General features: G+C 45.9%; 2 protein-coding genes and 2 pseudogenes across 8 annotated transcripts; 1 reads left to right on the forward strand and 3 right to left on the reverse strand.

The window, feature by feature from the left end:
- Positions 1–18,083: 18,083 nt before the first annotated feature.
- On the reverse strand, positions 18,084–18,467 carry LOC139256196 (histone H2A type 2-A-like; annotated as a pseudogene).
- Positions 18,468–19,950: 1,483 nt separating this feature from the next.
- Positions 19,951–20,176, reverse strand: LOC139256201 (U2 spliceosomal RNA; annotated as a pseudogene).
- Positions 20,177–25,797: 5,621 nt separating this feature from the next.
- On the reverse strand, positions 25,798–84,796 carry LOC139256194 (zinc finger protein 436-like). 7 transcript variants are annotated; one of them, XR_011592153.1, is made up of 4 exons: positions 84,712–84,796; positions 83,206–83,436; positions 77,184–77,287; positions 25,798–26,000 (listed from the first exon to the last, which is right to left on the reverse strand). XR_011592153.1 is itself a non-coding variant. In XM_070874148.1 (4 exons), exon 4 carries the CDS (start codon positions 64,009–64,011, stop codon positions 63,085–63,087), a length of 927 nt encoding a protein of 308 aa, XP_070730249.1. In that variant the 5' UTR covers positions 64,012–64,366; positions 77,184–77,287; positions 83,206–83,436; positions 84,712–84,796; the 3' UTR covers positions 62,429–63,084. The 7 variants fall into 7 exon arrangements, 5 of the variants coding, with proteins under 5 accessions (XP_070730249.1, XP_070730246.1, XP_070730247.1 ...); XM_070874148.1 differs by lacking the exon at positions 25,798–26,000 and adding an exon at positions 62,429–64,366; XR_011592152.1 differs by lacking the exon at positions 77,184–77,287.
- Positions 84,797–101,610: 16,814 nt separating this feature from the next.
- Positions 101,611–118,439, forward strand: LOC139256198 (zinc finger protein 229-like). The gene is made up of 2 exons (XM_070874150.1): positions 101,611–102,043; positions 117,483–118,439. Exons 1-2 carry the CDS (start codon positions 101,684–101,686, stop codon positions 118,437–118,439), a joined length of 1,317 nt encoding a protein of 438 aa, XP_070730251.1. The 5' UTR covers positions 101,611–101,683.
- Positions 118,440–144,179: the final 25,740 nt, after the last annotated feature.

Genomic DNA, 144,179 nt, shown 5'->3' on the forward strand with positions numbered 1-144,179 from the left:
CACTGACAGCAAAGTCACCGTGCGGGTTAATCTTGACGGGTGTAAGGTGCGGATGTTATCCACCCAAGGGTGTTTTAAAGAGATGGGACGGGTGCTCTGTCAGCCCATATCTCCAACAGCTCAGTAGAGTCATGGGTTGTTCCCTGAGATGGAAGGCAGCACACGTAGTTTCCATTTTGCAAATTAGGCACAAATCAGAGCTCGGGAACTGAAGGCCCATCAATGTGACCTCGATCACCGGGAAGATACGTGAAGGGATCCCGAGAGATGCTGTTTTCGATCATGGGGTAAGGGAAGAAGCCATTGGAGATACTGAACACGGATTCCAGTAAAAAAGGTCATGTCTTACAAACTAGCTTGAGTTTGTAAAGAAGTTGTTAGGTTGGTGGATGGGGGAATCCGGTTGACATTATCTACCTCAGGGATGTCAAACTCATTTTCTATATCCTGACACTTGGCATGGGCCACATTCAGCAAAAGCTATTAAAATAGGAATAAATGAAGATAAACTACATCAGAATTTACATTTAGATTGTATTTACTGCTGCTGCTGCCGATCCCTGGCACCCCTTAGCTCGAGCATTGGTGAACTGACCTGCTCAAACCATAACCACAAGGATATCGGTGCCTGGTTCTCCCTGTGACCACAAGGCTGCGTCACTGTCACACACAGATACCGTTTCCTTGTTTCACATCTCCATACAAACACCATCACTTCACACATTCCCTTTCTACACAACTGCAGCAGACATGAGCAAGGACGTGAGGCTTATTAAAAACACATTTCATTACAGCAAAAGTTACACTGGGAGAAATGTTCAGTTATTTCCCATTACAGGCAAAATGCCAGGCAAACCAGCAGCACGCTGGCACCTGAACAGTTTCTCATCGGCCAACAGACTTTTCTTAAATATATTTGCTGCGTGGATATAAACGTAAACCAGCTTTGCAGGCATGATGCTCTATTCACACATTGAAGGTGGAAGAGATGCTCTGGGGCACAAGCTAAGTCCAGTAGCTGAAAGTGATCAACAGACTGGGTTTTGTGTTTAGTCATAGAAACATAGAAAATAGGTGCAGGAGTAGGCCATTCGGCCCTTCGAGCCTGCACCGCCATTCAATGAGTTCATGGCTGAACATGCAACTTCAGTACCCCATTCCTGCTTTCTCGCCATACCCCTTGATCACCCTAGTAGTAAGGACTACATCTAACTCCTTTTTGAATATATTTAGTGAATTGACCTCAACAACTTTCTGTGGTAGAGATTTCCACAGGTTCATCACTCTCTGGGTGAAGAAGTTTCTCCTCATCTCGGTCCTAAATGGCTTTCCCCTTATCCTTAGACCGTGACCCCTGGTTCTGGACTTCCCCAACATTGGGAACGTTCTTCCTGCATCTAACCTCTCTAAACCAGTCAGAATTTTAAACGTTTCTATGAGATCCCCTCTCATTCTTCTGAACTCCAGTGAATACAAGTCCAGTTGATCCAGTCTTTCTTCATATGTCAGTCCCGCCATCCCGGGAATCAGTCTGGTGAACCTTCGCTGCACTCTCTCAATAACAAGAATGTCCTTCCTCAAGTTAGGAGACCAAAACTGTACACAGTACTCCAGGTGTGGCCTCACCAAGGCCCTGTACAACTGCAGTAACACCTCCCTGCCCCTGTACTCAAATCCCCTTGCTATGATCCCAGGCGTGTTACCAATACCAGCAAAATCGAAGCCCATGGAATAAAAGGGACAGTGGCAGCATGGATACTCAGTTGGTTAAGTGAGAGGAAACAGAGCATTGTGGGGAAAGGTTGTTTTTCAGACTGTAGGAAGGTACACGGTGGTGTTCCCCAGGGCTCGGTACTGGGGCCACTGCTTTTCCTGATCAATATTAATGACACAGACCTGGGTGTACAGGGCACAATTTCCAAATCTGTAGATGGATCAAAACTTGGAAGTATAATGAATGGTGAGGGGATGGTGATAGACTACAGGAGGACACAGACAGGTTGGTGAAATGGGTGGACACAGTACAGTGAATGGTGAAGAGGATGGTGATAGACTTCAGGAGGACACAGACAGGTTGGTGAAATGGGTGGACACAGTACAGTGAATGGTGAGGGGATGGTGATAGACTACAGGAGGACACAGACAGGTTGGTGAAATGGGTGGACACAGTACAGTGAATGGTGAGGGGATGGTGATAGACTTCAGGAGGACACAGACAGGTTGGTGAAATGGGTGGACACAGTACAGTGAATGGTGAGGGGATGGTGATAGACTACAGGAGGACACAGACATGTTGGTGAAATGGGTGGACACAGTACAGTGAATGGTGAGGGGATGGTGATAGACTTCAGGAGGACACAGACAGGTTGGTGAATTGGACAGACACGTGGCAGATGAAATTTAACACAAAGGTTTGAAGTGATACATTTTGGTAGGAAGAACGAGGAGCGGCAATATAAACTAAAGGGTACATTTTTAAAGGGGGTACATGAACAGAGAGAGCTAGGGGTCTATGTGCACAAATCATTGAAGGGGGCAAGGCAGGTTGAGAAAGCAGTTTAAAAATGCTTACAGGATCCTGGGCATCATAGAGGCATAGATTACAAAACATGGATATTATGATGGACCTCTATAAAATACAGGTTCGGCCTCAAACATAGAAACACAGAAAATAGGTGCAGGAGCAGGCCATTCGGCCCTTCGAGCCTGCACCACCATTCAATATGATCATGGCTGATCATGCAACCTCAGTGCTCCACCCCTGCCTTCTCTCCATACCCCCTGATCCCTTTAGCCATAAAGGCCACATCTAACTCCCTTTTGAATATAATCTAATGAACTGGACTGAACAACTTTCTGTGGTAGAGAATTCCACAGGTTCTCAACTCTCTGGGTGAAAAAGTTTCTCCTCATCTCGGTCCTACATGGCTTACCCCTTATCTTTAGACCATAACCTCTGGTTCTGGACTTCCCCAACATCAGGAACATTCTACCTGCATCTAACATGTCCAGTCCCGTCAGAATTTTATAAATTTCTAAGATATCCCTTCTCATTCTTCTAAATTCCAGTGAGTATAAGCCTAGCCGATCCAGTCTTTCCTTGTATGTCAGTCCTGCCGTCCCGTGATCGGTCTGGTGAACCTTCGCTGTACTCCCTCAATAGCAAGCACATCCTTCCTCAGATTAGGAGACCAAAACTGCACACAATACTCAAGGTGTGGTCTCACCAAGGCCTTGTACAACTGCAATAAGACTTCTCTGCTCTTATACTCAAATCTCCTCGCTATGAAGGCCAGCATGCCATTTGCTTTCTTTACTGCCTGCTGTACCTGCATGCCTATCTTCAATGACTGATGTACCATGAAACCCAGGTCTCTTTGCACCTTCCCTTTTCATAATCTGTCACCATTCAGATAATAATCTGCCTTCATGTTTTTGCCACCAAAGTGGATAACCTCACATTTATCCACATTATACTGCATCTGCCATGCATTTGCCCATTTACCTAACCTGTCCAAGTCCGCCTGCAGCCTCTTAACATCCTCCTCACAGCTCGCACTGCCACCCAGCTTCGTGTCATCTGCACTATCTGCAACTGGAGTATTGTGTCCAATTCTGGGCACCGCATTTTCGAAAGTATGTGGAGGCCTTGGAGAGGGTGCAGAAAAAATTTACAAGATTGATTCCAGGGATGAGGGACTTCAGTTACTTGGATAGACTGGAGAAGCTGGGATTGTTCTCCTGAGAGCAGAGATTGAGAGGAGATTTGTTGGTTTTTAAAATCATGAGGAGTCTGGACAGAGTTGATAGAACCTGTTCCCATTGGCGGATGGGTCAAGAAGCAGATGACACAGATTTAAGGTGATGGGCAGAAGAACCAAGGGCGACGTCAGAAAAGCCCTTTTTACGCAGCGAGTGGTCAGGATCTGGAATGCACTGCCGGAAAGGGAGATAGAGGCAAACTCAATCAAAGCTTCCAAAAGGGAGTTGGGTAAGTACAAGAAGGAGAGAAGTTTGTGGGGCTACGGGAAAGGGTGGGGGAGTGGGACCAGCTAACCAGAGCCGGCACGGGCTCGATGGACCAAATGGCCTCCTTCCGTGCTGTAACCACTCTCTGATTGTAAAGGTGATGATAAAGCTCTTGTCCAGGACGCTGCATCTCCCAGGCACTGGGACCCAGTGAGGAACAGAGACCCTGAAGCCCCACCCACTGGGGAGCCCAAGCCCCTCCCACCCAGGCTCAGCCCCGCCCACTGGGGGGAACCACAAGCCCCTCCCACCCGGGCTCAGCCCCGCCCACTGGGGAGCCCAAGCCCCACCCACTTGGGGCCCAAGCCCCTTCCACCTAGGCTCAGCCCCGCCCACTGGGGGCCCTAGTCCCTCCCACCTGGGCTCAGCCCCGCCCACTGGGGGCCCAAGCCCCTCCCACCCTGGCTCAGCGCCGCCCACTGGGGGCCCAAGCCCCTCCCACCCTGGCTCAGCCCCGCCCACTGGGGGGGCCACAAGCCCCGCCCCTCACACACTCGAATTGTTGAGAGTTTCGATGAGGGACTCAGTGAGGGCTTTTTTCAACTGGTATTCCAGGCTGTGAGAGAAGGGGAGCAGCATTTACAGAGCAAATTCCCAGTCCACATCACACCCAGGTCAGACACAATCACTGCATTCATCAGAGCCCCAATATCATCGGGCTCTGAGTGTGGAAGGGCAAATGTTTGTCTGTTCTGTGTGTGGGCAAAGATTTCAAACATTAAAACATCAGTGTGACTGGAAAAGCACCAACTCGAGTGAGAGTATTCCAGTGCACCGACTGTGGAAAGGGCTTTTACCAGTTACACAACCTGAAAAAACATCGCACCATTCATAGCGGGGAGAAACCGTACACATGTTGTGTGCGTGAACGAGGCTTCAACTGATCGTCCAACTATGGAGAGTCACAAGGACACACACCATGGAGAAACTGTGTAAATGTGGGGACTGTGGGAAGGGATTCAATTCCCCCTCCCAGCTGGACACTCATCAACGCAGTCACACCGGGGAAGCCGTTCAGTTGCTCTTGCTGTCTGAAGACTTTCAAAGAATCATCAAACCTGCTGAAATACCAACAAATGTTCACTGACGAGGGATCATTTAGGTGCTGTCACTGTGCAAAGACATTTGCTCACTCGTCCAACCTACTGAAACACCAGTGAGTTCACATCAGGTAAAGGTTGTTCACCTGCTCCGTATGTGGGAAGGGAGTTACTCGTTCATCTAAACTGCTGACCCACAAGTGAGTTCACACTGGGAAGAGGCCATTCTCCTGCTGCATGTATGGGATGAGATTCACTCCGTCATGCAACCTCTGGACACACCAGCTTGTTCACACTGATAATAGATCTTTGAAATGTTCTGACAGTGAGAAGAGCTTTAAAAGCACAAAGGTTCTGCTGACACACCAGCGAATTCACACTGCGGAGATGCTGTTCACCTACCCCGAGTGTGCAAAGGGACTCACTAATTTATCCAACCTGCTGAGGCACCAGCAAGTTCACAAGTGAGTACAGGGATTGGATTTTGCTGTTAATCATATCCAGGACTGAACCATGTTCATTCGGGCAGTTGGGGTTTGGTAAAACTGATGTTAGTAACCCCAATAACTGGGCTGGAGTTTAATCTGTATCAATGTCCAATAAATCAGGTTTGTGTCCCACACACACAGTGTGTCAGGTCCTTGATTTCTCGACAATAAGCCAAACTGATTGCACACTTGTTACAAATTGTGTGGAATACATCTGAGAACTGAGTTCTCACAACTTTTTTAAAGATGGATCTACCAGGTGTCCAAGTCTGACAGGAAATACATTTCTATTATATCACAGGTCCAGTCCAACTATCCAGGGCAGTGAGTCCCTGTAATATTGTTTTTTAACCTATGGGAAATATTCTGATAATCTGTTATTGTCACAGGGCAAAGCAGTATTTTTAGTTTAACATCAATTTAATCAAACTCAATGGGAAATTGATCTTCAAAGGGACAGTGTCGGCAGTTCTGAAGCTCATTTCTCTCTGTGAGTAAGTCAGAATGAGAAGCTGATGTTTCACAAAGGGAGACCTCGCCAGACCAAAGGACATTGGTGGCGTTTAACAGGCTGTTTGTGTCACTGGGCTACAGGAGGCTATTTGTGACATAAGGAAAGCTGGTCACAGCAAACAAACAGTTTACCGGCCTGTCCAGGGCCCGCTCAGACCCCACCTTCTCTCTCTCACTATTGGTTGTGCTGCAGCAATTGCTCCTCTGACCTTTCCTCTCTTGTCCCTCCTACACCCCTAATACACGGCCCTACACAATCTCCCTCCCCCTACATCCTCACTGTGCTGGAACCCACACCAGTCTTCCCATCTGCTCCTTGTTCTCTCCCTGGATCCTGAAACTGCAGAACTAACTCTTCCTCTCCTGAAGTCTACAGGCTCTAAAACTGAAGCTTGGTGGCCCTCAGTCCCTACTCCGTGATTTACCTCCCCTTCTCTCCTCCTCTTTCCCCCTTGGTTGTGTTCTACACTCTGGGCCTTGGCCTTCCCCAGGGATTCTCAGTATGAACAGGGGGATGTGTGTTGAGACAGGATGTCCCACCTCTCCACCTTTAAAGGGACATGGAGAGAACCCGCTGGGCTGAATGGCCCTGCTTTATGACATCACTGCAGTGCCTAGCAACCACCCTCCCTGAGCCTTGCTCATTATAGAAAAATAGAAAATAGGTGCAGGAGTAGGCCATTCGGCACTTCGAGCCTGCACCGCCATTCAATGAGTTCATGGCTGAACATGCAACTTCAGTACTCCATTCCTGCTTTCTCGCCATATCCCTTGATCCCCCTAGTAGTAAGGACTACATCTAACTCCTTTTTGAATAAATTTAGTGAATTGGCCTCAACAACTTTCTGTGGTAGAGAATTCCACAGGTTCACCACTCTCTGGGTGAAGAAGTTCCTCCTCATCTCGGTCCTAAATGGCTTACTCCTTATCCTTAGACTGTGACCCCTGGTTCTGGACTTCCCCAACATTGGGAACATTCTTCCTGCATCTAACCTGTCTAAACTCGTCAGAATTTTAAACGTTTCTATGAGATCCCCTCTCATTCTTCTGAACTCCAGTGAATACAAGCCCAGTTGATCCAATCTTTCTTGGGCTGGGTTGAGCTCAGTGCTGTTACAGGAAGGGAAACAGGAACAGGATTTGGCCCGTGTGGAACCCAGGATTAATGGGGAGAGGTACAGGATCAATTTATACCTTATTGAGTGAGAAATGTCAGTGTCCCGGACACTCCCTGTCCCTCAGTATCTGTGTCGGGGAGCGACCGATGGATTCACTCTGTATCTAGCCCGTGCAGTTCCCGACTGGAAAGTGGTTGATGCTGGCACGAGGTGCTTAGCTCAATGAACACAACATTTAACCCAAAGATGATCAGATTAATCCATCAGCTTCTCCCCTGGGCACAGGTCCTGAAGGACTGGGAGTGTCTCTAATAATTTGGCTGGTGTCCTTAATCAAATTTAAACACCTCACTCATCACTTTTTTAAATTCCTTCATGCGATGTGGGTATCGCCTCTCACCTCTCATTCTTCTAAACGCTAGAGAATATAGGCCTGGTCTACTCAATCTCTCATAGGACAACCCCCCAATCCCAGGAATCAGTCTGGTGAACCTTCATAGAAACATAGAAACATAGAAAATAGGTGCAGGAGTAGGCCATTCGGCCCTTCTAGCCTGCACCGCCATTCAATGAGTTCATGGCTGAACATTCAACTTCAGTACCCCATTCCTGCTTTCTCGCCATACCCCTTGATTCCCCTAGTAGTAAGGACCTCATCTAACTCCTTTTTGAATATATTTAGTGAATTGGCCTCAACAACTTTCTGTGGTAGAGAATTCCACAGGGTCACCACTCTCTGGGTGAAGAAGTTCCTCCGCATCTCGGTCCTAAATGGCTTACCCCTTATCCTTAGACTGTGACCTCTGGTTCTGGACTTCCCCAACATTGGGAACATTCTTCCTGCATCTAACCTGTCTAACCCCGTCAGAATTTTAAATGTTTCTATGAGGTCCCCTCTCATTCTTCTGAACTCGTTGCACTCCCTCTGATACGTTCGTAATAAACTGAATACTGTGTACAATGAGCAAGTGTGACCTTAGCTCCTTTAATAAGATTCCAGAGTGCAGGTACCATGTGGGTGGCCTGCTTATATACTGTGCTCCCAAGAGATGCTGGGATCCCTTGGGACTCCAACAGGTAGGCCCTCTGGTAGTAGTGTAATACAGGTTACAAGGGGTTAAATACATAACATCACTCCCCCGTGAAGTCAATAGTACACTTATTTACAAGGTGAGATGATCTGGGGCTTTTCACTCCCTTGTCGATTGTCTCGGTACAAATGCGAATGTGGATGAGGTGGTTAGTTCTTCACTGGGCTGTTGGGGATGGTGAGTTCAGCTTCATGGTCAACCATGATGTCAGTTGCCACTTGTGTGTGTGTTGGAGGGTCAAAGTTGGTGGTGTCTTCTTTGGGTTGTTCGTAGCTGTTGGTGAACTGTAATTTGATTTGGTCCAAATGTTTTCTGCATGTTAGTCCATTGGCCAATTTGACCTGGAACACCCTACTCCCCTCCTTGGCTATGACCATGCCAGCGAGCCATCTGGGACCCTGTCCATATTTGAGTACAAACACAGGATCATTGATCTCAATATCGCATGACAAATTTGTGCGGTCATGGTACATACTTTGTTGATGCCGCCTGCCCTCCACGTGATCATAGAGATCAGGGTGGACAAGAGAGAGCCTTGTTTTGAGCACGCTTTTCATGAGCAGCTTGGCTGGGGGAACGCCGGTGAGTGAGTGGGGTCTGGTGCGGTAGCTGAGCAGCACTCGGGATAGGCAGAACTGCAGGGAGCCTTTCGACACGCATTTCAGGCTTTGCGTGATGGTCTGAACTACCCACTTTGCCTGGCTGTTGGATGTGGGCTTGAATGGGGCAGATGTGACGTGCTTGATCCCATTGCAGGTCATGAATTCCTTGAATTCAGAACTGGTGAAACACGATCCATTGTCGCTGATCAGGACATCAGGAAAGCTGGGCATGGCAAACATGGCTCGTAGGCTTTCAATAGTGGCCGTGGACGTGCTTACAGACATTATTGCACATTAAATCCATTTTGAGTAAGCATCCACGACAACCAAAAACATTTGCCTAGAAATGGGCCCGCGTAGCCCACATGGATCCTCAACCACGGTTTGGAGGGCCACGACCACAAACTTAGTGCTGCCTCTCTGGGTGCATTGCTCAGCTGAGAGCAAGTATTGCACTGGCGCACGCATGACTCTAAATCTGAGTCAATGCCGGGCCACCACAGATGGGATCTGTCTATGGCTTTCATCATTACAATGCCTGGGTGTGTGCTGTGCAGTTCACAAATGAACATATCTCTGCCTTTCTTGGGCAAGACCACACGATTGTCTCACAACAGACAGTCCGCCTGCAGGGACATTTCGTCTTTGTGCCTGTGGAATGGCTTAATCGCCTCCTGCATCTCCACTGGGCACCGGACCAGCTTCCTGGAGGATAGTTTTTTTTACCAAGGACAGTAAAGGATCGTGGCTGGTCCAGGTCCTGATCCAGCGGGCTGTAATGGGGGACTTTTCATTTTCGAATGCATCCATTACCGTGAGCAAGTCCGCTGGCTGTGCCATTTCCACCGGTGGTGGGCAATGACAGCCGACTGAGAGCATCAGCGCAGTTCTGTGTGCCCGGTCTGTGGTGGATTACTTAGTTGTATGCTGACAGCGTGAGCGCCCATCTTTGGATGCGGGCAGAGGCATTGGTGTTAATCCCTTTACTCTCAGAGAACAGTGATATGAGTGGCTTGTGGTCAGTTTCAAGTTCAAACTTGAGGCCAAATAAGTACTGGTCCATTTTCTTTACCCAGTAAACGCACGCTTTTTCAATCATGCTGTAGGCCCTTTCGGCCTTGGAAAACTTCCTGGATGCATAAGCGACCGGTTGCAAAATCCCCGATTCGTTAGCCTGTTGTAACACACACCCGACCCCGTATGACGACACATCACAAGCTAGCACTAATCTTTTACAAGGGTTATACAGGACAAGCAGTTTGTTTCAACACAACAGATTTCTGGCTTTCGGAAAGGCAGCCTCTTGTGAATTCCCCCATACCCAGTCGTCTCCCTTGCGCAGTAGCACATGTAGGGGTTCTAGCAGGGTGCTTAACCCAGGCAGGAAATTACTGAAATAGTTAAGGAGTCCCAGGAACGATCGCAGCTCCATCACATTCTGTGATCTCAGCGCGTTCTTGATGGTCTCCGTCTTGGCATCGGTGGGTCTGATGCCATCTGCTGCAATTCTTCTTCCCAGGAACTCAACCTCCTGTGCCAGGAAAATATATCGAGCATTTCAACCTGAGTCCCAACTGACTAAGAACCTCTTCCAGATTCTTCAAGTGCTCGATGGTGTCCTGACCTGTAACCAGGATATTGTCCTGGAAAACCACAGTGTGAGGAACTGACTTTAGCAGGCTCTCCATGTTCCATTGGAAGATTGACGCAGCCGACCGAATCCTGAACGGGTATCTGTTATAGATGAACAGACCTTTGTTCATGCAGTTGAGGCCTTTCGAAGACTTCTCCAGCTCCTGTGTCATGTAGGCCGAGGTCAGGTCCAGCTTGGTGAATGTCTTTCCTCCAGCCAGAGTCACAAATAGGTTGGATGCCTTGGGTAGCGGGTACTGGTCCTGTAGCGAAAACCGGTTAATCGTTACTTTATATTCCCCACAAATTCTGACCGTGCTGTCTTCTTTAAGTACTGGGACAATCAGATTAGCCCACTCAGTGAATTCCACTGACACGATGATGCCTTCTCGCTGCAGCCTGTCCAGCTCAATTTCCACTTTCTTATGCATCATATATGGTACTGCCCATGCCTTGTGGTGGATGGGTCGTGTACCGGGGATGAAATGGATTTGCACTTTCACCCCTGAGAAGCTTCCAATGCCTGGCTTGAACAACGATGGGAACCTGCTCAAACCCTGGGCACATGAGGCGTCGTTGACGGACGAAAGCGCTCGGATGTCTTCCCAGTTCCAGCGGAATTTTCCCAGCTAGCTTCTGCCAAACATTGTGGGGCCATCCCCTGGCACAATCCACAGTAGGAGTTCGTGTTCTGCTCCATCATAGGAGACTTTGACTTCTGCACTGCCAATTACAGGGATTATTTGCTTGGTGTAAGTCCTTCGTTTGGTGTGAATGGGGCCGAGCTTGGGCCTGTGTGTCTTTTTGCCCCACTGCCTGTCGATAGCCTTTTTACTCATTATCGACTGACTCGCACCCGTGTCCAGTTCCATAGATACTGGAATTCCGTTCAGTTCAACTTTCAACATTATTGGTGGATATTTCGTGGTGAATGTGTGCACCCCGTACACTTCTGCCTCCTCGGTATGAGTTTCCAATTCAGCCTGATCCACAGCGGATCGATCTTCCTCTGCAACGTGGTGGTTTGCAGGGTTTGCAGTTCACCTGCACATTCACTGGAGGTGTCCCATTGTTCTGCAACCATTGCATGCATAGTGTTTGAAGTGCCATTGATGGGGCCAATGATCATCTCCACAGCACCAACAAGGTGTTAACTGCCTCGCATTAACCATTGATGGTGGACTCTGGGTCATCTGAGGTCGGGCAGCAACAGCCGGCGTGTACGTTCTGCCATGTATATTTCTGCTTGAAAACAGCATTACTTTGTGCACAGTACTGGTCGAAACGTCTTTACTCTGCGAAATCTGTTTGGTGTTGTCGCTGGTAGACATAAGTGCCTGGGCTATTGTTATGGCTTTACTTAGATTCGGAGTTTCAACAGTCAATAGTTTGCGAAGGATTAGCTCATGGCCAATGCCCAGTACAAAAAAGTCTCTAAGCATTTGTTCTAGGAATCCCTCAATTCACAATATCCTGTGAGGCGCCTTAGTTCGGCGACATAGCTCGCCAATTACTGGCACTCTGACCGTTGACATGTGTAGAATTGATATCTCGCCATAAGAACACTTTCCTTACGATTTATTTGCTCCTGGACCAGCGTACACAATAATTCATAAAATTTAGCTGTTGGTTTTGCCGGAGCTAGGAGATTCTTCATGAGGTCATAGGTTGTTGCCCCACAGACAGTTAGGAGGATCGCCCTTCATGTGGCAGCGTTCTCGTCCTCTTCCAACTCATTGGCCACGAAGTATTGGTCAAGTCTCTCCACGAAGGCCTCCCAATCATTCCCTTCTAAGAACTTCTCCAGGATACCAACAGTTCTTTGCATTTTTGCGCGGTTGTTCGTTACCTCATCGCCAATTGATAGCTCATAATAAAGGATGAAACTGAGTACTGTGTACAATGAGCAAGTGTGACCTTAGCTCCATTAATGAGACTCCAGAGTGTAGGTACCTCATGGGTGACCTGCTTATATACCTGTTGGAGTCCTAAGGGATGCTGGGATCCCTTGGGACTCCAACAGGTGGGCCCTCTGGTGATAGTGTAATGCAGATTGCAAGGGGTTAAATACATAACACCCACGACCACCGTCCTGGGGCCAATACTTATCACTTTGCTGTGTGTGGGAGCTTGCTGTGCATGAATTAGCTGCGGCGTTTCCCACATTACAACAGCTACCACATGGGAATGTGCTGTGAGGGGCTTGCAGGGGTCCTGAGGCTGTGAATGGTGCTGTTGAAATACAATGCTGGGTGTGAGCACGTGTGAGGGGGAATGGGGCTGGGAGAGGTTACTGACTCTGTGCAGACCCAGTACAGGAAATACAATCGCTGGCCTCCCTCATCTTCATCGTCCTCCGCTGCCCCTGATGCTGATCTAACAGGCCCAGAACTATTGGTGAGTCACCACAGGCCGCACCGGGCGGGAGGGAGGGGGATAATCGTGTACAGTGGAGGAAAGGTAACCATGTTCGGGTGGGGGGTGGGTATGTACGGGGGGTGGAGGGGGCCTGTGGAGGGGAGGAGGACGGGGGAGGGGGGGTAACCATGTGCAAGCGGCGGGGGGGGAGGGAGAGAGAGGAGGGGGAGAGGGTGAGGGGGGGAGAGAGAGGGGGAGGGAGGGGGTGAGGAGGGGGAGAGAGAGGGGGCGGGAGGAGGGGAAGGGGCGAGGGTGAAGAGGGAGGGTGAAGAGGGGAGGGGGAGAGGGAGAGGGGGAGAGGGGAGAGGGAGGTGGGGAGAGGGGAGAGGGAGGTAGGGTGACTGCGGGTAAGGTGCAGAGAGTGTGGGAGGGAGAGAGAGAGGGGGGAGAGAGAGGGAGGTGGACAGGAGAGGGGGAGAGGGAAGGAGAGGGGAGAGGGGGAGGGTGAGAGAGGGGGGAGAGCGAGAGAGTATATCTTGCGCTCTCTCTCAAAATCTCTCCCTCTCTGTCTCTCCCTCTCTCCCTCTCTGTCATAAGAACAGAAGAAATAGGGGCAGGAGTAGGCCATATGGTCCCTCGAGCCTGCTCCGCCATTCAATACAATCTCCCCCTCCCCCTCTCAACCTCCTCCCCCTCTCAACCCCCATTCCCATCTCAACCCCCTCCCCCTCTCAACCCCCTCCCCCTCTAACCCCTCCACCTCCCTCTCCCCCTCCAATCTTGGCTGATCCGATCATGGACTCAGCTCCACTTCCCCGCTTGCTCGCCATAACCCCTTATTCCCTTATCATTTAAGAAACTATCTATTTCTATCTTAAATTTATTCAATGTCCCAGCTTCCACAGCTCTCCAAAGCAGCGAATTCCACAGATTTACAACCCTCTGAGAAAATAAATTTATCTTTGTCTGTTTTGAAAGGGCGATCCCTTATTCTAAGATCATGCCCTCTAGTTCTAGTCTCCCCCATCAGTGGAAACATTCTCTCTGCATCCACCTTGTAAAACGCCCTCATAATCTTAAATGTTTTGATAAGATCACCTCTCATGCTTCTGAATTCCAATGAGTAGAGGCCCAACCTACTCAACCTTTCCTCATAAGTCAACCCCCTCATTTCTGGAATCAACCTAGTGAGCCACCTCTGAACTGCCTCCAAAGCAAATATATCCTTTCGTAAGTATGGAAACCAAAACTTCACGCAGTATTCCAGGTATGGCCTCACCAATACCCTTTATAACTGTAGCAAAACTTCCCTGCTTTTATACTCCATCCCCTTTGCAATAACAGCCAAGGTACCATTGGCCTTCCTGATCACTTGCTGTACTTGCATTCTATCCTTTTGTGTTTCATGTACAAGTACACCCTGGTCCCGCTGTACTGAAGCACTTTGCAATCTTCCTCCATTTAAATAATAATTTGCTCTTTGATTTTTTTTCTGCCAAAGTACATGACCTCACACTTTCCAACATTATACTCCATCTGCCAGATTTTCGCCCATTCACTTAGCCTGTCTATGTCCTTTTGCAGATTTCTTGTGTCGTCCTCACACATTGCTTTTCCTCCCATGTTTGTATCATCAGCAAACGTGGTTACATTACACTCGGTCCCTTCTTCCAAGTCATGAATATAGATTGTATTAATGGTCCCAGCACTGATCCCTGCAGCATCCCAGTAGTTACTAATTGCCAAACAGAGAACAAACCATTTATCCCGACTCTCTGTTCTCTGTTAGTTAGCCAAACCTCTATCCATGCTAATATATTTCCCCAATCCCGTGAACTTTATTTTGTGCAGAAGGTGTCACATACCATGTATTTAGAAACATAGAAACATAGAAATTTACATCGCAGTAGGAGGCCATTTCAGCCCATTATGTTCGCGCCGGCCACCAAAGAGCCACACGGCCCTTGGTCAGCAGCCCTAATGGCTAAATATAAACCTATGAACAATGACGGAAAGGCAAAGAGCACCCAGCCCAACCAGTCTGCCTCACCACAACTGTGACACCCCTTATACTGAAACATTCTACACGCCACCCCAACCAGACCCATCTGATCTCCTGGAAGAGGCAAAAACCAGGTAAAAACCCAGGCCAATTTAGAGAGACAAAATATGGGAAAATTCCTCTCCGACCCATCCAGGTGATCGAAAATAGTCCAGGAGATCATCCTGGTTGTATTTTATTCCCTGCAGCACTCACCATTATATCTGCTCCATCCACCAAAAGGTCATCCAGTCTAATCCCAATTACAGCTCTAGGTCTGTAACTGTGCAGGTTACGGCACTTTAAGTGCCCATCCATCCATCTCTTAAAAGTAGTGAGGGTTTCTGCATCCACCACTCTTCCAGGCAGTGAGTTCCAGATCCCCACAACCCTCTGCGTTAAGAAACCAACCCCCCCCCCCCCACAACAAATCCCCTCTAAAACTTCCACTAACCACCTTAAAACTATGCCACCTCGCAATAGACCCCTCCACCAATGGAAATAGACCCTTATTATCCACTATGTCCAGGCCCCTCAATATTTTGTACATCTCAATGAGGTCTCCTCTCAACCGTCTGTTCCAATGAGAACAAACCCAGCCTATCCAATCTGTCCTCATAACTAAGATTCTCCATTCCAGGCAGCATCCTAGTAAATCTCCTCTGCACCCTCTCTAGTGCAATGACATCCTTCTATAATACGTCGACCAGAACTGCAAGCAATACTCGAGCTGTGGCCTAACCAAAGTATTATACAATTTAAGCATAACCTCCCTGCTCTTTTATTCAATGCCTCAGCCAATAAAGGCAAGCATTCGATATGCCTTCTTAACCACCTTATCCTCCTGGCCTGCCACTTTCAGGGATCTGTGTACAAGCACTCCAAGGTCCCTTTGTTCATCTACACTATTAAGTGGCCTATCGCTTAATGTGTATGCCCTATCCGTATTAGCCCTCCCAAAGTGCATTACCTCACACTTCACTGAATTAAATTCCATTTGCCACTGCTTTGCCCACCTGACCAGTAGATTGATATCCTCCTGCAGCCCATTACGTTTCTCTTCATTATCAACCACACAGCCAATTTTAGTCTCGTCTGCAAACTTCTGAATCATACTCCCTATATTCAAATCTAAATCGTTGATATATACCACGAAAAGAAAAGGACCCAGTAGTGAGCCCTGCAGAATCACACTGGAAATATCCTTCCAGTCACAAAAACATCCATCAATCATTACCCTTTGCTTCTTACTCCAAGCCAATTTTGGAATCAATTTGCCACTTTGCCCTGGATCCCATGGGCTTTAACCTTCATGATCAGTCCATCATGTGGAACCTTATCAAAAACCTTGCTGAAGTTCATATATACTACATTGTACACACAACCCTCATCGACCGTCTCGGTTACCTCCTCAAAAAATTCAATCAGGTTAGTCAGAAACGACCTTCCCTTAACAAATCCTTGCTGACTGACCCTAATTAATCCTTGCCTTTCCAAATGCAGGTTAGGCTGACAGGCCTGTAATTATTCGGCCGATCCCTTTCTCCCTTCTTAAACAAGGGTACTACATTAGCAGTCCTCCAATCCTCCGGCACCATGCCCAGATCCAAAGAGGACTGGAAAATGATGGTCAAGGCCTCTGCTCTTTCCTCTTTTGCATTCGTTCATGGGATGTGGGCGTCCCACAGGTTACCTCGTAAACAGCTGGCGACCAAAGCGGCCTGGAAGAGTGCTCCAGCCACGGGCGGAGTGAAGAAGCCTCATCGCTACAGACCCGGCACCGTGGCTTTGAGGGAGATCCGCCGCTACCAGAAATCCACCGAGCTGCTGATCCGCAAACTGCCCTTCCAGCGCCTGGTGCGGGAGATCGCTCAGGACTTCAAGACCAACCTGCGCTTCCAGAGCTCGGCCGTCATGGCCCTGCAGGAGGCCAGCGAGGCTTACCTGGTGGGGCTCTTTGAGGACACCAACCTGTGCGCCATCCACGCCAAGCGAGTCACCATCATGCCCAAAGACATCCAGCTGGCCCGCCGCATCCGCGGGGAGTGCGCCTAGACTCCCCCTGCCTCGGCTCGAAGCTTCAGCACCAAGTGCAACAACGGCTCTTTTCAGAGCCACCAAATCAACAAAGGAAAGAGCTGCGATCTCCTGCAACCAGAGCTTCGTGTTGTTCATTAACCCATTGTAGGGACGGGCAGAGGGTGTGGTATTGATTACTGATCGTGTGTTCATATACCAGCTCGGTTCACATGAGCTTTGACTAATATAAACTAATGAGCCCTTTAATATTTTCAGAAACTGACATCGGCTTTGCGTCGCTCTGACCTCGAGTTCCCCGGGGCAGAGCACAGATTTCCCCATTCGGTGTTACCGGAGAATGGGGGCAGGCAGATCTGGGAAGCACTGCAATGGATCCGGGTCCTGTATGTGTATATCGCTCGCTGATGCAGTGCGGTGTAAACTGACTGGCTTAGCAGAGAAATACACAGCCGGAACGGCCGGAGCTCCCGAGAACAAAAACAGCATTCAAACTATCTCAAACCAGACAAGAATTAAACTAGGCCCTTTCATTACTATATTAATTCATCATCGCCGACTCTCTAGTTTTCAGACACATTAAATAATATTTAAGGAACCGGTGGCGGTATTTATACAATTGTTGAGTGACAACTGTAGTTCAGTTATTCGCTGTTAACTGGAAGAGTGTATGTGTGAGTAGAGAACCGTAATGCAGAGACTGGGAACTGAAAACTCCCGCATACGGATAAGGGGTAAGCCATTTAGGACTGAGATGAGGAGAAACTTCTTCACTCAGAGTTGTGAACCTGTGGAATTCCCTACCGCAGAGAGTTGTTGATGCCAGTTCGTTGGATATATTCAAGAGGGAGTTAGATGTGGCCCTTATGGCTAAAGGAGATCAAGGGGTATGGAGAGAAAGGGGTACTGAGGTGAAAGATCAGCCATGATCTTATTGAATGGTGGTGCAGGCTCTAAGGGCCGAATGGTCTACTCCTGCACCTATTTTCTACGTTTACATGTCTGAAATAAGCCAATCTATCGGTACATGAATTCAAGGGCTCTCACTCCATTAAGTCAGTAAGCAGCCCTTCTACAGATACTGTGAATGTCTCTGAAAAGAGCCTTTGGTTATTAGATTAAATCTTGTCCGCTTTACTTGGTCTTGGACGAAGTGGTGGTTTTCTTGGGCAGCAACACAGCCTGAATATTAGGCAGCACCCCACCTTGAGCAATGGTCACCTTTCCCAGCAGCTTATTGAGCTCCTCGTCGTTGCGGATGGCCAGCTGCAGGTGCCTGGGGATGTTGCGGATCTTCTTGTTGTCGCGGGCCGCGTTGCCGGCCAGCTCCAGGATTTCAGCGGTCAGATACTCGAGCACAGCAGCCATGTAGACCGGGGCTCCGGCACCCACACGCTCAGCGTAGTTCCCATTTCACAGGAGTCTATGAACACGGCCCACAGGGAACTGCAGTCCGGCCCGGGAGGAGCGAGACTTGGCCTTGGCCCGAGCTTTACCGTCGGTTTTTCCTCTTCCAGACAATCCACAGGTTCAGAGAAAGAATGCGAAACTCCTCCCTCATCTGCTCTTCTTATACATTCTGGACGGATGCAGGGAGCGAACTTGTGATTGGTCACTCTGGTGAATTTCATTGGTCGTTTCCGATGACCAATCACAGCCTCTTTAGTCCACCAATGAAAGTAGGGCGAAAATTATTGGTTCACAAAGTCAGAACCTAACGATTTTTTAAATTCAAAAATCCCGCCAATAATTATGTCAGTAACTTAAGCATTAGCCAAATACTTCAAAACACTTTTTGTTTCCTTTTGTCTGATTCCATGTTTCCCTTGCAAATTTCAGCCTGTTACAATCAGTATTAAATTCGGCTTCAGGTTCAAACTGTCTGTAACGGGCGGGACTCAGTCCCCACTGATTGTGTAACGGGACACATTCCAGCTCCATCGTTGTAAAAGTGAACTTTTTTTCATAGGAGCTGCTGTGGGAGTGAGACCAGAACTGAGAGTCCTTCTGTAAAAATAGAAGAGGGACAGAGTGTTCAAACTGCCCTGTTCTAGTCTCTAAGAACTCCCATTCTGGGTTGTTACACTGCGGGGAGTCTCGGGTTAATAAACAGACTGAGCCGCAACGGAATAAAAACAAAACGTGAAAAGGGCTTGAGTGAGAACGTGTGACTGAAATCGGAGTTTCTCCGCCCTCCCAAAATAAATTCGTCGGCAGGCTCTGTGAATGAACGGGTCTGAGAGCAAAGGAAAAGCGACCAGGGACCGTGTTTGTAGTTTACTCACTGCGGGAAATTCCAGCGACGCCAAGGTCGAATCCGTCAGTGAAGCTGCTTATGAGAATTCAAAACTAAATCTACAGCTGGAATTGTAAAGGTTCTCAAACACAATTGTTCGGGAAATAATTACAGTAAATTCAGTCTAAAGGGTGATGTGTTTGTGCAGCTCTTTCAATGATGTTGTGGGTGGCTCTTAAAAGAGCCGTTGTGTTTGGGATTTTGTTCCGTCAGGACAGCGTGGAGTTTTACTTGGAGCTGGTGTACTTGGTCACCGCCTTTGTCCCTTCCGATACGGCGTGCTTGGCCAGCTCCCCGGGTAGCAGCAGACGCACGGCGGTCTGGATCTCCCGGGAGCTGATGGTGCGACGCTTGTTGTAATGGGCCAGGCGGGAAGCCTCACCCGCGATGCGCTCGAAAATATCGTTCACAAACGAGTTCATGATGCCCATGGCCTTGGAGGAGATGCCGGTGTCGGGGTGAACCTGCTTCATCACTTTGTAGATGTAAACGGAGTAACTCTCCTTCCTCGACTTTCGGCGCTTCTTGCCACCCTTCGGTGATGTTTTCTTGATTACTTTCTTGGCACCCTTTTTCGAAGCTGGTTTCTTTTTTTTTAAATTCGTAGCCAATCGTTCCAATTCTTTGTCAAATCACAAACGCCAGAGGTCACCTTGCACATGCCAAGGATCACTCTGCGCCAATGCTCTTAGCCAAAAGGCCTAGAGCCACTGCACCGTTCCTGGAAGTACTGCAATACCAGGTTCGTGCCATGGAGGTGGATGGGTCAGGTCCCCCACACACCTCCGTGGAGGTGGATGGGTCAAACCTCCCCACCCACCTCCTGTTTCCAAAAATGCAAGCATATACCTTCCTGACCAGGGAGAAACCACCCGGAGGTCATGGTGGCTGGTCAGAAACGGTACTACACTTGATCTTAGCCAAAAGGTTTCTTTTCCTCAGGCATCGTCTTGTTCAGTCAGGTACAGATATGAAGGAAATTCTGCTCCGGGCTCGCATTATATAGGCAGCCCCACACTCCGCCCACAGCTAATGAGGGATGGGTGAAGGCAATGACTGTGATTGGTTCATTGGCCGCGTTGTCAATTTCCATTGTTCTGTATCTCTCTGATTGGTCTCTTTAAACATCCAATCAGATTTATTGCTCGCCAAATTCTCAAATTCTTGAATAAGGTCATCAATGACATCCCCTCCCGATTTATAATCTGTTCTTTTTGTTTCTATTCTGCTCTCAGGCAAAAATGGTTAATGATGGCCGGACTTATGAGGAAGGTTCACTCACGTTTTTTCCTGTATATATTCAATAATCTGAACAGCTGTGTTTGTCGATCTACATTTCCACATGTTCGAGTCATTGACCGGTTTGTAACCGAGATTCCCTAAGGGTCACTTCTGATCAGGACATGGGAGTCCTTCTGTGAAGGCAAGAGCCCCTCACTGTCCTTCCGCCCTGATGCTAGCTTCCACCCATCGTTTAATTCAACACCTTTCTTATCTGTCACTGCTGCAACATGAATGTAACAGCATGGATTTATGAAGGGGAAGTCATGTTTGACAAATTTGCTGGAATTCTTTGAGGATGTAATGAACAGGGTGGATAAAGAGGAACCAGTGGATGTAGTGTATTTGGACTTCCAGAAGGCATTTGACAAGGTGCCTGCACAAAAAGGTTACTGCACAAGACAAAAGTTCACAGGGTTGGGGGTAATATATTAGCATGGATAGGGGATTGGTTAACGAACAGAAACCAGAGAGTCGGGATAAATGGTTCATTCTCAGGTTGGCAATCAGTAACCAGTGGGGTGCCGCAGGAATCAGTGCTGGGACCCCAACTCTTTACTGATATATATGTATACTTGTATTTACTCTGTACACCCACCAAAGGGCTCATCCCCTGGAGTCCCAAGGGAGCACAGATATTTAAGGAGGCTTCATAGGTTGGAGAGGCACTCTGGAGACTTGCAATAAAAGACTATGGTCACACTTTACTTTGAGCTCAGTGTTCAGTCTGACTCGTTCTCCATCTACTACAACTGGCAATGAGATACAGATAGCGAACCCAAATATGCAGAGAACAGTGTGCATCCTGGAGAAATTCTCGGAGGGAGATGCGGCCAATGAGTTAGATGGGGAAGAAAGCATTGCCAAATGAAGGGCGATCCTCCTCACTGTCTGTGGGGCACCAACGTATGTCCTCATGAAGAAACTGCTCACTCCAGCAAAACCCACAGAGAAATCATACCATGATTTGTGCACACTTGTCTGAGAGCATTTGAACCCGAAGGAAAGCATTCTGATGGCGAGGTACCGGTTCTGCACCTACAAAAGGTCTGACGGTCAGTAAGTGGCGAGTTATGTCGCCAAGCTAAGATGCCTTACAGGATATCGCGAATTTGAAGAACATTTGGAGCACATGCTCAGAGACTTTTTCGTACTTGGCATTGGCCACGAAACCATACTTCGCAAACTTTTGACTGTAGAGACCCCAACCTTGAGTAAGGCCATAGCGATAGCCCAGGCATTCATTGCCACCAGTGACAATATGAAGCAAATCTCTCAGCACACAAGTGCTGCTACAAGTACTGTGAACAAAGTGATGTTGTTTTTGAATCATAATGCAAAGGGCAGGTCACACATACCTGCAGATGTCTCAGAGTCTGCCATCAAGGGTGATGAATGCAAGGCCATTAACACCTTGTTGACGCTGCGGGGGTGATCATTGTTTCCATTCATGCCGATTCAAAGAGTACATTTGCAAGGGTTGTGGAACAATGGGACACCTCCAACGACTGTGCAGGTGAGCTGCAAAGAATATTAAACCTAAAACCACCATGTTGCAGAAGAGGACAGATCCACAGAGGATCACGACGAACCAGAGCCTCAGATCGAGGAGACAGAGGTACATGGAGTGCAGACATTCACCACGAATTGTCTCCCGATAATGCTGAATGTTGAATTAAATGGACACCCGGTGTTAATGGAGCTGGACACAGGTGCAAGCCAGTCCATCATGGGCAAAAATACTTTCGAAATGTTGTGGTGCAACAAGGCCTCAAGGCCAGTCTTAACTCCAGTTCATAAGAAACTAAGAACTTACACGAAAGAACTGATCCCTGTAATCGGCAGTGCTACCATAAAGGTCTCCTACGATGGAGCGGTGCACAAACTACCACTCTGGGTGGTACCGAGCGATGGTCCCACGCTGCTCGGCAGGAGCTGGCTGGGAAAGATACACTGGAACTGGGATGACGTCTGAGCGCTATCGCCCGCTGATGACACTTCGTGTGCTCTGGTCTTAAACAAATTTCCTTTGCTGTTCGAATCAGGCATCAGGAAATTCCAAGGAGCAAAAGTGCAGATCCATCTAATTCCGGGGGCATGATCCATCCACCACAAGGCGATAGCAGTACCGTACATGATGAGAGTAAGGGTAGAGATCAAGCTAGATCGGCTGCAAGGAGAGGGCATCATTTCACCGATCGAGTTTAATGAATGGGCCAGTCCTATCGTCTCAGTCCTCAAGGGAGATGGCACAGTCAAAATCTGAGGCGACTACAAAGTAACTAACAATCGTTTCTCCCTGCAGGACCAATACCCACTACCAAAGGCTGATGACCTTGTTGCAACGCTGGCAGGAGGAAAGACGTTCACAAAGCTGGATCTGACTTCAGCCTACATGACGCAGGAACTGAAGGAATCATCAAACGCCCTCACCTGCATCAACACACACAAAGGTCTTTTTGTTTATAACAGATGCCCGTTTGGAATCCAATCAGCGGTGGCGATATTCCAGAGAAACATGGAAAGTTTACTGAAGTTGGTCCCACACACCGTGGTCTTCCAGGACGACATCTTGGTCACCGGGTGGAACACAGTCGAGCATCTGCAGAACCTGGAGGAGCTTCTCAGTCGACTCAACTGCATGGGGCTCAGGTTAAAATGGTCGAAGTGTGTTTTCCTGGCACCTGAAGTCGAGTTCCTGGGAAGGAGGATTGCGGCCGATGGCATCAGGCCCACCAATGCGAAGACGGAGGCAATCGATAATGCACCGAGGCCACAGAACGTGATGGAGCTGTGGTCGTTTCTGGGACTCCTGAACTACTTTTGTAACTTCTTACCGGGTCTCAGCACTGTTAGAACCACTGCATGTCTTACTATGAAAAGGGGACGAATGGGTTTGGGGTAAAAGCTAAGAAAATGCCTTTGTAAAAGCGAGAAAATTGTTATGCTCAAACAAATTGCTTGTGTTGTATGATCCATGTAAGCGTTTGGTACTAGCATGTGATGCGTCGTCATATGGTGTCGGGCATATATTGCAACAAGCTAATGATTTCGGGAAACTGCAACTGGTTGCTTATGCATCCAGGAGTCTGTCTAAGGCTGAGAGAGCCTACAGCTTGATTGAGAAAGAAGCGTTAGGGTGTGTCAATGAGGTAAAGAAAATGAATCAATATCTGTTTGGGCTAAAATTCGAATTGGAAACTGACCATAAGCCACTTATATCCTTATTCTCCGAGAGTAAAGGGATAAATACTGACACATCAGCCCGCATCCAGAGATGGGCGCTCACGTTGTCCGCATACAACTAAGCCATCCGCCACAGGCCAGACACAGAAAACTGCGCCGATGGTTTCAGTAGGCTGCCATTGCCCACCACGGGGGTGGAAATGGCGCAGCCCACAGATCTAGCCATGGTTATGAAAGCATTTGAGAGTGAGCAATCACCCTTCACTGCCCAGCAGATCAAAACCTGGACAAGCAAGGACCCCTTATTATCTCTAGTCAAAAGCTTTGTGCTTCATGGGAGCTGGTCCAGTGCCCAGTTGAAATGCAGGAAGAGATAAAGCCATTCCAGCAGTGCAAAGATGAAATGTCTATACAGGCAGGGACAAATGAGTAGTGGTCCCCAAGAAGGACAGAGATACCTTCATCAATGACCTCCATAGTACCCACCTCGGCATCGTAATGATAGCCAGATCCGATGTGTGGTGGCCCGGTATTGATGCGGACTTAGAGTCCTGTATTCACAGATGTAATACATGCTCGCAGTTAAGCAATGCACCCAGGGAAGCGCTGCTAAGTTTATGGTCTTGGCCCTCCAAACCGTGGTGTAGGGTACACATCGACTATGCAGGCCCGTTCTTGGGTAAAATGTTCCTTGTGGTTGTAGACGCGTATTCCAAGTGGATTGAATGTGAGATAATGTTGGCTAGCACGTTCACTGCCACTACTGAAAGCCTGCGGGCCATGTTTGCCACACACGGCCTACCCGATGTCCTGGTGCGCGAAAACGGGCCATGTTTTACCAGCGCTGAGTTCAAAGAATTCATTACCCGTAACGGGATCAAACATGTCACATTTGCCCCGTTTAAACCAGCGTCCAATGGTCAGGTAGAGAAGCAGTGCAAACCATCAAGCAAGATTTGAAGAGGGTAACTGAAGGCTCACTGCCAACTCACCTATCCCGAGTCCTACTTACCTACTGCACGAGACCACACTCACTCACTGGGATCCCACCTGCTGAACTGCTCATGAAAAGAGCACTTAAGACAAGGCTCTCGTCAGTTCATCCTGATCTACAGGAACAGGTAGAGAGCAGGCGGCTTCAACAAAGTGCATACCATGATGGCACAAATGTGTCACGTGAGATTGAAATCAATGATCCTGTATTTGTATTAAATTATGGACAAGGTCCCAAGTGGCTTCCCGGCACTGTCGTATGGCCTACACCTGCTCCTATTTATTATGTTCTAACTACATTAGGTGTTTCAGTATTACCTTCATCTGGAATGCCCCGTAAATGTCTATGATTCGAACACTAAAAGGACATTCCGTCCATTATGTATATGCTGATTTAAAACACCTAACGCCATGATATAGATCTTGGCAAAAAACATATCTATACAGAACAAAATGTAAATCAACTATCTCGCCCCCGTTCCCCAGGTCGCTGCTCTCTCTGTGAGGCGGTGGGTGGCTCTGAGAAGAGCCTTTGTGTTGTGCTTGGGGGAAAGGGTCACGTTATTCAGCCGCCGAATCCATAGAGTGTGCGGCCCTGCCGTTTCAGAGCGTACACCACATCCATGGCAGTGACCGTCTTGCGATTGGCGTGCTCAGTGTCGGTGACCGCATCCCTGATCACATTCTCCAGGAAAACCTTCAGCACCCCGCGGGTCTCCTCGTAGATCAGGCCCGAGATCCGCTTGACACCGCCACGGGAAGCCAGGCGGCGGATGGCTGGTTTGGTGATGCCCTGGATGTTATCACGGAGCACTTTACGGTGTCGCTTGGCTCCACCTTTACCCAGTCCTTTGCCTCCTTTACCTTTTCCAGTCATGATCATTCTTTACTGAAATCACCGCTGAATGTTAATCTCTCGCCTTACCCATTGTCTGTTGAGCCCACCAATGAAACGAGGGCGGAAATTCCTGTCCTCAACAGTCACACCTCGAACAATTTTTAATTTCAAAAACCCCACCAATAATTTTTTAAAGTGCGGATTATGTTAATAAATTCACCATTAGCCAAAGATTTACAAATAGGTTTTATTTCCTTTTATTTTATTCCATATTTCCCTTACAAATTCCAGGCTGTTATAATCAGGATTAAATTCGCGTTCACTTTCAAACTGTCTGTAATGGATGGCAATCAATCTCCACTGATTCTGTAACGGGACACATTCCAGCTCAAACTGTAAAAGTTGAGAATCACAAACCACGGATCGATCCTCCGCACAGGCGGGAGTGAGACCAGAACTGGGAAAAGAGAAGAGGGACAGAGTGTTCAAACTGCTCATGTTCTGGTCTGTGTACGAACTCCCATTCTGGTTTGTTACACTGCGGGGAGTCTCGGGTTAATAAACAGATTGACACGCAACAGGAATAAAAAAATAAACTTGAAAGGGGCTTGCAAGAGAATGAGGTGACTGAAATCTGAGTCTCATCCCCTGAACAAGCTCCCAATTCCTTGCCAGGCGCAGTAAATGGGAAAGAGCGACAAGGAACCGTGTTTGTAGCTTGAATGGCGGGAAATTCAGCAGCGGCCCTAACGTCAAACCAGACAGTGAGAATTATGAGAATTCGAAACTAAATCCACAGTAGGAACTGCAAAGGTTCTCAAACACATATGTTCAGGAAATAATTACAGTAAATTGAGTTTAAAGGGTGATGCACTTGTGCAGCTCTTTCAGAGAGGTTGTGGGTGGCTCTTAAAAGAGCCGTTGGGGTTTGTTCTCTCAGAACAGCATGGAATTTTACTTGGAGCTGGTGAACTTGGTCACCGCCTTTGTCCCTTCCGACACGGCGTGCTTGGCCAGCTCCCCGGGGAGCAGCAGGCGCACGGCGGTCTGGATCTCCTGGGAACTGATGGTGTCAGATTCTGGTATTTGAGTGTGTATTTTATTCTGTACCTATCTATCTCTGGTATATGAGTATGGCGTTTAATCTGTACCTGTCAGCTAATGGTCTATGATTGTGGGGGTCACTCTCTAACTCTCAGTTTCGGTTATGTGATTGTGGGTTTTAATCTGTACCTGTCACTCCCTAGTATTTGAGTGTGGAGTTTATTCTGTACCTGTTTGTCTCTGGTATGTGAGTGTGGGGTTAATCTGCACCTGTCAGTTTTTGGTATGAAGACAAACGTAGGTCCCTTGCAGACAGATTCAGGTGAATTTATAATGGGGAACAAAGAAATGGTGGACCAGTTAAACAAATACTTTGATTCTGTTTTCATGAAGGAAGACACAAATAACCTTCCGGAAATACTAGCGGACCGAGGGTCTAGTGAGAAGGAGGAACTGAAGAAAATCCTTATTAGGCGGGAAATTGTGCCAGGGAAATTGATGGGATTGAAGGCCAATAAATCCCCGGGGCCTCATAGTCTGCATCCCAGGGTACATAAGGAAGTAGCCCTTAGAAATAGTGGATACATTGATGATCATTTTCCAACAGTCTATCGACTCTGGATCAGTTCCTATGGACTGGAGGGTAGCTAATGTAACACCACTTTTTAAGAAAGGAGGGAGAGAGAAAATGGGTAATTATAGGCCGGTTAGCCTGACATCAGTAGTGGGGAAAAAGTTGGAATCAATTATTAAAGATGAAGTAGCAGCGCATTTGGAAAGCAGTGACAGGATCGGTCCAAGTCAGCATGGATTTATGAAAGGGAAATCATGCTTGACAAATCTTCTAGAATCTTTTGAGGATGTAACTGGTAGAGTTGACAAGGGAGAACCAGTGGATGTGGTGTATTTGGAGTTTCAAAAGGCTTTTGACAAGGTCCCACACAAAACATTGGTGTGCAAAATTAAAGCACATGGTATTGGGGGTAACGTACTGATGTGGATAGAGAAATGGTTGACAGACAGGAAGCAGAATGTCAGGATAAACTGATCCTTTTCAGAATGGGAGGCAGTGAATAGTGGGGTGCCGCAAGGTTCAGTGCTGGGACCCCAGCTCTTTACAATATACATTAATGATTTAGATGAATGAATTGAGTGTAATATCTCCAAGTTTGCAGATGACAGTAAGCTGGGTGGCGGTGTGAGCTGTGAGGAGGACGCTAAGAGGCTGCAGGGTGTCTTGGACAGGTTAGGTGAGTGGGCAAACGCATGGTAGATGTAGTATAATGTGGATAAATGTGATGTTCTCCACTTTGGTGGCAAAAACAGGAAGGCAGAATATTATCTGAATGGCAGCAGATTAGGAAAAGGGGAGGTGCAATGAGACGTGGGTGTCATAGTATATCAGTCATTGAAAGTTGGCATGCAGGTACAGCAAGCGGTGAAGAAGGCAAATGGTATGTTGGCCTTCATAGCTAAGGGATTTGAGTACAGGAGCATGGAGGTCTTACTGCAGTTGTACCTGGCCTTACTGAGGCCTCACCTGGAATATTGTGTACAGTTTTGGTCTCCTAATCTGAGGAAGGACGTTCTTGCTACTGAGGGAGTGCAACGAAGGTTCACCAGACTGATTCCCGGGATGGCAGGACTGACATATGAGGAAAGAGTGGATCGATTGGGTCTGTATTCACTGGAGTTTAGAAGGATGAGAGGGGATCTCATAGAAACATATAAAATTCTGACGGGATTGGACAGGTTAGATGCTGGAAGAATGTTCCTGATTGTTGGGGAAGTCCAGAACTAGGGGACATAGTCTAAGGATAAGGGGTAAGCCATTTAGGACTGAGATGAGGAGAAACTTCTTCACTCAGAGAGTTGTTAACCTGTGGAATTCCCTACCGCAGAGAGTTGTTGATGCCAGTTCATTGGATATATTCAAGAGGGAGTTAAATATGGCCTTTACGGCTAAAAGGGATCAAGGGGTATGGAGAGAAAGCAGGAAAGGGGTACTGAGGGAATGATCAGCCATGATCTTATTGAATGATGGTGCAGGCTCGAAGGGCCAAATGGCCTACTCCTGCACCTATTTTCTATGTTGCTCTGTTTCTTTGTGAATGTGAGGTTTAATCAATACCTGTCAGTCTCTGGTATGTGACTGTGTATTTTTTCTGTAACTGTCAGTTTATGACGTGTGAGTGTGTATTTTATTCTATACGTTTCAATCTCTGGTATGCGAATGTGGGGTTTATTTTGTACCTACCAGTTTCTGGTATACGACTGTGTATTTTATTCTGTATCTTTCAGTTTCTGGTATATGAGTGTGTATTTTATCACCTGCCCATCTCTGGTATGTGAGTGTGGGTTTAATCTCTACCTGTCAGTTTCTGGTATGTGAGTGTGTGTTTTAATTTGGACCAGTCAGTTTCTGGAATATGTATGTGTATTTTATTCAGTATCTGTCAGTTTCTGGTATATGAGTGTGGCGATTAATCTGTACCTGTCAGTTTCTGATATATGATTGTGGGCTTTAATCTGTACCTATTAGTTTCTGGTATGTGAGTGTGGGTTTTAATCTGTACCCGTCAGTTTCTGGTATATGATTGTGGGTAACTTGTACCTGTCAGTTTCTGGTATGAGTGTGGGGGTAATCTCATGTATCAGTTTGTGGTATGAGTGTGGGAATTATCCTGTACCTGTCCGTTTCTGGTATGCAAGTGTGGGTTTTAATCTGCACCTGTCAGTTTCTGGTTAAAAAAACATGTGGCTTTAATCTGAACCTGTCAGTTTCTGGTATGTGAGGGTAAGGTTTCCTCTGTACCTATCAATTTCTGGTCTATTATTGTGGGCTTTAATCTGTACCTATTAGTGTCTGGTATGTGAGTGTGGGTGATATTCTGTACCTGTCAATCTCTGATATGTGAGAGTGGTTTTAAGATGTACCTTTCAGTCTCTGATATGTGAGCGTGGGGAGTAATCTGTACCTGTCAGTTTCTGGTATTTGAGTCTTGGTTTTATCCCATAGCTGTTAGTTTCTGGTATATGTGTGGGGTTTAATCTGCATCTGTCAGTTTCTGGTAAAAAGTGTGGGTTTTAATCTATACCTATCAGTTTCTGGTGTGCAAGTGTGGGTTTTATTCTGTATATTTCAGTATCTGGTATATGAATGTGGTCTGTTTCAATAGTGAAACAGCATTTGATCCTCCCGCTCTGTGTGGCTGTAAGATTCACAATGTAACTCAGCCACTCCGGATCACTGTTGGACTGACAGCTTCTGCTGCCTGTGAGAATAGGATTGAGGCCAGTTCTGTGTCTCTGCGCTCTGTGAGAGATAATGTACTTACTGTATGTGAGAAGGAGCTGCCTGCACTTTTCATTGTGTTCCGGGTGGAAAAAATATCACCTTTATACTGCATCAATGAAGTATTTTGCTTTGAGAATAATACCAGAAAAATATTAGTTATGATATGGACAACTGATGGGGAGAATAGAAAATAAAGTAGAAACATAGAAAATAGGTGCAAAGTAGGCCATTCAGCCCTTCGAATCTGCACCACCATTCAATAAGATCATGGCTGATCATTCCCTCAGTACCCTTTTCCTGCTTTCTCTCCATACCCCTTAATCTCTTTAGCCGTAAGGGCCATATCTAACTCCCTCTTGAATATATCCAATGAACTGGCATCAACAACTCTCTGCGGCAGGGAATTCCACAGGTTAACAATTTTCTGAGTGAAGAAGTTTCTCCTCATCTCAGTCCTAAATGGCCTACCCCTTATCCTAAGACAATGTCCCCTGGTTCTGGACCTCCCCAACATCGGAAACATTCTTCACGCATCTAACCTGTCCAGTCCCGTCAGAATCTTAAGTTTCTATGAGATCCCCTCTCATCCTTCTAAACTCCAGTGAATAAAGGCCCAGTTGATCCAGTCTCTTCTCATTTGTCAGTACAGCCATCCCTGGAATCAGTCTGGTGAACCTTTGCTGCACTCCCTCAATAGCAAGAACATCCTTCCTCAGATTAGACGACCAAAACTGAACACAATATTCCAGGTGAGGCCTCACCTAAGCCCTGTACAACTGCAGTAAGACCTCCCTGTTCCTATACTCAAATCCACTAACTGTGAAAGCCAACATACTATTTGCCTTCTTCACCGTCTACTGTACCTGCATGCCAACTTTCAATGACTGATGAACCTTTTCCTAATCTCCCGCCATTCAGATAATATTCTGCCTTCGTGTTTTTGCCCCCAAAATGGATAACCTCACATTTATCCACATTATACTGCATTTGCCATGCATTTGCCCACTCACCTAACCTGTCCAAGTCACCCTGCAGCCTCTTAGCATCCTCCTCACAGCTCACACCGCCACCCAGTTTAGTGTAATCTGCAAACTTGGAGAAATTACACTCAATTCCTTCATCTGAATCGATAATGTATATTGTAAAGAGCAGAGGACCCAGCACTGAGCCCTGCGGCACTCCACTAGTCACTGCCTGCCATTCTGAAAAGGACCTGTTTATCCCGACTCTCTGCTTCCTGTCTACCAACCAGTTCTCTGTCCACGTCAGTACATTACCCCCAATACCATGTGCTTTGATTTTGAACACCAATCTCTTGTGCGGGACCTTGTGAAAAGCCTTTTGAAAGTCCAAATACACCACATCCACTGGTTCTCCCTTGTCCACTCTGCTAGTTACATCCTCAAAAAATTCCAGAAGATTCGTCAAGCGTGATTTCCCTTTCATAAATCCATGCTGACTTGGACCGATCCTGTGCCTGCTTTCCAAATGCGCTGCTATTTCATCCTTAATAATTGATTCCAACATTTTCCCCACTACTGATGTCAGGCTAACTGGTCTATAATTATCCGCTTTCTCTCTCTCTCCTTTTTTTCAAAAGTGGTGTTACATTAGCTACCCTCCAGTCCATAGAAACTGATCCAGAGTCAATTGACTGTTGGAAAATGATCACCAATGCAGCTACTATTTCTAGGGCCACTTCCTTAAGTAGTCTGGGATGCAGACTATCAGGCCCCGGGGATTTATCGGCCTTCAATCCCATCAATTTCCCTAATACAATTTCCCCCTAATAAGGATATCCTTCAGTAGTAATGAATGTTTATGTTTATAATAAAGTAAAGTATGTGAAGAGAGGAAACCGTGATACAAACAGGGTCCTTGTCTGAGCTCACTGCAGTACAGCGGCACTCAGATTTTCCACACCAGGTGTGTATGACGGTTCTACAGAAAGTTATCAGCATCCAGACACAATACAAATCCGGCACTGGTCCATGAATGGGATCACCCGATTGTTACAGTCGCGGTGTATATCTTTCCACTCCCATAGGACTACCTGTAAAATTCTGAATCGCTTTCTGGATTATAACCACAGGTACCTGGGCTGTACAACAATTGTTCTCAGTCTATTTGAACCGAGTTAAGTGCCTGTGCAGACAACAGAATGTCACAGAGCCCGGATCCTGATGTATCTGAGGGAGTGACAATGTATCTCTCGATCATCTTCAACATGGTTCTGGAGAACTCAACGCACTGAAACAAAATTACCAAATTTGAAATGTCTACTTTCTGTCCTGCTGCCTGCAATAGATGCACTTTGTGACACTCCTCACATCCTTACTGTCAGGCTGTGTTTCCACTGTTCATGTCCAAGAACAGCAGTCACGGTGAGATTGGGACTGAATCAGGAACATTCACTACTGATTTGGTGAAAGAAAGCAGCAATGATTTGAAAGAGTGCGGTGATTAACTTTCTCTGTTACCTTACACTGTACACACACAGCCCGGGATATCTCCTCTCCCTTACCCCACTCACTCCATGTTCCCAAACTACTTCCTGCTCCACTCTGCCTCTTACAAACAGCCCCCGATTCCCCGACACAAAGCCCATTTATAGACACATTCCCAATGTGATATACTGCTGTAAGGAGGCTGCTGTTTGCTCCCTTACTCGGGCCCGGGATATCTCCGCTCCCTGATGTGTTCAACGATCATCAGCCCAGCACAGAGGAAATGGCTGCCGCTGGCAGAGCTGGTGGAGGGGAGGTCGCATGGGCCCTTCCTGTCGGTTTAAACACTGGGCGGGGAGAGGGGGGCGGGGTGGGGGGAGCAGGCAAGTATTTCAATGCTGGAGAGTGAAGCCTCGAGGCTGTTCTGGAAGCTCAGAGGCCACGGTCTCTGCTCAATCTGTCACCCTGTATAGTTCAGACTATGGGATGTGAGCGTGTGTTTTACACTGTATAGTTCAGACTATGGGATGTGAGTGTGTGTTTTACATTGTATAGTTCAGACTATGGGATGTGAGTGTGTGTTTTACACTGTGCAGTTCAGACTATGGGATGTGAGTGTGTGTTTTACACTGTGCAGTTCAGACTATGGGATGTGAGTGTTTGTTTTACACTGTGCAGTTCAGACTATGGGATGCGAGTGTGGGTTTTACACTGTGCAGTTCAGACTATGGGATGTGAGTGTGTGTTTTACACTGTATAGTTCAGACTATGGGATGTGAGTGTGGGTTTTACACTGTATTGTTGACTATGGGATGTGAGTGTGTGTTTTACACTGTATTGTTCAGACTATGGGATGTGAGTGTGGGTTTTACACTGTATTGATCAGACTATGGGATATGAGTGTGGGTTTTACATTGTATAGTTCAGACTATGGGATGTGAGTGTGTGTTTTACACTGTAGAGTTCAGACTATGGGATATGAGTGTGTGTTTTACACTGTATTGTTCAGACTATGGGATATGAGTGTGGGTTTTACATTGTATAGTTCAGACTATGGGATGTGAGTGTGTGTTTTACACTGTATAGTTCAGACTATGGGATGTGAGTGTGGGTTTTACACTGTATTGTTGACTATGGGATGTGAGTGTGTGTTTTACACTGTATTGTTCAGACTATGGGATGTGAGTGTGTGTTTTACACTGTATTGTTCAGACTATGGGATGTGAGTGTGGGTTTTACACTGTATTGATCAGACTATGGGATGTGAGTGTGTGTTTTACACTGTAGAGTTCAGACTATGGGATATGAGTGTGTGTTTTACACTGTATTGTTCAGACTATGGGATATGAGTGTGGGTTTTACATTGTATAGTTCAGACTATGGGATGTGAGTTTGTGTTTTACATTGTATAGTTCAGACTATGGGATGTGAGTGTGTGTTTTACACTGTATTGTTCAGACTATGGGATATGAGTGTGTGTTTTACACTGTATTGTTCAGACTATGGGATGTGAGTGTGGGTTTTACACTGTATTGTTCAGACTATGGGATGTGAGTGTGTGTTAATTTTTATATGAATGGAAAAGCAGAATGTTTAAAAGAGAGACTAGTAAATGTAGTTATTCAGCGGGATTTGAGTGACATTGTACACGGATCACATATAGTTAACTTGCAGCTACTGCAAGCAATTAGGAAGGTAAAGTATATGTTGGCCTTTATTACAAGGGGTTTGGAGTATAAGAGTAAAGAAGTGTGGCTGCAATTATGTCGGGCTTTGGTGAGACCACACCTGGATTACTGGGCACAGTTTTGGTCTCATTGCCCAAGGAAGGATATTAGAGGGGGTGCAACATTGAATCCTGGGATAGGGAGATTGAGTGAAATGCACCTATACACTCTGGAGTTTAGGAGAGCTGAGCTCATTGAAACCTAAAAAAAAATCTTAGAAGGCTTGGCAGGGTAGATGCTGTGAGGATGTTTCCCTTTGCTGGATAGTCTAGATATGGGGGGTCATAGTCTCAGGATAAGGGATCAGACACTTCGGACTGAGATGAGGAGAAATGTATTCACTCAGAGGGATGTGAATCTTTGGAATTCTATACACATAGGTCTGAGACACTCAGTCAATGAGTATATTTAAGACAGAGAACAAAGGGAATCAAGGAAAATGGGTATCAGGCAGGAGTTCAGGGTGAAGTTCAGCCATGAATGTAATTAATTGTGGAGCAGGCTCGAGGGGTCTTATGGCCTGCTTCTATTTCTTATTCTCTTCCAGCTGTCAGTATCTGATACGTGAGTGTTGTTCTTTCTTCAATTTTTGGTGTGCGAAAGTGGGTTTTATTATACACTATGTCAGCTTCTAGAATGTGACTGCGAGTTCCACTCTGTTTTTGCCTGTCTCCGGGATGTGAGTGTGGATTTTACTCTGTATCTGTCTGTCTCTGGTATGTCAATGTGGGTATTACCCTGTACCTGTCAGTTTCTCGTATGTGGTTGGGGATTTATTCAGAACGTGTCAGTTTCTGTTATGTGAGTTTTATTCTGTACTTGTCATTTTCTAAATTTGTAACATGGGTTTTCCTCTGTACCTGCCAGTTTCTGGGATGTGAGTGTGATTTTTTTGCATGTACCTGTCTGTTTCCAGTATGGGAATGTAGGTAAAACTCTGTAGTTCTCAGTCTCTGGGATGTGAGTGTGCGTTTTACTCTGTATCTGTCAGACTCTGGTATGTGAGTGGGGTTTTATTCTGTATCTGTCATTTTCTGGTATGTTAATGTGGGCTTTAATCAGTACCTGCCAGTTTCTGATATGCGAGAGTGGATTTTAGCCAATATATGTCAGTTTATGATATGAGAGAGTGAGTATCTCTATTTGTCTTTTATGTAAGTGTAAGTTTTACTCTGTATAGCTTAGTCTCTGGTATGGGAGTGTGGATTTTGCTCTATAGCTGTCTGTCTGTGTGATGCAAGTGTGGATTTTACTCTGTATCTGTTCGTCTCTGATGTGAGAGTGTGAGTTTTACTCTGTATCTGTCAGTTTCTGGTATGCAAGTGTGGTTTTCCTCTATCATTCAGGCTCTGGGATGAAAGTGTGAGTTTTACTCTGTATGTTAATATCTGCGACGTGAGTCTGGGTTGTACGCTGTAACTTTCATTTTCTCAAATCTGAGTTGGGTTTTATTTTGTACCTGTCAGTTTCTAGTATATGAATAGGGGGTTTTAATCTGTACCTGTCAGTTTCTGCTGTGATAGTGCTGCATTTGTGCTGTATCTATTAGTTTCTGATGTGTGAGTCTGTTTTAATCAGTACCTGTTCGGCTGTGGGATGTGAGCGTGTGTTTGACTCTGCATCGGTCAGTGTCTTTTATGTGGCTGTTGATTTTACTCTGTAGCTGTCGCTCTCTGGGATGTGAACGTGGGTTTGACTCTGTATCTGTCATTTTCTCATGTGTGAGTGTGTTATAGACTGTATGTGTCACTCTCTGTGGTGTCAGTGTGGGCTTTATTCTGTATCTGTCAGTCTTTGGAATGTGAGTTTGGTTTTAATCTTTACCTGTCAGTTTCTGGTATTTGTCTGTTGTTGTTACTCTCCAATTGTTAGTTTCCAGTATGTGATTGTATATTTTAATCAGTACCTGCCAGTTTCTTGTACAGGAGTGTGGATATTAGTCATATCTTCCAGTCTCTGGTATGTGAATGTGTGTTTTACTTTATAGCTGTCTGACTCTGGAATGCAAGTGTGTATTTTATTCTGTATCTATTGGTTTACAGAATGTGTTAACAAAAATTGAGAGGTACAGAATAAAAGTTATGTGAATATCCATTTTACTCTGTACCAGTCACTTTCTGATATGTGAGTATGGATTTTAACCTATATCTGCCAGTCAGTCAGTCTGTTACCATATGTGATTGTGATTCAATCTCAATCTGTCATTCAGTGTGCCCGAGAGTATGTATCATTCTGTCTCTCTCAGTCCCTGGCACTGCGTGTGGGTGTGGGGTCCATTCTGTGTGTCTCAGTCTCTGGCACTGTGTGGGTGTATCTCAGTCCATGGCACTGTGTGTGGGTGTGGGGTTCATTCTGTGTGTCTCAGTCTCTGGCACTGTGTGTGGGTGTGGGGTTCATTCTGTGTGTCTCAGTCTCTGGCACTGTGTGGGTGTGGGGTTCATTCTGTGTCTCTCAGTCCATGGCACTGTGTATGGGTGTGGGGTCCATTCTGTGTGTCTCAGTCTCTGGCACTGTGTGGGTGTGGGGTTCATTCTGTGTCTCTCAGTCCATGGCACTGTTTGTGGGTGTGGGGTTCATTCTGTAGCTGTCAGTTTCTGCTACTGTTTGAGAGTGTGAGATTCACTCTGCCTCTATTAGAATGGTGATGTGTGAGAGTGCGAGATTCATTATGTAATTGACAGTCTCTTGTACGTGCTATTCTTGCTCTGTGTGACTGTTGGATTCTGTTCCTTCTTTAGGCCTATGCTAGTTTGCGATTATCTGTGATTGTCTCAGGAGGAGGTTTGGTTCAGTCCATTACCTCCGTTTCTCTGCTCTTGTATGTTAGTTGCTGGGTTTGAGAGTCAGTGTACCGACACCAGTGTGGATTGACACCGTGTCAGTCAGTCCTTGTGTGTGAGTAAGGGGGTGAAAATGGATCTGCCTCTCAGAGCGATATGTTTGGACTTATTGTACTGTTCCAAGTGACTGTAAGATTCATAATGTAACTTTGGGATTTGGATCACTGTGGGACTGACAGCTTCTGCTGCCTGTGACAATATGATTGAGGTCAGTTCTGTGTCTCTGCGCGCTGTGAGTGATAATGTACTTACTGTGTGTGAGAAGGAGCTGCCTGCACTGTTCCTTGTGTTCCGGGTGGAGGAAAGATCACATTTATTCTGGGGGTGAAGTATTTTGCTCCAAGAATAATGAGAAAAATATTAGGTACAAGTCATGGACAGGTGCCCTTAGACTATAACAATAAAGTTATAATTAATGTATATTTTTATAATAAAGTAAAGTATCTGGAGAGAGGAATGCGCGATACAAACAGTGACATTGTCTGACCTCACTGCAGTGCAGCGGCACTCAGATTCTCTCATCATCATCATCATAGGCAGTCCCTCGAACTAGGATGACTTGCTTCCACGTGAGTTCACAGATGTTTCAATGAAGGACCCGATATTCCAGTCCTGAACTCCATTTGAAAGGGTGGAAGATGCCTGTGCGTGGATTTTTTTTAACGTGTGAAACATAGAAACATAGAAACATAGAAAATAGGTGCAGGAGCAGGCCATTCAGCCCTTCTAGCCTGCACCGCCATTCAATGAGTTCATGGCTGAACATGAAACTTCAGTACCCCCTTCCTGCTTTCTCGCCATAACCCTTGATCCCCCGAGTAGTAAGGACTTCATCTAACTCCCTTTTGAATATATTTAGTGAATTGGCCTCAACTACTTTCTGTGGTAGAGAATTCCACAGGTTCACCACTCTCTGGGTGAAGAAGTTTCTCCTCATCTCGGTCCTAAATGGCTTACCCCTTATCCTCAGACTGTGACCCCTGGTTCTGGACTTCCCCAACATTGGGAACATTCTTTCTGCATCTAACCTGTCTAAACCCGTCAGAATTTTAAACGTTTCTATGAGGTCCCCTCTCATTCTTCTGAACTCCAGTGAATACAAGCCCAATTGATCCAATCTTTCTTGATAGGTCAGTCCCGCCATCCCGGGAATCAGTCTGGTGAACCTTCGCTGCACTCCCTCAATAGCAAGAATGTCCTTCCTCAAGTTAGGAGACCAAAACTGTACACAATACTCCAGGTGTGGCCTCACCAAGGCCCTGTACAACTGTAGCAACACCTCCCTGCCCCTGTATTCAAATCCCCTCGCTATGAAGGCCAACATGCCATTTGCTTTCTTAACCGCCTGCTGTACCTGCATGCCAACCTTCAATGACTGATGTACCATGACACCCAGGTCTCGTTGCACCTTCCCTTTTCCTAATCTGTCACCATTCAGATAATAGTCTGTCTCTCTGTTTTTACCACCAAAGTGGATAACCTCACATTTATCCACATTATACTTCATCTGCCATGCATTTGCCCACTCACCTAACCTATCCAAGTCACTCTGCAGCCTAATAGCATCCTCCTCGCAGCTCACACTGCCACCCAACTTAGTATCATCCGCAAATTTGGAGATACTGCATTTAATCCCCTCGTCTAAATCATTAATGTACAATGTAAACAGCTGGGGCCCCAGCACAGAACCTTGCGGCACTCCACTAGTCACTGCCTGCCATTCTGAAAAGTACCCGTTTACTCCTACTCTTTGCTTCCTGTCTGACAACCAGTTCTCAATCCACGTCAGCACACTACCCCCAATCCCATGTGCTTTAACTTTGCACATTAATCTCTTGTGTGGGACCTTGTCGAAAGCCTTCTGAAAGTCCAAATATACCACATCAACTGGTTCTCCTTTGTCCACTTTACTGGAAACATCCTCAAAAAATTCCAGAAGATTTGTCAAGCATGATTTCCCTTTCACAAATCCATGCTGACTTGGACCTATCATGTCACCATTTTCCAGATGCACTGCTATGACATCCTTAATAATTGATTCCATCATTTTACCCACTACTGAGGTCAGGCTGACCGGTCTATAATTCCCTGTTTTCTCTCTCCCTCCTTTTTTAAAAAGTGGGGTTACATTGGCTACCCTCCACTCCATAGGAACTGATCCAGAGTCAATGGAATGTTGGAAAATGACTGTCAATGCATCCGCTATTTCCAAGGCCACCTCCTTAAGTACTCTAGGATGCAGGCCATCAGGCCCTGGGGATTTATCTGCCTTCAATCCCATCAATTTCCCCAACACAATTTCCCGACTAATAAAGATTTCCCTCAGTTCCTCTTCCTTACTAGACCCTCTGACCCCTTTTATATCCGGAAGGTTGTTTGTATCCTCCTTAGTGAATACCGAACCAAAGTACTTGTTCAATTGATCCGCCATTTCTTTGTTCCCCGTTATGACTTCCCCTGATTCTGACTGCAGGGGACCTACGTTTGTCTTCACCAACCTTTTTCTCTTTACATACCTATAGAAACTTTTGCAATCCGCCTTAATGTTCCCTGCAAGCTTCTTCTCGTACTCCATTTTCCCTGTCCTAATCAAACCCTTTGTCCTCCTCTGCTGAGTTCTAAATTTCTCCCAGTCCCCAGGTTCGCTGCTATTTCTGGCCAATTTGTATGCCACTTCCTTGGCTTTAATACTATCCCTGATTTCCCTAGATAGCCACGGTTGAGCCACCTTCCCCTTTTTATTTTTACGCCAGACAGGAATGTACAATTGTTGTACTTCATCCATGCGGTCTCTAAATGTCTGCCATTGCCCATCCACAGTCAACCCCCTAAGTATCATTCGCCAATCTATCCTAGCCAATTCTCGCCTCATACCTTCAAAGTTACCCTTCTTTAAGTTCTGGACCATGGTCTCTGAATTTACTGTTTCATTCTCCATCCTAATGCAGAATTCCACCATATTATGGTCACTCTTCCCCAAGGGGCCTCGCACAATGAGATTGCTAATTAATCCTCTCTCATTACACAACACCCAGTCTAAGATGGCCTCCCCCCTAGTTGGTTCCTCAACATATTGGTCTAGAAAACCATCCCTTATGCACTCCAGGAAATCCTCCTCCACCGTATTGCTTCCAGTTTGGCTAGCCCAATCTATGTGCATATTAAAGTCACCCATTATAACTGCTACACCTTTATTGCATGCACCCCTAATTTCCTGTTTGATGCCCTCCCCAACATCCCTATTACTGTTTGGAGGTCTGTACACAACTCCTACTAACGTTTTTTGCCCTTTGGTGTTCTGCAGCTCTACCCATATAGATTCCACATCATCCAAGCTAATGTCTTTCCTAACTATTGCATTAATCTCCTCTTTAACCAGCAATGCTACCCCACCTCCTTTTCCTTTTATTCTATCCTTCCTGAATGTTGAATACCCCTGAATGTTGAGTTCCCAGCCCTGATCATCCTGGAGCCACGTCTCCGTAATCCCAATCACATCATATTTGTTAACATCTATTTGCACAATTAATTCATCCACCTTATTGCGGATACTCCTTGCATTAAGACACAAAGCCTTCAGGCTTGTTTTATTAACACCCTTTGTCCTTTTAGAATTTTGCTGTACAGTGGCCCTTTTTGTTCTTTGCCTTGGGTTTCTCTGCCCTACACTTTTCCTCATCTCCTTTCTGTCTTTTGCTTTTGGCTCCTTTTTGTTTCCCTCTGTCTCCCTGCATTGGTTCCCATCCCCCTGCCATATTAGTTTAAATCCTCCCCAACAGCACTAGCAAACACTCCCCCGAGGACATTGGTTCCAGTCCTGCCCAGGTGCAGACCGTCCGGTTTGTACTGGTCCCACCTCCCCCAGAACCGGTCCCAATGCCCCAGGAATTTGAATCCCTCCCTGCTGCACCACTGCTCAAGCCACGTATTCATCTGCGCTATCCTGCGATTCCTACTCTGACTATCACGTGGCACTGGTAGCAATCCCGAGATTACTACTTTTGAGGTCCTACTTTTTAATTTAGCTCCTAGCTCCTTAAATTCGTTTCGTAGGACCTCATCCCTTTTTTTGCCTATGTCGTTGGTACCAATGTGCACCACGACAACTGGCTGTTCTCCCTCCCATTTCAGAATGTCCTGCACCCGCTCCGAGACATCCTTGACCCTTGCACCAGGGAGGCAACATACCATCCTGGAGTCTCGGTTGCGGCCGCAGAAACGCCTATCTATTCCCCTCACAATTGAATCCCCTATCACTATCGCTCTCCCACTCTTTTTCTTGCCCTCCTGTGCAGCAGAGCCAGCCACGGTGCCATGAACTTGGCTGCTGCTGCCCTCCCCTGATGAGTCATTCCCCTCAACAGTACCCAAAGCGGTGTATCTGTTTTGCAGGGGGATGACCGCAGGGGACCCCTGCACTACCTTCCTTGCTCTACTCTTCCTGCTGGTCTTCCATTCCCTATCTGGCTGTGGACCCTTTCCCTGCGGTAAGACCAACTCACTACACGTGATACTCACGTCATTCTCAGCATCGTGGATGCTCCAGAGTGAATCCACCTTCAGCTCCAATTCCGTAACGCGGACCGTCAGGAGCTGGAGGCGGATACACTTCCCGCACACATAGTCGTCAGGGACACCGGAAGCGTCCCTGAGTTCCCACATGGTACAGGAGGAGCACAACACCCGACCGAGCTCTCCTGCCATGTCTTAACCCTTAGATACACTTAAACTGGTAATAACAATGTTAAAAGTTACTGACCAATATAAGAAGAAAAAGAAAAACTACTCACCAATCACCAGCCAATCACTTACCCCCTAGGCTGTGACGTCACCTTTGTTTTTTTGCCTTCTCCCTGTAGCTGCACCGGTACGCCTCTCGCCGACCCCGGACTCGCGCTGCTCCGAGCTCCCGCTGGCCTTTATAGGCCTCTTGCCGACCCCGGACTCGCGCTGCTCCGAGCTCCCGCTGGCCTTTATAGGCCTCTCGCCGACCCCGGACTCGCGCTGCTCCGAGCTCCCGCCTCCTCGACTGACTGCTCCGAGCTCCCGCTGGCCTTTATAGGCCTCTCGCCGACCCCGGACTCGCGCTGCTCCGAGCTCCCGCCTCCTCGACTGACTGCTCCGAGCTCCCGCTGGCCTTTATAGGCCTCTCGCCGACCCCGGACTCGCGCTGCTCCGAGCTCCCGCCTCCTCGACTGACTGCTCCGAGCTCCCGCTGGCCTTTATAGGCCTCTCGCCGACCCCGGACTCGCGCTGCTCCGAGCTCCCGCCTCCTCGACTGACTGCTCCGAGCTCCCGCTGGCCTTTATAGGCCTCTCGCCGACCCCGGACTCGCGCTGCTCCGAGCTCCCGCCTCCTCGACTGACTGCTCCGAGCTCCCGCTGGCCTTTATAGGCCTCTCGCCGACCCCGGACTCGCGCTGCTCCGAGCTCCCGCCTCCTCGACATTACACATCAGCCACCACACGGGCTTGACAGAGCTAGGACTTTATCCAGTGGCAAGGATTGACCAGGACTGGCCTGTGCTGCCCCTGGGCCCTCGGCTCTTCTGGGCCCTGTACCCTCATTCTCTGCACCTCCGCCATGATCTCTCAGCGCTCCTCCGCCACAAAACACTCGCCGCACCTTCGCCATGATCTCCCACCGCACATCCACACCAAACATTCGTCGAACCTCCGCCACGATCACCCACCGAATCTCAGCCATGATCCCTCAATGTCCCTCCGCCTCGATCACTCACCACACCTCCGCCACGACCATGAGCAGAGGAGCGGGACGGTCGTGGCGGAGGTGTGGTGAGTGATCAGATTCCCCACACCAGCTGTGTCAGACGGTTCGATAGTAAGTTATCAGCATCCAGACACAACCCAAACCCAGCACTGGTCCATGAATGGGAACACCCGATTGGCACAGTCCAGGTTTATATCTCCCACTCACATGGGACAATCTGTAAAATTCTGAATCGCTTCCTGGATTATAAGCACAGGTACCTGGGCTGTACAACAATTGTTTTCAGTCTAATGAAACAGAGCTGAGAGCCTGTACAGTTAACAGAATGTCACAGATGTATCTGAGGGAGCGACAATGTATCTCTCGATCAGCTGCAACATGGTTCTAGAGAATTCAACACACCAAAACAAAATAACCCATTTTTGAAATGTCTCCTGTCACACTCCTATCCTGGTGCCTGCAATAGATGCACTTTGTGACACTCCTCACATCCTCACTGTCAGGCTGTGTTTCCACTGTTCACTATCCAAGAACAACAGGAACATCCACTACTGATTTGGGGAAAGAAAGCAGCACTGATTTGAAAGAGCGAGGTGATTTACTTTCTCTGTTACCTTACACCGTACACACACAGCCCGAGAATGGCCTCTCCCTTCTCCCACTCACTCCATGTTCCGGAACTAGTTCCTGCTCCACTCTGCCCCTTACAAACAGCCCCCGACTGCCGCTGAACTTACCCCGACTCAAAGCCCATCTGCGGACACAGTCCCAATGTGATGAGCTGCTGTAAGGAGGCTGCTGTTTGCTCTCTTACTCTGGCCCGGGATATTTCTGCTCCCTGATGTGTTCAACGATCATCAGCCCAGCACAGAGGAAACTGCAGCCGCTGACAGAGCTGGATGAGGGGAGCTCGCCTGGGCCCTTCCCGTCGGTTTAAACACTGGGCGGGGATGGGAGGAGCGGAGCAGCATGTATTTAGCGCATGCTCAGACATCTTTTTGTCACATCTAAATCAGCAAAAATGGGATTGTTTCATAAGTTGATTTTATCTCTAATTAAATAGGCCACATTGAGAGGATTTTAATTATAATCCGAATTACCAACAAAATGATTCGGTGAGCCAGACACTGGAGTGGGATTTCCTAAAGAGTTTTACTCTTTCCGTTAGTCTCTGGTGTGTGAGTGTGCCCCTGTCATTTCTGATAGGGGACTATGGGTTTTACTTGCTGCATATTATTGTTCTGATAACTGGGTGTGGGTTTTATTCTGTACCTGTCAGTCTCTGCTATGGGAATGTGGGTTTTATTCTGTACCTGTCAGTCTCTGTGATGCGAGTGTGGGTTTTACTCTACCTGTCAGTTTCTAGTATGCGAGTGTGGGTTTTTTATCCTTAGTTTATGGTGGGAGAGTGTGGGTTTTACTCTGTACCTGTCAGTTTCTAATATGTGAGTGTAGGTTTTGTTTCAGTACCTGTCAATCTCTGGAATGTGAGTTTGGGTTTATTCTATTTTAACCTGGCTATGAACCCTGCTCCCTCGCGGCATAGGTGTTCTCTGGAAATACACTCAGCAGATCATTTTGCCAATTATTCAAAAGTTTCAGATAAATGCACAAAATGACCAAACTGCTTCAAAAACAGACACAGGCTGTCAAAAATAATGAAAAACAAGGCCCAGTAGATTGAGAGAGAGAGAGAGCTCGGGCTGGTGGGAATCCATCACTGGATCGTTCACACAAGCCGAGTGGATTAATTTGGTGATAGTACGAATTCACTGGTAGGTATTCGTTGAATAAGGTAAATAATCACTAGATTGGAATTTAGCTTTTGTCTTGTAACATCACAGATAAGTGGATCACAAGCAGGGTGGAGGAATGTGGTGATAGTAGGAATTCATTGCAAATTATTGACCTGGTTAGGAAATTGACTGAGCTGTAGGAGACAGAGGGTAGGGACAAAGGTTGGTTCTCAAGTTGGCAGGATGTGGTGTCCCACAGGGATCTGTGTTGGGGCTTCAACTATCTTCAGTATTTATCAATGACTTAGTTGATGGCATAGAAAGTCATATATCGAAATTTGCCCCTGACAAAAGATAGGCGGCATTGCAGGCAGTGTAGTTGAAAGCATCAAATTACAAAGGGATAGCGATAGCGATAGATTAAGTTAATGGGCAAAACTGCATCAAATCGATTTCAATGTAGACACTTTGGACCTAAAAAGGATACAAGAGGGTACTTAGTAAATGATGAAAAGCTAAAAACAGTGGAGGTCCACAGAGACTTGGGAGTCCAGGTACATAGATCATTAAAATGTCATGAACAAGTACAGAAAATAATCAGAAAGGCTGATGGAATGCTGGTTTTTACATCGAGAGCACTAGAATACTAGGGGGTAGAGGTTATGCTGCAGCTATACAAAGCCCTGGTTAGCCAACACCTGGAGCATTGAGAGCAGTTCTGGGCACCATGCCTTAGGAAGGTTATATTGGCCTTGGAGGGAGTGCAGCGTAGATTTACCAGAATGATACTCGGACTCGAAAGTTTAAGATATGAGGAAAAATTACACAAATTAGAGCTGTATCCCCTAGAATTTAGGTTAAGGGCTGATCTGATCGAAGTTTAAGATATTAAGCGGAACAGATGGGGTAGATAGAGAGAAACTATTTCCCTTGGGGATTCTCGGACTCGGGGCATAGTCTAAAAATTAGAGCCAGAACTTTTAGCAGTGAAATGAGGAAACACATTTATACATAATAGGTGGTAGAAGTTTGGAACTCGCTTCTTCAAACACCAATTGATGCTAGGTCAGTTGTTAATTTTAAATCGGAGATTGATAGCTGTTTGTTAAATAAAAGTATTAAAGGATCTGGCCAAAGGTGGGTATATGGAGTAAGGTCATAGATCAGCCATCATCTCATTGAATGGGGGAACAGGCTCGAGGGGCTCAATGGCCTACTCCTGTTCAGTCCTGGCAACTGCTCCATAGGGTGAACTAATCCAAATAGAGATTCATTTGCTGAGACTCTGGAACAGTTGTTTTCTGCTGTTAAATACCAGAATCAAATTGATTAGAATGCACCAATTGAAACAGAAAATTCAGCACTTTCTGGGGAGGTGAATGGCCGAGACACATTGATACTAAACTGTATTTAGTGACCAATAGAACAAGGAGGAAGAGACAATCTCACACAGACACATACACACATGTAGAGACATACCCACAGAAGCACATACACATTCATATATCAAAATATATACATAAACACATACACAGCCACAAAGATAGACACATATACACTTCTCTAACTGGCGAGAAGCTCGGAGCTGTGGATGAACAGATTTTTCGGGGCAGGGGTATAAAAGGATACGGAGATAAAGCAGGTAGAAGGAGTTAAGAGTCAGATCAGCCCTGATCTCACTGAATGGGGGAACAGGCTCGAGGAGCTGAATGGCCTGTTCCTGTTCCGATGTTCCTTCCTCCACTTTATCTCCAGTGTCACCATCAAGCACTCCCAGGGCACATACAATACTGAGCACATCCTCATTACCTTGGCATTACTACTGTCACTCTGTCCCCAGCCCTACTCTAAACCATTTCTGTTCCTGAATTTATAAACTAGGAAAACTTAGAAACGATAAATCTTCGGGACTGGATGAATTGCATCCGCGCAAACTAAACCATGCAAAGGAAGAGGTCATTGAGAGAATTGTGTTCAGTTCTGGACCTCACGAATGATGTATTAGCTTTGGCGGGGGTGCAGCACAGATTCAGCAGATTGATACCGGGGCTAAAAGGGTTAAATTATGAGGGCAGGTGGCATAGACAAGTCTTTTACTTCCTTGAAGATAGAAAATGAAGGATGATATTATTGACATGTTTATGATGATAGAGAGAGAGAGAGAGAGATACTATTTCATCTGGTGGAAGAGTCCAGAACAAGGAATAAACTTAAAATTAAAGCGAGACCGTTCAGGGGTGTGGCCAGGATGCACTTCTTCACACAAACGTCAGTCGCAATCTGGAAATCTCTCCCCCAAAAAGCTGGAGCTCAACTGAAGCGTTCAAGACTCAGACTGACTGATTTTTGTTAGGTTGGGTTCTGTGTCTGTATATTGACACACAAAGACAAACACACACATGCACAGACATGCTGAAACACACACATGGGTTAAGGGTTTAAGCAGACTTTTAAAGGCACTTGTTCGTCAGTCTGTCTGCTGATTTCGGGCTTGGTTTGGTACAAATCTCACCAAGGACTGTGTTTGAACTCCCCACATTCATTTTACACATCCTTCAGATTGGTAGGGGTGAAAGGTCAGTGTTTTGACCCTCTGTGACACCCAGCCGACTGCTGAAGATTGTTTCGAATGCTGTAACACGTCTTTTCAGAATTCACTAGAGAATTACATAGTATTTACTGCACAGAAACAAGCCATTCCTCCCAACATGTCCATGACGGTGTTTATGCTCCACACGAGCATTCTCTCACCTTAGTTCACCTCACCCTATCATATCCTTCCATTCCTTTCTCCCTCATGTACGTATCTAGCTTCCCCTTAAAGGCACTCTGCTATTCACCTTAACTCCATGTGCTAGCAAGCTCTACATTCTAACCACTCTCTGGGTAAAGAGGTTTCTCCTGAATTCCTGATTGGATTTATTAGTGACTATCTTATATTTAGTTCCTAGTTTTGGACTCCCCACAAGTGGTAACATCTTCTCTACATTGACCCTAACAAACAGCAACATAATTATAAAGATCTCTATGAGCCTTCTCTTTTCTAGAGAAAGAGCCCCAGCATGTTCAGCCATTCTGGATACTTATAACCTCTTACTTCTGGTGTCATCCTTGGAAATCTTTTTTGCAACAGCCACAGTGCCTGTATATCTTTTTCATAATATGAGACCAAAACTGAACACAGTATTCCAAGTGTGGTCCAACCAAGTTCTATATACGTTTAACAAAACTTCGCTACTTTGCAATTCTCTTACTCTAGAAATGAGATCCAGTGCTTTATTTACATTTCCATTGCCTTGTTAACCTGCTTTTAATGATTTGTGCATCTGTCCCCCTCGATCAGTGGTGGGCAAAATACGGCCCATGGACCATTTCCGGCCTGCCAAGACATTCCATCCGGCCCGCTGGATGGGACAGAAATAGAAAGCGAGCCGGATCTCGAGCTGCACATTCGTCTATCCACTTTCACTTCTCATGAGTCAGAGACAGACCCGAACTGCAGCCAAAGAAAAAACATAGTAATACTTCATTCAAATTAATAATTCGCCAAAGCGATTCTCTCTGGCCCGATCTTAAAAGGATCCGTTCCGTAATTCTAGACGCCAATGGCAGACATCAGTACCCAGAATGCACTGCGTATTAGAATATGCCGTATCCAATTTAGAGTGGAGTCATGACTGCTGATCTCCACAAATCTTTTACCGAACACAGTGACTGGCTCTGCATCTTTCTTCTCCCGGTACAATGGCAGTGGAGTTCTCATCTCGCACCAATTGGGACGGCATTAGTAATCTTTGCAGAGGGACATAATGATGACTGAGGTGGGAAAATGATGCTGACACAGGCTCTAAAGGGGCTACAGTTCTATTTCACAGCACTGATTTAGAGAGACCAGAAGATACCACAACATTTTCAACTTTTATCTTTGATTCGGTCCAAGTCAGCATGGATTTATGAAAGGGAAATCATGCTTGACAAATCTTCTAGAATTGTTTGAGGATGTAACTAGTAGAGTGGACAAGAGGGAGCCAGTGGATGTGGTGTATTTAGACTTTCAAAAGTCTTTTGACAAGGTCCCACTCAAGAGATTGGTGTGCAAAATTAAAGCACATGGTATTGGGGTTAATGTACTGACGTGGATAGAGAACTGGTTGGCAGACAGGAAGCAAAGAGTAGGAATAAACAGGTCCTTTTCAGAATGGCAGACAGTGACTAGTGGGGTAACGCAAAGTTCAGTGCTGGGACCCCAGCTATTTACAATATACATTAATGATTTAGACGAAGGAATTGAATGTAATATCTCCAAGTTTGCAGATGACACTAAACTGGGTGGCAGTGTGAGCTGTGAGGAGGATGCTAAGAGGCTGCAGGGTGACTTGGACAGGTTAGGTGAGTGGGAAAATACATGGCAGATGCGGTATAATGTAGATAAATGTGAGCTTATTCACTTTGGTGGTAAAAACAGGAAGGCAGATTATCTGAATGGTGAAAGGTTAGTAAAAGGGGAGTGCAACGAGACCTGGGTGTCATGGTACATCAGTCATTGAAAGTTGACATGCAGGTACAGCAGGCGGTGAAGGCGACAAATGACATGTTGGCCTTCATAGAGAGAGGATTTGTGTATAGGAGCAGGGAGGTCTTACTACAGTTGTTCAGGGCCTTGGTGAGGCCACACCTTGAATATTGTGTACAGTTTTGGTCTCCTAATCTGAGGAAGGACATTCTTGCTATTAAGGGAGTGCAGCGAAGGTTCACCAGACTGATTCCTGGGATGACAGGACTGACATATGAAGAAAGACTGGATTGACTAGGCTTATATTCAACAAAATTTAGAAGAATGAGAGGGGATCGCATAGAAATAAATAAAATTCTGACGGGATTGGACAGGTTAGATGCAGGAAGAATCTTCCCGATGTTGGGGAAATCCAGAACCAGGGGTCACAGTCTAAGGATAACGGGTAAGCCATTTAGGACCGAGATGAGAAGAAACTTCTTCACTCAGAGTTGTGAGCATGTGGAATTCTCTACCACAGAAAGTTGTTGAGGCCAGTTCGTTAGATATATTCAAAAGGGAGTGAGATGTGGCCCTTTCGGCTAAAGGGATCAAGGGATATGGAGAGAAAGCAGGAATGGGGTACTGAAGTGCATGATCAGCCATGATCATATTCTATGGTGGTGCAGGCTCGAAGGGTCGCATAGCCTACTCCTGCACCTATTTTCTATGTTTCATTTCTAAGCAGTACCAGATACAAGTTGTGTATGTAAGATAGCATCTGACTACTACATAAATTTATGTTTATGCAATGTTCTAATTTTTTTTGCGCACGGTCCCTTTAAATTTGCTGCACAGCCGGGCACGATGCAGCTGCACATGCGCAGTGTCTCTTCCAATGGCAGGAGCTGGGGATCGGTCTGCGCGGGACCCAGCGATTGGTGGAATATTGGTGGGCGGCACTCAACAGCTCACCAAAACTTTGTTAAATGGCCCTCCAGCCCAAATAATTGCCCCCCCTGCCCTCGATCTCTTTGCTCCTCAACACCATTTAGACACTTTTTTCCCAAAAATGGAAGACTTGCATTTATATTGCACCTTTCACCACCACCACACATCTCAAAACAAAGCTTTAAAGCAAATGAAGTACTTTTGGAGTGTAGTCATTGTTGTAGTGTGGGAAACGCAGCACCAATTTGCGCACAGCAAGCTCCCACAAACAGCAATGTGATGAGAAGATAAGAAATCGGAGCAGGAGTAGGCCATTCGGCCCATTGAGCCTGCTCCGCCATTCAATAAGATCATGGCTGTTCTGATCATGGACTCAGCTCCACTTCCCTGCCCGCTCCCTATAACCCTGTATTCCTTTATCACTCAAAAATCTGTCTATCTCCGCCTTAAGGATATTCAAAGACCCAGTCTCCACAGCTCTCTGGGGCAGAGAATGCCACAGATTTACAACCCTCAGAAAAAGTTCCTCCTCATCTCAGTTTTAAATGGGCGGTCCCCTTATTCTGAGACTATGTCCCCTAGTTTTAGTTCCCCTATGAGTGGATATATCCTTTGTGCATCCACCTTATCAAGTCCCCTCATTATCTTGTATGTTTCAATATGATCACCTCTCATTCTTCTGAACTCCAATGTGTATAGGCCCAACCTACTCAACCCATCTTCATAAGTCAACTCCGGAATCAACCTAGTGAACCTTCTCTGAACAGCCTCTAATGAAAGTATATCCTTCCTTAAATAGAGACCAAAACTGTATGCAGTACTCCAGGTGTGGCCTCACCAATACCCTGTACAGTTGTAGCAGGACTTCTCTGCTTTTATACTCTATCCCCTTGCGATAAAAGCTAACATTCCATTTGCCTTCCTGATTACGTGCTGTACCTGCATACTAACTTTTTGTGTTTCGTGCACAAGGATCCCCAGATCCCCAGATCCCCCTGTACTGCAACACTTTGCAATTTTTCTCCATTTAAATTGTAATTTGCTTTTCTATTTTTACTGCCAAAGTGGGTCAATGTGAGGATAACCTCACATTTTGCCACATTATACTCCATCTGCCAGATTTTTGTCCACTCACTTAGCCTGTCTATATTCCTCTGCAGATTTTTTTGTGTCCTCCTCACAACTTGCTTTCCCACCCATCTTTGTATCATCAGCAAACTTGGCTACATTACACTCGGTCCCTTCATCAAGTCATTAATATACATTGTAAATAGTTGAGGACCTCGCAGCCTGCGACACCCCACCATTCACTGTTGGCCAACTGGAAAATTACCCATTTATCCCGACTCTCTGTTTTCTGTTAGTTAGCCAATCCTTTACCCATGCTAATATATTACCCCCTACCCCATGAACTTTTATCTTGTGCAATAACCTTTTATGTGGCACCTTATCGAATGCCTTCTGGAAATCCAATTAAACCACATCCACTGGTTCCCCCTTATCCACCCTACTCGTTACATCCTCAAAGAGCTCCAGCAAATTTGTCAAACATGATTTCCCTTTCATAAAACTATGCTGACTCTGCTTGATTGAATTATGCTTTTCCAAATGTCCCGCTACTGCTTCCTTAATAATGGACTCCAGCATTTTCCCCAACGACAGATGTTAGGCTAACTGGTCTATAGTTTCCTGCTTTTTGTCTGCCTCCTTTTTTAAATAGAGGCGTTACATTTGCGGTTTTCCAATCCACTGGGATTGTCCCAGAATCCAGGGAATTTTGGTATATTACAATCAATGCATTCACTATCTCTGTAGCCACCTCTTTTAAGACCCTAAGATGTAAGCCATCAGGTCCTGGGGACTTGTCCACCTTTAGTCCCATTATTTTACCGAGTACGACTTCATTAGTGATAGTGTTAAGTTCCTCCCTCCATATAGCCCCTTGATTATCCACTATTGGGATGTTTTTAGTGCCTTCTACCGTGAAGACCGATGCAAAATATTTGTTCAACATCTCTGTGATTTCCTTGTTCTCCATTATTAATTCCCCATCTCATCCTCTAGAGGATAACGACCAGACAATCTGTTTTTGTAATGTTGAAGGATAAATACGGGCCAGGAGACCGGGAATAACTCCTCTGCTCTTCCTCGAAATAGTGTCACGGGACCTTTTACATGCACCTGAGGGAGCAGACGGGGCTGTGGTTTAACGTCGCTTCTGAAAGACGGCACCTGATAGTGCAGCACTCCCTCAGCACTGCACTGGATTGTCAGCCTAGATTTTTGTGCTCAAATCCCTGGTGTGGGAATTGTACCCACAATCTTATAACTCAGAGGTTAGAGTGCTACTCACTGAGCCACACCTGACACGGAGTACGTGGCCTCCTATTCCACCTACCAAAATGCACCACGTCACAGCTATTTATATTGGAAGTAGAATCATAGAAGTTTACAGCACAGAAGGAGGTCATTTTGGCCCATCGTGCCCGTGCCGGCCAACAAGAGGCTATCCAGCTGTAACCCTGCAGGTTACAACACTTCAAGTGCACATTCAAGTATTTTTTTAATGTGGGTGAGGGTTTCTATCTCTACCACCCTTTCAGGCAGTGAGTTCCAGACCCTCACAACCCTCTGCGTGAAGAAATTTCCCCTCAAATCCCCTCTAAATCTTCTACCAATTATTTTAATTTATGCCCCCTGGTTGTTGAATCCTCTGCTAAGGGAAATAAGCCCTTTCTATCCCCTTTATATCTAGGCCCTTATAATTTTATACACCTCAATGAGGTCTCCTCTCAGCCTCCTCTGTTCCAGGGAAAACAAATCCAGCCTATCCAATCTGTCCTCATAGCTAAGATTCTCCACTCCTGGCAACATCCTTATAAATCTCCTCTGTACCCTCTCCAGTGCAATCATGTCCTTCCTGTAATGTGGTGACCAGAACTGCACGCAGTACTCCAGCTATTTTTTTTGAAACAGTTCAAGCATAACCCCCTGCTCTTGTATTCTGTGCCTCGGCTAATAAAGGAAAGCATTCCGTATGCATTCTTAACCACCTTATCTATCTGTACTGCTACTATCAGGGATCTGTGGACATGCACTCCAAGGTCCCTTTATTCCTCTACACTTCTCAGTGTCCTACCATTTAATGTGTATTCCCTTTCCTTGTTAGCCCTCCTCATATGCATTACCTCACACTTCTCTGGATTAAATTCCATTTGCCACTGTTTTGACCAGTTGATTGATATCTTCCTGCAGTCCGCAGCTTTCTTCATTATCAACTACACAGCTTAGTATCATCTGCAAACTTCCTAATCATACCCCCTATATTCAAGTCTATATTCAAGTATATTACAAAAAGCAAGGGGCCTAGTATTGAGCCCTGCGGAACCCCACTGGAAACATCCTTTCAGTCACAAAAACATCCATCAACCATTACCCTTTGCGTCCTGCCTCTGAGCCAATTTTGGATCCAACTTGCCACTTTGCCCTGGATCGCATGGGCTTTTACTTTCGTGACCAATCTGCCATGTGGGACCTTATCAAAAGCTTTGTAAAATCTATATACACTACATCATACGCTTGGCCCTCATCCACCCTCCTGGTTACCTCCTCGAAAAATTCAATCAAGTTAGTTAGACACGACCTTCCCTTAACAAATCCGTGCTGACTGTCCTTGATTAATCCGTATCTTTCTAAGTGAAGGTTTATCCTGTCCTTCAGGATTTTTTCCAATAATTTTCCTACCACGGAGGTTGGGCTGACTGGTTTGTAATTACTCAGTCTATCCCTTTCTCCCTTCTGAAACAAAAGTACCACATTAGTAGTCCTCCAGCACCATATCTAAAGCCAGAGAGGATTGGAAAATGGTGGTTGAGCAGTTATAATGAGGGATGTTCAAGAGGTCAGAATTTGAGGAGCAAGATATCTTGTGGGGTTGTGAGGCTGAAAAAGATTAGAGAGATAGGGAGGAGCAAGACCATGGAGTGATTTGTAAACAAGGATGAGAATTTTGAAATCGAGGCTTTGTTTAACTGGGAGCCAATGTAGGTCAGAAAGCACAGGAGTGATGGGTGATCTTGACTTGATGCGGTGGGTTAGTACATGGGGGGCTGCTGAGATTTGGATGACTTCAAGTTTACATAGTGAGGAATGTGGGAGACCGGCCAGGAGTGAGTTGGAGTAGTCAAGTCTAGAGGTAACAAAGACATGAGTGAGGGTTTCAGCAGCACAAGAGCTGAGGCAGGGGCGGAGGTGGGTAATGCTACGGAGGTGGAACAAGGCGGTTTTAGTTATGCCACGGATATGTAGCTGGAAACTCATTTCTGGGTCAAATATGACACCTAGGTTGCAAGCAATCTTGTTCTCCCTCAGGTTGATGCTAGGGAGAGGGATGGAGTCAGTGGTTAGGGAATGCAGTTTGTGGCGGGGACCAAAGATAATGGCTTCGGTCTTCCCAATATTTAATTGTAGAAAATTTCTGCTCATCCAGTACTGGATGTCGGACAAGCAATCTGACAATTTAGATACCAAGCATGGGTCAAGTGGTGGAGAGGTCGAGCTGGGTGTCCTCAGCATACATACAGAAACTGATTTCTGTATATAGATGAGAAATAAGAGGGAAACAAGGAGTGGGAAGAGAAGCCATTGCACGATATTTTCTGGCTACAATTAGATAGGTAAGAATGGAACCAGGCGAGTGCAGTCCCACCTAGCTGGACATTGGTGGAGAGGCACTGGAGGAGGATGGAGTAGTCAACTGTGTCAGAGGTGCAGCAGAAGTTAGAACCTAAAGCAAGTTTTCCACTAGATTAACAGTGACTCCAATCCACTTATGTTACGTTATAAGAACATAAAAAAATAGGAGCAGGCCATTCGGCCCCTCGAGCCTGATCCACCATTCAAGAATATCATAGCTGATCTTCTACCTCAACTCCACTTCCCTCATATCCCTTCACCCCTTAATATTCAAAAATGTATCAACCTGTCTTGAATATACTCAAAGACTGAGCATCCATAGCCCTTTGGGGTAGAGACTTCCAAAGAGTCACCATCTTCTGAGAGAAGAAATTTATCTTCATCTCAGTCCTAAATGGCCGACCATTTAATCTGAGATTGTGACTCCTGGTTCCAGACTCCCAGCCAGAGGAAATATCCTTCCTGCATCTACCCTGTCAAGCCCTTTAAGAATTGTGTATGTTTCAATTAGATCACCTCTCATTCTTCTAAACTACAGAGAATGTCGGCCTAATCCACTCAATCTCTCCTTATAGGACAATCCCCTCATCCCAGGAATCAGTCCGGTGAACCTTCATTCCTCAATGGCAAGTATATCCTTTCTTAGGCAAGGAGACCAAAACTGTACACAATACTTCAAATGTGGTCTCACCAGGGCAGTATGTAATTGCAGTAAGACATCTTTACTCTTATACTCAAATCCTCTTATAAGAAAGGTCAACATACCGTTTGCTGTCTTAATTGCTTCCTGTACCTGCATGTTAACTTTCAGTGATTCATATACATGGACACCCAGGACCCTCTGAACAACAGCATTTTCCAATCTTTCAACATTTATAAACTACTCTGCTTTTCTATTTTTCCTACCAAAGTGGATAACTTCACATTATATTCCATTTTCCATCTTCTTGCCCACTCACTTAGCCCATCTATATCCCTTTGAAGTTTCTTTGCATTTTGCATCACCCTCACAACTTACATTCCCACCTAGCTTTGTATCATCAGCAAACTTGGATATCATCCAAATCATTGATATATATATTGTGAATAGCTGGGGCCCAAGCCCTGATCCTTACCGTACCACTCCACTAGTTAAAGCCTGCCAACCCGAAAATTACCCGTTTATTTCTACTCTGTTTTCTGTCCGTTAATCAATCCTCAATCCATGCTCGTGTCCACAGTAAATGACACAAGGTCAGCCCACTGGATGGAACCTCGGGCGCCCTGAGCTTGATCTTAGGTGTCTCCAGTCCAGACTGCCCCCTTACATCAGTCTCCCCTCACTTTTATACCCTGCAGTGATCCATCTCTGGGTTTTGGCAGGAAGCTGGGAAAAGACAGCTGGAATTTCTCTAATCTGTGATTTACAAGTACACTTTCCCTGGTTCCCAGCAGTTACTTTTCTTCAGTAATTTTCCAATTATCCCTAAACTCCCCTGCCTGCTGTTAGTTGTTGTATCTTATTAGTTTCATAATTATAGGTATAAACATCACACATTATAATCTAACCTATTCTATTACTTACTTTGGTTTAAGCTTATATTGTCCTGTACTATTTTATGATTTTATAACCAATCCTCAATCCATGTGAGTATATTACCCCCAATCCTATGAGCTCTAATTTTGTTTAATTATCTCTTGTCGAATGCCTTCTGAAAATCCAAATACACCATATCCACTGGTTCCCCCCTTATCTATTCTGCTAGTTACCACCTCAAAAAACGCTAACAGGTTTGTCAAACATGATTTCAGTTTTATAAATCCGTATTGACTCTGCCCAATCCTATTATTATTTTTAATAGTGCCCTGTTACCACATCCTTATAATAGATTCTAGCATTTTCCTTACTACTGATGTCAGACTAACTGGTCTGTGGTTCCTTGTTTTCTCTCTCCCTCCTTTCTTAAATAGTGGGGTTATATTTGGTACCTTCCAATCCGCACGAAGGGAGAGAGAGCAAATGAGTGAGAGGAAGATTGACACGGAAGGGAGAGAGAGCTGGACAGAGTGAGATCAAACAGACAGCAAAGTAAGTGAGACAGAGAGACTTAAATCCAAAAGGGGGAGTGGGAGAGACAGAATGAGGCAGAGAAAGAGAGGAAAGGAAGATAAGATATTGGCCGGGATGGCAAGAGAGAAGAGAATAAGGCAGAGAGAAGAGAGAGGGGTGAAAGAGGCGGAGAGAGGTAGACTGAGAACATAGCAGAAAGAGGGACAGAGAAGCAGAGAAGAGAAAGGTGGAAAGAGTGAGAGACAGTGAGTCAGAGAGAAATGAGAGAGGTAGAGATCTTATTGAATGGCGGAGCAGGCTCGAGGGCCAAATGGCCTACTCCTGCTCCTATTTCTTATGTTCTTAATAGAGCAAATGTGAATTAGAGAGAGAGAGAGAGAGAGAAGGTGGGGGAAGAGAGAGAAATTGAGAAAGAAACAGGTGGAGATATGAGAGTGCTTCTTCGGCAGCCCCTCCCAAACCAGTGACCTCTACCATCTAGAAGGACAAGGGCAGCAAGCACATGGGAACACCACCACCAGCACGTTCCCCTCCAAGTCACACACCATCCTGATATGTAAGAATATCACCATTCCTTCGTCGCTGGGTCAAAATCCTGGCACTCCCTCCCTCACCATCATCATAGGCAGTCCCTCGAATCGAGGATGACTTGCTTCCACGTCAAAAAGTTCACAGGTGTTTCAATGAAGGACCTAAAATTCCAGGTCCCGTACTACATGTTGAAGGGTGGAAGATGCCTGTGCGTGGATTTCTTTTAACGTATGGAGACCGTTGCACACCAGCCACCACACGGGCTTGACAGAGCTAGGTCTTGGTCCAGTGGCAAGGATTAACCAAAACGACTGGAGACCAGCTCTGCTGCACGGACCTAATGCGCACATATGACACAGTGTGGACGGCCCGTGCTGCCCCTGGGCTCTCGCCTCTTCTGGTCCCCAAACTCACGTCTCTCCTAGGTCCCGATCATGTCCCTCTACAATCTCTCGCCGCTCCTTCGCCCTGACCGCACCGCTCCACCACACGGACTGCAGCGGTTCAAGAAAGTGGCTCACGACCATCTTCTCAAGGGCAATTAGAGATGGGTAATAAATGCTGGCCTTGCCAGCGAAGCCCACATCCCATGAACGAATTAAAACAAAAGTCATCTCTTTTCAAGAGGAAGAGACCCAGCCTGTTCATCCTTTCCTAATAGGCATAACCTCGCATTTCTGGTATCATAATTGTAAACCTAATTTCCACCCTCGCCAATGCCTCTATATCTTTTTTATAATATGGAGATCACAATTGTACACAGTACTCCAAATGTGGTCTAACCGAGGTTCGATACAAGTTCAACATAACTTAGCTACTTTTTAATTCAATCCCCCTGGAAATAAACCCGAGTGCTTGGTTTGCTCTTTTTAACGGCCTTATTAACCTACGTTGCTACTTTGGTGATTTTTGCATTTGTATTCCGAGATCACTTTGCTCTTCTGCCCCATTTAGATTCTGGTTTTCCAACTAATATGTGACCTCCTTATTTCTGTTACCAAAATGCAATATCTCACATTTATCAGTGTTGAAATTCATTATATGCCAATTCTGCAAATATATTAATGTAATAAGACATGTAGTACAGCAGGGATTAGATACAGAGTAAAGCTCCCTCCACATTGACCCTTCAAACACTCCCAGGGCATAGACAACACGGGTTAGTGACAGAGTAATGCTCCCTCTGTACTGTCCCATCAAACATTCCCAGGTCATATTTAGCACGGGCAAGGTACAGAGTTAAGTTCCCTCTACATATATATATATATATATATATAGTAAAGCTCCCTCTATACTCCCCATCAAACACTCCCAGGCCAACTACAGCCTGGTTTAGATAGAGTAAATCTCCTTCTCCACCCTCCCAGGGTAGTTTCCAGTGGGCTTCCGCAGGGCTCAGTACTTGGTCCCTTGCTTTTTGTGATATATATATAATCAATGATTTGGACTTGAATATAAGAGGTATGATTAAGAAGTTTGCAGATGATACAAAAATTGGCCCTGTGCTTGATAATGAAGAAGCAGTAGACTGCAGGAAGGTATCAATGGACTGGTCAGGTGGGCAGAACAATGCCAAATGGAACTCAATCCGGAGAAGTGTGAGGTAATGCATTTGGGGAGGGCTAATAAGGAAATGGAATACACAATAAATGGTAGGACACTGAGAAGTGTAGAGGGACAAAGGGGGGTGGTTAAGAAGGCATACGGGATACTTGCCTTTATTAGCCGAGGCATAGAATAGAAGATTAGGGAGATTATGCTTGAACTGTATAAAAAACTACTTAGGCCACAGTTAGAGTACTGCGTGCAGTTCTGGTCACCACAGTACAGGAAAGATGTGACTGCCCCAGAGAGGTTAGAGGAAATTTACGAGGATGATGCCTGGACTGGAGAATTTTAGCTATGAGGAAAGATTGGATAGGCTGGGGTTGTTTTCTTTGGAACAGAGGAGACTTAGGAGACCTAATTGAGGTGTATAAAATTATGAGGGTCCTAGATAGAGCAGATAGGAAGGACCTATTTCCCTCAGCAGAGGGTTGAATAACCATGGGGCATAGATTTCAAGTAAGTGGTAGGAGGTTTAGAGGGGATTTGAGGAGAAATATTTTCACCAAGGTTGGTGGGGGTCTGAAACTCACTGCCTGAAAGGGTGGTCGAGGCAGAAACCCTCATAGCATTTATAAAATTACTTGGATATGCACTTGAAGTGTCGTAACCTACAAGGCTACGATCCAAGAGCTGGAAAGTGGGATCAGGCTGGAAGGCTCTTTGTCAGCAAGCACGGACATGATGGGCCGAATGGCCCTCTTCTGTGCTGTAAATTTCTATGATTCTCTGATCGCAAGGCTAGGAGAGGCACTCTTGAAAGTATGGGGAGCTCGGACTTGCCCGTGGGAGTAACAGACGGCAAGAGAACTCAAATAATCCCGAGCAATGCGGTGTTAGTTGTGGCTCAGTGGTAGTCTCTGAGTCAGTAGGTTGTGGGTTCAAGTCCACCCCCAGAGCATGGAGCATAAAATCATTCCAATGCAGTGCAGAGGGAGCGCTGCACTGTCGGGGGTGCCTTCTTTCACATGAGACCCCATAAAAGCAGAAGAAAAAGGAGCAGGAGTAGGCTATTTGGCCCCTCGAGTCTGCTCCGTCATTCAATAAGATGGCTGATCTGATCTGATCTTGCCTTCAACTCCACTTCCCTACTCGCTCCTCATAACCCTCGACTCCCTTATCGTTCAAAAATCTGTCTATCTCCACCTTAAATATATTTAATGACCCAGCTTCCACAGCTCTCTGGGGCAGAGAATTCCAAAGGTTCATGGTCCTCAGAGAAGAAATTCCTCCTCATCTCCATTTTAAATAGGCGACCCCTTATTCTGAAACTATGCCCCCTAGTTTTAAATTCCTCCACAGGGGAGAGCATCCTCTCTGCGTCTACCCTGTCAAGCCCCCTCAGAATCTTATATGTTTCAATAAGATCACCTCTCATTCTAAACTCCAATGAATATAGGCCCAACCTGCTCAACCTTTCTTCATAAGACAACCCTTTCATCTCAGGAATCAACCTCGTGAACCTTCTCTGAACTGCCCCCAATGCAAGTATATCCCTCCTTAAATAAGGAGACCAAAACTGTACGCAGTACTCCAGGTGTGGTCTCACCAACAGTGTAGTTGTAGCAGGACTTCCCTACTTTTATACGCATCCCCCTTGCAATAAAGGCCAACATTCCATTTGCCTTCTTAATTACGCTGTACCTGCATGCTAACTTTTTGTGCATCATGTACAAGGACCACAGATTCCTCGGTGTTGCAGCATTTTCTAATCTCTCCCCATTTAAATAATAATTTGCTTTTTTTTTTTTCTACCAAAGTGGATTACCTCACATTTTCCCACATTATACTCCATCTGCCAAACTTTTGCCCACTCACTAAGCTGATCTATATCCCTTTGTAGATTATTTGAGTTTTCCTCACAACTTGCTTTCCCACTTATCTTTGTATCATCAGCAAGTTTAGCTACATTCACTCGATCCCTTCATACAAGTCATTAATATAGATTGTAAATAGTTGAGGCCCCAGCACTGATCCCTGTGGAGGCACCCCACTAGTTACAGTTTGCCAGCCTGAAAATGACCCATTTATCCCTACTCTCTGTTTTCTGTTAGTTAGCCAATCCTCTATCCATGCTAATATATTACCCCCAATCCCATGAGCTCTTCTCTTGCGCAGTAACCTTTTATGTGGCATCTTATCGAATGCCTTCTGGAAATCCAAATACATGACATCTACTGGTTCCCCTTTATCCACCCTGTTCATTACATCCTCAAAGAACGCCATCAAATTTGTCAAACATGATTTCCCTTTCATAAAACCATGCTGACTCTGCTTGACTGCATTATGATTTTCTAAATAATGGACTCCAGCATTTTCCCAATGACATGTTAGTCTAACTGGTCTGCAGTTTCCCGCTTTCTGTCTCCCTCCATTCTTAAATAGGGGAATTACATCTGCTGGGATCTCTCCAGAATCCAGGGATTTTTGGTAGATTACAACCAATGTGGCCACCATCTCTGCAGCCATTTCTTTTAAGACCCGAGGATGCAGGCTATTAGGACCAGGGGACTTGTCCACCTTTAGTCCCATTAGTTTGCCTAGTACCTTTTCTCCCTAGCAATAGTGATTGTTTTAAGTTCTCCCCTCCCAATAGCCCCTTGATTATCAATTATTGGGATGCTTTCAGTGTCTTCTGCAGTGAAGACCGATACAAAATATTTATTCAAATTCTCTGCCATTTCCTTGTTTCCCATTATTAATTCCCCAGTCTCCTCTTCTAAGGAACCAACTTAGCTACTCGCTTCCTTTTTATATACCTGTAGAAGCTCGTACTGTCTGTTTTTATATTTCTTGCTAGTTTATTCTCAATTTATTCCCTTTTTTTTCGTCGTCCTTTGCTATTTTCTAAAAAGTTCCCAATCTTCTGGCCTTCATTAATCTTCACAACATTGTATGCCTTTGTTTTCAATTTGATACCACCCTTTACTTCTTAGTTAGCCATGGATGGTTCATCCTTCTTAGAGTCTTTCTTTCTCATTGGAATATATCTTTGCTGAGTTATGAAATATCTCCTTAAATATCTGCCACTCCTTATCTACTGTCTTACCCTTCCTTTGTAATTGCCTTTATTTTTCAGGACACTATTTTGAGACCCAAGTTTCTCACCCTCAAACCGAATTTGGAATTCTACCATACTATAATCACTCTTCCCAAGAGGATCCTTTACTATGAGATCATGAATTAATCTCAGTCTCATTACACATTACCAATTCTAAAATAGTCTGCTCCCTGGTTGGTTCCACAGCGCATTGTTCTAAGAAAACATCCCGAATACACTCTATGAACTTTTCCTCAAGGCTACCTAATCTTTATTTTGATATATCCAATCAATATAAAGATTTAAATCGTCTATGCTTATTGCAGTATCTTTCTTATAAGCCTCCATTATTTCTTGATTTAGATGCTGTCCTGCAGTGTAGCTATTGATAGGGAGCCCATAGACTACTCCCACCAGTGACTTATTTCCCTTATTATTTCTTATCTCCACCCAAACTGATTCTACATCTTGATCTTCTGAGAATCAGAACCATCTGACCTCTCAAGTGGGCATAAAAGATTCCATGACGTTATTTTGAAGAAATCTCTCTGGTGTCCTGGCTAACATTTATCCCTCAACCAACATCACTAAAACAGAGGCCGTGAAAGGCACTTTATAAATACAAAGGAGAAAAGGAACAGTCGGTAACAGGACATCAATTAGTCTCCTCGTGGAGAAATCAAGGAATCGACTCACTGTATGTAGGAAACAAAGCTGATTTATTTCATCGTTGTTTGACAGAGGGTGCAGAAAAGATTTAAAAGAATGATTCCAGGGATGAGGGACTTCAGTTACATGGATAGACTGGTGAAGCTGGGGTTGTTCTTCTTAGAACAGAGAAGGTTGAGAGGAGATTTGATGGAGGTGCTCTAAAATCATGAGGGGTCTGGACAGAGTAGAGAGAAAATATTCCCATTGGCGGAAGGATTGAGAACCAGAGGACACAGATTCAAGGTGATTGGCAAAAGAACCAAAGGCAACATGAGAAAAAACTTTTCTTTAAGCAGCGAGTGGTTAGGATCTGGAATGCACTGCCTGAAAGGGTGGTGGAGGCAGATTCAATTGTGGCTTTCAAAAAGGGAATTGGATAAGTACCGGAAATAAAACATTTGCAGGGCCACGGGGAAATGGTGGGGAGTGGGACTTGCAGAGAGCCGGCACGGGCTCGACGGTCCGAAAGGCCTCCTTCTGTGCTGTAACCATTCTATGATTCTATGATATCCAGAAAATTAAACTCCAGCCCAGTTAGAGGGATTAATTACACCAGCAGCAACAAACTCCAACTGTCCGAGTGAACATGGTTCAGTCCTGGATGTGATTAACGGCAACAATAAAAGCAGAATCCAACCCCTGCAGTCACTTGTGAACTCGCTGGTGTGACTGAAGGTTGGATAAACGAGTGAAGCCCTTCCCACACTCGGAGCAGATGAATGGCCTCTCCCCAGTGTGAATGCGTTGGTGTGTCAGCAGGTTGGAAGAAAGAGTGAAGCCCTTCCCACACTCGGAGCAGATGAACGGCCTCTCCCCAGTGTGAGTGCGTTGGTGTTTCATCAGATCATTTCTGCTTTTATAGCTCTTTTCACAGTCAGAACATTTAAACGGTCTCTTACTGGTGTGAACAAGTTGGTGTTCAGTGAGGTGGGATGAACGAATGAATGCCTTCCCACACACAGAACAGGTAAAAGGTCTCTCCCCGGTATGAATACGCTGGTGAGCATGAAGCTCGAATGAATTAGTGAATCCCTTTCCACACACAGAGCAGATGAACGGCCTCTCTCCTGTGTGAGCTCGCTGGTGACTCAGATGATGAGATGATTTAGCAAACCGTTTCCCACATACGGGACAGACGAACGGTCTCTCCCCAGTGTGAACTCGCTTGTGTTCAATGAGGTGTGAAGATGCAGTGAATTTCTTCCCACACACGGGACAGGTAAACGGCCTCTCCCCAGTGTGAACACGCTGGTGTCTCACCAGGCTGGATGAACAAGTGAATCCTTTCTCACACACGGAGCAGGTGAACGGTCTCTCCCCAGTGTGAATTCGCTTGTGTGCCAGCAGGCTGGATGAATAAGTGAATCCCTTCCCACACACAGTGCAGGTGAACGGCCTCTCCCCAGTGTGAACTCGCTGGTGTTCAGTGAGGTGGGATGAACGAGTGAATCCCTTCCCACACGCAGGGCAGGTGAACGGCCTCTCCCTGGTGTGACTGCGTCGATGAGTTTCCAGCGCAGAGGGACAATTGAATCCCTTCCCACAGTCCCCACATTTCCATGGATTCTCCATGGTGCAGGTGTCCTTGTGTCTCTCCAGGTTTGACGATCAGTTGAAGCCTCGTCCACACACAGAACACGTGTACGGTTTCTCCCCGCTGTGAATGATGCGATGTTTTTTCAGGCTGTGTAACTGGTTGAAGCTCTTTCCACAATCAGGGCACTGGAACACTCTCACTCGGGTGTGTGTGTCTCGGTGCTTTTCCAGTCACATTGATGTTTGAAATCTTTTCCCACAGACAGAGCAGACAAACGTTTCTCCTTTCACATTCAAAGGCTGATGATATTCAAGTGAATCGAGTGACTCTGTCAGATCTTGATATGATTGGTTCGAGTTTCCCATCTGTAAATCCTCCTCTTCTAATATCCTGTAAAAGGTGTTTACGAAAGTCAGCACTGGAAGTGCAGGATAGAAATTGAGGACAGACAATCCTACTTTTTATGGAACATTCTTTCGTCTCTTGTTCCCCAAAGCTGTAAATTCCCATCCCACACACTCTCCCTCCACCCTGTGGTGAAATCCAAACTCATCGCACCACCTCCATCATTTCTTTCTTCCATCTGCAGTTTTCTCACTCCCTCTTCTCTGGTTGGGTTCAGTTCTACATCCCATGTGTGCAGACTGAGAATAAATGAGGAAATGATTTTCTCTCAAGGTCACTGGGACCCTAAAGCCCCGCCTGCCCTCTGCTCCTGTACCAAGATGGCCACACAGGCGCCCTGATCCCCGTCCAAGAATTCAGCTAGTTACCCCGAGCGGTCGGGTCTATCATCGCAGGTCAAACATGGAGCCTGCGGGCTCATATTTGGGGCCTGAGGCCTACACCAGTGTTTATGAAGCTGCCCAGCCCACCCAGGGGTCTAATTCCTCCGCTGAGCCCACAAGCTCCTACCAACTCGCAGAATGTCTCTTCCGCCTCAGACCACCTCCAACATTGGCACTGCGCCTGCTCAGAGCACAGCCCGGTCCCGTGCGCAGGGGGATTCTAGCTACAGAAGTAAACGTTGCAACATTTGGTAGTGAAATGGATTCATTCAGGATAGACAGCAGGGATTATTGCAGGAAATAACAAAGTGCAGCGAGAAAGGAAATGCAATGGATGTTGTGTCGATGGATTGTCAAAAGATGTTTGATAAGGTGCCGGATAGGAGACTTGTTGATCAAATTAAGGCTCATGGTATTAAAGAGAGTGGGGCAGTGTGGAGAGGAAGTTGGGTAAAGGTTAGAAAACAGAGAGTAGTGGTTAATGGATGTTCTTCAGACTGGAGGGATGTAAACAGTGGTGTCCCCAGGGTCAGTGTTGGGACCATTGCTCTTAATATAGAAACAGGGTCTGGGCTAGGGTATAAGCACATAAGAATTAGAAGCAGGAGTAGGCCCTTTGTCCCCTCGAGCCTGCTCCACCATTCAATAAGATCATATTGATTCATCAATTGATCCACCGCTACGAAAAACAATAATAAGAATAAAACCGGACGGACCACTCGGCATCGACCTCCGCACCGGCTATGGACCCGACAACGGCACACCCAGCCCAGTCTTTCTCACCAACATCTGGGGACTTGTGCCAAAATTGGGAGAGATGGCCCAGACTAGTCAAGCAACAGCCTGACATCGTTATACTCACAGAATCATACCTTTCAGCCAATGTCCCAGATTCCTCCATCACCATCCCTGGGTATGTCCTGTCCCACCGGTAGCGGTACAGTAGTATACAGTCGGGAGGGTGTGGCCCGGAGTCCTCAACATTGACTCAGGACCCCATGAAGTCTCGTGGCTTCAGGTTAAGCATAGATAAGGAAACCTCCTGCTGATTACCACCTACTGCCCTCCTTCAGCTGATGAATCAGTACTCCTCCATGTTGAACACCACGTGGAAGAAGCACTGAGAGTAGCAAGCTGCACCGAATGTACTCTGGGTGGGGGACTTCAATGTCCATCAAGACTGGCTCGGTAGCACCACTACTGACCAGGTGGTGAGAGAAACAACACGAGGGAAAAAAACCGACTTATGCCCATCCCTTCGGAAAGGGCGCGAGAGTGGGAGCAGCGGTAAGCCTACAAAGGGCGTGAGTCAGCCGAGCAGACAGCCGAATGAGCACCAAGTGATCTGGGAGGATAAGAAATAAAAAGATTCAAAGTGTGGCATCACAGGAAAGCAGGGAAGTGATTGGTTGGTCAGTTTTTCTCTCTTTTCTTGGCATTGGTTTAAATTAAGAGCTGGGATTAAAAATCTAAACTTTCAAAACGTGAAAACTTAACTAAATACATTCGAGATGGCAGGGCAGGCGATGTGTTACTGCTGCTGCATGTGGGAGCTGGTTGACCCCATTGAGGTCCACGGTGACCACATCTGCAGTAAGTGTTGGCTGCTCGAGGAACTTCGGCTCCACGTTGATGAGCTGGAGTCCGAGCTGCAGACACTGCGACACATCAGGGAGGGGGAGAGTTACCTGGACCCTGTGTTCCAGGAGGCAGTCACACCCCTTAGATTAATTAATTCAACTTTGGCCCATGGTCAGGGACAGGAGGGTGTGACTACGAGCGAGGCAGCTGTGGGGATGCAGGGGGTAGTGATGGAGGATCCTCAGCCCTTGCAATTGTCCAACAGGTACGAGATTCGTGCTCCCTGCTTGGACACAGGCAGGGACTGCAGGGAGGATGAGCAAACTGACCACATGCCGTGGTATAGGAGGCCATTCAAGGGGGGTGGGGGGGGTGGGGGAGTAAAAAGAAATGCTGTAGTGGTAGGAAACAGTATCGTTTTCTGCAGCCATGAGCGGGAGTCCTGAAGGCTGTGATGCCTGCGCAGTTCCAAGGTTCAGGACATCTCCTCTGGGCTGGAGAGGAACTTGGAGTGGGAGGGGGAAGATCCAGTTGTCGTGGACCACGTATGTACCAATGACATAGGTAGAACAAAGAAAGAGGTTCTGCTGAGGGATTTTGAGCAGTTAGGGGCTAAATTAAAAAGCAGAACCCAGACAGCAATCTCTGGGTTACTACCCGAGCCACGTGCAAATGTGCATCGGGTAAATATGATCAGATAGATGAATACGTGGCTCAAAGACCGGTGTAGGAGAAATGGGTTTCGATTCATGGGGCACTGGCACTGGCACTGGCACCAGTACTGGGACAAAAGGGAGCTGCTCCGTTGGGACAGGCTTCACTTGAACCAGGCTTGTGCTTGTGTCCTGGCGAAGCGAATAACTAGGGCTGTAAAGAGGCCTTTAAACTAAATAGTGGGGGGGGGGGGGGGGTGGGGGGGAGGGTTGGGGGGTGGGAGGGTTAAGGTGAGCGTAAATTAAAAAAGTCAAAGAGCAAGGAGAAGGCAATAGAGCAGGGTAGCGGTGGGGGAAATGATAACCAGAGTGTAACAGGAAGGGACAGAATGTATAAAAATAAGAGTGGAACAGACCGTGGGGTCAAAGCAGCGAAAAATGGTAAAAAGACAAAATGAAAAGCTCTTTATCTGAATGCACGCAGCATTCGTAACAAGATAGATGAGTTAACGGCACAATGAGTATGATCGGAAAGCTATTACAAAGACGTGGTTGCAAGGTGACCAAGGCTGGGAACTGAATATTCAGGGGTATTTGACAATTTGGAATGATAGACAAAGGAAAAGGAGGTGGGGTAACTCTGTTAATAAACGATGAGATCAGTGCAGTGGTGAGAAATGATATTGGCTCAGAAGATCAAGATGTAGAATCAGTTTGGGTGGAGATAAGAAATAATAAGGGGAAGAAGTCACTGGTGGGTGTAGTCTATAGGCCCCCTAACAGTAGCTATACTGTTGGATGGAGTATAAATCAAGCAATAATCGATGCTTGTAAGAAAGGTACGGCAATAATCATGGGCGATTTTAATCTTCATATTCATTAGACAAATCAAATTGACCAACAGTTCATAGAGTGTTTCTGAGATGGTTTCCTTGAACAGTACGTTGCGGAACCAGCCATGGAGCAGGCTATCTTAGATCTGGTAGTGTAATGAGACAGGATTAATAAATGATCTCGTAGTTAAGGATCCTCTTGGAAAAAGTGAACATAACATGGTTGAATTTCAAATTCAGTTGGAGGGTGAGAAAGTCAGATCTCAACCCAGTGTTCTGATTCTAAATAAAGGCGACTACAAAAGGTATGAAAACAGAACTAGGAATGTTCACTGATGACTGCACAGTGTTCAGTTCCATTTGCAACTCCTCAGATAATGGAGCAGTCCATGCCTGCTTACAGCAAGACCTGGACAACATTCAGGCTTGGGCTGATAAGTGGCAAGTAACATTCGCGCCACACAAGTGCCAGGAAATGACTATCTCCAACAAGCGAGAGTCTAACCACCGCCCCATAACATTCAAAGGCATTACCATCGCCGAATCCCCTCTTCTTCGGCGGTCCCTCGAATCGAGGATGACTTGCTTCAACGCCAAAAAGGGATGAGTTTAATGATTTCACAGGTGTTTCAATCAAGGCCCTAATATTGCAGGTCCCAAACTATATATTGAAGGGTGGAAGATGTCTGTGCGTGGATTTTTTTTTAAACATGTGGTGGCCGTTGCACACCAGCCACCACACGGGCTTGACAGAGCTTGGTCTTGGTCCAGTGGCAAGGGTTATCCAAGACGACTGGAGACCAGCTCTGCTGCACGGACCGAGCGCGCACACATATAGCAGTGTGGGCTGGCCCGTGCTGCCCCTGGACCCTCGACCCTTTTAGGTCCCAAACTCACGCCTCTCCTGGGCCCCGGTCACTTCCTTCGACAAACTCTTGCTCCTTCACCCCTCTTGCTGTGCCTGCCCGCACTGCAATGAGCGACCTGACTTCGCAGCCAACGCCATGTACAGTTGTAGCAGGACTTCTCTACTTTTATACTCCATCCCCCTTGCAACAAAGGCCAACATTCCATTTGCCTTCCAAATTAATTGCTGTACCTGAATGCTAACTTTTTGTGTTTCATGTTACAAGGACCCACAGATCCCTCTGTACTACTGCATTTTGTAATCACTCCCCATTTAAATAATAATTTCCTGTTTTATTTTTCCTACCAAATTGGATAACTTCATATTTTTTTAACATTATACTCCATCTGCCAATTTTTTGCCCACCTGTCTATATCCCTTTGTAGATTCTTTGAGTCCTCCTCACTACTTGCCCGGTTAGCACAGGTTCGGTACACGGTAAATCTCCGTCTACATTATCCCATCAAACACTTGCAGAGCAAGTACAACACGGGTTAGATACAGCGTAAAACTCCCTCTACATTGTCCCATCAAAGACTGCCAGGGCAGGTACAGTACGAGTTAGACACAAAGTAAAGCTCCCTCTACAATATCCTAGTAATTATTCACAGGGCAGGTACAGGACGGGCAGGAGCAGTGGTCTATAAAGGCCCAGCAGTGGTCCCAGGTCAGCGGTAGTTTGGGGAGGACCGAGCAGCAGCCTATAAAGGCCCAGCAGCGGTCCCAGGTCGGCAGCAGTTTGGGGAGGAGCAGTGGCCTATAAAGGCCCAGCGGAGGTCCCAGGTCGGCGGCAGTTCAGGGAGGAGCGAGCGAGGACCGAGCAGCGGCCTATAAAGGCCCAGCAGCGGTCCCAGGTTGGCAGCAGTTCGGGGAGGAGTGAGCAGTGACCTATAAAGGCCCAGCGGGGTCCCAGGTCAGCGGCAGTTCGGGGAGGAGCAGCGAGCTGCAGCTGCCGCAGGGTCAAAAGTAAGAAAGAAGTAAAAAGGAATCGTAGTGTGATGTCACAGCCAAGAGGGTAAGGGATTGGCTGGTTGATTGGTGAGTAGTTTTTCTTTTTCTTCATCTTTTTTCTTTTTCTGATCAGTCAGAAACCTTTGGCATTGTTACCAATTAAGTTAATCTAAGGGTTAAGCCCAGACCAGTGTCATGCTTCTCCTGGGCTATTTGGGAAATCAGGGACACGACAACTACATGTGCAGGAAGTGTATCCAGCTGCAGCTCCTGACAGACCGCATTGCGGCACTGGAGCTGCGCATGGATTCACTCTGGAGCATCCGCGATGCTGAGGATGTCGTGAATGGCAAGTTTAGTGAGTTGGACCACAGGTAAAGGTTACACAGCCAGGTAGGGAATGGGTGACCATCAGGCAGAGCAGTGGAAGGAAGGTAGTGCAGGGGTCCTCTGCGGTCATCTCCCTCCAAAACAGATATACCACTTTGTGATAGAGTATTCAAACAGGCTCATTTAGACAGACTGTGAAAATTCACAGACCCCCCAAGTCAAGACTGCTACATGCAGTTCGGCATGTTGCATTAACTCATCAATCAACTTGACATTTTCGGACCTTGGGTAGCGAGCCAATTAAAAGACTTTCAATTGAGCCAATAAGGTCAAAGAAAGCGAGTTCTTTTCTGTAAATTGATCCAGGTATAAAATACAGCCATTTTGACCATGTGTCTCAGTAAGACAAAGAAACTGGCAATTAGCCAGCAGTTTGTTGCTCTCTGCCAAGATTAAAAAGTTAAAACTACCATCGGAGTTCGTATTTCATTGGAAATTAAGAGATCTAACAATTTTGGCGCTGCGAGCAGGATCGCTGAGGAAAGAAACTGAATTTTGGACATCGGACCTATATATTGAGGTAAGGACTCCTCTTTTTTTTTTAAAAAGTCCTCGGTCAAAAGTCTAAATTTGCCTCTCCTTCTATGCGATTCCGAAAACCTCCGGTTTGCGAACCCTCCGGTTGGTAGTCGGCTCGAGGTCCCATAGACGTCTAAACTTCGGCGGTGTGTTAGTTAATTAATCACCGACCTATTGATCGGCTAGCAGGCCTACAACTCGAGACCCCAGTAAAGAACTCAGTAAAGAAATGGCAGCAGGAGATAAGGGCAAAGAATTGCCTACAACTGTTAAAGGTGGGCAGGCACCACCTGAAGTTTCTTTAGATTTAATTCTCGAACAGTTGAAAGAATACATAGAGCAACAATTCAACTTATCTAAAACCTGTATTAAGATCGAACAAAAGTACGGAACCTCCAAAGGACAATGGTCCTTGGACGAGATTAAAAGGGTCTGGGGAAAAACGACCCGTATGAAAAATAAAAGAGCGAACTAGATGGTCCCTAGCGGTTATGGGACAGATTCGAAACTGGAATGAAATTATAATGCGTTCCCAACATGATCGAGAACTGACCAGTACAAAGGATCAATTGCAAGCAGTTTGTGCACAGCTGCGACAGAAAAAGCTTGAACTTGAAAAGCTGGAAGCGGAAGTTAAAGATCTTAAAGGTGAAATTAAAGAATGGAAAAAATCATTAGGTCAAGAGACAGTAATAGGAAAAGGAAAATGTATTGATCAATTCCCAGGGTACCCATGTTTGGATAAATTAAAAGCGCAAACCCGAAGACACGACCGAGGAATAGATACGGTTTCTGAATCCTCCGACAATACAGTGTCGGAGGATGATGAAGAATTAGGGGTGCGCTTTGCCCCGTTTAAAAAAAGACGAGTTGTAGTCAAATCAGAAGAGACTGCGGATGAGGGCGGAACCAAAAAAACAAAGAGAAGGGTGTACGAAGAATACTTAGTTCATGATCCGGCAGACCCAGAGAAAATTGATAAATGGTCCAAGGAATTGCCCAATCCAAAGAAAGGGGGAGTAAAAACGTGGGACCAATTGGACCGCTTAAAAAATATATATCAACTTCATCTCTGGGACGGAGTGTAAATTTTGACCATAATGGTGCCAAAAACACAGGGAAGAAAATTGCACGACAAGGTAGATGAAGCTTTGGGGCAGAATGAGCAAGAATTAGATGCAGGATGGGAGACGATTAAACACTGGCTGCAAGCCTTCAGTCCAGCTAAGACAGACTGGGGAAAAATTGCAGCCTGCCAACAGAAAGGAACAGAGGAGGTCCTGGAGTATGACGAGCGGTTTAGATGCACGTGGCTAGAACATTCGGGTATGAATAATACGGATGAGGAAATGGATGAACAAGCATTTGGACCCCTGAAAGCAGCTTTCGTGGCAGGTCTAAAGCCAGAACTGTCCAAAATGCTTAAGGTAGTGTTACCGGACTGGGAAGGTAGAGGAACTACCTTTGCAGCATTGGTGGATCGATGTAACCAATTAGATCGGGATATGGGAGCTAAAGTCCGAGCTGTACAGGCTATGGGATGGAAATCCCAGGATTCCGATAAACAGTTATTAGGAAAATTACCCTGAAAATGTCATTATTGTGGGAAAGAAGGTCACCGGGCCAAGACGTGCAGGGCAAAACAGAAAGGTCGTGGCTGGGGAAGAGGACGCAGCCAGGGATACAATTCAGCCAACAAGCCAGGCTTGTCACAAAATAACGACCTCATAGAAGCATTTAAGCGACTGACAATACAACAACAGAAGGAGTTACTTGGGATAGCAAAAAACGATTAGAGCCCACCCTGGCCCCCCTCCTCGCACTAATACAACAGAGAGGAGATGGGATATATATAACTGTGAGGGTGGGCGATAAGGATGTGGACTGCCTTTTAGACAGAGGGGCGGAATTAACATGCTAACCCCAACAATATGTAGACGATATCCTGCTAGCTTCAAACACAGAAGTACAGCATGAACAAGATTTACGAGCTTTGCTGGATCACCTTCGGCTGAAAGGACATAAAGCCAGCATCGACAAAGCACAAATCACAAAGAAGGATAACCATGGCCCCAGGCACTACCAATAGTGCTATGTAGCATTAGGGCAACCCCGAACAGAACTACAGGTCTAAGCCCATTTGAAATTATAACAGGAAGACCCATGCCGCTGCCAGGAACCAACGATTTATGGAAAGCTGATGTTCACTTAATGAGTGACACTTTGTTATCATACTGTCAGAACTTAACCAATGCTATTAGTTCTGTTTCCCGACAGGTATCGGCAGCTTGGGGTAATCCACCCGAAGGAGGACACGACATCATCCCGGGAGTCTTGGTGTATGTGAAAAAGTTGCATAAAAAACCTTTGGGTGCCAAGTGGGAGGGACCTTATCAAGTGTTATTGACCACCCAGGCAGCTGTTAAAGTCCAAGGAAAGAAAGCCTGGATCCGTTAAATGAGCACCCGTAACTGAAGCTGAAATCTAATTATTGATTGTAGGTATTATAGGCATAGGCCTACTTCTTACTAGCCGACCCTCTGCACCAAAGGGAAATAGTAGGGTAGCAAGGGAATTACATGTAAATACCTTTTTATATACGTCATACATTTATGCCAAACAAGGTAACATTTCTAGTTATTGGGTGTGTACGCATATTCCTATTCACTCAAAGGGAGGGATTCCCTTGAGGCCAGTTCCCTTGAATATCTCGGAAATGGCTGAGTGGATAATTAATTAAAATAAAACAGGCAATGCGTTTCAGGATACGGAAAACTGGGCACGTAAATGGAAGTCAGCAGGTTACAATCTGACTACCTTTGAAGGGGGGTACCAACCGTGCTACAATAATTCCAAACGGCCCCCATTTTTTGTTATCACTAATACAACGGGACTAGGAAGACCAGGGAAATCGGTCTGTCTGATTAGAAACATCAAAGAAGGCCAAAATATGGGGTATAGTAACTGCTCCCGGAATTATAATATAATCAAGTCACGGAACCGTCCAAACTGGGCCGATGTGGGAATTTTTAACGTAACGGGGATTCTGAATAAAACAAATGGAAAAGCCTGGACAGGCCCCGGAGTGTTGCTGACAAAGAAACAGCTAACATTCATTGCATATAATGGCACCTATTGGGTGTGTGGCCATAGGCCTACCCTTGGCTGCCCCAGAATTGGATGGGATCCTGCTATTTAGCCTTCATTGTGCCTTATATGTATCATATAAAGTTACTGTCGGAACATTTACACCGTCCTAAGAGAGCTATCACAGAAACAGAGAGGTTCTTTGCCATCCTGATCCCTGGGTATGGGACCGCCAAACTGGCAAGGGAATCCATTAACATGGCATCCGTTGTGGAACGAGTAGCCAATGATACCTCGGAGGCCCTAGTTAAAATCAATGCAGAAATGGTAGCAATCCGCACAGTAGCCCTACAGAATAGACTGGCCCTTGATTACATCCTGGCTGAAAAGGGAGGTACTTGCACCCTACTCGGAACTGAGTGTTGCACATATATCCCAGATAGCTCCGAAGAAATTACCCACTTAGCGGAGCATATCCAATAGGAGGTAGAAAAACTTAAGCAACCCCCATCATTCACTTTGTGGAGTGGAGCCACTGAATGGCTAGGTTCAATAGGAACTTCATTGGTGGAAGGTTTAATTCTATTTGTTGTAATTGTTTTACTTTTATATTGTTTGTTTATGTTGATTAAATGTTGTTGCGCCAGGCGGCTGTAGCTGCTGTCCCGCAGGTGAGACACCTTGCAGGTCCCAGCAGACCATCTGTATGTGGCACAGGAGTATGTTATGCTTAAGGAAAGGTTGTTTACTGGTTGAATTAAAATATTGATTTGGATTAAATTGGAATAAGGTTAATTAACCTATTAAAACCAGACTTCCATTGTGGCCACGATGGAACTCGGGTTGGTGTAAATTTGTGTGGAAGCTACTAGTCCGGACATGTGGCGAAACACATCAACAAATTTTAGAAGGAAACTCTATTAACATGTATGAAATTATTTTGTAGAATGTTTAACCAGTGATACCTGATGTTTTATGATTCAGTTTGTGAAAGAATCAAAGGGGGGATTGATAGAGTATTCAAACAGGCTCATTAAGACAGACTGTGAAAATTCACAGACCTCCAAGTCATGGCTGCTACGCAGTTCGGCATGTTGCATTAACTCATCAATCAACTTGACATTTTCGGACCTTGGGTAGCGAGCTAATTAAAACGTTAAAAGACTTTCGATTGAGCCAATAAGGTCAAAGAAGGCGAGTTCTTTTCTGTAAATTGATACAGGTATAAAATACAGCCATTTTGACCATGTGTCTCAGTAAGACAAAGAAACTGGCAATCAGCCAGCAGTTTGTTGCTCTCTGCTAAGATTAAAAAGTTAAAACTACCATCGGAGTTCGTATTTCATTGGAAATTAAGAGATCTAACACTTTGGGTACTGTTGGGGGAGATGACTCATCAGGGGAAGGCAGCAGCAGCCAAGTCCATGGCACCAGGGCTGGCTCTGCTGCACAGGAGGGCAGAAAAAGAGTGGGGGAGCTAAAGTGATAGTGTATTCGATTGTAAGGGGTATAGATAGGCGTTTTTGCGGCCACAAACGAGATTCCAGGATGGTATGTTGCCTCCCTAGTGCAAGGGTCAAGGATGTCTTGGAGCGGCTGCAGCGCATTCTGGAGGGGGAGGGTGAACAGCCAGCTGCCGTGGTACATATAGGCATCAACGATATAGCTAAAAAACGGGATGAGGTCCTACAAGCTGAATTTAGGGAGCTAGGAGTTAAATTAAAAAGTAGGATCTCAAAGGTAGTAATCTCAGGATTGCTACCAGTGCCACGTGCTAGTCAAGAGTAGGAATTTCAGGATAGCTCAGATGAATACGTGGCTTGAGGAATGGTGCAAGGGGGAGGGATTCAAATTCCTGGGACATTGGAACCGGTTCTGGGGGAGGTGGGACCAGTACAAACTGGGCGTTTTGCAACTGGCCAGGAACAAAACCGATGTCCTCTGCGGAGTGTTTGCTAATACCGTTGGGGAGGGTTTAAACTAAAATGGCAGGGGGATGGGAATCTATGCAGGGAGACAGAGGGAAGGAAAAAGGGGGCAGAAGCAAAAAGTAGGAAGGAGAAAAGCAAGAGTGGAGGGCAGAGAAATCGAGGGCAAAACTCAAAAAGGGCCACATTATAACATAATTTAAAAAGGACAAAGAGTGTTAAAAAAACAAGCGTGAAGGCTTTGAGTCTCAAAGCGAGGAGCATTCGTAATAAGGTGGATGAATTGACTGCGCAGATAGCTGTTAACGGGTATGATGCAATTGGGATTACGGAGACATGGCTCCAAAGTAACCAAGGTTGGGAACTGAACATCCAGAGGTATTCAATATTCAGGAAGGACGGACAGGAAGGAAAAGGAGGTGGGATAGCGTTACTGGTTAAAGAGGAGATTAACGCAACAGCAAGGAAGGACATTAGCGTGAATGATGTGGAATCTATATGGGTAGAGCTGCGAAATACCAAAGGGCAGAAAACGTTAGTGGGAGTTGTGTACAGACCACCAAACAGTAGTAGGGAGATTGGGGATGGCATCAAACAGGAAATTAGGGACGCGTGCAATAAGGGTACAGCAGTTATCATGGGTGACTTTAATCTACATATTGATTGGGCTAACCAAACTGGTAGCAATACGATGGAGGAGGCTTTCCTGAAGTGTATTAGGGATGGTTTTCGAGACCAATATGTCGAGGAACCAACTAGAGAGCAGGCCATCCTAGACTGGGTCTTGTGTAACGAGAGAGGATTAATTAGCAATCTTGACGTGTGAGGCCCGTTGGGGAAAAGTGACCATAATATGGTAGAATTCTTCATTAAGATGGAGAGTGACACAATTAATTCAAAGACTAGGGTCCTGAACCTAAAGAAAGGAAACTTCAACGGTATGAGACGTGAATTGGCTAGGATAGACTAGAGAATGACACTTAATATGGCAGGGGGATGGGAACCTATGCAGGGAGACAGAGGGAAGCAGAATGGGGGCAGAAGCAAAAGATAGAAAGAAGAAAAGTAAAAGTGGAGGGCCACATTGCAGCAAAATTCTAAAGGGGCAAAGTGTGTTAAAAAGACAAGCCTGAAGGCTCTGTGCCTCAATGCGAGGAGTATTCGTAATAAGGTGGACGAATTAACTGCACAGGCAGCAATTAATGAATATGATATAATTGGCATCACGGAGACATGGCTCCAGGGTGACCAAGGCTGGGAACTCAACAACCAGAGGTATTCAACATTCAGGAAGGATAGACAGAAAGGAAAAGGAGGTGGGATAGCGTTGCTGGTTAAAGAGGAAATTAACGCAATAGTAAGGAAGGACATTAGCTTGGATGATGTGGAATCTGTATGGGTGGAGCTGCGGAATACCAAAGGGCAGAAAACGCTAGTGGGAGTTGTGTATAGACCACCAAACAGTAGAAGTGAGGTTGGGGACAGCATCAAACAAGAAATTATGGAAGCATGCAATAAAGGTACAGCAGTTACCATGGGCAAGTTTAATCTACATGGAGATTGGACTTACCAAACTGGTAGCAATGCGGTGGAGAAGGATTTCCTGGAGTGTATTAGGGATGCTTTTCTAGACCAATATGTTGAGGAACCATCTAGAGGGCTGGCCATCCTAGACTGGATGATGTGTAATGAGAAAGGACTAATTAGCAATCCTGTTGTGCGAGGCCCCTTGGGGAAGAGTGACCATAATATGGTAGAATTCTTTATTAAGATGGAGCGTGACACAGTTAATTCAGAGACTAGAGTCTTGAACTTAAGGAAAGTTAACTTCGATGGTATGAGACGTAAATTGGCTAGAATAGACTGACAAATGATGCTTAATGGGTTGACGGTGGATAAGCAATGGCAAACATTTAAAGATCACATGGATGAACTTCAACAATTGTACATCTCTATCTGGAGTAAAAATAAAACAGGGAAGGTGGCTCAACCATGGCGAACAAGGGAAATTAAGGATAGTGTTAAAACCAAGCAAGAGGCATATAAATTGGCCAGAAAAAGCAGCAAACCTGAGGACTGGGAGAAATTTAGAATTCAGCAGAGGATGACAAAAGGTTTAATTATGAGGGGGAAAATAGAGTATCAGAGGAAGCTTGCCAGGAACATAAAAACTGACTGCAAAAGCTTCTGTAGATATATGAAGAGAAAAAGATTAGTGAAGACAAACGTAGCTCCCTCGCAGTCATATTCAGGTGAATTTATAATGGGGAACAAAGAAATGGCAGACCAGTTGAACAAATACTTTGGTTCTGTCTTCACAAATGAAGACACAAATAACCTTCCGGAAATGCAAGGGGACCGAGAGTCTCGTGGGAAGAGGAACCGAAGGAAATCCTTTATAGGCGGGAAATTGTGTTAGGGAAATTGATGGGATTGAAGGTCGATAAATCCCCGGGGCCTGATAGTCTGCATCCCAGAGTATTTAAAGAAGTGGCCATAGAAATAGTGGATGCATTGGTGATCATTTTCTAACAGTCTATCGACTGTGGATCAGTTCCTATGGACTGGAGGATAACTAATGTAACACCACTGTTTAAAAAAGGAGGAAGAGAAAAAAACGGGTAATTATAGACCGGTTAGCCTGACATCAGTAGTGGGGAAAACGTTGGAATCAATCATTAAAGATGAAATAGCAGCGCATTTGGAAAGCAGTGACAGGATCGGTCCAAGTCAGCATGGATTTATGAAAGAGAAATCATGCTTGACAAATCTTCTGGAATTTTTTGAAGATGTAACTAGTAGAGTGGACAATGGAGAACCAGTGGATGTGGTATATTTGGACTTTCAAAAGGCTTTTGACAAGGTCCCACACAAGAGATTAGTGTGCAAAATTAAAGCTCATGGTATTGGGGGTAATGTACTGAAGTGGATGGAGAACTCGTTGGCAGACAGGAAGCAGAGAGTCGGGATAAATGGGTCCTTTTCAGAATGGCAGGCAGTGACTAGTGGGGTGCCGCAGGGCTCAGTGCTGGGACCCCAGCTATTTACAATATACATTAATGATTTAGATGAAGGAATTGAGTGTTATATCTCCAAGTTTGCAGATGACACTAAGCTGGGAGCCTGTGTGAGCTGTGAGGAGGACGCTAAGAGGCTGCAGGGTGACTTGGATAAGTTAGGTGAGTGGGCAAATGCATGGCAGATGCAGTATAATGTGGATAAATGTGAGGTTATCTACTTTAGGGGCAAAAACAGGAAGGCAGATTATTATCTGGTGACAGTTTTGAAAAAAGGGGAGGTGCAAAGAGACCTGGGTGTCATGGTGCATCAGTCATTGAAGGTAGGCATGCAGGTACAGCAGGCAGTAAAGAAAGCAAAAAGCATGCTGGCCTTCATAGCGAGAGGATTCGAATATAGGAGCAGGGACGTTTTACTGCAGTTGTACAGAGCCTTGGTGAGACCACACCTTGAGTATTTTGTGCAGTTTTGGTCTCCTGTTCTGAGGAAGGACGTGCTTGTTATTGAGGGAGTGCAGCGAAGGTTCACCAGACTGATTCCCAGGATGGCAGGACTGACATAGGAGGAAAGACTGGATCGGCTAGGCTTATACTCACTGGAATTTCGAAGAATGAGAGGGGATCTCATAGAAACTTATAAAATTCTGATGGGACTGGACAGGTTAGATACAGGTAGAATGTTCCCGATGTTGGGGACGTCCAGAACCAGGGATCACAGTCTAAAGATAAGGAGCTAGCCATATAGGACCGAGATGAGAAGTAACTTTTTCACCCAGAGAGTTGTGAACCTGTGGAATTCTCTGCCACAGAAAGTTGTTGAGTCCAGTTCGTTGGACATATTCAAAAGGGAGTTAGATGTGGCCCTTATGGCTAAAGGGATCAGGGAGTATGGAGAGAAGGCAGGGTGGGGTACTCAGGTTGCATGATCAGCCATGATCATATTGAATGGCGGTGCAGGCTCGAAGGGTCGAATGGCCTGCTCCTGCACCTATTTTTTATGTTTCTGTAAGAAAGAATGTAAAGTTTCCTCTACACTACCCCATCAAACACTTGCAGGGCAGGTACAGCAATGATTAGACACAGAGTAAAGCTCCATCTACACTATCCCACAAGATACACCCAGGGCAGTTACGACACTGGTTAGATACAGAGTAAAGCTACCTCTACACTGTCCCTTCAAACAATGCCAGGGCAGGTAGTGTACGGGTTAGATACAGAGAAAAGCTTCCCCTACAACAACCCATCAAACGCTCACAGGGCAGGGAGAGCATGGATTACATACAGAGCAAAGCTCCATCTGCAGTGTCCCATCAATCACTCACAAGGCAGGTACAGCACAGGTTATGCAGAGAGTAAAGCTCTCTCTACACTGTCCCATCAAACACTCCCAGGGCAGGTACAGCACGGATTAGATAGAGGAAAGCTCCCTGTACAGTGCCCCATCAAACACTCTCAGGGCAGGTATAGCACCGGTTAGATACAGAGTAAACCTCACTCTACACTGTCCCATCAAAGACTGCGAGGGCAGGTACAGGGTGAGTTAGATACAGAATAAAATTCCCTCTACATTGCTCCGTCCAAAATTCCCAGGGCAGGTACAGCATGGGTTAGGCAGAGAGTGAAGCTCCCTCTACACTATCCCATCAAAAGCTCCCAGGGCACGTACAGCACAAGTTAGATAAACATGTAAATCTCAGTCTACCTTATCCGATCAAACACTCCCAGTGCAGGCACAGCACGGGTTTAGATACAGAGTAAATCTCCTTTATTACAACAGTGACTACAATCCAAAAGTACTTCATTGGCTGTAAAACGCTTTGAGAGGTCCGATGGTCTTGAAAAGCACTAAATAAATCCAAGTCTTTCTCTCTCGACATTGTCCCATCAGACACTGCCAGCCCATAATGAGCAAGGCTCAGGGAGGTTGGTTGCTAGGCACTGCAGTGATGTCATAAAGCAGGCCATTCAGCCCAGGTGGTCCTCTCCGTGTCCCTTTAAAGGTGGAGAGCTGGGACATCCTGTCTCAATACAAATCCCCCTGTTCATACTGAGAATCCACGGGGAAGGCCCAAGGCCCTGAGTGTGGAACACAACCAAGGGGGAAAAGAGGAGGAGAGCTGGGATATCCTGTCTCAACACACATCCCGCTGTTCATACTGAGAATCCCCAGGGAAGGCCCAAGGCCCAGAGTGTGGAACACAACCAAGGGGGAAAGAGGAGGAGACACGGTACAGTGTGGGAGATGAGGGAGGAGTCTGCTCATTCCCAGGGGCAGATCAGACAAAGTGCTTTTGAGTGGTGGGTCCAGCAATGAAACTGAAACGAAACCATAGGAATAAATAAAGATCCAATCCAAGGGAACAAGCAACGGGTCACTGGGCAGAAATCACAACCAGCCCAAAATTATTCAATGGGCGAACATCGATTGCTTATTGTGGGAAGTTCTACACTTCAACCATCCATTGAGTGAAGAAGGGTTTCCTAACATCTCTCCTGAATGGCCTGGCTCTGATTTTATGATTATGTCCCCTCGTCCTAGACACCCCAAGCAGAATAACTTTCTCTCTATCTACCCAAGCAATTGCTTTCAAAATCCCACTAAATTCCCAGAGACTAGGTGGAGTATGGGTTAGATACAGAGTAAAGTTCCCTCTACACTGCTGCAGGGCAAACTTCAGTGTCCGCCTCGACCGTGCTGAGCAGCTTATCAATTAAAATTCAGCAGCAGTACGATCTGCCACTGCACTGAAAACTTTCCACCCGCAGCTCCTGATCAGCTTCAGTTTAAAGCTCCCTCTAAACTGTCCCATCAAGCACTCCCAGGGCAGGGACAGCACGAATTAGATACACAGTAAATCTGTGTCAGAGGAAACTGTACCCCAGTGACAGTCAGTGCCAGAGGAAACTGTACCCCAGTGAGAGTCAGTGCCAGAGGAAACTGTACCCCAGTGAGAGTCAGTGCCAGAGGAAACTGAACCCCAGTGAGAGTCAGTGCCAGAGGAAACTGTACCCCAGTGAGAGTCAGTGCCAGAGGAAACTGTACCCCAGTGAGAGTCATTACAATTCGAAATATCTTCAGTTATCAGCAACAAATTGCTTTAATATGGCGCCTTAAATGTCGTAAAATGTCCCAAGGCACTTCACAGCACCTTATCAAACAAAAATTTGACACCCAATCATGTAAAGAAATATTAGCACAAGTGACTAAATGCTTGTTCAAAAGGATAGGTATTAAGGAGTATTGTAGAGACGTTTAGGGAGGGAATTCCAGAGCTTATGGCCTCAGCTGCTGAAGGTACGGCCACCAATATTGGAGGGATGAAAATTGGGGCTGCTCAAGAGGCCAGAATTGGAGGAATGGAAAGATCTCTGAGGGTTGTAGGGCTGGAGGAGGTTACAGCAATAGGGAGGGGCAAGGTTCTGGACGGATTTCAAAACAAGGATGAGCATTTTGAAATCGAGGCATTGATGGAGCAGGGGCCAATGTAGTTCAGCGAGCTCAGGGGTGATGGGTGAAAGGAAATTGGTACAAGTTGGGATGAGAGGGCTGAGGACAGATTGCGTAGAATAGGCCTATATTCTCTGGAGTTTAGAAGAATGGAAGGTGATATAATTGAAACATATAAAATTCTTAGAAGGATTGACAAGGGCTGGATAGTCTCGAACTTTATTAGGATAAGAGATCTGCCATTTAAAACTGAGATGTGATATTCTTCACTTTTGTGAGTCTTTGAAAATCTCTATCGAATAGAGATCTTACTGAATGGAGGAGCAGATGGGAGGGGCTATACGGCCTACGCTTGCTGCTATTTCTTGTGTTCTTGAATAAGGATACGGGCAGGTGTGTTTTTGATTAACTTAAATTTACGGAGAGTGCATGGTGTGAGGCCGATCAGAAAAGCACTGGAGTAGTCCAATGTAGTGGTAAAAGAGGCATGGATGAGGGTTTGAGCAGATGAGCTGAGGAAGGGGTAGAGACCACTGGTGTTAGAGGTGGAAGTAAACGTACTTGGTGATTGAGGGAATATGGGTTCAGAAGCTCATCCCGGGGTCAAGTACAATGCCAATCAATAAATTGCAACTCTCCATATCTGTGTTTCAGTATATTAGAATACTACATACCTCGAGTGATCAATACTTCAATATTCGTAGTTATCAATATATTTACTTATAATTCTAAATGTTCATGAATGAATAATTGATTCTATCGGTGATAGGTCGTGCTGGTATTTCAGATTGGTCTGTGCATCGTGATCAGTGAATTGACAACGTGCTTCCGGTTCAATCTTTCCAATGGCTTTCTCACCAGATGGGAAATATTTGAACATTGAGATCTGATGGTGTCGGTGTGAGTTCAGTCCCACCTAATGTACAGAGACAGGTCCATCTGCTGGGCTCTGCCTCAAACTGGAGTCACCTCTTAGATCAAAGCCCTTTACTCTAAAACACACACAAGATTCACTGTGACTGTGTGTTGAGAGACAGAAACTGATCTCACTTCACATCCCATTGCACGGCCTCATGCTCGATAATTGTGCTCGGTGGTCACTCTCCCAGTCTCATTTCCTGCCTTACCTTGTAACCTGTGTGTACTGTCTACAGGACCGGTGAGTATCTGAGTAAATGGCACTTTCTCTTATCTTTCTCCCCAGTCGATCTATTGAAGCGCTTTCAATCGGAAGGGGCTCACTGGTTGGTGCTCTCAAAATCCTGTGCTGGTTCACCTGCTGTTGTTTCTCAGTCCACAATCCCTGTTTCCTTCCAGCTGTGGAACTTTCTCAATTACTCTGCCATTTACCGGGAGATCTAATTATGGCAGGGCAGAAAATTAGAAAAATATTAATGTTGTGAAGTGGAATGCAGTATAAAGTGTTTTTACAATGTTTCAGAAAAGTATATGTCCAGTATTTCTGTTTGATTTTGTCCTTTTCCTCAGATCTCTGTCCCGCTCATCTGGACTCTCAGAAAATCACCAGAATTCTCCCCGGGTTACACACTGTCTGATCTCACTGGGCCCATCCTTTCCGGGTTACACGCTGTCTGATCTCACCGGGCCTCCGGGTTACACACTGTCTGATCTCACTGGGCCTCCGGGTTACACGCTGTCTGATCCCACTGGGCCCCCAGGTTACACACTATCTGATCTCACTGGGCCCCCGGGTTACACACTGTCTGAGCTCACTGGGAGCCCGGGTTACACACTGTCTGATCTCACTGGGCCCCCGGGTTACACACTGTCTGATCTCACTGGGCCCCCGGGTTACACACTGTCTGATCTCACTGGTCCCCCGGGTTACACGCTGTCTGATCCCACTGGGCCCCCAGGTTACACACTATCTGATCTCACTGGGCCCCCGGGTTACACACTGTCTGAGCTCACTGGGAGCCCGGGTTACACACTGTCTGATCTCACTGGGCCCCCGGGTTACACACTGTCTGATCTCACTGGGCCCCCGGGTTACACACTGTCTGATCTCACAGGGCCCCCGGGTTACACACTGTCTGATCTCACTGGGCCCCCGGTTTACACAGTCTGATCCCACTGGGCCCCCGGGGTTACACACTATCTGATCTCACTGGGCCCCCGGGGTTACACACTATCTGATCTCACTGGGCCCCCGGTTTACACACTGTCTGATCTCACTGGGCCCCCGGGTCACACACTGTCTGATCTCACTGGGCCCCCGGGTCACACACTGTCTGATCTCACTGGGCCCCCGGGGTTACACACTATCTGATCTCACTGGGCCCCCGGTTTACACACTGTCTGAGCTCACTGGGAGCCCGGGTCACACACTGTCTGATCTCACTGGGCCCCCGGGTTACACACTGTCTGATCTCACTGGGCCCCCGGGTTACACACTGTCTGATCTCACTGGGCCCCCGGGTTACACACTGTCTGAACTCACTGGGCCCCCGGGTTACACACTGTCTGATCTCACTGGAAGTTTCAGTCTATCTCCCGCATGTCCCCAAACCCTGAGCTCCGGGGCTGTGTTCAGTTCGGTATTTTCCCTCACAGACTCACCGCACCCTCCCCGCCCGCCGGCCGAACGCTCTGCCCCGGCCCCAGCCGCCCACCATCAGTCCGGTTCCCTGCGGCCCCCCGTTCCCCACATTTTCCAACCGCTGGTTACAGCAAACTGCGCCGCATCCGGGGACTGGGGGTGTGGAGGCACCGAGCATGCGCACTGCGGCCACAGAGCGCGTTCCTGCAAAAATTAATGACTCTCAGAGCATCCGGACCGTCTATTAGCTGCACGCAGCAGATTGCCAGCCACTCCCACCAATAGGAGCCGGCAGCGCCACAGTGCCCCTGTGATGAAGGCGCGCTGGGCAGCTCGGGGGTCACGTGGCTCCTGATTTCAAAAATTGCTGCCGTTCAACCGTTGCCTGGAAACGTCATAGCCCCGCCCACAACCCACGTGACATCACATGGGGCGGTCGGTGCTGAGAGGCTGGACCGCTCGCAGTGCGCCTGCGCCGGATTCCCAGCTCACTCAATCCCATACTCCTGCAGTATTAATAATAACTTTTCTGTTTAGAGCGCCTTTAACGTAGTAAAACGTCTCAAGGCGCTTCACAGCAGTGTTACAGGACACAACACATACATTTGACACCGAGCCACATAAGAACAAATTACAGCAGATGACCAAAAGCTTGGTCCAAGAGGTAGGTTTTAAGGCGAGTCTTAAAGGAGGAAAGAAATGTCCAGATGCAGAGAGGTTCAGGGAGGGAGTTCCACAGCTTGGGGCCCAGCAGCTGAAGGCACGTCCACCGATGGTTGAACAGTTCTAATCAGGAATGTTCAAGAGGGCAGATTTTGAGGAACGCAGATATCATGTGGCATTGTGAGGCTGAAAGAGATTAGAGATAGGGAGGGGCGAGGCCATGGAGGGATTTGTAAACAAGGATGAGAATTTTGAAATTGAGGCGTTGCTTAACCGGGAGCCAATGTAGGTCAGTGAGCAAAGGGGTGATCAGTGATCGAGACTCGGTGCGAGCTAGGACATGGGCTGCTGAGTTTTGGATGATCTCAAGTTTACGTAGGTTAGAATGTGGGAGGCCATTCAGAAGTGCGTTGGAGTAGTCAAGACGAGAGGTAACAAAGGCATGGATGAGGGTTTCAGCAGCAGATGAGCTGAGGCAGGGGCAGATGCGGGCAATGTTACAGAGGTGGAAACAGACGGATTTAGTTATAGAAACATAGAAAATAGGTGCAGGAGTAGGCCATTCGGCCCTTCGAGCCTGCACCGCCATTCAATAAGATCATGGCTGATCATTCCTTCAGTACCCCTTTTCTGCTTTCTCTCTATAATCCTTGATCGTTTTAACCGTAAGGGCCATATCTAACTCCCTCTTGAATATATCCAATGAACTGGCATCAACTCTCTGCGGTAGGGAATTTCCACAGGTCAACAACTCTGAGTGAAGAAGTTTCTCCTCATCTCAGTCCTAAATGGCCTACCCCTTATCCTAAGACTATGTCCCCAGGTTCTGGACTTCCCCAACATCGAGAACATTCTTCCGCATCTAACCTGTGCAGTCCCGTCAGAATCTTATATGTTTCTATGCGATCCCCTCTCATTCTTCAAAATGCCAGTGAATAAAGGCCCAGTTGATCCAGTCTCTCCTCATATGACAGCCCAGTCATCCCTGGAATCAGTCTGGTGAACCTTCGCTGCACTCCCTCAATAGCAAGAACATCCTTCCTCAGACTAGGAGACCAAAACTGAACACAGTATTCCAGGTGAGGCCTCACTAATGCCCTGTACAACTGCGATAAGACCTCCCTGCTCCTATATTCAAATCCCTTAGCTGTGAAGGCCAACATACCATTTGCCTTCTTCACCGCCTGCTGTACCTGCGTGCCCACTTTCAGTGACTGATGAACCATGACACCCAGCTCTCGTTGCATCTCCCCTTTTTCTAGTCTGCCGCCATTCAGATAATATTCTGCCTTCGTGTTTTTGCCCCCAAAATGGATAACGTCATATTTATCCACATTGTACTGTTATGCCGTGGATATGTGGCCAGAAGCTAATTTCAAGGTCAAATATGATGCCTAGGTTGCTTACATGTCTGGTTTAGCCTCAAATAAATGCTAGGAAAAGGGATGGAGTCAGTGGCTGGAGAACACAGTTTGTGGTGTGGACCAAAGACAATGGATTCGGTTTTCCCAATATTTAATTGAAGAACATTTCTGTTCATCCAGTACTGGATGTTGGACAAGCAGTCTGACAATTTAGAGACCATGGGAGGGGTTGAGAGAAATGGTGGCGAGGTAGAGCTGGGTGTCATCAGCGTACATGTGGAACCTGACTCCGTGTTTTTGGATGACATCACCAAGGGGCAGCATATTGATGAGAAATAGGAAGGGGCCAAGGATAGATCCTTAGGGGAACACCAGGGGTAACAATGCGGAGGTGGGAGGAGCAGCCATTGCAGGAGATTTTCTGGTTAAGATTAGATAGATCGGAATGGAACCAGGTTAGTGCAGTCACACCCAGCTGGACGATGGTGAAGAGACGTTGGAGAAGGATGGAGTAGTCAACTGTGTCAAAGGCTGCAGGAGGACGAGGAGGGATAGTTTACCTTTGTCACAGTCACAAAGAATGTCATTTGTGACATTGATGAGAGCAGTTTCAGTACTGTGGCTAGGGCAGAAATCAGATTGAAGGGATTCAAACATAGAATTCTGGGAATTTAGGAGGAGGCAACACATTCAAGGACTTTGGAGAGGAAAGGGAGTTAGAGATGGGGAGGTAGCTGGCAAACACGGTGGGGACAAGGGTTGTTTTTTTGAGAGAGGGGTGATGACCGCAGATTTGAAAGAGAGAGGGACAGTTCTTCTTCGGCAGTCCCTCGGAGTCGAGGATGACTTGCTTCCACTTAATGAGTTCGCAGGTGACTGAAGTCCAATGCAGGACCTACAGTCTCTATCATAGGTGGAGCAGATATTGGTTGAAGGGACGGGTGGGTGGGTGGAGTGCTTGGGTTGTCGTCACTCCTTCCGCTGTTTGCGTTGGCTTCCGCGTGCTCCCAGCGTGGAGACTCAAGGTATTCAGTGCCTTCCCGGATGTTTCTCCTCCACTTTGAGTAGTCTTGGGCCAGGGATTCCCAGGTGTTAGTGGGGATGTTGCACCTTTTCAAGGAGGTTTTGAGGGTTTCCCTGCAGTGTTTCCTCTGCCCACCTGGGGCTTGCGGAGCTCCGAGTAGAGTGCTTGTTTTGGAGTCTGTCTGCATGCTCGATACTAATGTGCCCGTCCATCGGAGTTGATTGAGCGTGGTCAATGCCTCGATGCTGGGGATGATGTCCTGAGCGAGAACACTGATGTTGGTACGCCTTTCCTGCCAATGGATTTGCAGGATCTTGCGGAGGCAGCGTTGGTACTTCTCCGGTGCTTTGAGGTGCCTGCTGTACGTGGTCCATGTCTCTGAAGCATATAGGAGGCGGCTTTATCTACTGCTCTGTGGACCATAAAGAAGACAATACTTGAGGAGAGAGAACCGATAACAATGTCAGCTAACATGGAAACCAGAAAGGGAAGTTGTGTGGTCAGCAGTTTAGTGGGAATAGGGTCAAGGGAGCAGGAAGTGGGTCTCACAGACAAGATGAGCGTGGAGAGGTCAAGAGGGGAGATCAGAGCGAAATTAGAGAAAGATGCGAGTTTAGAATTAGGGCAAGGGGGCACTTCAGAGGAACTTTGGGCTCGGGGAAGGAAGGGAACTGGAAGAAGCAGATGATTGAATGGTCTCAATCTTTGAGACAAGGAAGTCCATGAGCTCCTCACACGTTGTTGGTGAGTGTGATGGAGACAGGGGAGAGGGGTTTAAGGAGACGGTTAGCAGTAGAGAATAGTAGCCGGGGTTTATCTTTGCATTCCAGAATGATTCTGGAACAGTGAGCAGTTTTTGCAGACAAGAGTAGGACCCGAGAATGCTTTATGTGGTCGAGCCAGATCTGGAGGTGAATGACTAAACCACTTATCCGTCACATCCGTTCAAGTCTGCGCCCCTTGGACTTGAGGGAGTGAAGTTAAGGGCTGTACCAGGGGGAACGGTCAGGGTGAGAGAGAGTAATAATAGGGACTGGGGCATCAAAGGTGGTAGTGAGGGTGTGGGTGAGCAGATCGGTGGCTGCGGAAATGTCGGTGAAAGGAGGGCCAAAGGCTGGACAGTTTGGAGTTGGTAAGTGCAGTTGTAAGAGAGTTTGAAGAAAGTGTTTTCCAGGGGGGGATGCAGAAGGAAGTAGATTTTGGTGGGGGAAGGGGGATGTGGGTGGAGAGCGATACAAGGAAATGGTCAAAGATGGCCGTATCTGTAATTGACACGGTAGGAATATCGAGGCCACGAGAGATGGCAAGGTCAAGGGGGAGGGTGTGAGTATGGGTTGAGGAGTTCACTTGAATTGAGATGGAGGTTGAAATCACCGAGGATGAGAAGTCACTCGGTGCAGAGGCTGAGGGAGGAGAGGAGTGAGGATATATCCACGATAACATTTTAATCTTACTTGGGAGGGCGATAGAGAACGAGAATTTTAAATGAGGTGAGAAGGGTGGAATAAGGTGAGATGTTCAAAGGAGGAGAAAGTGCCGGAGGAGTAGGGGACTGACCAAGGTATGATTTGATGATGAGAGCCACACCGCCACCACAGTGGTCTGGGCGGGGCAAGTGGTGGAAGGTATAGCCGGGAGGAGAGGCTTCATTTCAAGGTAATGTGTCATCATCCCTCAGCCAAGTTTCTGTCAGGGCCATGATGTCGATGCAATCATCCACGATAAGCTCATGGATGACAAGGGTCTTTTTTGCAAGTGAACGGACATTCTGCAAGGAGATGCATAGAGCATCGATGATGGCTGACCCACTGCAGCATCCACAGGGTCCGGGATTGGAGGGGTGAGTTGGATGGGAAGGAGATTGGCAAGGTTAGCCCCCCGCCCCCACCCCCCCCCCCCCGGGCAAACTGAGTGGCAATGTCGGTGAGAGGAGGATGGGACAGTTGGGGTTGCTGGTCGTTAGCAGACAGTGACGAGTGCCATGGTGGGCCCTTCGGCGGATGCCAAGAGAGGCACAGAGGGAAGCTGGAGGTTTGTCTCAAAGGGGGTCGAGCCTGGGATGGCGGCAGGAGAGTAGGGAGGTCGGAGAGTAATGAAGGGTTGGGATAGGGATTTGGGAGGGCAGAGTATCCGAGAGAGGAGAGCTGAAAGGCGACATGACGACAGGATCGGTCCAAGTCAGCATGGATTTATGAAAGGGAAATCATGCTTGACGAATCTTCTGGAATTTTTTCAGGATGTAACTAGCAGAGTGGACAACAGAGAACCAGTGGATGTGGTGTATTTGGACTTTCAAAAGGCTTTTGACAAGGTCCCGCACAAGAGATTAATGTGCAAAATCAAAGCACATGGTATTGGGGGTAATGTACTGACGTGGTTAGAGAACTGGTTGGCAGACAGGAAGCAGGCAGACAGGATTAACGGGTCCTTTTCAGAATGGCAGGCAGTGACTAGTGGAGTGCCGCAGGGCTCAGTGCTGGGACCTCAGCTCTTTACAATATACATTAACGATTTGGATGAAGGAATAGAGTGTAATATCTCCAAGTTTGCAGATGACACTAAACTGGGTGGCAGTGTGAGCTGTGAGGAGGACGCTAAGAGGCTGCAGGGTGACTTGGACAGGTTAGGTGAGTGGGCAAATGCATGGCAGATGCAGTATAATGTGGATAAATGTGAGGTTATCCATTTTGGGGGCAAAAACACGAAGGCAGAATATTATCTAAATGGCGGCAGATTTGGAAAAGGGGAGGTGCAACGAGACCTGGGTGTCATGGTTCATCAGGCACTGAAAGTGGGCACGCAGGTACAGCAGGCAGTGAAGAAGGAAAATGGTATGTTGGCCTTCATAGCTAGGGGATTTGAATATAGGAGCAGAGAGGTCTTACTACAGTTGTACAGGACATTAGTGAGGCCTCACCTGGAATATTGTGTTCAGTTTTGTTCTCCTAATCTGAGGAAGGATGTTCTTGCTATTGAGGGAGTGCAGCGAAGGTTCACCAGACTGATTCCCGGGATGTTCGAGCAGCGTGAGTCCGGGGTGCGTGGTGAGGCCTATAAAGGCCCAACGTCGGAGGAGGAGCGGCAGTTCGAGCAGCGCGTCCGGGGTGCGCGGTGAGGCCTATAAAGGCCCAACGTCGGAGGAGGAGCGGCAGTTCGAGCAGCGCGTCCGGGGTGCGTGGTGAGGCCTATAAAGGCCCAACGTCGGAGGAGGAGCGGCAGTTCGAGCAGCGCGAGTCCGGGTTGCGTGGTGAGGCCTATAAGGGCCCAACTCCAGCCGGGAGAAAAAGCAAAAAATAAGTAGAAAGAAATCAAAAGGTGACGTCACAGCCAAAGGGGTAAGTGATTGGCTGGTGATTGGTGAGTAGCTTTTCTTTTTCTTTTTTATATCAGTAAGTAAGCCGTTAACATTGTTGTCGCCAAATTAAGTGTATCTAAGGGTTAAGTCATGGCAGGAGGGCTTGGTCACGTGATATGCTCCTCCTGTACCATGTGGAAACTCAGGGACACTTCCGGTGTCCCTGACGACTACATGTGTGGGAAGTGTATCTGCCTCCAGCTCCTGACGGACTGTGCTGCGGATTTGGAGCTGAGGGTGGATTCACACTGGAGCATCCACGATGCTGTGAATGATGTGAGTAGCACGTGTAATGAGTTGGTCTTCCCGCAGGTGAAGTGTTCACAGCCAGCTAGGGAAGGGAAGACCAGCAGGAAGAGCAGTGCAAGGAAGGTAGTGCAGAGGTCCCCTGCGGTCATCCCCTCCAAAACAGATACACTGCTTTGAGTACTGTTGAGGGGGATGACTCATCAGGGGAGGGCAGCATCAGCCAAGTTCATCGCACCGTGGCTGGCTCTGCTGCACAGGAGGGCAGGAAAAAGAGTGGGAGAGCGATAGTGATAGGGGATTCAATAGTAAGGGGAATAGATAGGCGTTTCTGCGGCCGCAACCGAGACTCCAGGATGTTATGTTGCCTCCCTGGTGCAAGGGTCAAGGATGTATCAGAGCGGGTGCAGGACATTCTGAAAAGGGAGGGAGAACAGCCAGTTGTCGTGGTGCACATTGGCACCAACGACACAGGTTAAAAAAAAGGGATGAGGTCCTACGAGACGAATTTAAGCAGCTAGGAGCTAAATTAAAACGTAGGACCTCAAAAGTAGTAATCTCTGGATTGCTACCAGTGCCACGTGCTAGTCAGAATAGGAATCGCAGGATAGCTCAGATGAATACGTGGCTTGAGCAGTGGTGCAGCATGGAGGGATTCAAATTCCTGGTGCATTGGAACCGGTTCTGGGGGAGGTGGGACCAGTACAAACCGGACGGTCTGCACCTGGGCAGGACTGGAACCAATGTCCAAGGGGCAGTGTTTGCTAGTGCTGTTTGGGAGGAGTTAAACTAATTTGGCAGGGGGATGGGAACTAATGCAGGGAGACAGAGGGAAACAAAATGGAGACAGAAGCAAAAGACAGAAAGGAGATGAGTAAAAGTGGAGGGCAGAGAAACCCAAGGCAAAAAACAAAAAGGGCCAATTTACAGCAAAATTCTAAAGGGTCAAAGTGTAATAAAAAGGCAAGCCTGAAAGCTCGGTGCCTCAATGCGAAGAGTATTCGGAACCCAGGAGAGGGCTCTGAGCTAGTTAGAGTGGGTGAGAGCGCAGATGAACAGGACCCCAAGAAAGAATGCAAAAGGCAGGAGGCAACAGAGCAGAGTAGCACTGGGGTAAGTGTAAACCACAAGGTGATAGGAAGGGACAATATGTATGAATATAAAGGGGCTGCAGGAGGGGTCAAAACAAAGAATCATGGTTTAAAAACTAGTATTAAAACACTTTACCTGAATGCACGCAGCATTCGAAATAAAGTAAATGAGTTGACGGCACAAATCATTACAAATGGGTATGATTTGGTGGCCATTACAGAAACGTGGTTGCAGGGTGGCCAAGACTAGGAATTAAACATACATGGGTATCTGAAAATTGGGAAGGATAAACAAGAAGGGAAAGGAGGTGGGGTAGCTCTGTTAATAAAGGATGATATCAGGGCAGTTGTGAGAGATGATATTGGCTCTAATGAACAAAATATTGAATCATTGTGGGTGTAGATTAGAGATAGTAAGGGGAAAAAGTCACTGGTGGGCGTAGTTTATCGGCCCCCAAATAATAACTTCTCGGTGGGGCGGCCAATAATCAAGGGAATAATAAAGGCATGTGAAAAAGGAATGGCAGTAATCATGGGGGGTTTTAACCTACATATCGATTGGTCAACTCAAATCGCACGGGGTAGCCTGGAGGAGCAATTCATTGAATGCATACGGGATTGTTTCTTAGAACAGTATGAAACAGAACCTACAAGGGAGCAAGCTATCTTAGATCTGGTCCTGTGTAATGAGACAGGAAATATAAACAATCTCCTAGTAAAAGATCCTCTCAGAATGAGTGATCACAGTATGGTTGAATTTGTAATATAGATTGAGGGTGAGGAAGTAGTGTCTCAAACGAGCATACTATGCTTAAACAAAGGGGACTACAGTGGGATGAGGGCAGAGTTGGCTAAAGTAGACTGGGAACACAGACTAAACGGTGGCACAATTGAGGAACAGTGGAGGACTTTTAAGGAGCTCTTTCATAGTGCTCAACAAAATATATTCCAGTGAAAAAGAAAGTCGGTAAGAGAAGGGATAACCAGCCGTGGATAACCAAGGAAATAAAGGAGAGTATCAAATCTCGGGATTGCTACCAGTGCCACGTGATAGTCAGAGTAGGAATCGCAGGATAGCGCAGATGAATACGTGGCTTGAGCAGTGGTGCAGCAAGGAGGGATTCAAATTCCTGGGGCATTGGGACCGGTTCTTTGGGAGGTGGGACCAGTACAAACCGGACGGTCTGCACCTGGGCAGGACCGGAACCAATGTCCTAGGGGGAGTGTTTGCTAGTGCTGTTGGGGAGGATTTAAACTAATATGGCAGGGGGATGGGAACCAATGCAGGGAGACAGAGGGAAACAAAAAGGAGACAAAAGCAAAAGACAGGAAGGAGATGAGGAAAAGTGGAGGGCAGAGAAACCCAAGGCAAAGAACAAAAAGGGCCACTGTACAGCAAAATTCTAAAAGGACAAAGGGTGTTAATAAAACAAGCCTGAAGGCTTTGTGTCTTAATGCAAGGAGTATCCGCAATAAGGTGGATGAATTAATTGTGCAAATAGATGTTAACAAATATGATGTGATTGGGATTACGGAGACGTGGCTCCAGGATGATCAGGGCTGGGAACTCAACATTCAGGGGTATTCAACATTCAGGAAGGATAGAATAAAAGGAAAAGGAGGTGGGGTAGCATTGCTGGTTAAAGAGGAGATTAATGCAATAGTTAGGAAAGACATTAGCTTGGATGATGTGGAATCTATATGGGTAGAGCTGCAGAACACCAAAGGGCAAAAAACGTTAGTAGGAGTTGTGTACAGACCTCCAAACAGTAATAGGGATGTTGGGGAGGGCATCAAACAGGAAATTAGGGGTGCATGCAATAAAGGTGTAGCAGTTATAATGGGTGACTTTAATATGCACATAGATTGGGCTAGCCAAACTGGAAGCAATACGGTGGAGGAGGATTTCCTGGAGTGCATAAGGGATGGTTTTCTAGACCAATATGTTGAGGAACCAACTAGGGGGGAGGCCATCTTAGACTGGGTGTTGTGTAATGAGAGAGGATTAATTAGCAATCTCATTGTGCGAGGCCCCTTGGGGAAGAGTGACCATAATATGGTGGAATTCTGCATTAGGATGGAGAATGAAACAGTAATTTCAGAGACCATGGTCCAGAACTTAAAGAAGGGTAACTTTGAAGGTATGAGGCGTGAATTGGATAGGATAGATTGGCGAATGATACTTAGGGGGTTGACTGTGGATGGGCAATGGCAGACATTTAGAGACCGCATGGATGAATTACAACAATTGTACATTCCTGTCTGGTGTAAAAATAAAAAAGGGAAGGTGGCTCAACCGTGGCTATCTAGGGAAATCAGGGATAGTATTAAAGCCAAGGAAGTGGCATACAAATTGGCCAGAAATAGCAGCGAACCTGGGGACTGGGAGAAATTTAGAACTCAGCAGAGGAGGACAAAGGGTTTGATTAGGGCAGGGAAAATGGAGTAGGAGAAGAAGCTTGCAGGGAACATTAAGGCGGATTGCAAAAGTTTCTATAGGTATGTAAAGAGAAAAAGGTTGGTGAAGACAAACGTAGGTCCCCTGCAGTCAGAATCAGGGGAAGTCATAACGGGGAACAAAGAAATGGCAGACCAATTGAACAAGTACTTTGGTTCGGTATTCACTAAGGAGGATACAAACAACCTTCCGGATATAAAAGGGGTCAGAGGGTCTAGTAAGGAGGGGGAACTGAGGGAAATCTTTATTAGTCGGGAAATTGTGTTGGGGAAATTGATGGGATTGAAGGCCGATAAATCCCCAGGGCCTGATGGACTGCATCCTAGAGTACTTAAGGAGGTGGCCTTGGAAATAGCGGATGCATTGACAGTCATTTTCCAACATTCCATTGACTCTGGATCAGTTCCTATGGAGTGGAGGGTAGCCAATGTAACCCCACTTTTTAAAAAAGGAGGGAGAGAGAAAACAGGGAATTATAGACCGGTCAGCCTGACCTCAGTAGTGGGTAAAATGATGGAATCAATTATTAAGGATGTCATAGCAGTGCATATGGAAAATGGTGACATGATAGGTCCAAGTCAGCATGGATTTGTGAAAGGGAAATCATGCTTGACAAATCTTCTGGAATTTTTTGAGGATGTTTCCAGTAAAGTGGACAAAGGAGAACCAGTTGATGTGGTATATTTGGACTTTCAGAAGGCTTTCGACAAGGTCCCACACAAGAGATTAATGTGCAAAGTTAAAGCACATGGGATTGGGGGTAGTGTGCTGACGTGGATTGAGAACTGGTTGTCAGACAGGAAGCAAAGAGTAGGAGTAAACGGGTACTTTTCAGAATGGCAGGCAGTGACTAGTGGAGTGCCGCAAGGTTCTGTGCTGGGGCCCCAGCTGTTTACATTGTACATTAATGATTTAGACGAGGGGATTAAATGCAGTATCTCCAAATTTGCGGATGATACTACGTTGGGTGGCATTGTGAGCTGCGAGGAGGATGCTATTAGGCTGCAGAGTGACTTGGATAGGTTAGGTGAGTGGGCAAATGCATGGCAGATGAAGTATAATGTGGATAAATGTGAGGTTATCCACTTTGGTGGTAAAAACAGAGAGACAGACTATTATCTGAATGGTGACAGATTAGGAAAAGGGAAGGTGCAACGAGACCTGGGTGTCATGGTACATCAGTCATTGAAGGTTAGCATGCAGGTACAGCAGGCGGTTAAGAAAGCAAATGGCATGTTGGCATTCATAGCGAGGGGATTTGAATACAGGGGCAGGGAGGTGTTGCTACAGTTGTACAGGGCCTTGGTGAGGCCACACCTGGAGTATTGTGTACAGTTTTGGTCTCCTAACTTGAGGAAGGACATTCTTGCTATTGAGGGAGTGCAGCGAAGGTTCACCAGACTGATTCCCGGGATGGCGGGACTGACCTATCAAGAAAGATTGGATCAACTGGGCTTGTATTCACTGGAGTTCAGAAGAATGAGAGGGGACCTCATAGAAACGTTTAAAATTCTGACGGGTTTAGACAGGTTAGATGCAGAAAGAATGTTCCCAATGTTGGGGAAGTCCAGAACCAGGGGTCACAGTCTGAGGATAAGGGGTAAGCCATTTAGGACCAAGATGAGGAGAAACTTCTTCACCCAGAGAGTGGTGAACCTGTGGAATTCTCTACCACAGAAGGTAGTTGAGGCCAATTCACTAAATATATTCAAAAGGGAGTTAGATGAAGTCCTTACTACTCGGGGGATCAAGGGTTATGGCGAGAAAGCAGGAAGGGGGTACTGAAGTTTCATGTTCAGCCATGAACTCATTGAATGGCGGTGCAGGCTAGAAGGGCTGAATGGCCTGCTCCTGCACCTATTTTCTATGTTTCTATGTTTCTATGTTTCTAAAAACCAATGCCTATAATGTGGCCAAGGTTAGTGGGAAACTAGAAGATTGGGAAAATTTTAAATGACAGCAAAGAATGACAAAGAAAGCAATAAAGAAAGGCAAGATAGATTACGAAAGTAAACTTGCGCAAAAGATATAAACAGATAGTAAAAGCTTTTACAGATATATAAAACGGAAGAGAGTGACTAAAGTAAATGTTGGTCCTTCAAAGATGAGAAGGGGGATTTAACAATGGGAAAAGTGGAAATGGCTGAGACCTTAAACAATTATTTTGCTTCGGTCTTCACAGTGGAAGACACAAAAACCATGCCAAAAATTGCTGGACATTGGAATATGGGAAGAGAGGACCTTGAGACATCACTATCACTAGGGAGGTAGTGCTGGACAGGCTAATGGGACTCAAGGTGGACAAGTCCCCTGGTCCTGATGAAATGCATCCCAGGGTATTAAAAGAGATGGCGAAAGTTATAGCAGATGCATTTGTTATAATCTACCAAAATTCTCTGGAATCTGGGGAGGTACCAGCAGATTGGAAAGCAGCTAATGTAACACCTCTGTTTTTTTTAAAAAAAGGGGGCAGACAAAAGCCAGATAACTATAGGCCGGTTAGTTTAACAGCTGTAGTGGGGAAAATGCTTGAAGCTATCATTAAGGAAGAAATAGAGGGACATCTAGATAGGAATAGTGCAATCAAGCAGACGCAACATTGATTCATGAAGGGGAAATCATGTTTAACTAATTTACTGGAATTCTTTGAGGATATAACGATCATGGTGGATAGAGGTGTAACGATGGATGTGGTGTATTTAGATTTCCAAAAGGCATTCGATAAGGTGCCACACAAAAGGTTACTGCAGAAGATAAAGGTATGCGGAGTCAGAGGAAATGTATTAGCATGGATCGAGAATTGGCTGGCTAACAGAAAGCAGAGAGTCTGGATAAATGGGTCCTTTTCGGGTTGGAAATCGGTGGTTCGTGGTGTGCCACAGGGATCAGTGCTGGGACCACAACTGTTTACAATATACATAGATGACCTGGAAGAGGGGACCGAGAGTAGTGCAACAAAATTTGCAGATGACACAAAGATTAGTGGGAAAGCGGGTTGTGTGGAGGACACAGAGAGGCTGCAAAGAGATTTAGATAGGTTAAGTGAATGGGCTAAGGTTTGGCAGATGGAATACAATGTCGGAAAATGTGAGGTCATCCACCTTGGGGGAAAAAAAATAGGTAAAAGGGAATATTATTTGAATGGGGAGAAATTACAACATGCTGCGGTGCAGAGGGACCTGGGGGTCTTTGTGCATGAAACCCAAAAAGTTAGTTTGCAGGTGCAGCAGGTAATCATGAAGGCAAATGGAATGTTGGCCTTCATTGCGAGAGGGATGGAGTACAAAAGCAGGGAGGTCCTTCTGCAACTGTATAGGGTATTGGTGAGGCCGTACCTGGAGTACTGCGTGCAGTTTTGGTCACCTTACTTAAGGAAGGATATACTAGCCTTGGAGGGGGTACAGAGACGATTCACTAGGCTGATTTCGGAGATGAGGGGGTTACCTTATGATGATTGATTGAGTAGACTGGGTCTTTACTCGATTGAGTTCAGAAGGATGAGTGTTGATCTTATAGAAACATTTAAAATAATGAAAGGGATAGACAAGATAGAGGCAGAGAGGTTGTTTCCACTGGTCGGGGAGACTAGAACTAGGGGGCACAGCCTCAAAATACAGAGGAGCCAATTTAAAACCGAGTTGAGAAGGAATTTCTTCTCCCAGAGGGTTGTGAATTTGTGGAATTCTCTGCCCAAGGAAGCAGTTGAGGCTAGCTCATTGAATGTATTCAAATCACAGATAGATAGATTTTTAACCAATAAGGGAATTAAGGATTACGGGGAGCGGGCGGGTAAGTGGAGCTGAGTCCACGGCCAGATCAGCCATGATCTTTTTGAATGGCGGAGCAGGCTCGAGGGGTTAGATGGTCTACTCCTGTTCCTAATTCTTATGTTCTTATGTATGAGAGACTGAATCAATTGGGCCTTTATTCACTGGAATTTAGAAGGATGAGAGGGGATCTCATAGAAACATATAAGATTCTGATGGGACTGGACAGGTTAGATGCGGGTAGAATGTTCCCGATGTTGGGGAAGTCCAGAACCAGGGGACATTGTCTTAGGATAAGGGGTCGGCCATTTAGGACTGAGATGAGAAGAAACTTCTTCACTCGGAGAGTTGTTAACCTGTGGAATTCCCTACCGCAGAGAGTTGTTGATGCCAGTTCATTGGATATATTCAAGAGGGAGTTAGATATGGCCCTTATGGTTAAGGGGATCAAGGGTATGGAGAGAAAGCAGGAAAGGGGTGCTGAGGGAATGATCAGCCATGATCTTGTTGAATGGTGGTGCAGGCTCGAAGGGCCGAATGGCCTACTCCTGCACCTATTTTCTATGTTTCTATGACAGGAAAGACTGGTCAGGGAGGGATAGCTAGAAAAGAAAAAGTGGGAGAAGGAAGTGGAACTCGAAGGGAAATGGCTCTGGTCCGAAGTGGCAGCAAATAGACACAGGAAAAAAAAACTCAGTTTACACAGTGACTTGGAAATACTACAATAGGGATTCTACAATAGTGCAATCAGTATAATCAAGATCAATTATATTGAAACAAAATTGATTAATATATAAATCAATTATAAGTAAACTTAAAATCAGAATTTAAGTAATTGAAAAGTTGAATCAGTCTCGAGCTGTCTCATTAAATCAGTCAATCAATTCTCGGGTAGATCAAAAGGCACAATGACAAGTAATCATTCCAAAGACCGTTGATCCAACTTCTGTCCTGTGATTGTATGAACTGATGCTCTCCACTCTCTATCCTGTGATTGTATGAACTGATGCTCTCCACTCTCTGTCCTGTGATTGTATGAACTGATGCTCTCCACTCCCTGTCCTGTGATTGTATGAACTGATGCTCCCCACTCTCTGTCCTGTGATTGTATGAACTGGTGCTCTCCACTCTCTGTCCTGTGATTGTATGAACTGATGCTCTCCACTCTCTGTCCTGTGATTGTATGAACTGATGCTCCCCACTCTCTGTCCTGTGATTGTATGAACTGGTGCTCTCCACTCTCTGTCCTGTGATTGTATGAACTGATGCTCCCCACTCTCTGTCCTGTGATTGTATGAACTGGTGCTCTCCACTCTCTGTCCTGTGATTGTATGAACTGATGCTCTCCACTCTCTGTCCTGTGATTGTATGAACCGATGCTCCCCACTCTCTGTCCTGTGATTGTATGAACTGGTGCTCTCCACTCTCTGTCCTGTGATTGTATGAACTGGTGCTCTCCACTCTCTGTCCTGTGATTGTATGAACTGATGCTCCCCACTCTCTGTCCTGTGATTGTATGAACTGGTGCTCTCCACTCTCTATCCTGTGATTGTATGAACTGATGCTCCCCACTCTCTGTCCTGTGACTGTATGAACTGGAGCTCTCCACTTTCTGTCCTGTGATTGTATGAACTGGTGCTCTCCACTCTCTGTCTTGTGAAAGTTTCAACTCATAATTTCTATATAGTTTCAGTTTAAAAAACAGAGGAAGCTCTCTCTACAGTGTCCTATCAAACAGGTCCTTTTCTGCTCACTTTATTGTTTACACCGACACACACTTGCTCTGGGTAGTTTGATCCTGATCATTGCAAATCCCTTCAGCCTTCCCACTCTGCTCTCTCCAGATGTAATTGGCTACAAGTCAGCATGAAACAAACAGGAACGATGGATTTTAGGATTTTAGTTTTGAAATGAAGATTTGAGATGCTGTGGGTGGATTCTCTGTAGCGGGAGAGGTGGTTGTGGGCCGGTGGAGCGGAGGGCAGTAATGGTCCGACAGATGGACGGGAGGCTTCATAAACAATTGGTGTATGCCGCAAACCATGAATAATAACCTGAACTACCGGCGTTTGCAGCTTCGTGGCTTTATCGCCCTCTCTCCGTCCGTGCTAGACTCCAGCCACCACCTCGCTCGGCTCAATCTCACTCTCACTCCCTCCCTTTAAGTCTAATCTCCAAATCACCCCATCAGCAGCGGCTGCCTTCTATTCCCCCTTCACTGCGGTCGGATATATAGATATAGATTAATGGTGATGTGGATCAATAATTCCCTTTTATCAGCAGTAATTCAGTCATGATTGTGGGCCAGGTGTTGAGATGCCGATTTCAGGGGAGGGAGAGGGAGGGGAACCAGTGAATGTAGAACTGAACACAGCCAGAGTCAGCACCTTCAGGGGAGAAGAGGGAGGGGAACCAGTGAGTGTAGAACTGAACCCAGTCAGAGTCAGCACCTTCAGGGGAGGAGAGGGAGGGGAACCAGTGAGTGTAGAACTGAACCCAGCCAGAATTGGTGGTGAAACCTGGGAGTGGAGGAGGAGCTGTCTTCAGACATGCGATTGTGTTTGAATTTCAGGACAGAGAGTATGGAGAGGGTATGGGATGGTGATTTACAGCTTTGGAGGAACAAGAGGAAAGAATGTTCCATAGAATCTAGAATTGTCTGTTCTGAATTTCTGTCCTGTATTTGCAGTCATGGTTTTTGTAAACTCCTTTTCCAGGGTATTAAAGGCATGATATGCAGAAGGGAAAATCAAACCAAACATCACGTCAAGGTCTGATGCAATCACTTGATTTATCAGGACCTGAATATCATCAGCCTTTGAATGTGAAAGGAGAAATGTTTGTCTGTTCTGTCTGTGGGAAAAGATTTCCAACATCAGTGTAACTGGAAGAGCACCAAGACACACACACCCGAGTGCGAGTGTTCCAGTGCACTGCCTGTGGAAAGAGCTTTAACCAGTTACACAGCCTGAAAAAATATCGCACCATTCAGAGCGGGGAGAAACCGTACACGTGTTGTGTGTAGATGAGGCTTCAACTGATCGTCCAACCTGGAGAGACACAAGGACACCCACACCATGGAGAAACCGTGGGAATGTGGGAACTGTGGGAAGAGATGCAATTCCCCATCTGTCCTTGAAATTAGTCAACACAGTCACAGTGGGGAGAGGCCATTCACCTGCTCTGAGTGTGGCAAGGGATTCATTTGTTCTTCCCATCTGCTGATACACCAGCGAGTTCATACTGGGGAGAGGCTGTTCACCTGCACTGTGTGTGGGAAAGGATTCACTACCTCATCCCACCTGCTGACACACCAACGAGCTCACACTGGGGAGAGGCCGTTCACCTGCTCCATGTGTGGGAAGGGATTCACTACCTCCTCCCGACTGCTGACACACCAGCGACTTCATACTGGGGAGAGACTGTTCACCTGCTCCGTGTGTAGGGAGGGATTCATTCAGTCATCCAACCTGCTGAGACACCAGCGAGTTCACAAGTGACTGCAGGGTTTGGTTCTGCTGGTACCTCAGACTGATTGTGTTTGTTCTGACCTGTTGGGGGTCTCTCTCTGCTGATTTTAATTTCCACTATAACTGGGCTGGAGTTTGATATTTGACCAATTAATCAAGGGAAAGATGAGATAAAAATAATGCTGATTGTGCTTGCATCCATACTTAACTCTTGAAAGGGCTTCAAATACTCAAAACTTCAAAAAATTGAGCTAAATGTTAAACAATTGAGAATAAAATGAATTGAATCTGCATGTTGGTTTTGGATTTCTCTGGGAGGGAAGGTACTTGATGTGCCTTGAAATACCGCCGGTGGCCAGTAGATGACGCTGTCCATCCAACTAACTTCGACTGAGAGGAGCGTGACTGCCCCCTAGAGCAGGAGGACTGAGGGCAGTCCAGGGTCACTGAACATGCTGCACCTCACAGGGTCATCACACACGGTCCCCTCCATGGGGCAGATCAGAGTCAGACACTGAACATACTGCACCCCACAGGGACATCACACACTGGCCCCCTCCATGGGGCAGATCAGTGTCAGAACTTGGAGTGGGAAGGGGAGGATCCAATTGTCGTGGACCATGTAGGAACCAACGACATAGGTAGGACTAGGAATGAGGTTCAGCTGAAAGAGATGGAGGAGTTGGGGGTCCAAAAGAAAAAGCTGAACCTCAAAGGTAATAATCTCTGGATTGTTACCTGAGCCCCACACCAATTGTTACAGGAATAAGCAGATTAGAATGTTAAATGCGTGGCTCAAAGAGTGGTGTGGGAGGCAGGGGTTTTGCAGTACTGGGCAAATAGGGAGCTGTTTCGTTGGGACGGGTTCCACTTGAACTGGACAGGAACCAGTATCCTGGCGAATCGAATAACTAGAGCAGTAAACATGGCTTTAAATTAATGAAGGTGGGGGAGATTTAGGAAAGTGTACAGCATGGTTTAGATACTGAGAAAAAGCATCAAGAGACATGTCAAGGTTCTAGAGCACAGCAGAGTTTTGGGTAAAAATAAGCAGAGTGGGTCAGGAAGGGACAGATGGAGTAACAAAGGTAATAGGGCATGACTGACTGAGGAGACATCAAGGAAAAATAGAAAAAAGTCAAAGCTAAAGGCACTATGAATACATGAAGTATTCACAATAAAATAAAATAATTAATAGCGCAGATAAAAATTAATTGGCTATTAGATCAAACCTTTGTGGAGATGAGGTTGCAAAGTGACCACGGTTGGGAATTAACATTCCAGGAGACATAACTTTAAGAAGAAATAGCAAAATAGAAAAGAAAGAGGGGAAGCCCTGATAATAAAAGCTGGGATAAAGACAGTAGAGGGAAAGGATCTTAGTTCAGAAAATCAAGAAGTAGAATCAGTTTGGGTGGAGCTAAGAAACAGCAAGGGGCAGAAAACATTGGTGGGAGTTGTTTACAGGCCCCCCAAACCGTAGTGGTAATGTAGGGCACAGTATAAATCAGGAAATTAGAGGTGTATGTAACAAAGGTAATACAATAATCATGGACTTTAATCTGCATATAGACTGGGGAAACCAAATTTGCAGTAATAGTGTGGAGGACGAGTTCATAGAAGATATCCAAGTTGGTTTTCGAGATCAGTATGTTGAGTAACCAACTAGAGAACCAGTTATTTTAGATCTAGTATTGTGCAATAAGAAGTGGTTCATTAATAACCTTATATTAAAGGGGCCCTTAAGAAAGAGTGACCATAATAAGAGAGAATGTTACATTAAATTTGAAAGTGATTTAGTTAAATCCGAAACTAGGGTCTGAAATCCAAAATAAAAGAAAACTAGGAGAGTTGGCTAATGTAGATTGGGAACATAAGAACAAAAGAATTAGGAACAGGAGTAGGCCATCTAGCCCCTCGAGCCTGCTCCGCCATTCAATAAGATCATGGCTGATCTGGCCGTGGACTCAGCTCCACTTACCCATCCTCTCCCCGTAATCCTTAATTCCCTTATTGGTTAAAAATTGATCTATCTGTGACTTGAATACATTCAATGAACTAGCCTCAATTGCTTCCTTGGGCAGAGAATTCCACAGATTCACAACCCTCTGGGAGAAGAAATTTCTTCTCAACTCGGTTTTAAATTGGCTCCCCCGTATTTTGAGGCTGTGCCCCCTAGTTCTAGGCTCCCCGACCAGTGGAAACAACCTCTCTGCCTCTATCTTGTCTATCCCTTTCATGATTTTAAATGTTTCTATAAGATCACCCCTCATCCTTCTGAACTCCAACGAGTAAAGACCCAGTCTACTCAATCTATCATCATAAGGTAACCCCCTCATCTCCGGAATCAGCCTAGTGAATCGTCTCTGTACCCCCTCCAAAGCCAGTATATCCTTCCCTAGGTAAGGTGACCAAAACTGCATGCAGTACTCCAGGTGCGGCCTTACCAATACCCTATACAGTTGCAGAAGGACCTCCCTGCTTTCGTATTCCATCCCTCTCGCAATGAAGGCCAACATTCCATTTGTCTTCCTGATTCCTTGCTGCACCTGCAAACTAACTTTTTGGGATTCATGCACAAGGACCCCCAGGTTCCTCTGCACCTCAGCATGTTGTAATTTCTCCCCATTCAAATAATATTCCCTTTTACTGTTTTTTTTTCCCAAGGTGGATGACCTCACACTTTCCGACATTGTATTCCATCTGCCAAACCTTAGCCCATTCGCTTAACCAATCCAAATCTCTTTGCAGCCTCTCTGTTTCCTCTACACAACCCGCTTTCCCACTAATCCTAGTGTCATCTGCAAATTTTGTTACACTACACTCTGTCCCCTCTTCCAGGTCATCTATGTATATTGTAAATAGTTGTGGTCCCAGCACCGATTCCTGTGGCACACCACTAACCACCGATTTCCAACCCGAAAAGGACCCATTTATCCAGACTCTCTGCTTTCTGTTAGCCAGCCAATTCTCTATCCATGCTAATACATTTCCTCTGACTCCGCGTACCTTTATCTTCTGCAGTAAACTTTTGTGTGGCACCATATCGAATGCCTTTTGGAAATCTAAATACACCACATCCATCGGTACACCTCTAATCCACCATGCTCGTTATATCCTCAAAGAATTCCAGTAAATTAGTTAAACATGATTTCCCCTTCATGAATCCATGCTGCAACTACTTGATTGCACTATTCCTATCTAGATGTCCCTCTATTTCTTCCTTAATGATAGTTTCAAGCATTTTCCCCACTACAGATGTTAAACTAACCACCCTATAGTTACCTGCCTTTTGTCTGCCCCCTTTTTTAAACAGAGGCATTACATTAGCTCTTTCCAATCCGCTGGTACATCCCCAGAGTCCAGAGAATTTTGGTAGATTTTAATGAATGCATCTGCTATAACCTCCGCCATCTCTTTAATACCCTGGGATGCATTTCATCAGGACCAGAGGACTAGTCTACCTTGAATCCCATTAGCCTGTCCAGCACTAACCCCCTAGTGATAGTGATTGTCTCAAGGTCCTCTCTTCCCATATTCCTATGACCAGCAATTTTTGGCATGGTTTTTGTGTCTTCCACTGTGAAGACCGAAGCAAAATAATTGTTTAAGGTCTCAGCTATTTCCACATTTCCCATTATTAAATCCACCTTCTCATCTTCTAAGGGACCAACATTTACTTTAGTCACTCTTTTCCATTTTATATATCTGTAAAAGCTTTTACTATCTGTTTTTATGTTTTGCGCAAGTTTACCTTCGTAATCAATCTTTCCTTTCTTTATTGCTTTTTTTAGGCATTCTTTGCTGTTGTTTAAAATTTTCCCAATCCTCTAATTTCCCACTAACCTTGGCCACCTTATACGCATTGGTCTTTGATTTGATACTCTCCTTTATTTCCTTGGTTATCCCTTCTCTTACCGCCCTTCTTTTTCACTGGAATATATTTTTGTTGCGCACTATGGAAGAGCTCCTTCAAAGCCCTCCACTATTCCTCAATTGTGCCACCATTTAGTCTGTGTTTCCAGTCTACTTTAGCCAACTCTGGCCTCATCCCACTGTAGTCCCCTTTGTTTAAGCATAGTACGCTCGTTTCTGACACAACTTCCTCACCCTCAATCTGTATTAGAAATTCAACCACACTGTGATCACTCATTCCGAGAGGATCTTTTACTAGGAGATCGTTTATTATTCCTGTCTCATTACACAGGACCAGATCTAAGATAGCTTGCTCCCTTGTAGGTTCTGTTACATACTGTTCTAAGAAACAATCCCGTATGCATTCTATGAATTACTCCACCAGGCTACCCCGTGTGATTTGAGTTGACCAATCAATAAGTAGGGTAAAATCCCCCATGACTACTGCCATTCCTTTTTCACATGCCTCCATTATTCCCTTGATTATTGCCGGCCCCACCGTGAAGTTATTATTGGGGGCTTATAAACTACGCCCACCAGTGACTTTTTCCCCTTACTGTCTCTAATCTCCACCCAGAATGATTCAACATTTTGTTCATTAGTGCCAATATTGTCTCTTACAACTGCCCTGATATCATCCTTTATTAACAGAGCTACCCCACCTCCTTTCCCCCCTTGTGTATCTTTTTGAATCGTCAGATACCCCTGTATGTTTAATTCCTAGTCTTGGCCACCATGCAACCATGTTTCTGTAATGGCAACCAAATCATACCCATTTGTCATGATTTGTGCCGTCAACTCATTTACTTTATTTCGAATACTGCGTGCATTTAGCAGGAGTGTTTTAATCCTTGTTTTTAAACCATGATTTTTAGTTTTGACCCCTCCTGCAGCCCCTTTATATTCAACGGTCCTTTTTGTTTTTTGCCTTGGGGTTCTCTTCCCTCCACTTTTACTCATCTCCTTTCTGACTTTTGCTTTTGTCTCCTTTTTGTTTCCCTCTGTCTCCCTGCATTGGTTCCCATCCCCCTGCCATATTAGTTTAACTCCTCCCCAACAGCACTAGCAAACACTCCCCCTAGGACATTGGTTCCGGTCCTGCCCAGGTGCAGACCATCCGGTTTGTACTGGTTCCACCTCCCCCAGAACCTGTTCCAATGCCCCAGGAATTTGAATCCCTCCCTGATGCACCACTGCTCAAGCCACGCTATCCTGCGATTCCTACTCTGACTAGCACGTGGCACTGGTAGCAATCCCGAGATTACTACTTTTGAGGTCCTACTTTTTAATTTAGCTCCTAGCTCCTTAAATTCGTCTCATAGGGAAACTACACTAAAAGGTATGTTGGTAGCAAAGCAATGGCTAGTATTTAAAGAATTAATACATCATTTACAATGCCTTAAAGTATACATTCCTTTAAAGCACAAAAACCCCAGAGGAATAGTGGTCCAACCATGGCTAACTAAAGAAGTTAAAGGTTGTATTAGATGAAAGGAAGATGCTTATAATGTTGACAAATGGAGCAGTAAGCTTGAGGATCAGTAAGGCTTTGAATTCAGCAAAGGAGGACCAAGAAATTGATAAAGAAAGGGAAAGTAGAATATGAGAGTAAACTACTGAGAGACAAAATAACAGAATGCAAAAGCTTCTATCAGTATGTAAAAAGGAAAATATTAGCAAAGATAAGTGTGGATCCCCGACAGACTGAGACAAGAACATAAGAATTAGGAACAGGAGTAGGCCATCTAGCCCCTCGAGGCTCCTCCGCCATTCAACAAGATCATGGCTGATCTGGCCGTGGACTCAGCTCCACTTACCCGCCCGCTCCCCATAACCCTTAATTCCCTTATTGGTTAAAAAATCTATCTATCTGTGACTTGAATACATTCAATGAGCTAGCCTCAACTGCTTCCTTGGGCAGAGAATTCCACAGATTCACAACTCTCTGGGAGAAGAAATTTCTTCTCAACTCGGTTTTAAATTGGCTCCCCCGTATTTTGAGGCTGTGCCCCCTAGTTCTAGTCTCCCCGACCAGTGGAAACAACCTCTCTGCCTCTATCTTGTCTATCCCTTTCATGATTTTAAATGTTTCTATAAGATCACCCCTCATCCTTCTGAACTCCAACGAGTAAAGACTCAGTCTACTCAATCTATCATCATAAGGTAACCCCCTCATCTCCGAAATCAGCCTAGTGAATCGTCTCTGTACCCCCTCCAAGGCTAGTATATCCTTCCTTAAGTAAGGTGACCAAAACTGCACGCAGTACTCCAGTACGGCCTCACCAATACCCTATACAGTTGCAGAAGGACCTCCCTGCTTTTGTACTCCATCCCTCTCGCAATGAAGGCCAACATTCCATTCGCCTTCCTGATTACCTGCTGCACCTGCAAACTAACTTTTTGGGATTCATGTACAAGGACCTCCAGGTCCCTCTGCACCGCAGCATGTTGTAATTTCTCCCCATTCAAATAATATTCCCTTTTACTGTTTTTTTCCCCCAAGGTGGATGACCTCACATTTTCTGACATTGTATTCCATCTGCCAAACCTTAGCCCATTTGCTTAACCTATCCAAATCTCTTTGCAGCCTCTGTGTGTCCTCTACACAACCCGCTTTCCCACTAATGTTTGTGTCATCTGCAAATTTTGTTACACTACACTCTGTCCCCTCTTCCAGGTCATCAATGTATATTGTAAACCGTTGTGGTCCCAGCACCAATCCCTGTGGCACACCACTAACCACCGATTTCCAACTCGAAAAGGACCCATTTAAATCGACTCTCTGCTTTCTGTTAGCCAGCCAATTCTCTATCCATGCTAATCCATTTCCTCTGACTCCACGTACCTTTATCTTCTGCAGTAAACTTTTGTGTGGCACCTTATCGAATGCCTTTTGGAAATCTAAATACACCACATCCATCGGTACACCTCTAATCCACCATGCTCGTTATATCCTCAAAGAATTCCAGTAAATTAGTTAAACATGATTTCCCCTTCATGAATCCATGCTGCAACTACTTGATTGCACTATTCCTATCTAGATGTCCCTCTATTTCTTCCTTAATGATAGCTTCAAGCATTTTCCCCACTACAGATGTTAAACTAACCGGCCCTATAGTTACCTGCCTTTTGTCTGCCCCCTTTTTTAAACAGAGGCATTACATTAGCTGCTTTTCAATCCAATGGTACTTCCCCAGAGTCCAGAGAATTTTGGTAGATTATAACGAATGCATCTGCTATAACTTGCGCTATCTCTTTTAATACCCTGGGATGCATTTCATCAGGACCAGGGGATTTGTCTACCTTGAGTCCCATTAGCCTGTCCAGCATTACCCCGCTAGTGATAGTGATTATCTCAAGGTCCTCCCTTCTCACATTCCCGTGACCAGCAATTTTTGGCATGGTTTTTGTGTCTTCCACTGTGAAGACCGAAGCAAAATAATTGTTTAAGGTCTCAGCCATTTCCACATTTCCTATTATTAAATCCACCTTCTCATCTTCTAAGGGACCAACATTTACTTTAGTCAATCTTTTCAATTTTATATATCGGTAAAAGCGTTTATTATCTGTTTTTATGTTTTGCGCAAGTTTACTTTTGTAATCTATCTTTCCTTTCTTTATTGCTTTCTTAGTCATTCTTTGCTGTCGTTTAAAATTTTCCCAATCTTATAGTTTCTACTAACTTTGGCCACCTTATACACATTGGTTTTTAATTTGATACTCTCCTTTATTTCCTTGGTTATCCACTGCTGGTTATCCCTTCTCTTACTGCCCTTCTTTTTCACTGGAATATATTTTTGTTGAGCACTATGAAAGAGCTCCTTAAAAGTCCTCCACTGTTCCTCAATTGTGCCACCGTTTAGTCTGTATTTCCAGTCGACTTTAGCGAACTCTGCCCTCATCCCTCATCCCACTGTAATCCCCTTTGTTTAAGCATAGTACGCTCGTTTGAGACACTACTTCCTCACCCTCAATCTGTATTACAAATTCAACCATACTGTGATCACTCATTCCGAGAGGATCTTTTACTAGGAGATCATTTATTATTCCTGTCTCATTACACAGGACCAGATCTAAGATAGCTTGCTCCCTTGTAGGTTCTGTAACATACTGTTCTAAGAAACAATCCCGTATGCATTCTATGAATTCCTCCTCAAGGCTACCCCGTGTGATTTGATTTGACCAATTGATATGTAGGTTAAAATCCCCCACATGCCTCCATTATTCCCTTGATTATTGCCCGCCACACCATGAAGTTATTATTTGGGGGCCTATAAACTATGCCCACCAGTGACTTTTTCCCCTTACTATCTCTAATCTCCACCCACAATGAATCAACATTTTATTCATTAAAGCCAATATCGTCTCTCACAACTGCCCTGATATCATCCTTTATTAACAGAGCTACCCCACCTCCTTTCCCTTCTTGTCTATCTTTCCGAATTGTCAGATACCCCTGTGTGTTTAATTCCCAGTCTTGGCCACCCTGCAACCACGTTTTTGTAATGGCCACCAAATCATACCCATTTGTAATGATTTGTGCCGTCAATTCATTTACTTTATTTCGAATGCTGAATGCTTTTTGGTAGATGTTTTAATACTAGTTGTTATACCATGATTTTTCGTTTTGACCCCTCCTGCAGCGCTTTTATATTCACACATATTGTCCTTTCCTATCACCTTGTGGTTTACACTTACCCCAGTGCTACTCTGCTCTGTTGCCTCCTGCCTTTTGCATTCTTTCTTGGGGTCCTGTTCATCTGAGCTCTCACCCACTCTAACTAGCTCAGAGCCCCCTCTTGGGTTCCGAATACTCCTTGCATTGAGGCACTGAGCTTTCATGCTTGCCTTTTTATTACACTTTGACCCTTTAAAATTTTGTTGTACATTGGCCCTTTTTGTTTTTTGCCTTGGGTTTCTCTGCCCTCCACTTTTACTCATCTCCTTTCTGTCTTTTGCTTCTGTCTCCATTTTGTTTCCCTCTGTCTCCCTGCATTGGTTCCCATCCCCCTGCCATATTAGTTTAATTCCTCCCAAACAGCATTAGCAAACACTCCCCCTAGGACATTGATTCCGGTCCTGCCCAGATGCAGACCGTCCGGTTTGTACTGGTCCCACCTCCCCCAAAACCAGTTCCAATGCCCCAGGAATTTGAATCCCTCTCTGCTGCACCACTGCTCAAGCCACGTTTTCATCTGAGCTATCCAGTGATTCCTATTCTGACTAGCACGTGGCACTGGTAGCAATCCAGAGATTACTACTTTTGAGATCCTACTTTTTAATTTAGCTCCTAGCTCCTTAAATTCGTCTCGTAGGACCTCATCCTTTTTTTTACCTATATCGTTGGTACCAATGTGCATACGACAACTGGCTGTTCTCCCTCCCTTTTCAGAATGTCCTGCACCCGCTCCGAGACATCCTTGACCCTTGCACCAGGGAGGCAACAAACCATCCTGGAGTCTCGGTTGCGGCCGCAGAAACGCCTACCTATTCCCCTTACAATTGAATCCCCTATCACTATCGCTCTCCCACTCTTTTTCCTGCCCTCCTGTGCAGCAGAGCCAGCCATGGTGCCATGAACTTGGCTGCTGCTGCCCTCCCCTGATGAGTCATCCCCCTCAACAGTACTCAAAGCGGTGTATCTATTTTGCAGGGGAATGACCCCTGCACTACCTTCCTTGCACTGCTCTTTCTGCTGGTCTTCCATTCCCTATCTGGCTGTGGACCCTTCATCTGTGGTAAGACCAACTCGCTACACATGCTACTCACGTCATTCTCAGCATCGTGGATGCTCCAGAGTGAATCCATCCTAGGCTCCAATTCCGCAACGCGGACCGTCAAGAGCTGGAGGCGGATACACTTCCCGCACACGTAGTCGTCAGGGACACCGGAAGTATTCCTAAGTTCTTACATGGTATAGGAGGAGCATATCACGTGACCAAGCTTTCCTGCCATGACTTAACCCTTAGATACACTTAAATTGGCAACCACAATGCTAAAGTTTACTCACTGTTTTCGAAGAGAAAAAAGAAAAACTACTCACCAATCACCAGCCAATCACTTACCCCCTTGGCTGTGATGTCGCCTTTCTGTTTCTTTCTACTTTTTTTTTGCCTTCTCCCTGCAGAGAAATTATAATGGAGAACAAGGAAACGCCAGAGAAATTAAAAATATATTTTCAGTCTGTCTTCACGGAAGAAGGTGTAAACAAAATTGCCGCAACTACTGGATAACCCAGGGTCTAGCGAGAATGAGAAACTTAAGGAAATTGGTATTAATCAAAAAATGGTACTGGAGAAATAATGGGACTGAAAGCCAATAAATCCCCTGGACCTGATGGCCTACATCCTAGAATATTGAAACATAGAAACATAGAAAATAGGTGCAGGAGCAGACTATTCTGCCCTTCGAGCCTGCACCACCATTCAATATGATCATGGCTGATTATGCAACTTCAGTACCCCATTCCTGGTTTCTCTCCAGATCCCTTGATCTCTTTAGCCGTAAGGGCCACATCTAACTCCCTTTTGAATATATCTAACGAACTGGCATCAACAACTTTCTGTAGTAGAGAATTCCACAGGTTCACAATTCTCTGAGTGAAGAAGTTTCTCCTCATCTCGGTCCTAAATGGCTTACCCTTTATCCTTATACTGTGACCCCTGGTTCTGGACTTCCCGAACATTGGGAACATACCTAACCTGTCCAATCCCGTCAGAATTTTATATGTTTCGATGGAACCCTCTCATTCTTCTATATTCCGGTGAATATAAGCCGAGTCGATCCAAGCTTTCTTCATATATCAGTCCTGCCATCCCAGGAATCAGTCTGGTGAACCTTTGCTGCACTCCCTCAATAGCAAGAATGTCCTTCCTCAGATTAGGCGACCAAAACTGTACACAATAGTCAAGGTGTGGCCTCACCGAGGCCCTGTACAACTGCAGTAAGATCTCCCTGCTCCTATACTCAAATCCCCTCGCTATGAAGGCCAACATGCCATTTGCTTTCTTCACTGCCTGCTGTACCTGCATGCCAACTTTCAATGACTGATGTATCATGATACCCAGGTCTCGTTGCACCTCCCTTTTCCTAATCTGTCATCATTCAGATAATATTCTGCCTTCCTGTTTTTGCCACCAAAGTGGATAACTTCACATTTATCTACATTATACTACTTCTGCCATGCATGTGCCCATTCACCTGACTTGTCCAAGTCACCCTGCAACCTCTTAGCATCCTCCTCACAGCTCACACCGCCACCCAACTTAGTGTCATCTGCAAACTTGGAGATATTACATTCAATTCCTTCATCTAAATCATTAACGTATATTGTAAATAGCTGAGAAAGGTAGCTATAGAAACAGTGGATGCATTGGTTGTCATCTTCCAAAATTCCATAGATTCAAGAACTATTCCCATGGTTTCAAAGATCACAAATGTAACTGGGCTATTTAAGAAAGGAGGGAGAGAGAAAACAGGGAATTATGGACCAGTTAGCCTGACATCTGTAGTCGGGAAAATGCTCGATGCTATTATTAAGGACGTGGGAACAGGAACTTAGAGAATATTAATAAAATTTGTCAGAGTCAACACGGCTTTATGAAAGGAAATCATGTTTGACAACTTTTTGAGATTGTAACTAGCAGAATAGATAAGGAGGAACCAGTGGATGTGGTGTATTTGGATTTTCAGAAGACATTCGATAAGGTGCCACATGAGGTTATTAAACAAAATGAGGGCTCATGGGATTGTGGGTAATATACTAGCATGGATTGAAGATTGGTTAACGGACAGAAAACAGAAAGTAGGAATAAATGGTTCATTTTCAGGTTGGCAGGCTGTAACTGGTGGTGTGTCACAAGGATCGATACTTGGGCCTCAGCAATTCACAATGTATATCTGATTTGGATGAGAAGACCAAATGTGATATATCCAAGTTTGCTGATGATACAAAGCTAGGTGGGAAAGCAAGTTGTGAGGAGGGTACAAAGAGGCTTCAAGGGGATAAAGAGAGGTTAAGCGAGTGGGCAATCATCATACAATCATAGAAATTTACAGCATGGAAGGAGACCATTTCAGCCAATCGCATCCAGCCTAATCCCACTTTCCAGCTCTTGGTTCATAGCCCTGTAGGTTGCGGCACTTTAAGTGCACATCCAAGTGTCTTTTAAATGTGGTTGAAGGTTCATGGCACTACAACCCTTTCAGGCAGTGAGTTCCAGACCCCCACCACCCTCTTGGTGAAGAAATGTCCCTTATCTCCTCTAAACCTCCCCCCAATTACTTTAAATCTATGCCCTCTGGTTGTTGACCCCTCTTCCACGGGAAACCAAATCATCCCTATCCACTCTATCCAGACCCCTCATAATGTTATACACCTCAATCATGTCTCCCCTTAGCCTCCTCTGTTGCAAAGAAAACAGACTCAGCTTCTATTTTCTTTCATCATAGACAAAATTCTCCAGTCCAGGCAACAATCTTATAAATCTCCTCTGCACCCTTTCCAGTGCAATCACACCTTTCCTGTAATGTGGTGACCAGAACTGCATGGAGTACTCCAGCTGTGGTCTAATAAGTGTTTTATACAGTTCAAGCCTATCCTCCTTGCTCTTGTATTCCATGCCTCGACTTATAAATGCAAGTATTCCATATGCCTTCTTAGCCATCTTATCAACCTGGCCTGCTACCTTCGAGATTCTGTGGACCTGCACTCCACAGTCCCGATGTTCCTCTACACTTTCCAGTGTCCTACCATTTAATGTGTATTCCCTTGTCTTGTTAGACCTCCCCAAATGCATTACCTCACACTTATCCGGATTGAATTCCATTTGCCACTGTTCTGCCCACCTGACCAATACGTTGATATCTTCCTGTAATCCGCAGCTTTCTTAGGATAAGGGGTAGGCCATTTAGGACTGAGATGAGGAGAAACTTCTTCACTCAGAGAGTTGTTAATCTGTGGAATTCCCTGCCGCAGAGAGTTGTTGATACCAGTTCACTGGATATATTCAAGAGGGAGTTAGATATGGCTCTTACGGTTAAGGGGATCAACAGGTATGGAGAGAAAGCAGGAAAGGGGTACTGAAGGAATGATCAGCCATGATCTTATTGATTGACGATGCAGGCTCGAAGGGCCTACTCCTGCACCTATTTTTCTATGTTTCTATGTTTCTTCTTCATTATCAACGACTCAGCCTATTTTAGTGACATCTGCAAACTTCTTAATCATATACCCAACATTTAAGTCCAAGTCATTGATATATATTGATAAGAACATGGCAAATGGAATATAATGTGGAGAAATGTGAAGTTATGCATTTTGGTAGGAAACATAGAAAAGCAGAGTATTTTTTAAATGGTGAGAGATTGAGAAATGTTGGTGTTCAGAGGGATCTGGATGTCCTTGTACATGAATCACTGAAAGTTAACATGCAGGTACAGCAAGTAATTAATAAAGCATGTTGGCCTTTATTACTAGTGGATTTGAGTATAAGTGTAAAGTAATCTTACTGCAATTATATAGGGCCCTGTAGTATTGTGTACTGTTTAGGTCTCCTTATCTAAGAAAGGATATACTTGCCATAGAGGAGGTGCAACAAAAGTTCACTAGACTGATTCCTGGGATGCGGGGATTGTCCTATGAGGAGAGATTGAGTAGATTATGCCTCTATTCTCTAGAGTTCAGAAGTATGAGAGGTGATCTTATTGAAACATACAAAGTTCATACAGGGCTTGACAGGGTAAAAAACATACAAAATTCGTAGAAGGCTTGACAGGGTAGGTGCAGGAAGGATGTTTTCTCTGGCTGGGAAGTCTAGAACCAGGGGTGAGTCTCAGAATAAGAGGTCAGCCATTTAGGACTGAGATGAGGAAAATCCTCTTCACTCAGAGGGTGGTGAATCTTTGGAATTCTCTCCCCCAGAGGGCTGTGTAGGCTCTCAGGGTTTGAATATATTCAAGGCATTGATCAATACATTTTTGGATATTATGTAAATGAAGGATATGGGGATAGTGCAGGAAAGTGGAGTTGAGGTAGAAGATCAGCCAAGATCTCATTAATGGCGGAGCAGGATCGAGGGCCGAATAATTTTACTCCTGCTCCTGTTCCTTACGGTCCAGTGCCCCCAGAGCACAATATTCACGCTGCAGGAGCCCAGTGCGCAGGCGCAACACCGGACTGTACCTGGAGCATGCACATTGTGACTTTGATCAGACCGAACGCGGCCTGGAAGCGGGCAAAGGCCGGATCCACAGTTTGGAGCCGATCCGAATCAGCGGGGAACAGGGGAGGAACGCACCTCGCAGGTAGGCTTCATACACACCTAGTGTAGGTCGCAAGCATGTATTAAGAAACTATAAGTTCCGAATTTGCAGCTCCAGGGCATTTTCGCGGCAACAAACCGAGGGTGACGGCCGCCATCTTTGTGAAGGACAGCTGCAGGTTTGTGCTCCGCCATGGTGACTCATCGAGCAGTAGAGCGCATGCGTGAACATCTTTGCAAACGAACAACGTGTGGGCGGGGCTTCAGTGTCCCAGTGAACCCAGCCAGAGTCAGCACCTTCAGGGATGGAGAGGGAGGGGAACCAGTGAGTGTAGAACTGAACCCAGCCAGAGTCAGCACCTTCAGGGGAGGAGAGGAAGCGGCACCAGTGAGTGTGGAACTGAACCCAGCCAGAGTCAGCATCTTCAGGGGAGGAGAGGGAGGGGAACCAGTGAGTGTGGAACTGAACCCAGCCAGAGCCAGCACCTTCAGGAGAGGGAGGGGAACCAGTGAGTGCAGAACTGAACCCAGCCACAGTCAGCACCTTCAGGGGAGGAGAGGGAGGGGAACCAGTGAGTGGAGAACTGAACCCAGCCAGTGTCAGCACCTTCAGGGGAGTTGAGGGATGGAACCAGTGTGTAAAACTGAACCCAGACAGAGTTGGTGGTGAAAAATGGGAGCAGAGAACAAGCTGTCTTCAGACGTGCGATGTGTTTGAATTTCAAGACAGGGAGAACGGAGACTGTATGGGATGGGGATTTACAGCTTTGGAGGAACAAGAAAGGAAAGAATGTTCCATAGAATCTAGAATTGTCTGTTCTGAATTTCTGTCATTTACTTGCAGTAATTATTTTTGTAAACTTCTTTTCCAGGGTAATAGAATGGGAGGATTTGCCAACGGGAAGCTCTAAAACTAAATATCACATCAAAATCTGATGGAATCACTCAATTCCTGAGGACTTGAATACTATCGGCCTTTGAATGTGGAAAGAGCAATGTTTGTCTGTTCTGTCTGTGGCAACAGATTTCAAACATCAATGTGACTGGAAAAGCACCAAGACACACGCACCCAGTTCACTGCCTGTGGAAAGAGCTTTAACCAGTTATACAGCCTGTAAAAAGATCAAACCATTGACAGTGGGGAGAAAACATACACGTGTTCTATGTGTGGACGAGCATTCAATTGATCATTCAACCTGGAGAGACACAAGGACACCCGCACCATCGAGAAACCGTGGGAATGTGGGGACTGTGGGAAGGCATTCAATTACCCATCCCAGCTGGAAATTCATCGGCGCAGTCACACCGGGGAGAGGCCGTTCACCTGTTCTGTGTGTGGAAAGGGATTCACTGTGTCATCCCGACTTCTAACTCACCAGCGAGTTCACACTGGGCAGGGGCCATTTATCTGCTCCGAGTGTGGGAAGGGATTCACTTTGAAATCTAACCTGCTTTCACATCAGCGAGTTCACACGGGAGAGAGGCCGTTCACCTGCTCCATGTGTGGGAAGGAATTCACTCAGTCATCCCACCTGCTGACACACCAAAGAATACACGCTGGGGAGGGGCTGTTTACCTGCTCTGAGTGTGGGAAGAGTTTCGCTCAGTCATCCCGCCTGCTGGCACACCAGCGAGTTCACACTGGGGAGAGGCCGTTTACCTGCTCCATCTGTGGGGCGGGATTCCATCGGTCATCCCACCTGCTGGCACATGAGCGAGTTCACTCTGGGGAGAGGCCATTCACCTGCTCTGTGTGTGGGAAGGGATTCACTCAGTCATCCAACCTGCTGAAACACCAGCGAGTTCACACTGGGGAAAGGCCATTCACCTGCTCCGTGTGTGGGGAGGGCTTCATTCAGTCATCGAACCTGCTGACACATGAGCGAATTCACACTGGGGAGAGGCCGTTCACCTGCTCAGTGTGTAGGGAGGGATTCACTCAGTCATCCCACCTGCTGACACACCAGCGAGTTCACACTGGGGAGAGGCCATTCACCTGCTCAGTGTGTGGTGAGGGATTCGCTCGGTCATACACCCTGATAACACACCAGCGAGTTCACACTGGGGAGAGGCCGTTCACCTGCTCTGTGTGTGGGGAGGGATTCACTCAATCGTCCAACCTGCTGAGACATCAGCGAGTTCACAAGTGCCTGCAGGGTTTGGATTCTGCTGTTATGCCAAACTGAATCATGTCCATTTTGGTATATGTGGTTTCTTTTTATTGATATTGATCACCCCTATAACTGGAGATTAATATTCTAGATATTGGACCAACTAATCAACGGGAAAAGGGTCAGATAAAAATAATGCTGATTGTGTTTGTATCCATATTTCACTGTTTAAACAGCTTTCTTCAAATACTGAAAGGTGCAACAAATGGAGCTAAACTTTCTTGAACCATTGATAATAAAATGAATTGAATCTGCAGGTTTGTTTTGGATTTCTTTGGGATGGAGCCAGGCATTGTGTGCCTTGAAATATCGCCGGTGTCTAGTAGATGACGCTGTCCCTCCTATTTACTCTGACTGAGAGGAGCGTGACTGCCCCCTAGAGCAGAAGGAATTAGGGCAGCTCAGGGTTAGACACTGAAAATACTGCACCCCACAGGGACATCACTTACTGTCCCCTCCCTGGGGCAGCTCAGGGTGAGAGATTGAACATAATGCATCCCACAGGGATGTCTCATACTGCCCTCTCCCTGGGGCATCTCAGGATCAGACACTGAACATACTGCATCCTACAGGGACATCACACACTGCCCTCTCCCCGGGGTAGCTCAGAATCAGAACTTAGAATGGGAAGGGGCGGATCCAGTTGTCATGGTCCATGTAGGAATCAACAACATCGGTAGGACTAACAGTGAGGTTCTGCTGAAACAGTTTGAAGAGTTGGAGTCCAAATGAAAAAGCTGAACATCAAAGTTAATAATCTCCAGATTGTTACCTGAGCCACACACCTATTGGTCGAGGGATAAGCAGATTAAAATGTTAAATACGTGGCTAAAAGAGTGGTGTAGAAGGCAGGAGTTTTGCTTTATGGGGCACTGGCACCAGTACTGAGGAAAGAGGGAGCTGTTCCATTGGGATGGGCTCCACTTGATCTGGGCAGGAACCAGTGTCCTGGCAAATCAAATAACTAGGGCAGTAAACAGGGCTTTAAACTAATGAAGGTGGGGGAGATTCAGGGAAGTGTACAGAATGGTTTAGATACAGAGTAAAAGCAACAAATTACATGTCAAGGCGCTAGAGCAGAGCAGGGTTTGGTGTAAGAATAAGCAGAGTGGGTCAGGAAGGGACAGAGAGACTAACAAAGGTAATAGGGCATTACTGACAAAGAAGAAATCAAGGAAACAATTTTAGAAAACGAAAACTAAAGGCACTATATCTGAATGCACAAAGAATTCTCAATATAATAGATGAATTAATAGCGCAGACAGAAATTAATAGGTTTGATCTAATAGCCATTATGGACACGAGGTTGCAAAATGACCACAGTTGGGAACTAAATATTCCAGGATATGTAACTTTTAGAAGAGATAGCAAAATGGAAAAGGAGGAGGGGTAGACCTGATAATAAAGGATGGGATAAAGACAGTAGAGGAAAAGAATCTTAGCTCAGAAAATCAAGAAGTAGAATCATTGTGGGTGGGGCTAAGAAACAGCGAGGGCAGAAAACATTGGTGGGCGTTCTTTATAAGCCACAAACTGCAGTGGTAATGTAGGGCACAGTATAACTCAGGAAATTAGAGCTGCATGTAACAAGATAATACAATAATCTGCATACAGACTGGGCAAACCAAATTTGCAGTAATAGTGTGGAGGATGAATTCATGGAAGGTATACAAGATGGTTTTCTAGATCAGTATGTTGAGGAACCAACTAGATAACAGATTATTTTAGATCTAATATTATGCAATAAGAAAGGTTAATTAATAACCTTGTAGGAAAGTGGCCCTTTGGGAAGAGTGACCATAATTATATAGAATTTTACATTAAGTTTGAAAATGATTTAGTTAACATAGAAACATAGAAAATAAATGCAGGAGTAGGCCATTTGGCCCTTCGAGCCTGCACCGCCATTCAATGAGTTCATGGCTGAACATGCAACTTCAGTACCCCATTCCTGCTTTCTCGCCATACCCCTTGATCCCCCTAGTGAATTGGCTTCAACAACTTTCTGTAGTAGAGAATTCCACAGGTTCACCACTCTCTGGGTGAAGAAGATTCTCCTCATCTAGGTCCTAAATGGCTTACCCCTTATCCTTAGACTGTGACCCCTGGTTCTGGACTTCCCCAACATTGGGAACATTCGTCCTGCATCTAACCTGTCTAAACCCGTCAGAATTTTAAATGTTTCTAAGAGATCCCCTCTCATTCTTCTGAACTGCAGTGAATACAAGCCCAGTTGATCCAGTCTATCTTGATATGTCAGTCCCGCCATCCTGGGAATTAGTCTGGTGCACTTTCGCTGCACTCAATAGCAAGAATGTCCTTCCTCAAGTTAGGAGACCAAAACTGTACACAATACTCCAGGTGTGGCCTCACCAAGGCCCCGTACAACTGTAGTAACCCTGCCCCATACTCAAATCCCCTCGCTATGAAGGCCAGCATGCCATTTGCCTTCTTAACCGCCTGCTATACCTGCATGCCAACCTTCAATGACTGATGTACCATGACACCCAGGTCTCGTTGCACCTCCCCTTTCCCTAATCTGTCACCATTCAGATAATAGTCTGTCTCTCTGTTTTTACAACCAAAGTGGATAACCTCACATTTATCCACATTATACTTCATCTGCCAAGCATTTGCCCACTCACTTAACCTACCCAAGTCACTCTGCAGCATCATAGCATCCTCCTCGCAGCTCACACTGCCACCCAATTTAGTGTCATCCGCAAATTTGGAGATACTACATTTAATCCCCTCGTCTAAATTATTAATGTACAATGTAAACAGCTGGGGCACCAGCACAGAACCTTGCGGTACCCCACTAGTCACTGCCTGCCATTCTGAAAAATATCCATTTATTCCTACTCTTTGCTTCCTGTCTGACAACCAGTTCTCAATCACGTCAGTACACTACCCCCAATCCCATGTGCTTTAATTTTGCACATTAATCTCTTGTTGAAAGCCTTCTGAAAGTCCAAATACACCACATCAACTGGTTCTCCCTTGTCCACTCTACTGGAAACATCCTCAAAAAATTCCAGAAGATTTGTCAAGCATGATTTCCCTTTCACAAATCCATGCTGACTTGGACCTATCATGTCACTTCTTTCCAAATGCGCTGCTATGACATCCTTAATAATTGATTCCATCATTTTACCCACTACCGATGTCAGGCTGACCGGTCTATAATTCCCTGTTTTCTCTCTCCCTCCTTTTTTTAAAAAAGTGGGGTTACCTTGGCTAACCTCCACTCCATAGGAACTAATCCAGAGTCTATGGAATGTTGGAAAATGACTGTCAAGGCATCCGCTATTTCAAAGGCCACCCCCTTGAGTACTCTGGGATGCAGACCATCAGGCCCTGGGGATTTATCGACCTTCAATCCCATCAATTTCCCCAACACAATTTCCTGACTAATAAGGACTTCCCTCAGTTCCTCCTTCTTACTAGACCCTCTGACCCCTTTTAAATCCGGAAGGTTGTTTGTGTCCTCCTTAGTGAATACCGAACCAAAGTACTTGTTCAATTGGTCTGCCATTTCTTTGTTCCCAGTTATGACTTCCCCTGATTCTGCCTGTAGGGGACCTTCGTTTGTCTTTACTAACCTTTTTCTCTTTACATATCTATGGAAGCTTTTGCAGTCCATTTTAATGTTCCCTGCAAGCTTCCTCTCGTACTCTATTTTCCCTGCCCTAATCAAACCATTTGTCCTCCTCTGCTGAGTTCTAAATTTCTCCCAGTCCCCTGCTATTTCTGACCAATTTTTATGCCACTTCCTTGGCTTTAATATTATCCCTGATTTCCCTTGATAGCCACGGTTGAGCCACCTTCCCTTTTTTATTTTTACGCCAGACAGGGATGTACAATTGTTGTAGTTCATCCATGCGGTCTCTAAATGTCTTCCATTGCCTATCCACTGTCAACCCCTTCAGTATCATTCGCCAATCTTTCCTAGCCAATTCACGCCTCATACCTTCAAAGTTACCCTTCTTTAATTCTGGACTATGGTCTCTGAATTAACTGTTTCATTCTCAATCCTAATGTAGAATTCAACCATATTATGGTCACTCTTCCCCAAGGGGCCTCGCACAATGAGATTGCTAATTAATCCTCTCTCATTACACAAGACCCAGTCTAAAATGGCCTTCCCCCTAGTTGGTTCCTCGACATATTGGTCTAGAAAATCATCTCTTATGCACTCCAGGAAATCCTCCTCCACTGTATTGTTTCCAGTTTGGTTAGCCCAATCGATATGCATATTAAAGTCACCCATGATAACTCCTGCACCTTTATTGCATGCACCCCTAATTTCCTGTTTGATGCCCTCCCCAACATCACTAGTACTGTTTGGAGGTCTGTACACAACTCCCACAAGCGTTTTCTGCCCTTTGGCTCCACCCATACCGATTCCACATCATCCAAGCTAATATCTTTCCTTACAATTGCATTAATTTTCTCTTTAACCAGCAACGCCACCCCGCCTCCTTTTCATTTCTGTCTATCTTTCCTAAATGTTGAATACCCCTGGATGTTGAGTTCCCAGCCTTGGTCACCATGGAGCCATGTCTCCATGATGCCAACCACATCATATCCGTTAACTGCTATCTGCACAGTTAATTTGTCCACCTTATTCCGAATACTCCTCGCATTGAGGCACAGAGCCTTTCTAAGACACTTTGACCCTTTAGAATTTTGCTATAAAGTGGCCCTTTTTGTTTTTTGCCTTGGGTTTCTCTGCCCTCCCCTTTTACTCATCACCTTTCTGTCTTTTGTTTCTGTCTCCATTTTGCTTCCCTCTGTCTCCCTGCATTGGTTCCCATCCCCCTGCCATATTAGTTTAACTCCTCCCCAACAGCATTAGCAAACACTCCCCCTAGGACATTGGTTCCGGTGCTGCCTCGGTGCAGACCATCCGGTTTGTAGTGGTCCCACCTCCCCCAGAACCGGTTCTAATGCCCCAGGAATTTGAATCCCTCCCTGCTGCACCACTGCTCAAGCCACGTATTCATCTGAACTATCCTGTGATTCCTACTCTGACTAGCACGTGGCACTGGTAGCAATCCTGAGATTACTACTTTTGAGGTCCTACTTTTTAATTTAGCTCCTAGCTCCTTAAATTCGTCTCTTAGGACCTCATCCCGTTTTTTACCTATATCGTTGGTACCAATGTGCACCACGACAACTGGCTGTTCACCCTCCTTTTTCAGAATGTCCTGCACCCGCTTCGAGACATCCTTGACCTTTGCACCAGGGAGGCAACATACCCTCCTGGAGTCTCGGTTGCGGCCACAGAAATGCCTATCTATTCCCCTTACAATTGAATCCCCTATCACTATCACTCTCCCACTCTTTTTCCTGCCCTCCTGTGCAGCAGAGCCATCCACAATGCCTTGAACTTGGCTGCTGCTGTCCTCCCCTGATGAGTCATCCCCCCCAACAGTACTCAAAGTGGTGTATCTGTTTTGCAGGGGGATGACCGCAGGTGACCCCTGCACTACCTTCCTTGCACTGCTCTTCCTGTTGGTCTTCCATTCCCTATCTGGCTGTGGACACTTTACCTGCGGTAAGACCAACTCACTACACATGCTAATCATGTCATTCTGAAACTAGGATATTAAATCTAAACAAAGTAAACTCTAGGTATGAGGGTGCGGGAGTCCTCCCTTTATTTATTGGGGACTTGGCCTGGAGGGTGTTGCATGGAACAGTTCCATACAATAAGTTTTAAGGTCGGTTCACGGACTCCCAGGCCACCTGCAATTTCTGCGGTCTGGAGGACTCCATGTTCCACATCTATGTTGTATGTGTGAGGTTGCAGCTCCTTTTCCAATATTTGAAGGGGCTGCTCCTCAAGTTCTGGCTGCACTTCAGTCCCACACTCCTGATCTTTGGGCACTGTGTGGAGGGGAGCGGGAAGGTCCGAAGGACTCCTCGAAGGATTGCTCCTGGGCATGGCCAAGGTGGCCCTCAACTGGTCCAGGCAGTGGGCAGTCGAGGGGGTCGTTCAGCCCGACTGCCTGCCTCTCTTCTGTGGTTACATCTGAGCCAGGGTGTCCCTGGAGATGGAGCACGCGGTGTCCACCGGGACACTCGCGGCCTTCTGCGAGAGGTGGGTGCCGGAGGGACTGGAGTGCATCATCACCCCCAGTAACCAAATTTTACTTTGAACTACGTAATGTCTAAAGTTTCATTTGTTTAAGTTTGTCAGTTTAATCAGGGGGCACTTGTATTGATGTTACTACAAAAATAGTTGTAGGTATAAGGGAAGAGTTGGTTCAGGTAGTTTGGGAAACTATATTGAAAGGTATGACAGCAGAAAAGGAATGGCTAGCATTTAAAGGATGAATACATAATTTACAACAAACATGCATTTCTTTAAGGCAGGCACAAAACCCCCCTCATGAATAGTGGTCCAACTGTGGCCAAGAAAAGAAATTAAAGATAGTATTAGATGAAAGTAAGATGCTTATAATGTTGTCAAAAAGAGCAGTAAGCCTGGGAAGATTTTAGAATTCAGCAAAGGTGGACCATGAAATTCATAAAGAAACGGAAACTAGAATATGAGAGTAACCTATCGAGAGACAAAATAACAGACTGCACAAGGTTCTATAGGTATGTAAAAAAAGGAAAAGATTAGCAAAAGTAAATATGGGTCCCCTACAGGATGAGACAGGAGAAATTATAATGGGGAACAAGGAAATGGCAGAGAAATTAAACACATACTTTGTGTCTGTCTTCACGGAAGAAGGCGCAAAAAAATTGCCAGCACTACTGGAGAACCCAGGATCCAGTGAGAATGGGGAACTAAAAGAAATTAGTATTAATCAAAAAATGGTACTGGAGAAATTAATGGGACTGAAAGCCAATAGATCTAATGGCCTACATCCTAGAGTATTGAATTGGTAGCTATAGAAATAGTGGATGCATTGGTTAACATCTTCCAAAATGCCATAGATTCTAGAACAGTTCCCATGGTTTGGAAGGTAGCAAATGTAACTGGGCTATTTAAGAACAGAGGGAGAGAGAAAACTGAGAACTACAGACCAGTTAGCCTGACATCAGTAATAGGGAAAATGCTAGATCCTATTATTAAGGATGTGGTAACAGGCACTTGGAGAATAATAATATGATTGGGCAGAATTAACACGGCTTTATGAAAGGGAAATTATGTTTGACAAATCTGTTAAGGGTTTTTTGAGGTTGTAATTAGCAGAACAGATAAGGAGGAACCAGTGGATAGGGTGTATTTGGATTTTCAGAAGGCATTCGATAAGGTGCCACAAGAGGTTATTAAACAAAATTAGGGCTCAAGGAATTGGGGGTAATACTCGCATGCATTGAGGATTAGTTAGCAGACAGAAAATGATTAGGAATAAATGGTTCATTTTCAGGTTGGCAGGCTGCAACTGGTGGGATACCACAAGGATTGGTGCTTGGGTCTCATTAATTCACAATATATATCAATGATTTTGATGAGAGGATCAAATGTTATACAGTTGGAAGTCTCTGGTCCGGCAGCCTTGGGACCTGGCCGGTGCTGGAGAATTTTCCAGACCTCGGGAGGTCAGCTGCTGACAGCAACCTGGACGTGTTCTGTGCATGCATGGGGAGAGAAGCGGTGGTGTGGGGAGAGAAGAGGAGCGGGGAGAGAAGCGGCGGGGAGGAGAGCGGTGGCGGCAGAGTGGAGAGCTGTGGGGGGGGCAGGTGGGGGGAGAGAGCGGGAGGAGAGCGGTGGGGGGGGTGCGACGGAAGAGCCATGGCAGTGGGGAACACAGTGATGGGGGAGTGCGGTGAGGCGGGGGAAAACGGTGGCAGTGGGGGGGTAGGTGTAGAGCCGGGTGGGGGACGGAGTGGTGGTGGCAGCGAGGGGGGGGGGGGAAAGAGGTGGAGAACGGGGTAGAGGGCGGAGTGCAGTGGTGCAGTGGGTGGGGTGCTGGAGAGAGACAGCCTGGGGCGAGGCCTAGCTTTAGTGCCCCAGTCAGCCGCCTGCCCTTCCCTTTCCATTCCTTGCCTGACCTGCTTACCTCAATGATCAGCATCATTATAGGCAATCCCTCGAATCGAGGATGAATTGCTTCCACGCCAAAAAGAGATGAAGTCACAGGTGTTTCAATGAAGGACCTAATATTCCAGATCCCAGACCACATCTTGAAGGGTGGGAGATGCCTGTGCGTGGATTATTTTTAACGTGTGGTGGCCGTTGCACACCAGCCACCACACAGGCTTCACAGAGCTAGGTCTTGATCCAGTGGCAAGGATTAAGCAAGACAACTGGAGACCAGCTCTGCTGCAAGGACCTAATGTGCACACATACCGCTGTGTGGATGGACCCACGCTGCCCCTGGGCCCTCACCTCTTCTGGGCCTGTACTCACGTCTCTCCTGGGTCCCGATCTTGTCCCTCTACGAAATCTCGCCGCTCCTTTGCCCGACTTCACCGTTCCAGCTAGCCTTGACCACACTGCAATCAGCGACAAGGATTTGGGTGACGTCAAATCCAATCGCCCTTTTCACAGCTTCAATGAACAGCACAGGACACCACCCACGCCAGGACTGTTGTTAGTCAAGGAATGTTTCCAGAGTAAAGAGACCCGGACTGGAGAGATACAACCTGTATATCCACGTTTGCTAATGATACAAAGCTAGGTGAAATGCAATTTGTGAGGTGGGTACAAAGAGGCTTCAAGGGGATATAGACAGGCTCAGTTAGTTGGTAAGAATATGACAAATGGAATATAGTGGAGAAATGTGAAGATATCCACATTGGTAGGAAAAATTGAAAAGCAGAGTATTTTTAAATGCTGAGAGAAGTTGGTGTTCAGAGTCATGGGTGTCTTTGCACAAGAATCACTGAAAGTTAACAAACAATCAATTAAGAGAGCAAATTGTATGTTTGCATAAGAACATAAGAAATAGGAGCAGGAGAAGGCCATATGGCCCCTCGAGCCTGCTCCACCATTTAATACGATCATGGACTAAGGTCCACTTCCCTGCCCGCTGCCCACAACCCCTTATACCCTTATCGGTTAAGAAATTGTGTAAATCTGTCTTAAATTTATTCAATGACCCAGCTTCCACAGCTCTCTGAGGCAGTGAATTGCACAAATTTACAACCCTCTGAGAGAAGACATTCCTGCTCATCTAAGTTTTTAATGGGCGGCCCCTTATTCTAAGATTATGCCCCCTAGTTCTTGTCTTCTCTATCAGTGGAAACATCCTCTCTGCATCCACCTAGTCAAGCCCCCTCATAATCTTATACGTTTCAATAAGATCACCTCTCATTCTTCTGAATTCCAATAAGTAGAGGCCCAACCTACTCAACCTTTCCTCATAAGTCAACCCCTCATCTCCAGAATCAACCGAGTGAACCTTCTCTGAACTGCCTCCAAAGCATGTATATCCTTTCTTAAATATGGAAACCAAAACAGTATTCCAGGTGTGGCCTCATCAATACCCGGTACAACTGTAGCAAGACTTCCCTGCTTTTATACTCCATCCCCTTTGCAATAAAGGCCAAGATTCCATTGGCCTTCCTAATTACTTGCTGTACCTGCATACTAACCTTTTGTTTTTCAAGCACCAGGATCCCTATGTCCCGCTGTACTGCAGTACTTTGCAATTTTTCTCCATTTAAATAATAACTTGCTCTTCGATTTTTTTCTTCAAAGTGTATAACCTCACACTTTCTAACATTGTACACTATCTGCCAAATTTTTGCCCACTCACTTAGCCTGTCAATGTCCTTTTGCAGATTTTTTGTGTCCTCTTCACACATTGCTTTTCCTCCCATCTTTGTATCATCAGCAAACTTGGCTACGTTACACTGGGTCCCTTCATCCAAATCGTTAATATAGATTGTAAATAGTTGGGGTCGCAGCACTGATCCCTGTGGCATCCCACTAGTTACTGATTGCCAACACGAGAATGAACCATTTATCCCAAATCTCTGTTTTCTGTTAGTTAGCCAATCCTCTATCCATGCTAATTGTTGTGTATGGAGAAAGACTCAGACTGAATACTGTGAGCTCAAATTAACGTGTGACCTTAGTCTTTTATTGCAGGTCTCCAGAGTGCCTCTCCAACCTGTGAAGCCTTCTTAAATACCTGTGCTCCCAAGGGATTATGGAATCCCTTGGGACTCCGGGGAATGAGCCCTCTGGTGGCTGTACAGAGTAAATACAAGTCCACATATATAACAACATTCCCCTCCCCCACCTCCCCCCCCCACCCCCAAAGTCAATAGTGTAACTATTTACAATGTGAGTCGATCTGGGGCCTTTCTTGCCCTGGTTGATCATCTCGGTGTGAAAGCTGGTGTTGTTGAATCATTTGTTGGGCTCTCGCTGGGCTGCTGTGGATGATGGGTTCTGCTTCGTGGTCAACCATGGTGTCGGTTGCCAGTGGCATGTGTGTTGGGGGATCAAAAAAGGTAGGGTCCAAGGTGGGTTGCTCAGGGTAGTCCGTGAATCTGAGTTTGATTTGGTCCAAGTGTTTCTGGTGAATGAGTCCATTTGAAAGTTTGACCCGAAACACCCTGCTCCCCTCTTTGGCCACGACAGTGCCGGGAAGCCACTTGTGACCTTGTCCATAATTTAAAATAAATACAGGATCATTGATTTCAATCTCGCATGACACATTTGTGCTATCATGGTATGCACTTTGTTGAAGCTGCCTGCTCTCTACCTGTTCATGTAGATCGGGGTCAACTAAAGAGAGCCTTGTCTTTGAGTGCTCTTTTCATGAGCAGTTCAGCAGGTGGGATCCCAGTGAGTGAGTGGGGTCTCATGCGGTAGCTAAGCAGGACTCGGGATAGGCGAGTCTTTAGTGAGCCTTCAGTTACCCTCTTCAAGCCTTGCTTGATGGTTTGAACTGCTCTCTCTGCCTGACCATTGGACGCTGGTTTAAACGGGGCAGATGTGACATGTTTGATCCCGTTACGGGTCATGAATTCTTTGAACTCAGCACTAGTAAAACATGGCTCGTTGTCGCTCACCAGGACACCGGGTAAGCCATGTGTGGCAAACATGGCCTGCAGACTTTCAGTAGTGGCAGCGGACGTGCTAGCCGACATTATCTCACATTCAAACCACTTGGAGTATGCGTCTACAACCACAAGGAACATTTTACCCAAGAGCGGGCCTGCATAGTCGATGTGTGCCCTAGACCACGGTTTGGAGGGCCAAGATCCTAAACTTAGCGGCGCCTCCCTGGGTACATTCCTTAACCATGAACATGTATTACACCTGTGAACGCAGGACTCTAAGTCTGCATCGATACCGGGCCAACACACATGGGACCTGGCTATCGCTTTCATCATTATGATGCCTGGGTGGGTACTGTGGAGGTCATTGATGAAGGTGTCTCTGCCCTTCTTGGGGAGCACTACTCGATTGCCCCACAGAAGGCAGTCTGCCTGTATAGACATTTCATCTTTGTGCCGTTGGAATGGCTTTATCTCTTCCTGCATTTCCACAGGAGCTGGACCAGCCCCCGTGAAGCACACAGCTTTTGACTAGAGATAATAAGGGGTCCTGGCTTGTCCAGGTTTTAATCTGCCAGGCAGTGACAGGTGATTACTCACTCTCAAATGCTTCCATAGCCATGGCTAAATCTGTGGGCTGTGCCATTTCCACCCCTGTCGTGGGCAATGGCAGCCTACTGAGAGCATCGGCACAGTTTTCTCTGCCTGGCCTGTGGTGGATGGCATAGTTGTATGCAGACAAACATGAGCGCCCATCTCTGGATGTGGGCTGATGCTTTGGTATTTATCCCTTTACTCTCAGAAAACAGGGATATAAGTGGCTTATGGTCAGTTGCCAATACGAATTTTAGCCCAAATGGGTACTGATGCATTTTCTTTATCCCATAAACACACGCTAATGCTTCTTTTTCAATCATGCTGTAGGCTCTTTCAGTCTTAGACAGACTCCTGGATGCAGTTTCCCAAAATCATTAGCTTGTTGCAATACACATCCGACGCCATATGACGACGCATCACATGCTAGTACCAAATGCTTACATGGATCATACAACACAAGCAATTTGTTTGAGCATAACAATTTTATCGCTTTCACAAAGGCATTTTCTTGGCTTTTGCCCCAAACCCATTCACCCCGTTTTCATAGTAAGACATGTAGTGGTTCTAGCAGGGTGCTGAGACCTGGTAAGAAGTTACCAAAGTAGTCCAAGAGTCCCAGAAATGACCACAGCTCCGTCACGTTCTGTGGCCTCGGTACGTTCTCGATTGCCTCTGTCTTCACGTTGGTGGGCCTGATGCCATCCGCCACAATCCTCCTTCCCAGGAACTCCACTTCAGATGCAAGGAAAATGCATTCAAGCATTTTAACCTGAGTCCCACGTGATTGAATCGACTAATAACCTCCTCCAGGTTCTACAGATGCTCAACTGTGTTCCAACCTGTGACCAAGATGTCGTCCTGGAAGAGCACGGTGTGCGGGACCAACTTCAGTAAACGTTCCATGTTTACCTGGAATATCGCTGCTGCTGATTGGATTCCAAACGGGCACCTGGTATAATCAATAAGACCTTTGTGCATGTCAATGCAGGTGAGGGCCTTCGATGATTCCTCTAGTTCCTGTGTCATGTTGGCTGAAGTCAGATCTTGCTTCGTGAACGTCTTTCCTCCCGCCAGCATTGCAAAGAGGTCATCGGCTTTTGGTAATGGGGATTGGTCCTGCAGGAAGAAATGATTGATAGTTACTTTGTAATCGCCACAGATTCTGACGGTGCCGTCTCCCTTGAGGACTGGGACAATAGGATTGGCCCACTCGCTGAACTCGATCGGTGAAATGATGCCCTCTCGTTGCAGCCGGTCTAGCACGATCTCTACCCTTTCTCTCATCATGTACGGTACTGCTCTCGCCTTGTGATGGATGGGTCATGCCCTCGGAATTAGGTGAATCTGCACTTTTGCTGCTTGGAATTTCCCAATGCCTGGTTCAAACAGTGAAGGAAATTTGTTTAAGACCTGGGCACACGAAGTGTCATCAGCGGGCGATAGCACTTGGAAGTCATTCCAGTTCCAGCGTATCTTTACCAGCCAGTTCCGGCCGAGCAGCGTGGGACCATCGCCCGGTACCACCCAGAGTGGTAGCTTGTGCACCGCTCCATCATAGGAGACCTTTATGGTTGCACTGCCGATTACAGGAATCAGTTCCTTTGTGTAAGTTCTTAGTTTCGAATTGGAGTTAAGACTGGCCTTGAGGTCTTGTTGCACCACAACCTTTCGAAAGTCCATTTAGTTCAACATTCAGCATTATCGGGGGACAATTCGTGGTGAATGTGTGTACCCCAGGTACCTCTGCCTCCTCTATCTGAGACTCTGTTTAGACATGATCCTCCTCTGCAACATGGTGGTTTTCAGGTTTACCAGGTTTAGCAGCTCGCCTGCACAGTCGTTGGAGGTGTCCCATTGTTCCACAGCCCTTGTAAACATATCCTTTGAATCGGCATGAATGGAAACTAAGATCACCCCTGCAGCGCAAACAAGGTGTTAATGGTCTTGCATTCATCACCCTTGATGGTGGACTCTGAGACATCTGCGGACGTGTAGCTACAGGTACGTGTGACCTGCTCTGTATTTTATGATTCGAAAACAACATCACTTTGTTCACAGTACTTGTAGCAGAAGTTGTGTGCTAAGAGATTTGCTTAGTATTGTCACTGGTGGCAATGAATGCCTGGGCTATCGCTATGCCTTACTCAAGGCTGGGGTCTCTACAGTCAAAAGTTTGTGAAGTATGGTTTCGTGGCCACTGCCAAATATGAAAATGTCTCTGAGCATGCGCTCCAAATGTTCTTCAAATTCGCAAAGTTCTTCAATGCCTCTTAGTTCGGTGATATAACTCGCCACTTCCTGGCCTTCAGAACTTTTGTAGGTGTAGAACCAGCACCTCGCCATCAGAATGCTTTCCTTCAGGTTCAAATGCTCTCAGACCAGTGTGCACAAATCGTCGTATGATTTCTGCATGGGTTTCGCTGGAGTGAGCAGATTCTTCATGAGGCCATACGTTGGTGACCCACAGATGGTGAGGAGGATCTCCCTTCATTTGGCAATGCTCTCTTCCCCATCTAGCTCATTGGCCATGAAGTATTGGTAGAGTTGCTCCACAAAAGTTTCCCAATCATCTCCCTCCGAAAATTTCTCCAGGATGCCTACTGTTCTCTGCATCTTTGGGTTCGCTGTCTGTATCTCGTCGCCAGTTGTTGTATATGGAGAAAGAGTCAGACTGAATACTGTGAGCTCAAAGTAACGTGTGACCTTAATCTTTTATTGCAGGTCTCCAGAGTGCCTCTCCAAACTGTGAAGCCTTCTTAAATATCTGTGCTCCCGAGGGATTATGGGATCTCTTGGGACTCTGTGGAATGAGCCCTCTGGTGGCTGTACAGAGTAAATACAACTCCACATATATAATACTAATATATTATACCGAACCCCGTGAACTTTTATCTTGTGCAGTAACCTTTTATGTGGCACCTTGTCAAATGCCTTCTGGAAGTCCAAATACACCACATCCACTGGTTCCCTTTATCCACTCTGTTTGTTACATCCTCAAAGAATTCCTGCAATTTGTCAAACATGACTTCCCCTTCATAAATCCATGCTGACTCTGCCTGACCGAATTATGCTTTTCCAAATGTCCTGCTACTGCTTCTTTAATAATGGACTCCAACATTTTCCCAACCACAGATGTGAGGCTAACTGGTCTATAGTTTCCTGATTTTTATCTGCCTCCTTTTTTAAATAGGGGCTTTACATTTGCAGTTTTCCAATCTGCTGGGACCTCCCCAGAATCCAGGGAATTTTGGCCTTTATTACAAGATGATTTAAATATAAGAGTAAAGGTTTCTTACTGCAATTATATACAGTACAGTAGATACCTCAAATCGCTGTCGATATGCCACCAACAATGTCTCTGCAAGATCCTGCAAATCTCCTGGGAGGATAGACGCACCAATGTCAGTGCTGGAATACTGCGTGCAGTTTTGGTTTCCATATTTACAAAAGGATATATTTGTTTTGGAGGCAGTTCAGAGAAGGTTCACTAGGTTGATTCCGGGGATGAGGGGGTTGACTTGTGAGGAAAGTTGAGTAGGTTGGGCCTCTACTCATTGAAATTCAGAAGATTGAGATGTGATCTTATCGAAATGTATAAGATTATGAGGGGGCTGGACAGGATGGATGCAGAGAGGATGTTTCCACTGAAGGGGCGCGATCTTAGAATAAGGGGCTGCCCATTTAAAACAGAGATGAGGAGAAATTTCTTCTCTCACAGGATTATAAATCTGTGGAATTTGCTGCCTCAGAGAGCTGTGGAAGCTGGGATATTGAATAAATTTAAGACAGAAATAGACAGTTTCTTAAACGATAAGGGGATAAGGGGTTATGGGGAGCGGGTGGGGAAGGGAGCTGAATCCATGATCAGATCAGCCATGATCTTATTGAATGGCGGAGCAGGCTCGAGGGGCCGTATGGCCTACTCCTGTTCCTATTTCTTATGTTATTATGTTCCTGATCAGGCCAACATCATCAGCATCGAAGCACTGACCACACTCGACCAGCTCCATTGGGTGGGCCACATTGTCTGCATGCTGCACACGAGACTCCCAAAGCAAGTGCTCAACTCGGAACTCCTACACAGCAAGAGAGCCCCACGTGTGCAGAGGTAATGTTTCAAGGGCATCCTCAAAGCCACCTTGATAAAGTGACTGAGATGAGGAGAAGTTTCTTCACTCAGAGGTTGGTGAATCTTTGGAATTCTCTCTCCCAGAGGACTGTGGGATTTCAGTCGTTGTGTATATTCAACAGACATCGATATATTTTTCGCTATTAAAGGAACCAAGGGATATGGGGATAGTGCAGGAAAGTGGAGTTGAAGTTGAAGATCAGCCAAATGACCTACTCCTGTTCCTATTTCTTATCTTATGGTGACAGTAAGTAGCAGAATAGCAAAGGTAAACTGCAGGTGTGCAGGTACAACCCAGGGGTCAGTCCATCCAGTGACCAGAGCACACAGCTGGACATCACGAATTATCCAGTCCTCCATTGACATCAGCATCATGTTGGCTCAATTGCTAAAAATGGTTTCTCATTGGTTATCTGCAAAAAAATGGAAAACAAAAGCTATAGCTGGTTATAAAATAGTCTTGGACTGGTTCTATGGTGAGCTGCAGTTCTCCACCTCCATTACATGAAGAGAGCATGACGTAATCTAACCGAGCACTTTGAGTTTCATTGATGCCACGATAGAAACAGTCTGTAATTTAGAGAGCCGAAATGTGGAAGGAGAAAGATCTTGCTATTTTCTATTTCTCTGTGTGTCTTCCATCTCTCCTGTCACCTCTCCTCAACCCATCTGCCCCCTTCTCCCTCTCTATCTGTTTCTCTCTTCCTTTTTTTTTTCTTTTTCTGATCAGCCAGCTCTCTCAATGACAGTCATCCATTTTCTATCCTTCTGTCCCTTTCTCTCTATGGTCTCCCCCTGGCGTGTGGCCCCGCCCTCTCAAACGCAGCCATACCAGGCCACAGTCCCTCAAAAAGGCAAAGTCAGGGCGGTGAGGGATCTTCTTATTCGTTAATGGAATAAGGACACCGCTGGCAAGGCCGGCATTTATTGGCCATCCCTAATTGCGGTGAACCACCTTCTTGAACAACTGCAGTCCGTTTAGTGAATATATTCCCGCAGTGCTGTTAGATAGGGAGAGACAGGATTTTGAACCAGCGACGATGAAGGAACGGCGATATATTTCGCAGTCAGGATGTTGTGTAACTTGGAGATGATGTTGTTCCCATGCGCCTGCTGTCCTTGTCCTTCTAGGTGCTGGAAGCGAGTTTCTGCATCTTGTAGACAGTACATGCTGCAGCCACGGTGCACTGGTGGAATGTTACCGAATAGACAAAAACAAGTCTGTTAAAACATATAAACAGCAATCACCAACAATCCCAGTTTGTAATGGTTCACATTAAGGACACACATGATATAATAACAAGGTATTGTTGTGTGTATTGTAACACATTGTAATGCCAGAGACCCGGAGAGTTTGGAGGCAACTTGATGAATGATCTGAGAATTGTGTTATGGGCAGGAGGTTAAGAGTGACCAATGGCTGTACTCCCGGAAGCGCTCATCCAGCTGTGTGGGGCAGAGGAAACAGACAGAAGGGCGGATATAAAATGACAGACTTTCCAATCTGGTGTCCATTCCATTATAACCACGTACCGCGACCTCTGCTGCAGACCCGGGGATCACAGGATGGGGAAAATAACAACCATCGCAAAGAAATGAAGGGACACCTGATCAGTGAACTCCTGCTAAACTAGGGGAGTGAGTAAGAGCTGGAACTCCAAATAGAAAAATACCACCGATTATAAAGTGTTCGATTCCAGAACGTACTGTTCACCGAGTTAAATCTGTGGGGCTACAGGCACAGGAGTAAAACTGTGAGTAAGGCCTTGATGGTTGTGACTGCTCCCGTGAGACGCCGCAGTGGATCCCAGCAGAGGATCCGGCTGTAGATCCCCACAGACCATGCAAGGTACTGAAGGATTCCATCACGGCTCTTTAAAAAGAGGAAACATCCCCGATAAACCATTGTACACAAAGGGATAGTCCCAGAGATTCAGAACACATGGGAACAGCTCTTGGAGCCTGTCCACAGCTGAATGGGATCTTGAGGTCCGGTGTCGATTGGTGGAAATTCAGCGCCAGGATCAATTGCTCTGAGACTCTCCTCCCCGAATGCACTGATCTCCGGCCACTCTGAGCAAAGCCGAGCTTCTCCCCGCCACGGCCAGTGATTCCGGCAGGGGATGGTTTGTAAAGTTAGCTCATACCTCACCTGGGAGTGCGTGATCGTCACATTTACAGGGATTTCTGTCCCGTATTCATCCCATGCTGTCCATTGTGTGCTTCATTGGATGGTGTCAGAGGAGCTGCAGGCTGCTTTGACCACATGCTGTATCTGAGTTCGTTCTGCTTGATGAACGACTGCACAGTGAGATTTACTCTGCATCTGAAACGTGCTGTTTCTGACCTGGGAGTGTTTTATGGGGCAGTGTAGAGGCAGCTTTACGCTGTATGTAGCCTGTGCTGCACCTGCCCTGCACTGACAGGAGTTTGTAGAGGGACTTTTACATGACCTGGGAGTTTTGATGCGTAGTTAAAATGGGCTTTACACTGTATGTAAGCCAACCTGTACGTGACATGGGAGTGTTTGATGGGACAGGTGCAGAGCAGTGGTGGGCAAAATACGGCCCGTGGGCTATACCCGCCAAGTCATTCTATCAGGTCCGCTGGGTGGGACAGAAATAGAACGCGAGCCGGAGCTCGAGCTGTACATTCATCTATCCACTTTCACTTCGCATGGGTCAGAGACAGACCCGAACTGCAGCCAAGGAAAAACCATAGTAATACTTCATTCAAAATAATAATTCGCAAAATCGATTCGCCCCGGCCCGATTAAAATGTTCCGTTTCGTGAGCATGGGCGTCATGGCGGACGTATCTACCCAGAATGCACTGCGTACTAGAATATGCTCTGTCCAATTTAGAGTGGGGTCATGGCTGTTCATCTCCACAGATCTTTTACTGAAGAAAGTGACCGGCGCTGCATCTTTCCTTTCCCGGTATCTATAGTATGACGGCAGGGGAGTTCTCATCTGGCACCAATTGGGACGGCATTAGTAATCCTTGCAGAGGGACATGAGGATGACTGAGGTGGGAAATTGTTGCTGACACAGGCTCTAAAGAGGGTGCAGTTCTGTTTCACAGCACTGATTCACAGAGGTTGCGACAGTCTTGGATCTGGCCTGGAGACGACGAAGGTTGAACAGGTTCCCACTGGTTCTGTAGTTTAGCTCCACTCCAGCGGGGAGCTTGTTGAATGTGAGGTGGAGCATTGCAGCGGAAGATCGAGAAGAGGCTTGGCGTGATGACGCAGCCCTGCTTGACCCCTGTCCGGACGTGGATTGAGTCTGTGATGGATCCGTTGGTCAGGATCATGTCATTGTGGAGCAGGAAGAGGATGGTGCTAAACTTTTGGGGGGGGCAGCCGAAACGGAGGAGGACGCTCCATAGACCCCGTGGTTGACAGTGTCAAAGGCATTTGTAAGGTCAAAGAAGGCCACGTGCTCTTCCCTGCATTTATCTCACAGCTTTCATTGCCAGCATCGAAGCACTGACCACACTCGACCAGTTCCGATGGGCCAGCCACATTGTTCACATGCCTGACACAAGACTCCCAAAGCAAGCGCTCTACTCGGAACTCTTACACGGCAAGCAAGCCCAAGATGGGCAGAGGAAACATTTCAAGGACACCCTCAAAGCCTCCTTGATAAAATGAAACATCCATACCTACACCTGGGAGTCCCTAGTCAAAGACCACCCTAAGTGGAGAAAGTGCAGCCGGGAGAGCGCTGAGCACCTCGAGTCTCGTCGCCGAAAGCATGCAGAAACCAAGCACAGGGCAGCGGAAGGAGCGTGCGGCCAACCAGACTCCCCACCCACCCTTTGCTTCAACGACCATCTGTCTCAGCTGTGACAGAGACTGGAATTCCCATATTGGACTGTTCAGTCACCCAAGAACTCACTTTTAGAGTGGAAACAAGACTTCCTCGATTTCGAGGGACTGCCTATGATGATGATGATGATTTACAGAGACCAGAAGCTACCACAACATTTTCAACTTACCCCCTCCAAGTCTATTACATTCTTCCTGAGATTTTGCTGTCCAGAACTCAGTGCTTTATATAGAAACATTGGGCCTGCACCACCATTCAATAAGATCATGGCTGATCATTCACCTCAGTACCCCTTTCCAGCTTTCTCTCCATACCTCATCCCTTTAGCTTTAAGGGCCATATCGAACTCCCTCTTGAATATATCCAATGAACTGGCATCAACAACTCTCTGCAGTAGGGAATTCCACAGGTTAACAACTCTCAGTGAAAAAGTTTGCCTCATCTCAGTCCTAAATGGCTTACCCCTTATCCTTAGATTATATCCAGTGGTTCTGGACTTCCCAAACATCGGGAACATTTTTCCTGCATCTAACCTGTCCAGTCCCATCAGAATTTTATGTTTCTATGAGATCCCCTCTCATCCTTCTAAACTCCAGTGAATACAGGCCCAGTCGATCCAGTCTCTCCTCATATGTCCTGCCATCCTGTGAATCAGTCTGGTGAACCTTCGCTGCACTCCCTCAATAGCAAGAATGTCCTTCCTCAGATTAGGAGACCAAAACTGAACACAATATTCCACATGAGGCCTCACTAACGCCCTGTACAACTGCAGTAAGACCCCCCCTGCTCCTATACTCAAATCCCCTAGCTATGAAGGCCAACATACCATTTGCCTTCCTCACCACCTGCTGCAGCTGCCTGCCAACTTACAATGACTGATGTGCCATGACACCCAGGTTTCATTGCACCTCCCCTTTTCCTAATTTTCCACCATTCAGATAATATTCTGCCTTCGTGATTTTGCCACCAAAGTGGATAACCTCACATTTGTCCACATTATACTGCATCTGCCACGCGTTTGCCCACTCACCTAACCTGTCCAAGTCACTCTGCATCCTTTTAGCATCCTCCTCACAGCTCACACCGCCACCCAGCTTAGTATCATCTGCAAACTTGGAGATATTACACACAATTCCAAATCATTAATGTATATTGTAAAGAGCTGGGGTCCCAGCACTGAGCCCTGCGGCATTCCACTAGTCATTGCCTACCATTCTGAAAAGGATTCATTTATTCCGACTCTCTGCTTCATGTCTGCCGACCAGTTCTCTATCCACATCAGTACACTACCCCCAATACCATGTGCTTTAATTTTGCACATCAATCTCTTGTGTGGGACCTTGTCAAAGGCCTTTTGAAAGTCCAAATGCACTACATCAACTGGTTCTCCCTTGTCCACTCTACCAGTTGCATCCGCAAAGAATTCTAGAAGATTTGTCAAGCAGGATTTCCTTTTCATAAATCCATGCTTACTTGGACCGATCCTATCACTGCTTTCTATGTGCTGCTATTTCATTTTTAATAGTTGATTTCAACATTTTCCCCACTACCGATGTCAGGCTAACCGGTCTATAATTACCCGTTTTCTCTCTCCCTCCTTTTTTAAAAAGTGGTGTTACATTAGCTACTCTCCAGTCCATAGGAACTGACCCAGAGTCGATAGACTGTTGGAAAATGATCACCAATGCTATTTCTGGGGCTACTTCTTTAAGTACTCTGGGATGCAGACCATCAGGCCCCGGGAATTTATTGGCCTTCAATCCCATCAATTTCCCTAACACAATTTCCTGCCTAATAAGGATTTCCTTCAGTTCCTCCTTCTCACTAGACCCTCGGTCCCCTAATACTTCTGGAAGGTTATTTGTGTCTTCCTTCGTGAAGATAGAACCAAAGTATTTGTTTAACTGGTCCTCCATTTCTTTGTTCCCCATTATAAATTCACCTGAATCTGACTGCAAGGGACCTACATTTGCTTTCACTAATCTTTTTCTCTTCACATATCTATAGAAACGTTTTCAGTCAGTTTTTATATTCGCAGCAAGCTTCCTCTCATTGTCTATTTTCCCTCTCCTAATTAAACCATTTGTCCTCCTCTGCTGTATTATAAAATTCTCCCAGTCCTCAGGTTTGCTGCTTTTTCTTGCCAATTTATATGCCTCTTCCTTGGATTTAACACTATCCTTAATTTCTCTTGTTAGCCACGGTTGAGCCACCTTCCCCGTTTTATTTTTTACTCCAGACAGGGATGTACAATTGTTGAAGTTCATTCATGTGATCTTTAAATGTTTGCCATTGCCTATCCACTATCAATCCTTTAAGTATCACTCACAATCTATTCTAGCCAATTCATGTCTCATACCATTGAAGTTACCTTTCCTTAAGTTCATGACCCTAGTCTCTGAATTAACTGTGTCACTCTCCAACTTAATAAAGAATTCTACCATATTATGGTCACTCTTCCCCAAGGGGCCTCGCAAAACAAGATTGCTAATTAGCCCTTTCTCATTACACATCACCCAGTCTAGGATGGCCAGCTCTCTAGTTGGTTCCTCGACATATTGGTCTAGAAAACCATCCCTAATATACTCCAGGAACTCCTCCTCCATCAGTTTAGCCAATCAATATGTAGATTAAAGTCACCCATGATAACTGCTGTACATTTATTGCCCGCATCCCTAATTTCTTGTTTGATGCTGTCCCCAACCTCACCTTAGATGGAGTCTATCTAAGGCTCCACGCGCCACAGGCAAAATGCCTTGCCCATTGTATTCCAGATTCCTCGAGATGAATGACAACATTCGTTTAGTCTGTTTGATTCCTTTTTTCACTGTCTACCTGCATTTAGAAAGTCATTTACCTGGGCACTTAAAACCCCTTTCTCCTCCACAGCCCCTAGCTTCCCACCATTTAGAAAATACTCTGATCTATCTTTATGAGGTCCAAAGTGGATCACCTCACTCTTGCCCATGTTAAATTCCCCCTTCCACTGTTTTTACTGCTCACTTAATCTCTCTATGTTCCCTTTGCTGCAATGATATGTCTTAATGCAATTATATAGGACCCTGGTAAGATCACACCTGGATTATTTTGTACAGTTTTGGTCTCCTTACCTAAAGAAATACATACTTAAGAACATAAGAATTAGGAGCAGGAATAGACAATTCAAACCCTCGAGCCTGCTCCGCCATTCAATGAGATCATGGCTGATCTTCTACTTCAACTCCACTTTCCTGCATTGTCCCGATATCCCTTGATTCCCTTAATATTCAAAAATCTATCGATCTCTGTCTTGAGTATAGTAAAACAATACGCCTCCACAGCCCTCTGGGGGAAAGAAGGCCAAAGATTCACTACCCTCTGAGTGAAGAAGTTTCTCCTCATCTCTGTCATGAATGGCCGACCCCTTATCCTGAGACTGTGACCCCTGGTTCTACACTCCCCAGCCAGAGGAACCATCCTCCTTGCATCTACCCTGTCAAGCAAGCCTTGTAAAAATGTTGTATGTTTCAATGAGATCATCTCTCATTCTTCTATACAGAGAATGTAGGCCTAGTCTACTCAATCTCTCCTCTGAGGGCAATCCCCCCATCCCAGGAATCAGTCTGGTGAACCTTCGTTGCACTCCCTCTGTGGCAAGTATATCCTTCCTTCGTTAAGGAGACCAAAACTGTACACAGTACTCCAGATGTGGTCTTAGCAGGGCCCAATATAATTGCAGTAAGATGTCTTTACTCTTGTACGCAAATCTTCATGTAATAAAGACTAACATACTATTTGCTTTCTTAATTGTTTGCTGTACCTGCATGTTAACTTTCAGTGATTCGTGTACAAGGACACCATGGTCCCTTTGAACACTAACATTTCTTTCACGATTTAAAAAATAGTCTGCTTTTCTGTTTTTCCTACCAAAGAGGATAACTTCAAATTTCTCCACATAATATTCCATTTGCCATGTTCTTTCCCATTTACTTAACCCCTCTATATCCCCTTAAAGCCTCTTTGCACCCTCCTCACAACTTGCATTCCTACATAGCTTTGTATCATCAGCAAACTTGGATATATAACATTTAGTCCTCTCATCCAAACTATTGATATAGATTGTGAATAGCTGTGGCCCAAGCACTGATCCTTGTGATACCCCACTAGTTACAGTCTGCCAACCTGGAAATTACCCGTTTATTCCTACTCTCTGTTTTCTGTCCATTAATCAATCCTTATTCCATGCTAGTATGTTATCCCCAATCCCATGAGCCCTAAGTTTGTTCAATAACCTCGTGTGGCACCTTATCGAATGCCCGCTGAAAATGCAAATACACCAAATCTACTGGTTCCACCTTATCTATTCTACTAGTTACAAACTCAAAAAACTCGCAACAAATTTGTCAAACATGATTTCCCTTTCATAAAACCATGTTGACACTGCCCAATCTTATTATTATTTTCTAAGTGCGGTTACCATGTCCTTAATAATAGATTGAGCATTTTCCCTACTACTGATGTCAGGCTAACTGGTCTGTAGTTCCCCGTTTTCTCTCCCCCCTCCTTTCTTAAATAGCCAAGTTACCTTCCAATCCACGGGAACTGTTGTGGAGTATTAAAAATATAGCACTCACACAAGAAAGGTCTTTTAAAGAGAAAAGAGATGTTTATTAAAACCTGATATATCAAGGGAGAATTGGTTGCAAACAGTTCACTCGCTGTTTGCTCTGCTCCCTGTCTCACAGGACAAGCGGTGCAATTACATGTTTATAGAGCCGAAAAATATAAACTAGGTGGGGAAGTGTTCCATTTTCCACCTGTCCTCGCCCACCTACTACTAATACATTGGTTGATACAGGTTACAGGTAATTTCATTGGTACAGTAATTTCTAATGATTCTATTGGTTACAGTAATTTATAATGATTCTATTGGTACATTCAGTTCTGATAGCCGTTGCTAGGGGACAGCCCCTGTGAGTTGTGTCTACCATCCTAAGAACATCTTCCTAGGTTTGTTATCTTTGGCAGAGTCTGGTTATACTCTGCTTTAAAGAGGCCTTTGTGCCTATTATGACCTGTGTCTGGAACGCCATGGTCTTCTCTCGTTATTTCTGTAAGCTGTCTACATAAATCATGGGGGGAGGCACGGAGGGGAGGGGGTTCTTATCTCCAAAGAGAATTTCACTGGCCTTAGTGTTTCAACTTAATTGCTGGGATGTGGGATTCGGCTATTCTACTATGAACGCATGTAAACTTGTCTCTCAATCTATCTTACTTGATATTTTAATTACACCATATTACTTTTCCCCTAATTGAGGTTTTTTGCCCCTACAATCCCCCATTTGATCAGGTGGTAACCCCGAATACTCACCATGAACAACAATTTTCCTTTCCCTGCCTTTCCCTGTCTTAATTCGTGCGTCTCCCACCTCGGTTTCGTTGATCAGACAATAGGATTGGGACAGCCACGATTCATCAGGTATTCATGCTGTCTTTGTGTTTGATTACCCCTTTTTGGATCTAACAAAGGCTTTCTGCGTTCTTGGTTACGGGCCTTGGCCACGTCTTCACTCTGCATCTTTTGTATCTGCCTGCACATTCTCCACGAAGTATCAGCACCACTATTGCTGCACTAGGACTAACGCATGGAATATAATTCTAATTCCTAGCTTGTAACTTTTCTTGGGTATGCCTCTCCTGTCTTTGCACTTGTTACATAGCATCACCAACCAACTCAAGGCTATTACTGTCTATGCTACCACTAGGGTATGTGAAAGGATTCTTATCCATGGATGTATAATCTCAAGTATCAAGGTGGGTTTTTCAGGTTATCCTTTATTTCACTGTCCAGTTCTTTGCCTTTATCCTTTAGCTCATAATATATTTTAATGTTATTTCTTAATAATCCTTTAAGCTCAGTTAAATCTTCAAGTAACAGGGGAATTGGTGGTGCTTGCTCTTCCATGTAATCATCAATATCTTGCTTAATCTTATCACTTATATTTATTGTCATTGTCTTTCTGGCGTATATATATGTCATGTGTGCTCTTCTCACTGCCACTGACACTCTGGGAGTAAAGCAAAAGTTTCGCATTGTAAGGTTACCATTCAAGCCTCTGTAATCGTAGTTACCACACAATATTCTCCTCGCCCTTGATAGGCTTAATGTGTGGGTTCGGTTCGGGCAGGGCTTATTCCAATGACACATCCTTCCATAGTATTGTCAAACCCGCAGCTATCC

The sequence above is a fragment of the Pristiophorus japonicus genome, unplaced genomic scaffold, assembly GCF_044704955.1.
Source record: "Pristiophorus japonicus isolate sPriJap1 unplaced genomic scaffold, sPriJap1.hap1 HAP1_SCAFFOLD_691, whole genome shotgun sequence".
Lineage (NCBI taxonomy): Eukaryota > Metazoa > Chordata > Chondrichthyes > Pristiophoridae > Pristiophorus > Pristiophorus japonicus.

What these genes read in the sequence shown, in the direction of transcription:
- LOC139256194 (XM_070874145.1), bottom strand. Translation starts at nt 64,011, where the DNA reads ATGGAGAATCCATGGAAATGTGGGGACTGTGGGAAGGGATTCAATTGT.
- LOC139256198 (XM_070874150.1), top strand. Translation starts at nt 101,684, where the DNA reads ATGGAGAAACCGTGGGAATGTGGGAACTGTGGGAAGAGATGCAATTCC. An exon ending in AGAGACTGTTCACCTGCTCC is followed by an intron (nt 102,044 to 117,482) that starts GTGTGTAGGGAG and finishes CGCACCATCGAG; the next exon opens with AAACCGTGGGAATGTGGGGA.